Here is a 121,896-nt window from a genome sequence, read left to right on the forward strand (position 1 = left end):
AGGTTTTTTCAACAGGTGTGAAAATGACGCAAAATTGATCAAAACCATGGGCTATAGTCCATGTATTTTCTCAAAAACGATCTATTTTGCATATTTCATAAATTATGCATATCTTTTCAAAAGGTATGAAAATGACCCAAAATCGATCAAAACCATGAGCTATAGTCCATGCTTTTTGACAAAAAATACTCATTTTTCAAGTTTCATAAATAATTCAAGTTTTTTCAACAGGTGTGAAATTGACCCAAAATTGATCAAAACCATGGGCTATTGTCCATGCTTTTTCTCAAAAATGAAATATTTTGCATATTTCATAAATTACGCATATCTTTGCAAAAGGTGTGAAAATGACACAAAATCGATCAAAACCATGGGCTATAGTCCATGTATTTTCTCAAAAATGATCTATTTTCCATATTTCATAACTTATCCATATCTTTGCAAAAGGTGCGAAAATGACCCAAAATCGATCAAAACCATGGGCTATAGTCCATGCTTTTTGGCTAAAAACACCCATTTTTCAAGTTTCATAAATAATTCAGGTTTTTTAAAAAGCTGTGAAAGTGACCCAAATTCGATCAAAACCATGGGCCTTAGTCCATGCCTTTTGGCCAAAAACACCCATATTTGAAGTTACATAAATAATTCAGGTTTTTTAAAAAGGTGTGAAAATGACCTAAAATCGATCAAAACCATGGGCTATAGTCCATGCTTTTTGCCCAAAAACACCCATTTTTCAAGTTTCATAAATAATTCAGGATTTTTAAAAAGGTGTGAAAATGACCCAAAATCCATCAAAACCATAGGCTATAGTCCATGCTTTTTCTCAAAAATGATCTATTTTGCATATTTCATAAATTATGCATATCTTTGCAAAAGGTGTGAAAATGACCCAAAATCGATCAAAACCATGGGCTATAGTCCATGCTTTTTGCCCAAAAACACCCATTTTTCAAGTTTCATAAATAATGCAGGTTTTTTAATAAGGTGTGAAAATGACCCAAAATCGATCAAAACCATGGGCTATAGTCCATGCTTTTTCTTAAAAATGATCTATTTTGCATATTTCATAACTTATGCATATCTTTGCAAAAGGTGTGAAAATGACCTAAAATCGATCAAAACCATGGGCTATAGTCCATGCTTTTTGCCCAAAAACAACCATTTTTAAAGTTTCATAAATAATTCAGGTTTTTTAAAAAGCTGTGAAAATGACCCAAAATCGATCAAAACCATGGGCTATAGTCCATGCTTTTTGCCGAAAAACACCCATTTTTCAAGTTACATAAATAATTCAGGTTTTTTCAACAGGTGTGAAAATGACGTTAAATTGATCAAAACCATGGGCTATAGTCCATGTATTTTCTCAAAAACGATCTATTTCGCATATTTCATAAATTATGCATATCTTTTCAAAAGGTATGAAAATGACCCAAAATCGATAAAAAACCATGAGCTATAGTCCATGCTTTTTGACAAAAAATACTCATTTTTCAAGTTTCATAAATAATTCAAGTTTTTTCAACAGGTGTGAAAGTGACCCAAAATTGATCAAAACCATGGGCTATTGTCCATGCTTTTTCTCAAAAATGAAATATTTAGCATATTTCATAAATTATGCATATCTTTGCAAAAGGTGTGAAAATGACACAAAATCGATCAAAACCATGGGCTATAGTCCATGTATTTTCTCAAAAATGATCTATTTTCCATATTTCATAACTTATCCATATCTTTGCAAAAGGTGCGAAAATGACCCAAAATCGATCAAAACCATGGGCTATAGTCCATGCTTTTTGGCCAAAAACACCCATTTTTCAAGTTTCATAAATAATTCAGGTTTTTTAAAAAGCTGTGAAAGTGACCCAAATTCGATCAAAACCATGGGCTTTAGTCCATGCCTTTTGGCCAAAAACACCCATATTTGAAGTTACATAAATAATTCAGGTTTTTTAAAAAGGTGTGAAAATGACCTAAAATCGATCAAAACCATGGGCTATAGTCCATGCTTTTTGCCCAAAAACACCCATTTTTCAAGTTTCATAAATAATTCAGGATTTTTAAAAAGGTGTGAAAATGACCCAAAATCCATCAAAACCGTAGGCTATAGTCCATGCTTTTTCTCAAAAATGATCTATTTTGCATATTTCATAAATTATGCATATCTTTGCAAAAGGTGTGAAAATGACCCAAAATCGATCAAAACCATGGGCTATAGTCCATGCTTTTTGCCCAAAAACACCCATTTTTCAAGTTTCATAAATAATGCAGGTTTTTTAATAAGGTGTGAAAATGACCCAAAATCGATCAAAACCATGGGCTATAGTCCATGCTTTTTGCCCAAAAACACCCATTTTTCAAGTTTCATAAATAATTCAGGTTTTTTCAACCGGTGTCAAAATGACCCAAAATTGATCAAAACCATGGGCTATAGTCCGTGCCTTTTAGCCAAAAACACCCATTTTTCAAGTTTCATAAATAATTCAGGATTTTTAAAAAGGTGTTAAAATGACCCAAAAGCGATCAAAACCATGGGCTATAGTCCATGCTTTTTGCCCAAAAACATCCATTTTTCAAGTTTCATAAATAATTCAGGTTTTTTATAAAGGTGTGAAAATGACCCAAAATCGATGAAAACCATGGGCTATAGTCCATGCTTTTTGGCCGAAAACACCCATTTTTCAAGTTACATAAATAATTCAGGATTTTTAAAAAGGTGTGAAAATGACCCAAAATTGGTCAAAACCATGGGCAATAGTCCATGTATTTTCTCAAAAATGATCTATTTTGCATATTTCAAAAATTATGCATATCTTTGCAAAAGGTGTGAAAATGACCCAAAATCGATCAAAACCATGGGCTATAGTCCATTTATTTTCTAGAAAATGATCTATTTTGCATATTTCATAAATTATCCATATCTTTGCAAAAGGTATGAAAGTGACCCAAAATCGATCAAAACCATGCGCTATAGTCCATGCGTTTTGGACAAAAACACCCATTTTTCTAGTTTCATAAATAATTCAGGTTTTTTAAAAATGTGTGAAAATGACCAAAAATCGATCAAAACCATGGGCTATAGTCCATGCGTTTTGGACAAAAACACCCATTATTCAAGTTTCATAAATAATTCAGGTTTTTTAAAAAGGTGTGAAAATGACCCAAAATCGATCAAAACCATGGGCTATAGTCCATGCTTTTTGCCCAAAAACACCCATTTTTCAAGTTTCATAAATAATTCAGGTTTTTTCAACAGGTGTGAAAATGACCCAAAATTGATCAAAACCATGGGCTATAGTCCATGCCTTTTGGCCAAAAACACCCATTTTTCAAGTTTCGTAAATAATTCAGGTTTTTTCAACAGGTGTGAAAATGACCCAAAATCAATCAAAACCATGAGCTATAGTCCATGCTTTTTGCCCAAAAACATCCATTTTTCAAGTTTCATAAATAATTCAGGTTTTTTCAACAGGTGTGAAAATGACCCAAAATTGATCAAAACCATGGGCTATAGTCCATGCTTTTTGGAAAAAAAAACACCCATTTTTCAAGTTACATAAATAATTCAGGATTTTTAAAAAGGTGTGAAAATGACCCAAAATTGGTCAAAACCATGGGCTATAGTCCATGTATTTTTTCAAAAATGATCTATTTTGCATATTTCATAAATTATGCATATCTTTGCAAAAGGTGTGAAAATGACCCAAAATCGATCAAAACCATGAGCTATAGTCCATGCTTTTTGCACAAAAACACCCATTTTTTAAGTTACATAAATAATTCTGGTTTTTTAAAAAGGTGTGAAAATGACCAAAAATCGATCAAAACCATGGGCTATAGTCCATGCTTTTTCTCAAAAATGATCTATTTTGCATATTTCATAAATTATGCATATCTTTGCAAAAGGTGTGAAAATGACCCAAAATCGATCAAAACCATGGGCTATAGTCCATGTATTTTCTCAAAAATGATATATTTTGCATATTTCATAAGTTATGCATATCTTTGCAAAAGGTGTGAAAATGACCCAAAATCGATCAAAACCATGGGCTATAGTCCATGCTTTTTCCTCAAAAAAACCCATTTTTCAAGTTACATAAATAATTCAGGTTTTTTATAAAGGTGTGAAAATGACCCAAAATCGATCAAAACCATGGGCTATAGTCCATGCTTTTTGGCAAAAAACACCCATTTTTCAAGTTTCATAAATAATTCAGATTTTTTAAAAAGGTGTGAAAATGACCCAAAATTGATCAAAACCATGGGCTATAGTCCATGCTTTTTCTCAAAAATGATCTATTTTGCATATTTCATAAATTATGCATATCTTTGCAAAAGGTGTGAAAATGACCCAAAATCGATCAAAACCATGGGCTATAGTCAATGCTTTTGGCCCAAAAACACCCATTTTTCAAGTTTCATAAATAATGCAGGTTTTTTCTACAGGTGTGAAAATGACCCAAAATCGATCAAAACCATGGGCTATAGTCCATGCGTTTTGGACAAAAATACCCATTTTTCAAGTTTCATAAATAATTCAGGTTTTTTAAAAAGGTGTGAAAATGACCCAAAATCGATCAAAACCATGGGCTATAGTCCATGCTTTTTGGCCAAAAACCCCCCTTTTTCTAGTTTCATAAATAATTCAGGTTTTTTCAACAGGTGTGAAAATGACCCAAAATCGATCAAAACCATGGGCTATAGTCTATGCTTTTTGGCCAAAAATACCCATTTTTCAAGTTACATAAAAAATTCAGGTTTTTTAAAAAGGTGTGAAAATCACCCAAAATCGATCAAAACCATGGGCTATAATCCGTGCGTTTTGGACAAAAATACCCATTTTTCAAGTTTCATAAATAATTCAGGTCTTTTAAAAAGGTGTGAAAATGACCCAAAATCGATCAAAACCAGGGGCTATAGTAGATGCCTTTTGGCCAAAAACACCCATTTTTCAAGTTTCATAAATAATTCAGGTTTTTTAAAAAGGTGTGAAAATGACCCAAAATCGATCAAAAGCATGGGCTATAGTCCATGCTTTTTGCCCAAAAACACCCATTTTTCAAGTTTCAAAAATAATTCAGGTTTTTTAAAAAGGTGTGAAAATGACCCAAAGTCGATCAAAACCATGGTCTATAGTCCATGCGTTTTGGACAAAAATACCACTTTTTCAAGTTTCATAAATAATTCAGGTCTTTTAAAAAGGTGTGAAAATGACCCAAAATCGATCAAAACCATGGGCTATAGTCCATGCGTTTTGGCCAAAAACACCCATTTTTCAAGTTTCATAAATAATTCAGGTTTTTTAAAAAGGTGTGAAAATGACCCAAAATCGATCAAAACCATGGGCTATAGTCCATGCTTTTTGCCCAAAAACACCCATTTTTCAAGTTTCAAAAATAATTCAGGTTTTTTCAACAGGTGTGAAAATGACCCAAAATCGATCAAAACCATGTGCTATAGTCCATGCGTTTTCGCCAAAAACACCCATTTTTCAAGTTTCATAAATAATTCCGGATTTTTAAAGAGCTTTGAAAATGACCTAAAATCGATCAAAACCACAGGCTATAGTCCATGCTTTCTGGCCAAAAACACTCATTTTTCAAGTTTCATAAATAATTCAGGTTTTTTATAAAGGTGTGAAAATGACCCAAAATCGATCAAAACCATAGGCTATAGTCCATGCTTTTTAGCCAAAAACACCCATTTTTCAAGTTTCATAAATAATTCAGGTTTTTTAAAAAGGTGTGAAAATGACCCAAAATTGATCAAAACCATGGGCTATAGTCCATGCTTTTTCTTAAAAATGATCTATTTTGCATATTTCATAAATTATGCATATCTTTGCAAAAGGTGTGAAAATGACCTAAAATCGATCAAAACCATGGGCTATAGTCCATGCTTTTTGCCCAAAAACACCCATTTTTCAAGTTTCATAAATAATTCAGGTTTTTTAAAAAGGTGTGAAAATGACCCAAAATTGATCAAAACCATGGGCTATAGTCCATGCTTTTTCTTAAAAATGATCTATTTTGCATATTTCATAAATTATGCATATCTTTGCAAAAGGTGTGAAAATGACCTAAAATCGATCAAAACCATGTGCTATAGTCCATGCTTTTTGGTCAAAAACACCCATTTTTCAAGTTTCATAAATAATTCAGGTTTTTTCAACAGGTGTGAAAATCACCCAAAATCGATCAAAACCATGGGCTATAGTCCATGCTTTTTGCCCAAAAACACCCATTTTTCAAGTTTCAAAAATAATTCAGGTTTTTTCAACAGGTGTGAAAATGACCCAAAATCGATCAAAACCATGTGCTATAGTCCATGCGTTTTCGCCAAAAACACCCATTTTTCAAGTTTCATAAATAATTCCGGATTTTTAAAAAGCTGTGAAAATGACCTAAAATCGATCAAAACCACAGGCTATAGTCCATGCTTTCTGGCCAAAAACACTTATTTTTCAAGTTTCATAAATAATTCAGGTTTTTTAAAAAGGTGTGAAAATGACCCAAAATTGATCAAAACCATGGGCTATAGTCCATGCTTTTTCTTAAAAACGATCTATTTTGCATATTTCATAACTTATGCATATCTTTGCAAAAGGTGTGAAAATGACCCAAAATCGATCAAAACCATGGGCTATAGTTCATGCTTTTTGCCCAAAAACACCCATTTTTCAAGTTTCATAAATAATTCAGGTTTTTTAAAAAGGTGTGAAAATGACCCAAAATTGATCAAAACCATGGGCTATAGTCCATGCTTTTTCTCAAAAATGATCTATTTTGCATATTTCATAAATTATGCATATCTTTGCAAAAGGTGTGAAAATGACCCAAAATCGATCAAAACCATGGGCTATAGTCCATGTATTTTCTCAAAAATGATCTATTTTGTATATTTCATAAATTATGCATATCTTTGCAAAAGGTGTGAAAATGACCTAAAATCGATCAAAACCATGTGCTATAGTCCATGCTTTTTGGTCAAAAACACCCATTTTTCAAGTTTCATAAATAATTCAGGTTTTTTAAAAAGGTGTCAAAATGACGCAAAATCGATCAAAACCATGGGCTATAGTCCATGCTTTTTGCCCAAAAACACCCCTTTTTCAAGTTTCATAAATAATTCAGGTCTTTTAAAAAGGTGTGAAAATGACCCAAAATCGATCAAAACCATGGGCTATAGTCCATGCGTTTTGGCCAAAAACACCCATTTTTCAAGTTTCATAAATAATTCAGGTTTTTTAAAAAGGTGTGAAAATGACCCAAAATCGATCAAAACCATGGGCTATAGTCCATGCTTTTTGCCCAAAAACACCCATTTTTCAAGTTTCAAAAATAATTCAGGTTTTTTCAACAGGTGTGAAAATGACCCAAAATCGATCAAAACCATGTGCTATAGTCCATGCGTTTTCGCCAAAAACACCCATTTTTCAAGTTTCATAAATAATTCCGGATTTTTAAAAAGCTGTGAAAATGACCTAAAATCGATCAAAACCACAGGCTATAGTCCATGCTTTCTGGCTAAAAACACTCATTTTTCAAGTTTCATAAATAATTCAGGTTTTTGATAAAGGTGTGAAAATGACCCAAAATCGATCAAAACCATAGGCTATAGTCCATGCTTTTTAGCCAAAAACACCCATTTTTCAAGTTTCATAAATAATTCAGGTTTTTTAAAAAGGTGTGAAAATGACCCAAAATTGATCAAAACCATGGGCTATAGTCCATGCTTTTTCTTAAAAATGATCTATTTTGCATATTTCATAACTTATGCATATCTTTGCAAAAGGTGTGAAAATGACCTAAAATCGATCAAAACCATGGGCTATAGTCCATGCTTTTTGCCCAAAAACACCAATTTTTCAAGTTTCATAAATAATTCAGGTTTTTTAAAAAGGTGTGAAAATGACCCAAAATTGATCAAAACCATGGGCTATAGTCCATGCTTTTTCTCAAAAATGATCTATTTTGCATATTTCATAAATTATGCATATCTTTGCAAAAGGTGTGAAAATGACCCAAAATCGATCAAAACCATGGGCTATAGTCCATGCTTTTTCTCAAAAATGATCTATTTTGCATATTTCATAAATTATGCATATCTTTGCAAAAGGTATGAAAATGACCTAAAATCGATCAAAACCATGTGCTATAGTCCATGCTTTTTGGTCAAAAACACCCATTTTTCAAGTTTCATAAATAATTCAGGTTTTTTCAACAGGTGTGAAAATCACCAGAAATCGATCAAAACCATGGGCTATAGTCCATGCTTTTTGCCCAAAAACACCCATTTTTCAAGTTTCAAAAATAATTCAGGTTTTTTCAACAGGTGTGAAAATGACCCAAAATCGATCAAAACCATGTGCTATAGTCCATGCGTTTTCGCCAAAAACACCCATTTTTCAAGTTTCATAAATAATTCCGGATTTTTAAAAAGCTGTGAAAATGACCTAAAATCGATCAAAACCACAGGCTATAGTCCATGCTTTCTGGCTAAAAACACTCATTTTTCAAGTTTCATAAATAATTCAGGTTTTTGATAAAGGTGTGAAAATGACCCAAAATCGATCAAAACCATAGGCTATAGTCCATGCTTTTTAGCCAAAAACACCCATTTTTCAAGTTTCATAAATAATTCAGGTTTTTTAAAAAGGTGTGAAAATGACCCAAAATTGATCAAAACCATGGGCTATAGTCCATGCTTTTTCTTAAAAATGATCTATTTTGCATATTTCATAACTTATGCATATCTTTGCAAAAGGTGTGAAAATGACCTAAAATCGATCAAAACCATGGGCTATAGTCCATGCTTTTTGCCCAAAAACACCCATTTTTCAAGTTTCATAAATAATTCAGGTTTTTTAAAAAGGTGTGAAAATGACCCAAAATTGATCAAAACCATGGGCTATAGTCCATGCTTTTTCTCAAAAATGATCTATTTTGCATATTTCATAAATTATGCATATCTTTGCAAAAGGTGTGAAAATGACCCAAAATCGATCAAAACCATGGGCTATAGTCCATGCTTTTTCTCAAAAATGATCTATTTTGCATATTTCATAAATTATGCATATCTTTGCAAAAGGTATGAAAATGACCTAAAATCGATCAAAACCATGTGCTATAGTCCATGCTTTTTGGTCAAAAACACCCATTTTTCAAGTTTCATAAAAAATTCAGGTTTTTTCAACAGGTGTGAAAATCACCCAAAATCGATCAAAACCATGGGCTATAGTCCATGCTTTTTGCCCAAAAACACCCATTTTTCAAGTTTCAAAAATAATTCAGGTTTTTTCAAAAGGTGTGAAAATGACCCAAAATCGATCAAAACCATGTGCTATAGTCCATGCGTTTTCGCCAAAAACACCCATTTTTCAAGTTTCATAAATAATTCAGGATTTTTAAAAAGCTGTGAAAATGACCTAAAATCGATCAAAACCACAGGCTATAGTCCATGCTTTCTGGCCAAAAACACTTATTTTTTAAGTTTCATAAATAATTCAGGTTTTTTAAAAAGGTGTGAAAATGACCCAAAATTGATCAAAACCATGGGCTATAGTCCATGCTTTTTCTTAAAAACGATCTATTTTGCATATTTCATAACTTATGCATATCTTTGCAAAAGGTGTGAAAATGACCCAAAATCGATCAAAACCATGGGCTATAGTCCATGCTTTTTGCCCAAAAACACCCATTTTTCAAGTTTCATAAATAATTCAGGTTTTTTAAAAAGGTGTGAAAATGACCCAAAATTCATCAAAACCATGGGCTATAGTCCATGCTTTTTCTCAAAAATGATCTATTTAGCATATTTCATAAATTATGCATATCTTTGCAAAAGGTGTGAAAATGACCCAAAATCGATCAACACCATGGGCTATAGTTCATGCCTTTTGGCCAAAAACACCCATTTTTCAAGTTTCATAAATAATTCAGGTTTTTAAAAAGGTGTGAAAATGACCCAAAATCGATCAAAACCATGGGCTATAGTCCATGCTTTTTGCCTAAAAACATCCATTTTTCAAGTTTCATAAATAATTCAGGTTTTTTCAACAGGTGTGAAAATGACCCAAAATCGATCAAAACCATGGGCTATAGTCCATTCTTTTTGGACAAAAACACCCATTTTTCAAGTTTCAAAAATAATTCAGGTTTTTTCAACAGGTGTGAAAATGACCCAAAATCGATGAAAACCAGGGGCTATAGTCCATGCTTTTTGCCCAAAAACACCCATTTTTCAAGTTTCAAAAATAATTCAGGTTTTTTCAACAGGTGTGAAAATGACCCAAAATCGATCAAAACCATGGGCTATAGTCCATGCGTTTTGGCCAAAAACACCCATTTTTCAAGTTTCAAAAATAATTCAGGTTTTTTCAACAGCTGGGAAAATGACCCAAAATCGATCAAAACCATCTGCTATAGTCCATGTGTTTTGGACAAAAACACCCATTTTTCAAGTTACATAAATAATTCAGGTTTTTTAAAAAGGTGTGAAAATGACCCAAAATCGATCAAAACCATGGGCTATAGTCCATGCTTTTTGCCCTAAAACACCCATTTTTCAAGTTTCATAAATAATTCAGGTTTTTTCAACAGGTGTGAAAATGACCCAAAATTGATCAAAACCATGGGCTATAGTAGATGCCTTTTGGCCAAAAACACCCATTTTTCAAGTTTCATAAATAATTCAGGTTTTTTCAACAGGTGTGAAAATGACCCAAAATCGATCAAAACCATAGGCTATAGTCCATGCGTTTTGGACAAAAACACCCATTTTTCAAGTTTCATAAATAATTCAGATTTTTTAAAAAGGTAGTAAAATGACCCAAAATCGATCAAAACCATGGGCTATAGTCCATGCTTTTTGGTTAAAAACCCCCATTTTTCAAGTTTCATAAATAATTCAGGTTTTTTCAACCGGTGTCAAAATGACCCAAAATCGATCAAAACCATGGGCTATAGTCCATGCTTTTTGGACAAAAACACCCATTTTTCAAGTTTCATAAATAATTCAGGTTTTTTAAAAAGGTGTGAAAATGACCCAAAATCGATCAAAACTATAGGCTATAGTCCATGCTTTTTGGCCAAAAACACCCATTTTTCAAGTTTCATAAATAATTCAGGTTTTTTCAACAGGTGTGAAAATGACTAAAAATTGATCAAAACCATGGGCTATAGTCCATGGTTTTTGGACAAAAAACCCCCATTTTTCAAGTTACATAAATAATTCCGGATTTTTAAAAATTTGTGAAAATGACCCAAATTTGGTCAAAACCATGGGCTATAGTCCATGTATTTTCTCAAAAATGATCTATTTAGCATATTTCATAAATTATCCATATCTTTGTTAAAGGTGTGAAAATGACCTAAAATCGATCAAAACCATGAGCTATAGTCTATGCTTTTTGACAAAAAATACCCATTTTTCAATTTTCATAAATAATTCAGGTTTTTTCAACAGGTGTGAAAATGACCCAAAATCGATCAAAACCATGGGCTATAGTCCATGCGTTTTGGACAAAAACACCCATTTTTCAAGTTTCATAAATAATTCAGGTTTTTTCAACAGGTGTGAAAATGACCCAAAATCGATCAAAACCATGGGCTATAGTCCATGCTTTTTCTCAAAAATGATCTATTTTGCATATTTCATAAATTATGCATATGTTTACCAAAGGTGTGAAAATCACCCAAAGTCGATCAAAACCATGGGCTATAGTCCATGTACTTTCTCAAAAATGATCTATTTTGTATATTTCATATATTTTGCATATCTTTGCAAAAGGTGTGAAAATGACCTAAAATCGATCAAAACCATGTGCTATAGTCCATGCTTTTTGGTCAAAAACACCCATTTTTCAAGTTTCATAAATATTTCAGGTTTTTTAAAAAGGTGTGAAAATGACCCAAAATCGATCAAAACCATGGGCTATAGTCCATGCTTTTTCTCAAAAATGATCTATTTTGCATATTTCATAAATTATGCATATCTTTGCAAAAGGTGTGAAAATGACCTAAAATCGATCAAAACCATGTGCTATAGTCCATGCTTTTTGGCCAAAAACACCCATTTTTCAAGTTTCATAAATAATTCAGGTTTTTTCTACAGGTGTGAAAATGACCCAAAATCGATCAAAACCATGGGCTATAGTCCATGCGTTTTGGACAAAAATACCCATTTTTCAAGTTTCATAAATAATTCAGGTTTTTTAAAAAGGTGTGAAAATGACTCAAAATCGATCAAAACCATGGGCTATAGTCCATGCTTTTTGGCCAAAAACCCCCATTTTTCTAGTTTCATAAATAATTCAGGTTTTTTCAACAGGTGTGAAAATGACCCAAAATCGATCAAAACCATGGGCTATAGTCCATGCTTTTTGGCCAAAAATACCCATTTTTCAAGTTACATAAAAAATTCAGGTTTTTTAAAAAGGTGTGAAAATCACCCAAAATCGATCAAAACCATGGGCTATAGTCCATGCGTTTTGGACAAAAATACCCATTTTTCAAGTTTCATAAATAATTCAGGTCTTTTAAAAAGGTGTGAAAATGACCCAAAATCGATCAAAACCAGGGGCTATAGTAGATGCCTTTTGGCCAAAAACACCCATTTTTCAAGTTTCATAAATAATTCAGGTTTTTTAAAAAGCTGTTAAAATGACCTAAAATCGATCAAAACCACAGGCTATAGTCCATGCTTTCTGGCCAAAAACACTCATTTTTCAAGTTTCATAAATAATTCCGGATTTTTATAAAGGTGTGAAAATGACCCAAAATCGATCAAAACCATAGGCTATAGTCCATGCTTTTTAGCCAAAAACACCCATTTTTCAAGTTTCATAAATAATTCAGGTTTTTTAAAAAGGTGTGAAAATGACCCAAAATTGATCAAAACCATGGGCTATAGTCCATGCTTTTTATTAAAAATGATCTATTTTGCATATTTCATAACTTATGCATATCTTTGCAAAAGGTGTGAAAATGACCTAAAATCGATCAAAACCATGGGCTATAGTCCATGCTTTTTGCCCAAAAACACCCATTTTTCAAGTTTCATAAATAATTCAGGTTTTTTAAAAAGGTGTGAAAATGACCCAAAATCGATCAAAACCATGGGCTATAGTCCATGTATTTTCTCAAAAATGATCTATTTTGCATATTTCATAAATTATGCATATCTTTGCAAAAGGTGTGAAAATGACCTAAAATCGATCAAAACCATGTGCTATAGTCCATGCTTTTTGGTCAAAAACACCCATTTTTCAAGTTTCATAAATAATTCAGGTTTTTTATAAAGGTGTGAAAATGACCATAAATTGATCAAAACCATGGGCTATAGTCCATGCCTTTTGTCCAAAAACACCCATTTTTCAAGTTTCAAAAATAATTCAGGTTTTTTCAACAGGTGTTAAAATGACCCAAAATCGATCAAAACCATAGGCTATAGTCCATGCGTTTTGGACAAAAACACCCATTTTTCAAGTTTCATAATTAATTCAGATTTTTTAAAAAGGTAGTAAAATGACCCAAAATCGATCAAAACCATGGGCTATAGTCCATGCTTTTTGGTTAAAAACCCCCATTTTTCAAGTTTCATAAATAATTCAGGTTTTTTCAACCGGTGTCAAAATGACCCAAAATCGATCAAAACCATGGGCTATAGTCCATGCTTTTTGGACAAAAACACCCATTTTTCAAGTTTCATAAATAATTCAGGTTTTTTAAAAAGGTGTGAAAATGACCCAAAATCGATCAAAACTATAGGCTATAGTCCATGCTTTTTGGCCAAAAACACCCATTTTTCAAGTTTCATAAATAATTCAGGTTTTTTCAACAGGTGTGAAAATGACTAAAAATTGATCAAAACCATGGGCTATAGTCCATGCTTTTTGGACAAAAAACCCCCATTTTTCAAGTTACATAAATAATTCCGGATTTTTAAAAATGTGTGAAAATGACCCAAATTTGGTCAAAACCATGGGCTATAGTCCATGTATTTTCTCAAAAATGATCTATTTTGCATATTTCATAAATTATCCATATCTTTGTTAAAGGTGTGAAAATGACCTAAAATCGATCAAAACCATGAGCTATAGTCTATGCTTTTTGACAAAAAATACCCATTTTTCAATTTTCATAAATAATTCAGGTTTTTTCAACAGGTGTGAAAATGACCCAAAATCGATCAAAACCATGGGCTATAGTCCATGCGTTTTGGACAAAAACACCCATTTTTCAAGTTTCATAAATAATTCAGGTTTTTTCAACAGGTGTGAAAATGACCCAAAATCGATCAAAACCATGGGCTATAGTCCATGCTTTTTCTCAAAAATGATCTATTTTGCATATTTCATAAATTATGCATATGTTTACCAAAGGTGTGAAAATGACCCAAAATCAATCAAAACCATGGGCTATAGTCCATGCTTTTTGGACAAAAAACCCCCATTTTTCAAGTTACATAAATAATTCCGGATTTTTAAAAATGTGTGAAAATGACCCAAATTTGGTCAAAACCATGGGCTATAGTCCATGTATTTTCTCAAAAATGATCTATTTTGCATATTTCATAAATTATCCATATCTTTGTTAAAGGTGTGAAAATGACCTAAAATCGATCAAAACCATGAGCTATAGTCTATGCTTTTTGACAAAAAATACCCATTTTTCAATTTTCATAAATAATTCAGGTTTTTTCAACAGGTGTGAAAATGACCCAAAATCGATCAAAACCATGGGCTATAGTCCATGCGTTTTGGACAAAAACACCCATTTTTCAAGTTTCATAAATAATTCAGGTTTTTTCAACAGGTGTGAAAATGACCCAAAATCGATCAAAACCATGGGCTATAGTCCATGCTTTTTCTCAAAAATGATCTATTTTGCATATTTCATAAATTATGCATATGTTTACCAAAGGTGTGAAAATCACCCAAAGTCGATCAAAACCATGGGCTATAGTCCATGTACTTTCTCAAAAATGATCTATTTTGTATATTTCATATATTTTGCATATCTTTGCAAAAGGTGTGAAAATGACCTAAAATCGATCAAAACCATGTGCTATAGTCCATGCTTTTTGGTCAAAAACACCCATTTTTCAAGTTTCATAAATATTTCAGGTTTTTTAAAAAGGTGTGAAAATGACCCAAAATCGATCAAAACCATGGGCTATAGTCCATGCTTTTTCTCAAAAATGATCTATTTTGCATATTTCATAAATTATGCATATCTTTGCAAAAGGTGTGAAAATGACCTAAAATCGATCAAAACCATGTGCTATAGTCCATGCTTTTTGGCCAAAAACACCCATTTTTCAAGTTTCATAAATAATTCAGGTTTTTTCTACAGGTGTGAAAATGACCCAAAATCGATCAAAACCATGGGCTATAGTCCATGCGTTTTGGACAAAAATACCCATTTTTCAAGTTTCATAAATAATTCAGGTTTTTTCAACAGGTGTGAAAATGACCCAAAATCGATCAAAACCATGGGCTATAGTCCATGCTTTTTGGCCAAAAATACCCATTTTTCAAGTTACATAAAAAATTCAGGTTTTTTAAAAAGGTGTGAAAATCACCCAAAATCGATCAAAACCATGGGCTATAGTCCATGCGTTTTGGACAAAAATACCCATTTTTCAAGTTTCATAAATAATTCAGGTCTTTTAAAAAGGTGTGAAAATGACCCAAAATCGATCAAAACCAGGGGCTATAGTAGATGCCTTTTGGCCAAAAACACCCATTTTTCAAGTTTCATAAATAATTCAGGTTTTTTAAAAAGCTGTTAAAATGACCTAAAATCGATCAAAACCACAGGCTATAGTCCATGCTTTCTGGCCAAAAACACTCGTTTTTCAAGTTTCATAAATAATTCCGGATTTTTATAAAGGTGTGAAAATGACCCAAAATCGATCAAAACCATAGGCTATAGTCCATGCTTTTTAGCCAAAAACACCCATTTTTCAAGTTTCATAAATAATTCAGGTTTTTTAAAAAGGTGTGAAAATGACCCAAAATTGATCAAAACCATGGGCTATAGTCCATGCTTTTTCTTAAAAATGATCTATTTTGCATATTTCATAACTTATGCATATCTTTGCAAAAGGTGTGAAAATGACCTAAAATCGATCAAAACCATGGGCTATAGTCCATGCTTTTTGCCCAAAAACACCCATTTTTCAAGTTTCATAAATAATTCAGGTTTTTTAAAAAGGTGTGAAAATGACCCAAAATTGATCAAAACCATGGGCTATAGTCCATGCTTTTTCTCAAAAATGATCTATTTTGCATATTTCATAAATTATGCATATCTTTGCAAAAGGTGTGAAAATGACCCAAAATCGTTCAAAACCATGGGCTATAGTCCATGCTTTTTCTCAAAAATGATCTATTTTGCATATTTCATAAATTATGCATATCTTTGCAAAAGGTGTGAAAATGACCTAAAATCGATCAAAACCATGTGCTATAGTCCATGCTTTTTGGTCAAAAAAACCCATTTTTCAAGTTTCATAAATAATTCAGGTTTTTTCAACAGGTGTGAAAATCACCCAAAATCGATCAAAACCATGGGCTATAGTCCATGCTTTTTTCCCAAAAACACCCATTTTTCAAGTTTCAAAAATAATTCAGGTTTTTTCAACAGGTGTGAAAATGACCCAAAATCGATCAAAACCATGTGCTATAGTCCATGCGTTTTCGCCAAAAACACCCATTTTTCAAGTTTCATAAATAATTCAGGATTTTTAAAAAGCTGTGAAAATGACCTAAAATCGATCAAAACCACAGGCTATAGTCCATGCTTTCTGGCCAAAAACACTTATTTTTCAAGTTTCATAAATAATTCAGGTTTTTTAAAAAGGTGTGAAAATGACCCAAAATTGATCAAAACCATGGGCTATAGTCCATGCTTTTTCTTAAAAACGATCTATTTTGCATATTTCATAACTTATGCATATCTTTGCAAAAGGTGTGAAAATGACCCAAAATCGATCAAAACCATGGGCTATAGTCCATGCTTTTTGCCCAAAAACCCCCATTTTTCAAGTTTCATAAATAATTCAGGTTTTTTAAAAAGGTGTGAAAATGACCCAAAATTCATCAAAACCATGGGCTATAGTCCATGCTTTTTCTCAAAAATGATCTATTTTGCATATTTCATAAATTATGCATATCTTTGCAAAAGGTGTGAAAATGACCTAAAATCGATCAAAACCATGGGCTATAGTCCATGCTTTTTGCCCAAAAACACCCATTTTTCAAGTTTCATAAATAATTCAGGTTTTTTAAAAAGGTGTGAAAATGACCCAAAATTGATCAAAACCATGGGCTATAGTCCATGCTTTTTCTCAAAAATGATCTATTTTGCATATTTCATAAATTATGCATATCTTTGCAAAAGGTGTGAAAATGACCTAAAATCGATCAAAACCATGTGCTATAGTCCATGCTTTTTGGTCAAAAAGACCCATTTTTCAAGTTTCATAAATAATTCAGGTTTTTTCAACAGGTGTGAAAATCACCCAAAATCGATCAAAACCATGGGCTATAGTCCATGCTTTTTGCCCAAAAACACCCATTTTTCAAGTTTCAAAAATAATTCAGGTTTTTTCAACAGGTGTGAAAATGACCCAAAATCGATCAAAACCATGTGCTATAGTCCATGCGTTTTCGCCAAAAAAACCCATTTTTCAAGTTTCATAAATAATTCCGGATTTTTAAAAAGCTGTGAAAATGACCTAAAATCGATCAAAACCACAGGCTATAGTCCATGCTTTCTGGCCAAAAACACTTATTTTTCAAGTTTCATAAATAATTCAGGTTTTTTAAAAAGGTGTGAAAATGACACAAAATTGATCAAAACCATGGGCTATAGTCCATGCTTTTTCTTAAAAACGATCTATTTTGCATATTTCATAACTTATGCATATCTTTGCAAAAGGTGTGAAAATGACCCAAAATCGATCAAAACCATGGGCTATAGTCCATGCTCTTTGCCCAAAAACACCCATTTTTCAAGTTTCATAAATAATTCAGGTTTTTTAAAAAGGTGTGAAAATGACCCAAAATTCATCAAAACCATGGGCTATAGTCCATGCTTTTTCTCAAAAATGATCTATTTTGCATATTTCATAAATTATGCATATCTTTGAAAAAGGTGTGAAAATGACCCAAAATCGATCAAAACCATGGGCTATAGTCCATGTATTTTCTCAAAAATGATCTATTTTGTATATTTCATAAATTATGCATATCTTTGCAAAAGGTGTGAAAATGACCTAAAATCGATCAAAACCATGGGCTATAGTCCATGCTTTTTTGTCAAAAACACCCATTTTTCAAGTTTCATAAATAATTCAGGTTTTTTAAAAAGGTGTCAAAATGACCCAAAATCGATCAAAACCATGGGCTATAGTCCATGCTTTTTCTCAAAAATGATCTATTTTGCATATTTCATAAATTATGCATATCTTTGCAAAAGGTGTGAAAATGACCTAACATCGATCAAAACCATGTGCTATAGTCCATGCTTTTTGGTCAAAAACACCCATTTTTCAAGTTTCATAAATAATTCAGGTTCTTTAAAAACGTGTGAAAATGACCCAAAATCGATCAAAACCATGGGCTATAGTCCATGCCTTTTGGCCAAAAACACCCATTTTTCAAGTTTCATAAATAATTCAGGTTTTTTAAAAAGGTGTGAAAATGACCCAAAATCGATCAAAACCATGGGCTATAGTCCATGCTTTTTGCCCAAAAACATCCATTTTTCAAGTTTCATAAATAATTCAGGTTTTTTCAACAGGTGTGAAAATGACCCAAAATCGATCAAAACCATGGGCTATAGTCCATTCTTTTTGGACAAAAACACCCATTTTTCAAGTTTCAAAAATAATTCAGGTTTTTTCAACAGGTGTGAAAATGACCCAAAATCGATGAAAACCATGGGCTATAGTCCATGCTTTTTGCCCAAAAACACCCATTTTTCAAGTTTCAAAAATAATTCAGGTTTTTTCAACAGGTGTGAAAATGACCCAAAATCGATCAAAACCATGGGCTATAGTCCATGCTTTTTGGCCAAAAACACCCATTTTTCAAGTTTCAAAAATAATTCAGGTTTTTTCAACAGCTGTGAAAATGACCCAAAATCGATCAAAACCATCTGCTATAGTCCATGTGTTTTGGACAAAAACACCCATTTTTCAAGTTACATAAATAATTCAGGTTTTTTAAAAAGGTGTGAAAATGACCAAAAATCGATCAAAACCATGGGCTATAGTCCATGCTTTTTGCCCAAAAACACCCATTTTTCAAGTTTCATAAATAATTCAGGTTTTTTCAACAGCTGTGAAAATGACCCAAAATCGATCAAAACCATGGGCTATAGTCCATGCGTTTTGGAAAAAAACACCATTTTTTCAAGTTTCATAAATAATTCAGATTTTTTAAAAAGGTAGTAAAATGACCCAAAATCGATCAAAACCATGGGCTATAGTCCATGCTTTTTGGTTAAAAACCCCCATTTTTCAAGTTTCATAAATATTTCAGGTTTTTTCAACAGGTGTGAAAATGACCCAAAATCGATCAAAACCATGAGCTATAGTCCATGCTTTTTGGCCAAAAACACCCATTTTTCAAGTTTCATAACTTATGCATATCTTTACAAAAGGTGTGAAAATGACCCAAAATTGATCAAAACCATGGGCTATAGTCCATGCTTTTTCTCAAAAATAATCTATTTTGCATATTTCATAAATTATGCATATGTTTACCAAAGGTGTGAAAATCACCCAAAGTCGATCAAAACCATGGGCTATAGTCCATGTACTTTCTCAAAAATGATCTATTTTGCATATTTCATATATTTTGCATATCTTTGCAAAAGGTGTGAAAATGACCTAAAATCGATCAAAACCATGTGCTATAGTCCATGCTTTTTGGTCAAAAACTCCCATTTTTCAAGTTTCATAAATAATTCAGGTTTTTTCAACCGGTGTCAAAATGACCCAAAATTGATCAAAACCATGGGCTATAGTCCATGCCTTTTAGCCAAAAACACCCATTTTTCAAGTTTCATAAATAATTCAGGATTTTTAAAAAGGTGTGAAAATGACCCAAAATTGGTCAAAACCATGGGCTATAGTCCATGCTTTTTCTTAAAAACGATCTATTTTGCATATTTCATAACTTATGCATATCTTTGCAAAAGGTGTGAAAATGACCCAAAATCGATCAAAACCATGGGCTATAGTCCATGCTTTTTGCCCAAAAACACCCATTTTTCAAGTTTCATAAATAATTCAGGTTTTTTCTACAGGTGTGAAAATGACCCAAAATCGATCAAAACCATGGGCTATAGTCCATGCGTTTTGGACAAAAATACCCATTTTTAAAGTTTCATAAATAATTCAGGTTTTTTAAAAAGGTGTGAAAATGACCCAAAATCGATCAAAACCATGGGCTATAGTCCATGCCTTTTGGCCAAAAACACCCATTTTTCAAGTTTCATAAATAATTCAGGTTTTTTAAAAAGGTGTGAAAATGACCCAAAATCGATCAAAACCATGGGCTATAGTCCATGCTTTTTGCCCAAAAACACCCATTTTTCAAGTTTCATAAATAATTCAGGTTTTTTCTACAGGTGTGAAAATGACCCAAAATCGATCAAAACCATGGGCTATAGTCCATGCGTTTTGGACAAAAATACCCATTTTTAAAGTTTCATAAATAATTCAGGTTTTTTAAAAAGGTGTGAAAATGACCCAAAATCGATCAAAACCATGGGCTATAGTCCATGCGTTTTGGCCAAAAACACCCATTATTCAAGTTTCATAAATAATTCAGGTTTTTTAAAAAGGTGTGAAAATGACTCAAAATCGATCAAAACCATGGGCTATAGTCCCTGCCTTTTGGCCAAAAACACCCATTTTTCAAGTTTCAAAAATAATTCAGGTTTTTTAAACAGGTGTGAAAATGACCCAAAATCGATGAAAACCAGGGGCTATAGTCCATGCTTTTTGCCCAAAAACACCCATTTTTCAAGTTTCAAAAATAATTCAGGTTTTTTCAACAGGTGTGAAAATGACCCAAAATCGATCAAAACCATGGGCTATAGTCCATGCTTTTTGGCCAAAAACACCCATTTTTCAAGTTTCAAAAATAATTCAGGTTTTTTCAACAGCTGTGAAAATGACCCAAAATCGATCAAAACCATCTGCTATAGTCCATGTGTTTTGGACAAAATCACCCATTTTTCAAGTTACATAAATAATTCAGGTTTTTTAAAAAGGTGTGAAAATGACCAAAAATCGATCAAAACCATGGGCTATAGTCCATGCTTTTTGCCCAAAAACACCCATTTTTCAAGTTTCATAAATAATTCAGGTTTTTTCAACAGGTGTGAAAATGACCCAAAATCGATCAAAACCATGGGCTATAGTCCATGCGTTTTGGAAAAAAACACCATTTTTTCAAGTTTCATAAATAATTCAGATTTTTTAAAAAGGTAGTAAAATGACCCAAAATCGATCAAAACCATGGGCTATAGTCCATGCTTTTTGGTTAAAAACCCCCATTTTTCAAGTTTCATAAATAATTCAGGTTTTTTCAACAGGTGTCAAAATGACCCAAAATCGATCAAAACCATGGGCTATAGTCCATGCTTTTTGGACAAAAACACCCATTTTTCAAGTTTCATAAATAATTCAGGTTTTTTAAAAAGGTGTGAAAATGACCCAAAATCGATCAAAACTATAGGCTATAGTCCATGCTTTTTGCCCAAAAACACCCATTTTTCAAGTTTCATATATAATTCAGGTTTTTTCAACAGGTGTGAAAATGACTAAAAATTGATCAAAACCATGGACTATAATCCATGCTTTTTGGACCAAAAACCCCCATTTTTCAAGTTACATAAATAATTCCGGATTTTTAAAAATGTGTTAAAATGACCCAAATTTGGTCAAAACCATGGGCTATAGTCCATGTATTTTCTCAAAAATGATCTATTTTGCATATTTCATAAATTATCCATATCTTTGTTAAAGGTGTGAAAATGACCTAAAATCGATCAAAACCATGAGCTATAGTCTATGCTTTTTGACAAAAAATACCCATTTTTCAATTTTCATAAATAATTCAGGTTTTTTCAACAGGTGTGAAAATGACCCAAAATCGATCAAAACAATGGGCTATAGTCCATGCGTTTTGGAGAAAAACTCCCATTTTTCAAGTTACATAAAAAATTCAGGTTTTTTCAACAGGTGTGAAAATGACCCAAAATCGATCAAAGCCATGTGCTATAGTCCATGCTTTTTGACAAAAAAATACCCATTTTTCAAGTTACATAAATAATTCAGGTTTTTTGAAAAGGTGTGAAGATGACCCAAAATTGGTCAAAACCATAGGCTATAGTCCATGCTTTTTGCCTGAAAATGACCTATTTAGCATCCTTCATAAATTATGCATATCTTTGCAAAAGGTGTGAAAATGACCCAAAATCGATCAAAACCATGGGATATAGTCCATGCGTTTTGGCCAAAAACACCCATTTTTCAAGTTTCATAAATAATTCAGGTTTTTTAAAAAGGTGTGAAAATGACCAAAAATCGATCAAGACCATGGGCTATAGTCCATGCTTTTTCTCAAAAATGATCTATTTTGCATATTTCATAAATTATGCATATCTTTGCAAAAGGTGTGAAAATGACCCAAAATCGATCAAAACCATGGGCTATAGTCCATGCTTTTTGGCCAAAAACATCCATTTTTCAAGTTTCATAAATAATTCAGGTTTTTTAAAAAGGTGTGAAAATGACCCAAAATCGATCAAAACCATGGGCTATAGTCCATGCTTTTTGGCCAAAAACACCCATTTTTCAAGTTTCATAAATAATTAAGTTTTTTTTTTAAGGTGTGAAAATGACCCAAAATTGATCAAAACCATGGGCTATAGTCCATGCTTGTTCTCAAAAAACCCCATTTTTCAAGTTTCATAAATAATTCAGGTTTTTTCAACCGGTGTCAAAATGACCCAAAATCGATCAAAACCATGGGCTATAGTCCATGCGTTTTGGAAAAAAACACCATTTTTTCAAGTTTCATAAATAATTCAGATTTTTTAAAAAGGTTGTAAAATGACCCAAAATCGATCAAAACCATGGGCTATAGTCCATGCTTTTTGGTTAAAAACCCCCATTTTTCAAGTTTCATAAATAATTCAGGTTTTTTCAACCGGTGTCAAAATGACCCAAAATCGATCAAAACCATGGGCTATAGTCCATGCTTTTTGGACAAAAACACCCATTTTTCAAGTTTCATAAATAATTCAGGTTTTTTAAAAAGGTGTGAAAATGACCCAAAATCGATCAAAACTATAGGCTATAGTCCATGCTTTTTGCCCAAAAACACCCATTTTTCAAGTTTCATATATAATTCAGGTTTTTTCAACAGGTGTGAAAATGACTAAAAATTGATCAAAACCATGGACTATAATCCATGCTTTTTGGACCAAAAACCCCCATTTTTCAAGTTACATAAATAATTCCGGATTTTTAAAAATGTGTTAAAATGACCCAAATTTGGTCAAAACCATGGGCTATAGTCCATGTATTTTCTCAAAAATGATCTATTTTGCATATTTCATAAATTATCCATATCTTTGTTAAAGGTGTGAAAATGACCTAAAATCGATCAAAACCATGAGCTATAGTCTATGCTTTTTGACAAAAAATACCCATTTTTCAATTTTCATAAATAATTCAGGTTTTTTCAACAGGTGTGAAAATGACCCAAAATCGATCAAAACAATGGGCTATAGTCCATGCGTTTTGGAGAAAAACACCCATTTTTCAAGTTTCATAAATAATTCAGGTTTTTTCAACAGGTGTGAAAATGACCCAAAATCGATCAAAACCATGAGCTATAGTCCATGCTTTTTGGCCAAAAACACCCATTTTTCAAGTTTCATAACTTATGCATATCTTTACAAAAGGTGTGAAAATGACCCAAAATTGATCAAAACCATGGGCTATAGTCCATGCTTTTTCTCAAAAATGATCTATTTTGCATATTTCATAAATTATGCATATGTTTACCAAAGGTGTGAAAATCACCCAAAGTCGATCAAAACCATGGGCTATAGTCCATGTACTTTCTCAAAAATGATCTATTTTGCATATTTCATATATTTTGCATATCTTTGCAAAAGGTGTGAAAATGACCTAAACTCGATCAAAACCATGTGCTATAGTCCATGCTTTTTGGTCAAAAACTCCCATTTTTCAAGTTTCATAAATAATTCAGGTTTTTTCAACCGGTGTCAAAATGACCCAAAATTGATCAAAACCATGGGCTATAGTCCATGCCTTTTAGCCAAAAACACCCATTTTTCAAGTTTCATAAATAATTCAGGATTTTTAAAAAGGTGTGAAAATGACCCAAAATTGGTCAAAACCATGGGCTATAGTCCATGCTTTTTCTTAAAAACGATCTATTTTGCATATTTCATAACTTATGCATATCTTTGCAAAAGGTGTGAAAATGACCCAAAATCGATCAAAACCATGGGCTATAGTCCATGCTTTTTGCCCAAAAACACCCATTTTTCAAGTTTCATAAATAATTCAGGTTTTTTCTACAGGTGTGAAAATGACCCAAAATCGATCAAAACCATGGGCTATAGTCCATGCGTTTTGGACAAAAATACCCATTTTTAAAGTTTCATAAATAATTCAGGTTTTTTAAAAAGGTGTGAAAATGACCCAAAATCGATCAAAACCATGGGCTATAGTCCATGCTTTTTGGCCAAAAACACCCATTTTTCAAGTTTCATAAATAATTCAGGTTTTTTAAAAAGGTGTGAAAATGACCCAAAATCGATCAAAACCATGGGCTATAGTCCATGCTTTTTGCCCAAAAACACCCATTTTTCAAGTTTCATAAATAATTCAGGTTTTTTCTACAGGTGTGAAAATGACCCAAAATCGATCAAAACCATGGGCTATAGTCCATGCGTTTTGGACAAAAATACCCATTTTTAAAGTTTCATAAATAATTCAGGTTTTTTAAAAAGGTGTGAAAATGACCCAAAATCGATCAAAACCATGGGCTATAGTCCATGCTTTTTGTCCAAAAACCCCCATTTTTCTAGTTTCATAAATAATTCAGGTTTTTTCAACAGGTGTGAAAATGACCCAAAATCGATCAAAACCATGGGCTATAGTACATGCTTTTTGGCCAAAAACACCCATTTTTCAAGTTACATAAAAAATTCAGGTTTTTTCAACAGGTGTGAAAATGACCCAAAATCGATCAAAACCATGTGCTATAGTCCATGCGTTTTGGACAAAAATACCCATTTTTCAAGTTTCATAAATAATTCAGGTCTTTTAAAAAGGTGTGAAAATGACCCAAAATCGATCAAAACCAGGGGCTATAGTAGATGCCTTTTGGCCAAAAACACCCATTTTTCAAGTTTCATAAATAATTCAGGTTTTTTAAAAAGGTGTGAAAATGACCCAAAATCGATTAAAAGCATGGGCTATAGTCCATGCTTTTTCCCAAAAACACCCATTTTTTAAGTTTCAAAAATAATTCAGGTTTTTTAAAAAGGTGTGAAAATGACCCAAAATCGATCAAAACCATGGTCTATAGTCCATGCGTTTTGGACAAAAATACCCCTTTTTCAAGTTTCATAAATAATTCAGGTCTTTTAAAAAGGTGTGAAAATGACCTAAAATCGATCAAAACCATGGGCTATAGTCCATGCGTTTTGGCCAAAAACACCCATTTTTCAAGTTTCATAAATAATTCAGGTTTTTTAAAAAGGTGTGAAAATGACCCAAAATCGATCAAAACCATGGGCTATAGTCCATGCTTTTTGCCCAAAAACCCCCATATTTCAAGTTTCAAAAATAATTCAGGTTTTTTCAACAGGTGTGAAAATGACCCAAAATCGATCAAAACCATGGGCTATAGTCCATGCTTTTTGCCCAAAAACACCCATTTTTCAAGTTTCAAAAATAATTCAGGTTTTTTCAACAGGTGTGAAAATGACCCAAAATCGATCAAAACCATGTGCTATAGTCCATGCGTTTTCGCCAAAAACACCTATTTTTCAAGTTTCATAAATAATTCCGGATTTTTAAAAAGCTGTTAAAATGACCTAAAATCGATCAAAACCACAGGCTATAGTCCATGCTTTCTGGCCAAAAACACTCATTTTTCAAGTTTCATAAATAATTCAGGTTTTTTATAAAGGTGTGAAAATGACCCAAAATCGATCAAAACCATAGGCTATAGTCCATGCTTTTTAGCCAAAAACACCCATTTTTCAAGTTTCATAAATAATTCAGGTTTTTTAAAAAGGTGTGAAAATGACCCAAAATCGATCAAAACCATGGGCTATAGTCCATGCTTTTTCTTAAAAATGATCTATTTTGCATATTTCATAACTTATGCATATCTTTGCAAAAGGTGTGAAAATGACCCAAAATCGATCAAAACCATGGGCTATAGTCCATGCTTTTTGCCCAAAAACACCCATTTTTCAAGTTTCATAAATAATTCAGGTTTTTTAAAAAGGTGTGAAAATGACCCAAAATTGATCAAAACCATGGGCTATAGTCCATGCTTTTTCTCAAAAATGATCTATTTTGCATATTTCATAAATTATGCATATCTTTGCAAAAGGTGTGAAAATGACCCAAAATCGATCAAAACCATGGGCTATAGTCCATACTTTTTCTCAAAAATGATCTATTTTGCATATTTCATAAATTAGGCATATCTTTGCAAAAGGTGTGAAAATGACCCAAAATCGATCAAAACCATGAGCTATAGTCCATGCGTTTTCGCCAAAAACACCCATTTTTCAAGTTTCATAAATAATTCCGGATTTTTAAAAAGCTGTGAAAATGACCTAAAATCGATCAAAACCACAGGCTATAGTCCATGCTTTCTGGCCAAAAACACTTATTTTTCAAGTTTCATAAATAATTCAGGTTTTTTATAAAGGTGTGAAAATGACCCAAAATCGATCAAAACCATAGGCTATAGTCCATGCTTTTTAGCCAAAAACACCCATTTTTCAAGTTTCATAAATAATTCAGGTTTTTTAAAAAGGTGTGAAAATGACCCAAAATTGATCAAAACCATGGGCTATAGTCCATGCTTTTTCTTAAAAATGATCTATTTGGCATATTTCATAACTTATGCATATCTTTGCAAAAGGTGTGAAAATGACCCAAAATCGATCAAAACCATGGGCTATAGTCCATGCTTTTTGCCCAAAAACACCCATTTTTCAAATTTCATAAATAATTCAGGTTTTTTAAAAAGGTGTGAAAATGACCCAAAATTGATCAAAACCATGGGCTATAGTCCATGCTTTTTCTCAAAAATGATCTATTTTGCATATTTCATAAATTATGCATATCTTTGCAAAAGGTGTGAAAATGACCCAAAATCGATCAAAACCATGGGCTATAGTCCATGCTTTTTCTCAAAAATGATCTATTTTGCATATTTCATAAATTATGCATATCTTTGCAAAAGGTGTGAAAATGACCCAAAATCGATCAAAACCATGAGCTATAGTCCATGCGTTTTCGCCAAAAACACCCATTTTTCAAGTTTCATAAATAATTCGGGATTTTTAAAAAGCTGTGAAAATGACCTAAAATCGATCAAAACCACAGGCTATAGTCCATGCGTTTTGGCCAAAAACACCCATTTTTCAAGTTTCATAAATAATTCAGGTTTTTTAAAAAGGTGTGAAAATGACCCAAAATCGATCAAAACCATGGGCTATAGTCCATGCTTTTTGCCCAAAAACACCCATTTTTCAAGTTTCAAAAATAATTCAGGTTTTTTCAACAGGTGTGAAAATGACCCAAAATCGATCAAAACCATGTGCTATAGTCCATGCGTTTTCGCCAAAAACACCCATTTTTCAAGTTTCATAAATAATTCCGGATTTTTAAAGAGCTTTGAAAATGACCTAAAATCGATCAAAACCACAGGCTATAGTCCATGCTTTCTGGCCAAAAACACTCATTTTTCAAGTTTCATAAATAATTCAGGTTTTTTATAAAGGTGTGAAAATGACCCAAAATCGATCAAAACCATAGGCTATAGTCCATGCTTTTTAGCCAAAAACACCCATTTTTCAAGTTTCATAAATAATTCAGGTTTTTTAAAAAGGTGTGAAAATGACCCAAAATTGATCAAAACCATGGGCTATAGTCCATGCTTTTTCTTAAAAACGATCTATTTTGCATATTTCATAACTTATGCATATCTTTGCAAAAGGTGTGAAAATGACCCAAAATCGATCAAAACCATGGGCTATAGTCCATGCTTTTTGCCCAAAAACACCCATTTTTCAAGTTTCATAAATAATTCAGGTTTTTTAAAAAGGTGTGAAAATGACCCAAAATTGATCAAAACCATGGGCTATAGTCCATGCTTTTTCTCAAAAATGATCTATTTTACATATTTCATAAATTATGCATATCTTTGCAAAAGGTGTGAAAATGACCCAAAATCGATCAAAACCATGGGCTATAGTCCATGTATTTTCTCAAAAATGATCTATTTTGCATATTTCATAAATTATGCATATCTTTGCAAAAGGTGTGAAAATGACCTAAAATGGATCAAAACCACAGGCTATAGTCCATGCTTTCTGGCCAAAAACACTCATTTTTCAAGTTTCATAAATAATTCAGGTTTTTTATAAAGGTGTGAAAATGACCCAAAATCGATCAAAACCATAGGCTATAGTCCATGCTTTTTAGCCAAAAACACCCATTTTTCAAGTTTCATAAATAATTCAGGTTTTTTAAAAAGGTGTGAAAATGACCCAAAATTGATCAAAACCATGGGCTATAGTCCATGCTTTTTCTTAAAAATGATCTATTTGGCATATTTCATAACTTATGCATATCTTTGCAAAAGGTGTGAAAATGACCCAAAATCGATCAAAACCATGGGCTATAGTCCATGCTTTTTGCCCAAAAACACCCATTTTTCAAATTTCATAAATAATTCAGGTTTTTTAAAAAGGTGTGAAAATGACCCAAAATTGATCAAAACCATGGGCTATAGTCCATGCTTTTTCTCAAAAATGATCTATTTTGCATATTTCATAAATTATGCATATCTTTGCAAAAGGTGTGAAAATGACCCAAAATCGATCAAAACCATGGGCTATAGTCCATGCTTTTTCTCAAAAATGATCTATTTTGCATATTTCATAAATTATGCATATCTTTGCAAAAGGTGTGAAAATGACCCAAAATCGATCAAAACCATGTGCTATAGTCCATGCGTTTTCGCCAAAAACACCCATTTTTCAAGTTTCATAAATAATTCCGGATTTTTAAAAAGCTGTGAAAATGACCTAAAATCGATCAAAACCACAGGCTATAGTCCATGCTTTCTGGCCAAAAACACTTATTTTTCAAGTTTCATAAATAATTCAGGTTTTTTATAAAGGTGTGAAAATGACCCAAAATCGATCAAAACCATAGGCTATAGTCCATGCTTTTTAGCCAAAAACACCCATTTTTCAAGTTTCATAAATAATTCAGGTTTTTTAAAAAGGTGTGAAAATGACCCAAAATTGATCAAAACCATGGGCTATAGTCCATGCTTTTTCTTAAAAACGATCTATTTTGCATATTTCATAACTTATGCATATCTTTGCAAAAGGTGTGAAAATGACCCAAAATCGATCAAAACCATGGGCTATAGTCCATGCTTTTTGCCCAAAAACACCCATTTTTCAAGTTTCATAAATAATTCAGGTTTTTTAAAAAGGTGTGAAAATGACCCAAAATTGATCAAAACCATGGGCTATAGTCCATGCTTTTTCTCAAAAATGATCTATTTTACATATTTCATAAATTATGCATATCTTTGCAAAAGGTGTGAAAATGACCCAAAATCGATCAAAACCATGGGCTATAGTCCATGTATTTTCTCAAAAATGATCTATTTTGCATATTTCATAAATTATGCATATCTTTGCAAAAGGTGTGAAAATGACCTAAAATCGATCAAAACCATGTGCTATAGTCCATGCTTTTTGGTCAAAAACACCCATCTTTCAAGTTTCATAAATAATTCAGGTTTTTTAAAAAGGTGTCAAAATGACCCAAAATCGATCAAAACCATGGGCTATAGTCCATGCTTTTTCTCAAAAATGATCTATTTTGCATATTTCATAAATTATGCATATCTTTGCAAAAGGTGTGAAAATGACCTAAAATCGATCAAAACCATGTTCTATAGTCCATGCTTTTTGGTCAAAAACACCCATTTTTCAAGTTTCATAAATAATTCAGGTTCTTTAAAAACGTGTGAAAATGACCCAAAATCGATCAAAACCATGGGCTATAGTCCATGCCTTTTGGCCAAAAACACCCATTTTTCAAGTTTCATAAATAATTCAGGTTTTTTAAAAAGGTGTGAAAATGAACCAAAATCGATCAAAACCATGGGCTATAGTCCATGCTTTTTGCCCAAAAACATCCATTTTTCAAGTTTCATAAATAATTCAGGTTTTTTCAACAGGTGTGAAAATGACCCAAAATCGATCAAAACCATGGGCTATAATTCATTCTTTTTGGACAAAAACACCCATTTTTCAAGTTTCAAAAATAATTCAGGTTTTTTCAACAGGTATGAAAATGACCCAAAATCGATCAAAACCAGGGGCTATAGTCCATGCTTTTTCTCAAAAATGATCTATTTTGCATATTTCATAAATTATGCATATGTTTACCAAAGGTGTGAAAATGACCCAAAATCGATCAAAACCATGTGCTATAGTCCATGCGTTTTCGCCAAAAACACCCATTTTTCAAGTTTCATAAATAATTCCGGATTTTTAAAAAACTGTGAAAATGACCTAAAATCGATCAAAACCACAGGCTATAGTCCATGCTTTCTGGCCAAAAACACTCATTTTTCAAGTTTCATAAATAATTCAGGTTTTTTATAAAGGTGTGAAAATGAAACAAAATCGATCAAAACCATAGGCTATAGTCCATGCTTTTTAGCCAAAAACACCCATTTTTCAAGTTTCATAAATAATTCAGGTTTTTTAAAAAGGTGTGAAAATGACCCAAAATCGATCAAATCCATGGTCTATAGTCCATGCTTTTTCTTAAAAATTATCTATTTCTCATATTTCATAACTAATGCATATCTTTGCAAAAGGTTTGAAAATAACCCAAAATCGATCAAAACCATGGGCTATAGTCCATGCTTTTTGCCCAAAAACACCCATTTTTCAAGTTTCATAAATAATTCAGGTTTTTTAAAAAGGTGTGAAAATGACCCAAAATTGATCAAAACCATGGGCTATAGTCCATGCTTTTTCTCAAAAATGATCTATTTTGCATATTTCATAAATTATGCATATCTTTGCAAAAGGTGTGAAAATGACCCAAAATCGATCAAAACCATGGGCTATAGTCCATGCTTTTTCTCAAAAATGATCTATTTGGCATATTTCATAAATTATGCATATCTTTGCAAAAGGTGTGAAAATGACCTAAAATCGATCAAAACCATGTGCTATAGTTCATGCTTTTTGGTCAAAAACACCCATTTTTCAAGTTTCATAAATAATTCAGGTTTTTTAAAAAGGTGTGAAAATGACCCAAAATCGATCAAAACCATGGGCTATAGTCCATGCTTTTTGCCCAAAAACACCCATTTTTCAAGTTTCAAAAATAATTCAGGTTTTTTCAACAGGTTTGAAAATGACCCAAAATTGATCAAAACCATGGGCTATAGTCCATGCTTTTTGGACCAAAAACACCCATTTTTCAAGTTTCATAAATAATTCCGGATTTTTAAAAAGCTGTGAAAATGACCTAAAATGGATCAAAACCACAGGCTATAGTCCATGCTTTCTGGCCAAAAACACTCATTTTTCAAGTTTCATAAATAATTCAGGTTTTTTATAAAGGTGTGAAAATGACCCAAAATCGATCAAAACCATAGGCTATAGTCCATGCTTTTTAGCCAAAAACACCCATTTTTCAAGTTTCATAAATAATTCAGGTTTTTTAAAAAGGTGTGAAAATGACCCAAAATTGATCAAAACCATGGGCTATAGTCCATGCTTTTTCTTAAAAATGATCTATTTTGCATATTTCATAACTTATGCATATCTTTGCAAAAGGTGTGAAAATGACCTAAAATCGATCAAAACCATGGGCTATAGTGCATGCTTTTTGCCCAAAAACACCCATTTTTCAAGTTTCATAAATAATTCAAGTTTTTTCAAAAGGTGTGAAAATGACCCAAAATCGATCAAAACCATGGGCTATAGTCCATGCTTTTTGCCCAAAAACACCCATTTTTCAAGTTTCATAAATAATTCAGGTTTTTTAAAAAGTAGTGAATATGACCCAAAATTGATCAAAACCATGGGCTATAGTCCATGTATTTTCTCAAAAATGATCTATTTTGCATATTTCATAAATTATGCATATCTTTGCAAAAGGTGTGAAAATGACCCAAAATCGATCAAAACCATGGGCTATAGTCCATGTTTTTTCTCAAAAATGATCTATTTTGCATATTTCATAAATTATGCATATCTTTGCAAAAGGTGTGAAAATGACCTAAAATCGATCAAAACCATGTGCTATAGTCCATGCTTTTTGGTCAAAAACACCCATTTTTCAAGTTTCATAAATAATTCAGGTTTTTTAAAAAGGTGTCAAAATGACCCAAAATCGATCAAAACCATGGGCTATAGTCCATGCTTTTTCTCAAAAATGATCTATTTTGCATATTTCATAAATTATGCATATCTTTGCAAAAGGTGTGAAAATGACCTAAAATCGATCAAAACCATGTGCTATAGTCCATGCTTTTTGGTCAAAAACACCCATTTTTCAAGTTTCATAAATAATTCAGGTTTTTTAAAAACGTGTGAAAATGACCCAAAGTCGATCAAAACCACGGGCTATAGTCCATGCCTTTTGGCCAAAAACACCCATTTTTCAAGTTTCATAAATAATTCAGGTTTTTTAAAAAGCTGTGAAAATGACCCAAAATCGATCAAAACCATGGGCTATAGTCCATGCTTTTTGCCCAAAAACACCCATTTTTCAAGTTTCAAAAATAATTCAGGTTTTTTCAACAGGTGTTAAAATGACCCAAAATTGATCAAAACCATGGGCTATAGTCCATGCTTTTTGGACAAAAAACACCCATTTTTCAAGTTACATAAATAATTCAGGATTTTTAAAAAGGTGTGAAAATGACCCAAAATTGGTCAAAACCATGGGCTATAGTCCATGTATTTTCTCAAAAATGATCTATTTTGCATATTTCATAAATTATGTATATCTTTGCAAAAGGTTTGAAAATGACCCAAAATCGATCAAAACCATGAGCTATAGTCTATGCTTTTTGACAAAAAATACCCATTTATCAAGTTTCATAAATAATTCAGGTTTTTTCAACAGGTGTGAAAATGACCCAAAATCGATCAAAACCATGGGCTATAGTCCATGAGTTTTGGACAAAAACACCCATTTTTCAAGTTTCATAAATTATGCATATCTTTGCAAAAGGTGTGGAAATGACCCAAAATCCATCAAAACCATGGGCTATAGTCCATGCTTTTTGGCCAAAAATACCCATTTTTCAAGTTTCATAAATAATTCAGGTTTTTTAAAAAGGTGTGAAAATGACCCAAAATTGATCAAAACTATGGGCTATAGTCCATTATTTTTCTCAAAAATGATCTATTTTGCATATTTCATAAATTATGCATATCTTTGCAAAAGGTGTGAAAATGACCCAAAATCGATCAAAACCATGGGCTGTAGTCCATGCTTTTTGGCCAAAAACACTCATTTTTCAAGTTTCATAAATAATTCAGGTTTTTTAAAAAGGTGTGAAAATGACCCAAAATCGATCAAAACCATGGGCTATAGTCCATGCTTTTTCTCAAAAATGATCTATTTTGCATATTTCATAAATTAGGCATATCTTTGCAAAAGGTGTGAAAATGACCCAAAATCGATCAAAACCATGGGCTATAGTCCATGCTTTTTGCCCAAAAACCCCCATTTTTCAAGTTTCATAAATAATTCAGGTTTTTTAAAAAGGTGTGAAAATGACCCAAAATTGGTCAAAACCATGGGCTATAGTCCATGTATTTTCTCAAAAATGATCTATTTTGCATATTTCATAAATTATGCATATCTTTGCAAAAGGTGTGAAAATGACCCAAAATCGATCAAAACCATGCGCTATAGTCCATGCTTTTTGCCCAAAAACACCCATTTTTCAAGTTTTATAAATAATTTAGGTTCTTTAAAAAGGTGTGAAAATGACCAAAAACTGATCAAAACCATGGGCTATAGTCCATGCTTTTTGGACAAAAAACACCCATTTTTCAAGTTACATAAATAATTCAGGATTTTTAAAAAGGTGTGAAAATGACCCAAAATTGGTCAAAACCATGGGCTATAGTCCATGTATTTTCTCAAAAATGATCTATTTTGCATATTTCATAAATTATGTATATCTTTGCAAAAGGTTTGAAAATGACCCAAAATCGATCAAAACCATGAGCTATAGTCTATGCTTTTTGACAAAAAATACCCATTTATCAAGTTTCATAAATAATTCAGGTTTTTTCAACAGGTGTGAAAATGACCCAAAATCGATCAAAACCATGGGCTATAGTCCATGAGTTTTGGACAAAAACACCCATTTTTCAAGTTTCATAAATTATGCATATCTTTGCAAAAGGTGTGGAAATGACCCAAAATCCATCAAAACCATGGGCTATAGTCCATGCTTTTTGGCCAAAAACACCCATTTTTCAAGTTTCATAAATAATTCAGGTTTTTTAAAAAGGTGTGAAAATGACCCAAAATTGATCAAAACTATGGGCTATAGTCCATTATTTTTCTCAAAAATGATCTATTTTGCATATTTCATAAATTATGCATATCTTTGCAAAAGGTGTGAAAATGACCCAAAATCGATCAAAACCATGGGCTGTAGTCCATGCTTTTTGGCCAAAAACACTCATTTTTCAAGTTTCATAAATAATTCAGGTTTTTTAAAAAGGTGTGAAAATGACCCAAAATCGATCAAAACCATGGGCTATAGTCCATGCTTTTTCTCAAAAATGATCTATTTTGCATATTTCATAAATTAGGCATATCTTTGCAAAAGGTGTGAAAATGACCCAAAATCGATCAAAACCATGGGCTATAGTCCATGCTTTTTCTCAAAAATGATCTATTTTGCATATTTCATAAATTTATCATGTCTTTGCCAAATGTGTGAAAATGACCAAAAGTCGATCAAAACCATGGGCTATAGTGCATGCTTTTTGCCAAAAAACACCCATTTTTCAAGTTTCATAAAAAATTCAGGTTTTTTAAAAAGGTGTGAAAATGACCCAAAATCGATCAAAACCATGCGCTATAGTCCATGCTTTTTGCCCAAAAACACCCATTTTTCAAGTTTTATAAATAATTTAGGTTCTTTAAAAAGGTGTGAAAATGACCAAAAACTGATCAAAACCATGGGCTATAGTCCATGCTTTTTAGTCAAAAACACCCATTTTTCAAGTTACATAACTAATTCAGGTTTTTTAAAAAGGTGTGAAAATGACCCAAAATTGATCAAAACCATGGGCTATAGTCCATGCTCTTTCTCAATAATGAACTATTTTGCATATTTCATAAATTATGCATATCTTTGTAAAAGGTGTGAAAATGAGCCAAAAACAACCAAAACCATGGGCTATAGTCCATGCGTTTTGCTCAAAAATGTCCAAAAATGACCTTTTTTGCATTCTTCATAAATTATACATATCTTGCTTGAAATAAAACTGGATAAAAACATATTTGTATTGTGTATTCTTGTGTATTCCTTGTTGTGTCATAATTAAACTGTTCTGGCTCAGTGATAACGACTATTAGTATCTAAATAGTGACTATTTGTTAGTAACTAGTTTGATTCTATTTCACAGTTCAAATATTTTTGCTCTACTCATTCATCATGTCATTAATATATATTTATATTATATGATGTACTTAATATTCTGGCTTTTAGCAATATGGTTAATAATTTTGCTTTTAGACTTGCTGACCATCTATCATTATACGAGTCCATATATTTACCACCAGATTGTGGTGTCACAATTCTCAAGAGGGCAATTTTAAGTTAAATTTTTCCTGTCAATTTCCCTCATTTCTATTTCTGTTGCCTTTCTGTTCAGACCTTGTGTCGTATGGAATGAATAGACGAGAACCCTTGCCTGCTGATAGTACATAATGTAATTTATCTAATTTATCTTCATCATGGTTTACACAAGTTTTTCAGCAAATTGAATGTATTCCAAATAGTGTGGGAAAAGATACAAGTATGCCCAATACTTTATTGGATATTTTCTCTTCTCTGTTCAACTTTCTGATGATATTAAATAGTGTATTTTTTCCTTTTTTTGGGAATCAGTCAAGTTCATTTGTCAGGGTCCAACTTTGATCTGATCTCTTTTATTGATAATTTCTTCTCCTCAACATTCTTTTCAAGTTCCACAAGATTTTTTTCCTGAAGGAGAAGAAAATTGAAGTTGAACAAAATTTATTCTATAGATTGTGACATCTAGGAGGGTGGGGGGATGTTAGTCAGGCCCAACATCCTAATTTCAGCCAGACTTTCGGTAAATACACCTTGTTTTGATAATAATGTAATGATAAAAGGGTAAATTATACACTTTGAAAAGATGAAAAAACTGACGTTTCGGACACTAGTCCTTTGTCAAAGTAAAAGAGATAGAGGTGGTAGAAAGGAGTATTTATATAATGAGAAAAAGACAAAAGAAACCAATGAGAACACACTAGTTTTTATCTAGTTATCTCTTCTTGTTTTTCTAGGGCAAATATAACAGAAAAAAGGATGGGTTCTTGTTTCCAATCTGGCTCTATTGCGGTTTTCGATAGTCTGCGAACTTGGTAATTACAAGCTGCATGCTGAAATTAGATTTTTCACTTCTGTCAATCAAAAAGAATCAGTCGGTACCTTCTTTTCAATTATTAGTTGATTTTTAAGGGAGGAAAACTGTAGAAAAACTCTCCAAACACAGGAGTGAATAAACTCTACACACTACACTAAGCCCAGCAGACATCAAACCTGGTGAGAGCTGAGCATTATCATCACATGCCACCCATGCTTTCCTATCCTGGGGATGAAATCTTTGGATAGGACAGGATATTCTGTTGCTCATTACAAGCTGAGTTGACCTTCAGAACGAACTCAAGGTCAACCAATTGCCCTATTTCACTATGACATCACATCAAAACAATCTATTGTTTAAACACAAAGGATCATGGTCGTCGGAGGGGTCAAATCAACGCAAATTCACCGAAAATTGTTCTAAAACCCGTATCAATCCAAGAAGAGAAGTAAAATAGCCAGCAAACGCTCAGAATATTTTTTAGTACATATTAACACATATTATATCTGAAAACCAGGCCATTTTAGATTAAACTGTTTCTCTAGGAGCAAATTTTGTTGAATTTTCTATTGGATTTTGCGATTCTATCCCCCACATAAACAAGCAGTGACGTCATAGTGAAATAGGGCAATTAGAATTGAGGATATTTCAATGTTGCATTTTGATTAGCATAATCCTAGGCACATTCATTGATATCAGCACATATCTGACTTTGAAATAAAAGCTTTTGACTCTGTATTATTCAAGACGGCTTGTCATCTGAGTTTGTCTTTGACAAGGGTTGTTATGGAGGGTGAAACTAGTTTATTGGTGAAAATTATTCTTGGTTTGCAATAAATCCCAAGAGAGCACAATAACCCTGGGGGGGCGGGGGGGGGGGGGGGTACTACCACCCCAACTTGGGTAGGGGTGTGCCGCCAGAACCTTGAAACCCTGACCCTATCCCAGAACTAAAATTTTGATTTTACATGCCCTACCCCAGACTAAAACTAAGAATTGTACACCCTATCCCAGACTAAAAGACGGAAAATACGGTTTTACAATCGATTGCAATCAACATTTACTAACATTTTTCATTGTTTTTGGTCGGCAGAAAGCGTAGCCTATTCGCCAGACAAAAACGACCAAATCGTTAACCCTATCCCAGACTAAAATGATACCCTATCCCAGACAAAATGTCAAAAAATGATACCCTACCCCAGACCAAAAAGCCGAAAAACCATACCCTATAGGGCGGCACATACCCGTATAGCAAATATAGGGGAGTACCCCCCCCCCCCCCCGGGACAATAACAAAAGTGATGTCCGCCATGTTGGAAGATATAACAAAAGAATTCATTTTAAAATATTTTGTCAAATTCTTCCAACATGGCGGCTATGATGTCTATTGCAAATGAAGAATACACATTCTAATTAGAGATTGTTTTCTAAAGAGAAAATAGAGTGTATAGTATTGGTATACTTTAAGGTTCATGGGATGTGTTTAGTGCTTTTTAAGTTGGGGGGGGGGGGGGTGGGGGAATATATGAAAGATTCAAAAAATCTTCAGTGTAATATAACTTATACAGCACAGTACCAAAGAACACCACAATACAAAAAACAATACCAGCTTTACCATCTATAGAACGAGTAACAATATATATAACAAAAGAGAAGCATAGTTTTTTTACACTATTATAAACGGGTATGACTAAAAAAATCGTATATATTTAGAAGCTTACTTGTTGTTTTATTTGTATATTTTCACGGAAATAAAATCCTGCTGCACCTCCAAACATGGTACCAAGCACGATCACAGCTACAAGCCTGCTACTTCGGCTTTTAAAAACCATTCCGTACTGTGTCTGGTGTAGAAAACTTTACAAACGATGACAACCATTATGCATGGTCATTAGTACCCATGGTGCACTTCGCGCTGGAACTACAGGGATCCCAACGAGGAAATAGAAGGATCGCGAAAAGTAGATATCGATAACGGAATAAAGGGAGAGAAAGGAGAGGAAAAGAGAGGAGAGGAGAAGAAGGAAAAGGAAAGGAGAGGAAAGGAAAGGAAAGGGAAGGAAAGGAAAGGAAAGGAAAGGAAAGGAAAGGAAAGGAAAGGAAAGGAAAGGAAAGGAAAGGAAAGGAAAGGAAAGGAAAGGAAAGGAAAGGAAAGGAAAGGAAAGGAAAGGAAAGGAAAGGAAAGGAAAGGAATATCACATTCAGCCCAGTTGTGCTGTACGTTCAGCTGTAACGAACCTTTATTTTATATATTTCTATGAATAATATTGAAAACGAAATGCTGGTTAAAAATTCATCAACGACTTTTTTCATCATTTACCATTTATTTTCTATAATGTTTTCAACATTTTTTAAAGCGTTTAAACTAATTAATGTGATGTCGATTCAAATATATCCAAATGGGTACACTAGACAAAGAGTCTTTATTCACCGTAGGATTTGTGCGGCGTATTCTATTGAATGTAAGCTTTAACAAGAGCAGTTCCTGAAGAAAACAACCCTACTGACCCAGCTGCTATACCAAATAGAATTATCGATATATTAAGTATAATTTGCCACCAAGGCAGTACACTTTTCCTTAATTTTAAATGAAAAAGGGGAGGAAAAACGAAGACTAAACACGTTCCAGTTAGGTTGCCAATGAAGGACATTAACAGAGCAAAATGTGGTATCAACAAAGCTGCTAGTAGTGTTATCACTACTAACATTACTCGAAGGCCGATTAAAAAAGGCGTTATTCTAGATGAGTCAGGAACACAGCACTTAGAGACAACGGATGTTGTAATACATTGAATTACTGTGAACATGGGGAATGCGTAGGAGAAAAGAACATTGATAACGAGAAGGATGCACCCTACTGTCCTCACAGCACCTGCAGGAAGGTTGTTCGTGATTACTTCTTTAGTCTTGTTAGAAAAAGCCAAATAAGCTGTTACAGAAAAAATTATTTTTGTAACAGCCGCTAAGAGGAAAGATATATTCATAATAAATGGGAATTTAGATCTGTTTTTTAAGCTCTGTTCAATACCGGGTAAAAGCGGATGGGCTGCATAGCTGAATAAGACGATACCAATTCCTACAGGGCAGGTTTCCATGGTGCCAATCTTGATCGAGTCAATGTCCCATCTTTCGCTGACTTTGATTCCATAAGCGGTGACTGCCGTAACAGTAACTAACAATGCTAGTGTACTGAACAGGCTCAACCATGCTACGTGTGATAGCTCCTTTAAGAAGACCGTGGGTAAGACTACCAACGCCCCAATAGCAATCCATCCACGTATACTAACAGGAGTGTCAGGAAAGGTGTGAACCAAGAGGGAACCACAGAGAACTAAGTAGAGCGTGGACACGAAAATCAGCTCCAATATTTGAACAGTTATGACAAGTTTGCCGCCAAGGTACGGGAAGCACACTGAACCCACGTCTTCATACGTTGCTCGTACTCGCTTTCTCGTGACGGTCTTCTCGACTTTAGTTTGATCTTTCTCGTTGTTTTCATGTTCTGAAAAGGCATCGTCCGTGGCTTTGGCTTCCTCCTCAGTCTCATAAAGACAGCTAATCAAAATCTGACCAGTGTAGTTTGAAATCAAGGCCAAGATAGCAAGCCCAAAGATCACCACTAGTCCACCTTCCTTCACAGCGTACGGTAGACCAAGTATCCCAGTGCCTTCTACCATGTTGAATAAGTTCCAAGCTGCGTGCCACGAAGAGCTTTGTCCCTTAGTTAGATCCTCGTCTGTTTCCTTTAGACTACAGTGCTTCAGTTTAGTACCATCATCAGCCGATTCCTCCCCATGGGAATCAGACACGCTGTCTCCTTCGGTATCAGCATCATTATCACTCTCATTGATACCATGGTATAAAATACTAGAAAGGGCCATATGTACTGTAAGGCTGGCTTTACGAAAGCTGTCGCTTCCCTTTAAAGCTAAAGTTTTGCCTACCGAGGTAACTGAGTTGTCAATGTATAGTACAATCGCTCTCAAGGATAGCTGCCTCTCAAAATCTTGACTTCAGAGTAAAAGCGTACGGTGCTATATATACTATACAGTCTAAATGATACATTAGCTTTGATTGCGTAATTATTATCAAAATAAACGCTCTCCTGCTGAAATAAGTATGGCTTTTTTTAATGCTAGTTCCGTTTACAACCGGAATATGAGAAAAAATCTTATTTGCAACGCGTTCGTCCCACTCGTAATCCTAAACACGGTGAGTGGTCGATAGTTCGAGCAGTGGTAGCAGGCAGCTAGTCACTGGGGGGAAATCACGAACCTTGAAATGAAAATCTTTATTGAAATCTGACGAACATCAAATAAAGTAAAAGAGCATTAAATAAACACTTTAAGTTCAATAGAAGTTTGTGAGAAAACTGAGGATGAAAAAACGGAAAATTACAAAAAACAGGCATATAAAAATTGATATGAAAAATAAATACGAAACTAAGGAAAATTGAATGTAAAATATAACTTGACAATAAATCAAAACTTGATAAGACTATCCAGGACGATCATCGACATACGAACATAATAATGCACATTAGATCCAACCAAGAAAAAGTTGACATTTAGACTCATGATCGATCATAATGAAATGATGAAGCTCCACATGTACGGTTTTAAATTTTCGAAATTTTCAGCGTGAAAATTGCAATTGGAGATTAGACAACAGAAAAATAGTAAAGGTTGCAATATCTATCAATTTATTTCTCGCTATTCTCGGAATAACATTTAGGGTCCCCTCTACTAGGGTAGGCTAAGACAATACACGAGTCATTTGTATCTTCAATCAATCCATTCCTCACTATTCTTAGAACTACATTTAGGTGCACCTCTACTAGGGTAGACTAAGACAATACACGAGTAATTTGTATCAATCCATTCCTCGCTATTCTAGATCTTAGAACTACATTTAGGTGCCCCTCTCCTAGAATAGGAATTTACATAATAATAAGGTACGGTAATGGTTGACTATAAATGAGCTAGCTTAATAAATAGTGCCGACTGATCACTGAAAAGTGTAGATATATAGGTAACCCAATCCATATACTGTGTACTTGTCAGTCATGACCTCGTTGTGATGGTGATGAATATTTTAATGGTCTTAATAAATAGTGTTAAATGTTTAAAAGTGTTGATATGTAGGTAACCCATTCCACGTACTGAGTACTTGTCAGTCATGACCTCCTTGTGGTGGTGATGAATATTTTAATGGTCTTAATAAATAGTGTTAAATGTTTAAAAGTATTGATATATAGGTAACCCATTCCACGTACTGCATGTGTACTTGTCAGTCATGACCTCGTTGTGAGGTTGGTGAAAATTAAATCTAGGTAGAAAGGTACGTGTTATGATGCCGTGTGTAATATGATTCAGTGATGACGTCAGCAGTCCGCTGAATGCTTGGAGTTTATCTGTTACTGTACAAATATGAAGCAGTTGGAGGTACAAGACCCTTCAGTTCTAGAGTTGCTGCTGCCACATGGGACTAAGTATGAACCAGTCTCTACTCCAACACCTATGCAAGAGTTGGGTACATTGCAATCATTAGAGTTATCAGCTATGATGCCAATCCTAACCTTGGCTTTATTTTTATTACCAACCATATTCATTCCTTCCTTACAATAATAGTTCTGCAGCTTATGGTCAGGGAACAGGGATACCCATGCAGATCTTCCCAGTGCAGTGGTCTCTTTTTCTGTACCATCAGCAAGAAGAGAATACAAAGATTCTGCCGTCATGTCGATTTTTATCCAATTGACATTCCCTGTGTTACTCCTCATACCCAGGCAAATCTTAGTGAAGTTGGTCTTCCAGTATGAAGGCATTTTTGTCTCGTTCAAGTCATCGATTCCTGTTTGTCCGGCACCTTCATTGTATGCTGTCTTTTCGCTCCAGTGTTGGGAAGTATAAGTGAATTCTTGCTATAAAATCAAAAGTCAGTTTCAAGATCTAGATAGTATTTCAGTAAATATAATCTATCATTAGTTAAAACGCTTTTGGGGTCTTGTTGTAATGAGGGACGCTTACGCATAAGACACCGGTCGACGCTACGCGGTTTGAAAGGAACAAAAAAATTGGTAAGGGACCCGTCATTATTTATCACCTGGGGGGGGGGGGGGGGGGGGGGGGTGTGAGGATTTTTGTATGCTTTCAACTAACTCTGACTGATCCTCCCCAAACGTTATATCACTTCTCAGTGATCCCCCCTCATAAGGTCTGGTAATTTGGTGATCCCCCCTCTTATCAGATAGGTCGACTTTCGACTTAAAAAACCGAGAACAAAGTAGATTGAAGCCAGTAAACAACAAATTTGACAAATTTGACAAGAAACGAAAGCAGTCAATTCTTTCATTTAGTAGCACTGGCCAGTTGAAAGTTTTGAAAAATGAATCATCCCTGATACCGGACGAGGAGCCACATGGAAAAAGTATATTCTGCCAAATCCACACAAACAGATTGAAGTTTTTCAACAGCATTGTCCCACAGATTTACAAGTCTGCATTCCGACACAAGCAGGCTGGATTCAAGACATACCTCCTTCAGCAACAACAAATGCGTTGGGCTCTTAATAATCAAATCGAGGGGCTTTCAAAAAAAAGTTAACCTGAGAATTGTTCAAGCAGCAACGTGGAGAAGTGTAAGTCTTGTTTAAATGATGTTAACAGTGCCTTAACGAAAGCATCTGAAATAATGGCGTCTATCGAAAGCAAACGCAAGGAAGTCTTCTCAGATAACCACACACTAAAACTATACGCAGAGGACAAGCTGGCCTATTTAGAAGAGGTGAAAGAAAAAGTTGCTACGTTAAATGAAGAGCTGCAGTCCAGCTCTACGAAACTCACGACCACACACATCAACCTGCTCAAGAGGTTTTCTATGCACACGAATAAAGCTTCTTCTTCAAGAAGAAAGAAGGAGAATAGAAAAAAGATCAGGAAAAACAAGGAAAAACGACTCAAGCAAAGAGCTCGTTCTCTGTTGGGGAATTTAACTTCCATCGAAGTCGCATCCCAGATTTTTGACTCTATTAAAGAGAATAAATCCTTCACTGCTGTTGAAAAAATTAAACGGAGACTTCACCAGAAATCTTGTAAAACGTCTACATCTAGACCCACTGGTGTGGCTGCTAGAAAGAACTGTTTTCACCAAGGTATAACGGAACGTCTACAGCAGGTAGCGGAGATATTGAGAGCAAAGAATGGTGAAGCATCAACCAGTTCCAACGTCCAGGGTGAAGTAAATGACACAAATGATGAAATTGAAGTAGATAGTAGTGGAGAAACAGACGACGAGGCTGAAGGGGATGGCGCGGAGCTTGATCTTTAATCAGCTTATGACATCATATAAACTTTATCGCCATTATAAACAAAGAAAGCTTTCAATTTGTATAGTACTTTTTAATTTGCAAATAGTTTCATATGAACAACAATCTTTTTCACTAGTTAACTTTAATTATTTCGTGAATATTCAATATGATAAACGCGAAGTTGATTACTTGTATTATAAATCATATTTCTACCTAACATCTCCAGGTATCAAAGTAAATGCATTTTTCTAATTTTTAACTTTGATGAGTCAAGCTTATATATGACAAAAGATCCCCCCTGGAAGGTCTTTAAGTGTAACTAGTCCCCCCCTCTTTGCTTTCTGAAATCGAGTGATACCCCCTGAAATCTTCCCCCCCCCCCCCCCCCCCCCAGGTGATAAATAATGACGGGTCCCTAAATGAGTTAATCATTATATAGAAATGAATTACTAAAGTGCTGCAACTATGAAATTTTAGTGTCTCCATTCTTTACTATTTAAATACATGTTATAGTACTTGTTAGCATTTTTTGCTAGAGAGATTTTCAAGTTTTAAGTTTATGCTAATTAGGAGGAGGATGACGTCATATTCTCAACTCACAGCTTTCTTCAACACTGATTTCAGTATATCTTTGAGAGTACTTGATGAATATCATCCAAACTTTGCAGTATACTTGGTATTCAAAATAGAAAACATGAAAATACACAAACTATGGTTTCTATGGCAACACACTGGTCTCACAGGCCCCTAACAACGATGTTAGCCTTTCAGCGATTGCTTCGTTATTTTTGACTTGAGCAGAAAATTGTTTGACCAGATTTGTGTCTACGACCATAACAGATATTTTATCCTAGCCTTATTCTATACCATCTCTCGTAAAGGTAGAAATAGCTACTTTTGAAGAATAGCTCAAGTACTTAATAATACTAGCAAATTGGGTTGATTTTGATATTTGGCTGAGATATGGCATATCATAATCTTAGGCTGCTCAAGTATTGACAATATAACGTCATCAAAACAATCAATAATAATATAACTCTAATATCTTTAGAAGGAAAAAAGATATTTGTAAAAGAAAAGTTACATCTTGCAAAAAAGAGCAAGTCCTAATTTGATCGTAGTAACACTTTAATTTAGTGTGTTTAGCTGAAGGAACCGGTATCCGGAAAGTCATGGGTTCCATTCCTATCAAGGACAGGTATTTTTCTGAGTTCCTTTTAGCTATAGACAAATGATAAATAATTTATATACTTACTTTCCTAGATAATAAATAAATTTCAAGTTAACTATAGTTGCTTATAATTACCTTCGTTCCATCGATCTTCATGACCAAAGTCCATCCTCCAGATCCACACACAGGGATGGGATCCATCATACAATATGTCATGGACCAATTGGTGCTTGTACCGAACGTTAGGTTATATGCCTTGTTTCCATTTGACCTGATAACAAGACAAAGGATTTAAGTTTTAGAGTTGATTTGACGCCTGGGAGTGGCAAGGCAAGGCAAGGCAAGGCAAGGCAAGGCAAGGCAAGGCAAGGCAAGGCAAGGCAAAGCAAATTCATTATTAAGAAAGAAAACCTTACCTTCCACTGTCGTAAATAGTTTTACAGCTTGAACGTTCTGAAAACGAATAAATAAAAATCATTATCTAAAACCCTCTGTTAAAAATCATTTTCTAGTTCAGTTGTGAAATCAAAGAGTGCAGTATAGGATAAAGTAATATTTATTTGTTTTTAAAAGTCGGTAAGGTTTTTTGTGAATTGGTGTTTTAAAATTTTCGTTGTGGGATACGTATTTTTTTTATTGAACTTTTCTTTATCTATTATTCATGTTCATTATATTGTGAGATCTAGATATAGTTAAAAAGACTTTACATCATCCCGGGTAAATTAGATTTTATAATATATCCGCAGTCTACATCTTTCTTTTCTCTTTTTTTTTTCTTCTTTAATTTTCAGTGCTATATAATTATGTTTCGCACACACACACTTATACAATGTAAGCAATGTAAGTAATTTCTTTATTAACGTAGACACACAGGAGCTTATAATAAAGTCTCGTTAGAACGTGCACGTACTAGATATATAAGTGATACTTTGTTACCTTTAATCATTTGAAGTCTTTGAAGTCGTTCGTCAGATTTCTTGATTTCGTCATTCTTAAAAATTGAACAATTTGTATTGTTTTATTAGATGGATAACAATGAAATGCTGTATCTCTTCTCTTCTCTTCTCTTCTCTTCTCTTCTCTTCTCTTCTCTTCTCTTCTCTTCTCTTCTCTTCTCTTACATTTGATGAATCTCAAAATTCAAATTACTTACATCGCCAAGGTAGATGTATCCTGTTTGTTCAACCAGTGACAACATCACACTCTCCGGTTTTTTCCTTAACAACTGGCAGAATTTTGAAACCCTGTTAAAGTTAGCATCCTCACAGTCTTTATTAGCAGTGCACTGGTAGGCACATTTAGCTACACTACTGACAACTACCTTCTGTAGAATTTCACGACCATCTGCCTTGTGATCGTCTTTGTACTTAAAGGATTTGACTCGTATATTAGCGTCGGTAAAACCCACGATAAAGAACACGGAAAGAAAGCAGAATACAAGATGCATTCTCTGAAAACAGCCTGAAACCTTAGTTTAAAAGCAAACTGAATTTGAATCTTTTCGTATCTTTAAAAAATCGTAAACTCCTCAGTTCGATCCTGGCTGCTAATTATGACTCGATTGTTAGAGGCCAAAGCATTATATACAGAACTTCTTTTGTACACAGGTAATGTTAACACAGTAAGTGTAACTAAGCTACAATTGAATGTTTTTTCTGAATTGCTTAGCAATGAAGAAAATTATTTTCAAATAATTGAAAATCCAATTAAAATTGTTTTGAACACCAACATCTGTTCAATAACTTTCTTCTAGTCTATTCTTAATTTATTATCCAAAGTTGGTATACGGGATGTTTTTAAAATCGAATTAAAGTATTTACTTATTTCAAGTCTATAAAGTTTTTTATTAACTTTATATTAACTGGTTTGTTTTAAGGTTTTGGCAAAATTTAAAGAAACTCTTAATGAACTCTTCTTAAAATTGTTCGGCAGACCTTGAATGCGAGGCTAACATGAAAATTCGAAAGAAACCTCAAATTCCATTGGGAAAAGAAAGTGATTTGTTTTGTATTCTAATGTTAGCATTGCATTCAAGACAATTTTGAGAAGATCCTATTGAACGTTGTAAAAATATTTTTATTTTTCTCTTTTTTAAGCCAGCGAAGTTCACAAAAAAAGTTCACAAAACTATTGAATTACATTTTCTCCAAGATCGTTCAGCTGCGATGAAAATAAATAATACTGAATAGCTGTAGTTTTCAATTATTTCCCTTCCCGCCCAGGCCGCCCCCTTCTTTGTACAACTTAACTTTAAATTAGTCTGTCGAAGATAAAATTTTTAAAAAAATGGTTGACATTGGCATTGCTCCTGACCGCCCGTGAGTCTGTCACTAAGGTCACTGGTAAATTCAATCAGGAACGAAGAGCGCTTCTCTATGAAGTCTCAAAATTATTGGAATAAAATAACTTCTTCAGAATTCTCAAATTCAATGATTTATTTGAATAAAGAATACATTTATTATCTTTTCGTTTTACGGTTTATCTTTGTATCTGTGTCCTTCATATTTCTGTTTTTGTTCTGGACATTAGCAGTATCGTAGTAGTGAACACCAACTCGTTTCTTATTGGTTGTCATACGAGTTTTCTGAAAACATGAGAATCAAAAGATTGTAGCATCATTGATTTAGAGATTCAAGGGTGGCGTAGCGTTATTGTACCTGTCTCTCACCCCTGGGGTTCGATTACCAGAGTTGGCATCGCATGTGAGTAGTCATTGTTAGATCTCTCCCATTCCAGTTTTCTTCCCTCCACTAAATCACTTATTCTAATTCAATCTGTAAGTTAGCCGTGCCCCGACTTCAATCAGCCCAGAGATTAAAAAAAAATACAGAAAAATTGAATCATTTTAAAATATAACTTGACGATAAATCAAAAATAAACTTGACAAGACTATCCAGGACGATCATCGACATACGAACATAATAATGCACATTAGACCCAACTAAAAAAATAAATTGTGACTCTCAAGTCCTTGCCACTTGTTGCGGGTTCAATCTGCTTACCAAGGAAGGAAAGTTTCAAGCTGCATGAAAGCCTTTGGATCATCTGTCGAGTACCAACACAGGCCCGTAGCTAGGGGGGGTTCAGGGGGTGCGTTCGCACCCCCCCACGCGAGCTAAAGGTCCGCTTTTTAAGCAAGTGAGATTTTGGCTGGTATGATATCTTCACGTAAAACTAAGTAAAAAAAATCAATTTTACTTTAATAATTTATCTATACCTATGCGTCCTATGGGACTTTTAAAAAATAAAGTATATGGTTGGTCCACTTTTTGTAAATTAGCACCCCCCCAACAAAAATCCTAGCTACGGGCCTGCAACAAATAGAAGCTTGGTCTTAATAGGATTGATAAGAAGTTGGTTTGGGTTTACAGAGCACCACTTAGCTACGCACTAAAGGTATTCCTCCAGAGTAGTTTTGACTGCGTCGATGTTCTTTACAGGGAAAGACAAGAAACTTGGAATCGTTTACGTATGACTCAAGGTGGTATCTACGATTTATAGTTGGAAGTTAACACAGTTAAGACAATACACGAGTCATTTGTATCTTCAATCAATCCATTCCTCGCTATTCTTAGAACTACATTTAGGTGCACCTCTACTAGAGTGGGCTAAGACAATACACGAGTCATTTGTATCTTCAATCAATCCATTCCTCGCTATTCTTAGAACTGCATTAAGGTGCACCTCTACTAGGGTAGGCTAAGACAATACACGAGTCATTTGTATCTTCAATCAATCAATTCCTCGCTATTCTTAGAACTACATTTAGGTGCACCTCTACTAGGGTAGACTAAGACAATACACGAGTCATTTGTATCTTCAATCAATCCATTCCTCGCTATTCTTAGAACTACATTTAGGTGCACCTCTACTAGGGTAGACTAAGACAATACACGAGTCATTTGTATCTTCAATCAATCCATTCCTCGCTATTCTTAGAACTACATTTAGGTGCACCTCTACTAGAGTGGGCTAAGACAATACACGAGTCATTTGTATCTTCAATCAATCCATTCCTCGCTATTCTTAGAACTACATTTAGGTGCACCTCTACTAGGGTAGACTAAGACAATACACGAGTCATTTGTATCTTCAATCAATCAATTCCTCGCTATTCTTAGAACTACATTTAGGTGCACCTCTACTAGGGTAGACTAAGACAATACACGAGTCATTTGTATCTTCAATCAATCAATTCCTCGCTATTCTTAGAACTACATTCAGGTGCACCTCTACTAGGGTAGACTAAGACAATACACGAGTCATTTGTATCTTCAATCAATCCATTCCTCGCTATTCTTAGAACTACATTTAGGTGCACCTCTACTAGGGTAGACTAAGACAATACACGAGTCATTTGTATCTTCAATCAATCCATTCCTCGCTATTCTTAGAACTACATTTAGGTGCCCCTCTACTAGAGTAGGCTAATATTTTACATAATAATAAGGTACGGTAATGGTTGACTATTAATGAGCTAGCTTAATAAATAGTGCCGGCTGATCACTGAAAAGTGTTGATATATAGGTAGCCCAATCCACGTACTGCATGTGTACTTGTCAGTCATGACCTCGTTGTGAGGTTGGTGAATATTAAATCTAGATAGAAAGGTAGATGTTATGATGCCGTGTGTAATATGATTCAGTGATGACGTCAGCAGTCCGCTGAATGTTTTAACCAATAATCCTTTACGTGAGTGGTTAGTTTGGAGTTTATCTAACGTTACTGTACAAATATGAAGCAGTTAGAAGCAGCTTTGGAATGACAAAATGGGTTTCGAGCAGAGCAGCTGCTGCCACATGGGACTAAGAGTGAACCAGTCTCTACTCCAACACCTATGCAAGAGTTGGGAACAAGTCCGCAACGAACATAGTTATCAGCCATGAAGCCAATCCTAACCTTGGCTATATCATCAGAACCAACTATATTCAATCCTTCCTTACAAGAATAGACCTGCAGCTTATGGTCAGGGAACAGGGATTCCCAGGCAGATCTTCCCAGTGCAGTGGTCTTTTCTGTACCATCAGCAAGAAGAGAATACAAAGATTCTGCCGTCATGTTGATTTTTATCCAATTGACATTCCCTGTGTTAGTTCTTCTCATACCCAGGCAAATCTTAGTGAAGTTGGTCTTCCAGTATGAAGGCATTTTTGTCTCGGTCAAGTCATCGATTCCTGTTTGCCCGGCGCTTTCGTTATAAACTGTCTTTTCGCTCCAGTGTTGGGAAGTATAAGTGAATTCTTGCTATAAAATCAAAAGTCAGTTTCAAGATCTAGATAGTTTTTCAAATCTAGCATTAGCTTAAAAAATAAACGCTTTGGGGTCTTGTTCTAGTGAGGGGCGCTTACGCATGAGACACCGGTCGACGCTTCGCGGTTTGAAATTTTTGGCATTTTTCTGAATTCCTTTTAGCTATAGACAAATGATAAATAATTTATATACTTACTTTCCTAGATAATGAATAAATTTCAAGTTAACTGTAGTTGTTTATAATTACCTTCGTTCCATCGATCTTCATGACCAAAGTCCATCCTCCAGATCCACACACAGGGATGGGATCCATCATACAATATGTCATGGACCAATTGGTGCTTGTACCGAACGTTAGGTTATATGCCTTGTTTCCATTTGACCTGATAACAAGACAGTGGATTTAAGTTTTAGAGTTGATTTGACGCCTGGGAGTGGCAAGGCAAGGCAAGGCAAGGCAAATTCATTATTAAGAAAGAAAACCTTACCTTCCACTGTCGTAAATAGTTTTACAGCTTGAACATTCTGGAAACGAATAAATAAAAGTTATATTTTAAAACCCGCTGTTAAAAGTCATTTTCTAGTTAGTTGTGAAATCAAAGAGTGTAGTATAGGATAAAGTAATATTTATTTTTATTTGTTTTTAAAAGTCGGTAAGGTTTTTTGTGAATTGGTGTTTCAAAATTTTCGTTGTGGGATACGTATTTTTTTTATTGAACTTTTCTTTATGTATTATTCATGTTCATTATATTGTGAGATCTAGATATAGTTAAAAAGACTTCACATCATCCCGGGTAAATTGGATTTTATGATATATCCGCAGTCTACATCTTTCTTTTCTCTTTTCTTTCTTCTTTAATTTTCAGTGCTATATAATTATGTTTCGCACACATATATATTCATATGATATTTTGTTACCTTTAATCATTTTAATGCGTTCGTCATATTTCTTGATTTCGTCATTCTTAAAAATTGAACAATTTTTGTTTTATTAGATGGATAACAATGAAATGCTGTATCTCTTCTCTTCTCTTCTCTTCTCTTCTCTTCTCTTCTCTTCTCTTCTCTTCTCTTCTCTTCTCTTCTCTTCTCTTCTCTTCTCTTCTCTTCTCGGGGATTACATTTGATGAATCTCAAAATTCGAACTACTTACATCGCCAAGGTAGATGTATCCTGTTTGTTCAACCAGTGACAACATCACACTCTCCGGTTTTTTCCTTAACAACTGGCAGAATTTTGAAACCCTGTTAAAGTTAGCATCCTCACAGTCTTTGTTAGCAGTGCACTGGTAGGCACATTTAGCTACACTACTGACAACTACCTTCTGTAGAATTTCACGACCATCTGCCTTGTGATCGTCTTTGTACTTAAAGGATTTGACTCGTATATTAGCGTCGGTAAAACCCACGATAAAGAACACGGAAAGAAAGCAGAATACAAGATGCATTCTCTGAAAACAGCCTGAAACTTTAGTTTAAAAGCAAACTGAATTTGAATCTTTTCGTATCTTTAAAAAATCGTAAACAACTCAGTTCGATCCTGGCTGCTTAGTTATGACTCGATTGTTAGAGGCCAAAGCATTATATACAGAACTTCTTTTGTACACAGGTAATGTTAACACAGCAAGTGTAACTAAGCTACAATTGAATGTTTTTTCTGAATTGCTTGGCAATGAAGAAAATTATTTTCAAATAATTGAAAATCCAATTAAAATTGTTTTGGACACCAACATCTGTTCAATAACTTTCTTCTAGTCTATTCTTAATTTACTATCCAAAGTTGGTAACTAATATTTAGATAGGGGATGTTCATAAAATCGAACCCAAGTACTTAGTCTCAAGTCTGTACAGTTTTTTTTACTAACTTTATATTAACTGGTTTGTTTTAAGGTTTTGAATACGAAGCCAACATGAAAATTCGAAAGAAACCTCAAATTCCATGAGAAAAGAAAGTGATTTGTTTAGTATTGCAATGTTAGCATTGCATTCAAGACAATTTTGAGAAGATCCTATTGAATATTGTAAAAAAAAAATTATTTTTCTCTTTTTTAAGCCAGCGAAGTTCACAAAAAAAGTTCACAAAACTATTGAATTACATTTTCTCCAAGATCGTTCAGCTGCGATGAAAATAAATAATACTGAATAGCTGTAGTTTTCAATTATTTCCCTTCCCACCCAGGCCGCCCCCTTCTTTTTACAACTTAACTTTAAATTAGTCTGTCGAAGATAAAATTAAAAGTATATGGTTGACATTGGCATTGCTCCTGACCGCCCGTGAGTCTGTCACTAAGGTCACTGGTAAATTCAATCAGGAACGAAGAGCGCTTCTCTAGGAAGTCTCAAAATTATTGGAATAAAATAATTGCTCCAGAATTCTCAAATTCAATGATTTATTTGAATAAAGAATACATTTATTATTTTTTCGTTTTACGGTTTTTCTTTGTATCTGTGTCCTTTATATTTCTGTTTTTGTTCTTGACATTAGTAGTATCGTAGTAGTGAACACCAACTCGTTTCTTATTGGTTGTCATACGGGTTTTCTGAAAACATGAGAATCAAAAGATTGTAGCATCATTGATTTAGGGAATCAAGGGTGGCGTAGCGTTAGTGTACTTATCTCTCACCCCTGGGGTTCGATTACCAGAGTAAGCATCACATGTGAGTAGAGTTTGTTAGATCTCTCCCATTCCAGTTTTCTTGCCTCCACGAAACCACTAATTCTAATTCAATCTGTGAGTTTGTCATGCCCCGACTTCGATCAGCCCAGAGGTTGTTTCAGTGTTCAATCTGTGAGTTAGTCATGCCCCGACTTTGATCAGACCAGAGGTTGTTTCAGGGTTCAATCTGTGAGTTAGCCGTTCCCTCACTTTGATCAGCCTAGAGGTTGTTTCAGAGTTCAATCTGTAATTTAGCCGTTCCCTGACTTTGATCAGCCTAGAGGCTGTTTCAGGGTTCAGGTGAGTTAGCTGTGCCCTGATCATCCCATAGGCTGTTTTAGGTTTATTGCACACATATATATATATTTTTTCGTACGAAATCCAGGTGATTACGTATCCCAATAGGGGCACTTTCAGTTGTTTCGCCCTTAAATATGACAGCCGTGAAACCCAGCCCCTTGGTCATGCTATGTTACTCATCATTCCCACACCTTTATCTTAGGAGATTCCTCTTTTTCCTCTTCCTTAGACTCTTCTCCTCTTCTTTTTCTAGTTTTTCCTTTACTCGGAACCTGACTTGACCCTACAAGAGATCAAGACACAAGGTTGATTGTAACTGGTATAACGTCATCTTGTATACACATTCGAGCTTTAGATATCGGGTCTTTACAGTCTGGAGACTGTGTTAACACTTATATGTAACCACATGCATGATGTTACCATTGATAATACTTAACTAATGGTGGTGATGTTTGGTGCTTTGTTGTGGTTGATGGAGAATAAAGATGGTAATGATGATGATGGTAATGGTGATGGCAATAAGGTGATGATGATAGAGATCATAAAAATGATGATGATAAGGATGGAAATGTTTCTGCTGCTGATGTGATGATGATATGACGATGATTGATGCTGCTGGGGCTGATGTTAATGGTGCTTCTGATAATGATGTGATGATGATGTGATGATGATTATGATGATGGCGGTGCTGATGTGATGATGTTGGTGTTGATGAAGATGATGATGATGGTGATGATAACGGAGATGATGCTGCTGTTGTTGATGATGGTGATGATGATGATGATGGTGATGTTGCTGATGGTGATGATGATGATGATGGCGGTGCTGTGATGATGTTGGTGTTGATGAAGATGGTGATGATAACGGTGATGATGTTGCTGTTGTTGATGATGGTGATAATGGTGATGATGTTGCTGATGGTGATGATGATGATGATGGTGGTGCTGATGTGATGATGTTGGTGTTGATGATGCTGTTGCTATGGTGGTGGTGACGATGATGATGATGATGTGACTATGATGAAGACGACAATGACAATGATGATGATGTTGCCTGACGATACTGCTGATAGCAGTAGTGATAACGTAGCATTTACAAACGGAATGAACTTGATCTACCTTTAGTTTTCTTTGTATTCGTAATATGTTCTCTTTTCTTAGGAGATTCCACTTCCGAAGGGTTAATGTCTTCTTCCTCTTCTAACGCCTCGACGCAGGCAACAAACGGGCTCATGGATACAGAATACTTCTTCTTGGACGGTGTTGTCCAGTATTTACTATTCACAGGACGAGGTGTTGTCTCCGCTTCTAAATGAACCAGCAAGAAATCTATTAAGTACATCGCAGTGACTCAGGTCAACACTCAATCATTGCTTGGTATCAATCAGTTGAATGAATCTCATGAATTTCTCAAGGAAAACTGTACAAACACTGCTCATCATGTGCTGATAACCAGAGACTTGGTATATTTAATGGCGTTACCTGTTTTCTGATAGGAATCCTTGGTGTTATCTTCGCTTTCTTCGTCGCTTTCGGCCTCGTCTGGAGAACTATCGATGTCATCTTGTTGTTCCATAGCCTCCTTCAGTTCTTCCCATTCACCAACATCAAAGTACTCCTTGCTTGAATGTACTTGTCCAGTAGTCATGTCTATTACTGACACACTACGGCAAAAAACAGTGAATTGCAATAAACACTTAGAAGCCTAGTGTAGCAGGGGCCAAATCCAGGAATGATACAAGAAGTGACTAGTCACCCCCCTTTTTGCTCAAAATTCTCAGTATATCGTTCCCCCTTTTTTCTCGAATTCCTGGTAAAACCTTTGTAATAGTCTTACCCCCCTTTTAAAATTCCTGGATCCGTCCCTGTGTAGAGAGAACATTGTAATTGAAGTGTGTGTACGCGTGAGAGTGAAGTGTGTACGAGTAGAATTGTGTGTGATTTGAGTTGAACAAATTATATACATCTTATACAAACTAAGTTTTCTTCAATTTTCCTTTGGTCGAAGATTCTTTTTTTCAATTATATGTCAAATAAAAAAATAATCTTAGCATCGGTATTTTTCATTTACCTTTCTTTTGGTTCCTTTTTCTCCTCAGGTTTTTTCTTTGCGTCTTTAGTTTTCGTTGTCATGAGGATATTATCTGTGTTGTCGCTGACGTCATCGGCATCATTATGGCCAATAGTATTGTTAATATTATCTTTATTATTATGAGCATCATTGCCATCGAAACTATCACCACCAACATCATCAGCATCATCTTCAATCTTTTTGTTAACATCTTCATTAATATCTTTGTCTTCAATGCCATCACCACCATCCTCCTCGCCCTCCATATCTACCTCCTCCTCATCATCGTCAGCCTCCTCATCATCGTCAGCCTCATCATCATCGTCAGCCTCATCATCATCACCACCATCATCATCATCATTACTGCCGTTGTCATCGAGTGGTTTAACGTCTTCGCCTTCAAACTCGGGAGCAACACAGATCGTACTAAAATCTTGCTTCACGCGGAACGAGCCGGTTTTGCCTTGTTCAATTCCTTTTGTGTTGTTATTGTTTTCATTTTCGTCTTGCTTCACTTCGTCTGTACTCTCTGTAGTTTCAGTACTATTTTGGTTTGTCATGTCAGGTTCACTTGCATCTTTATTAAGGTCTTCAGCCTGAAGCGAGAAATTCATTTTAAAGAACGTGTTGGATGGCAGGCTACAGCAACCAGTCTCACCACAGGAAACCCACTTAATTTGATAATAGTAAGTGACAGATGACTAGATCAATAAATACCGTCTTATCTGTATGTTCTTGACCAGTAGACTTGACAAAACTACTCGACAGTGGAGGGATTTGCAATTCCTTTTGTTTTGTCTTCTTTTCTTTAACAGGACGAGGGTTTGTGTCGTCTCCTTCCTGAACAATTGAGGAAAACACTCAAGTTCTATTCATTTTTTTTTTCTTTTGAAAATATCTTATGAAAAAACATTTTCCATTTCAGACTACGTGTTATTTTCTCAGGGATGAAATTGATGGTTCCGAGTGTAAGTCCAGAATAGTTTCGCATTCGATGCATGCGGCTGTTTTTGAAGACCACAGACTCATTTGCACAGGTTTAGCCTCGTTTATATGTCAGCTATTCACAGATAAAATTAAGCTCAATAGACCTATCCCGAATTCGCTTGACTGACCACGAAACAATGGTTTGAAGACTGGACTTGATTCTTTTATTCATCAAGTACAACCTCGACTTGAAACCATTGTTTCGTGATCAGTCAAGCGAATTCGGGATAGGTCTATTTTCACATTCTTTACATTATACGGTTGAGTTTTGCATATGATTTGCACTTAAATGAGGCTAAGGCTGTACAGATGAGTCTTCAGTCATAAAACACAGCAGTATTAGCTGAATGAGACTCGTTCCCCAAATAACTACATAATATCTGTTTTGAAGAATTACAAAGCAATTTTTAAAAAAATGGATTCATAGAGCAGTCTAAAGCATATGAATTTCCCGCTATCACAGTTATAGATTCTGAGATATTTTTGCCAATGCTTTCAGCTTGTTGGACATAGCAACGGTAACTAAGGGGAGCAGTCATCTATATTATGTATCTTCTTAAAGTATTAACGGTTAACAAAGAAATAATGCTCAAGAGAATGACACATGGTCTGAGGAGATCAATATTACGTCCAAGCTGCACGGGGTCATCTATTAGCACGATCAATAGTACCTGTTTGGGTGGTGCAACAAAGTATGGTATTTTTCCTCTTTGAAAGTCATTCAGGATCATCTTCGCTACAGTATTTACATCGGGCTCTCCTCCCTAAAATACAAAAAAATATCATTTCCAATCCCGTACTCCCCTTAGTACTCCCCTTAGTACTCCCTTAGTACTCCCCTTAGTACTCCCCTTAGTACTCCCTTAGTACTCCCCTTAGTACTCCCCTTAGTACTCCCTTAGTACTCCCCTTAGTACTCCCTTAGTACTCCCCTTAGTACTCCCCTTAGTACTCCCCTTAGTACTCCCCTTAGTACTCCCTTAGTACTCCCCTTAGTACTCCCCTTAGTATTCCACTTGCTCTCAAAGGAACGGCTCCTGGTTTAAATCTTTTTTTAAATTTTTTTTACAGCTGGTTTTTTTTTTTTTTTTTTTTTTAAATTATTTACTAGATTTTTTACAAATTGACAAGTGTACAAATTTACAATTGCACAAATAAGAAAATTTCAAAGAAAAGGATTTAATCTTGTTTAAATCTTTGCTGGTCATCATAAAAGAAGACATTTTTCGACAAGGTTAAGAACAACTGGGGTTCTGATGTATATGTGTAGATATACTCGTGTTGACTTGGAATGGATATGAACAGTACTGAACACGTCACTTTTAAAGGGTGAACTTTCGGCATCGTGACCGTGAAGTGAAAAATGTCTAAACAATGTGTGCAGTGTAGTTCCACCGTAATACGGAATCTCTTCTAGCCAGTATAAACTCGAGCCATGTATTAGGTTTAGAAGGTGTTGCAATACTGTACCGTTACCGTGCTGTGTATCATAATGCTAGATTACTACGCACCTTCAGCAGCTTCCCGGTTCTTCTCGCCAGCTGTTCAAGAAAGTCTGTGGCATCATTCCAAGTGTTTATCTTGTACGACTTGCTGATGTACTCGCGTTTGACTCGAGCCAGTACTTCAGGGATATGTTCTGCGGCCTCTTTCACGTTTTCTACGCGAACCTGAGGTATAACAAATAATATTGAGAAAGGGACACACCTCGCCACACCCAGACAGGTACCATAACATAAATATATTAAGCAGGGAGAAAAAGAAAAAAAGTTATTAATGCACAAAAACACAATGACGACATCAAAACTGTCAAGTGAAATTTAATCGTTTGAACTTTTTTCAGTGTAAACGATTTTGAACACACTATTTATTCTTCGCTTTTCTAAATAACCTATCATAGGATGTATCTTCCCTGGAGATATTTGATATCCGTGAGGTTGTCACGAACTTACCACGCCCTTTAGGATGATGTCTGTCTCCGTATCATCATTAGGATAAACCACACCAGGGCAATCAACCAGGAATATACGACGCATTAGTGTGATGTACTGCCAAACCTAGAATGTAGCACATATTGTACATTAGCACAGAGGTCAAGTTCAAGGGCCAAGTACGAGAAATACCTTGATAGCCTTTGCGTGTGAACACACTCTAGAAGGAAGGGGGATTCTTTTTGTAAAGTGTTGTACAATTGTTATACTTGCCTTGGTCTCTCCCGCAATTGGCGCTACTTTGCAAACTTTCTTGGCTCGTAGTGTGTTAATTATTGAGCTTTTACCAACATTTGGATAGCCAATCAGACCAACACTAAAGAATCACATATTTTTAGTGGATATATAGAATATTTATTATATCAACCATCAGCAAACACAAAAATACTGTGGATAGTGATTAATAAACGAGTTTTATAATAATTCAGATATATAACAGTATATTATACCTTATTTGCTTCTTGTCACTGTGAAGCTAAAAAGATAAATTTATTGTTTTAGTTAAATGACAAGCTGCACTATGAACCAATGTACAACCAAGTTGTGCGAGAATTTTTAGAACATCAATAGGGATATTACTTCCTTTACATGTAATGATTGATGTTGCTACGGAGAGCATTTTATGTGACATCAATCTCTTCACATTAAACCATTCCATATTTGAGTTTGTTTGGTCTGTCCCTGGATTTGTGGCTTTTTCTTCAGGTTCTCCTACCTCTCAAAACTCAACATGCTAAATTCCAATTCGATCTGTGAGTTACCCATGCCCTGATTTTGATCATCTCAGAGGTTGTTTCAGGGTTCAATCTGTGAGTTAGCCATGCCCTGATTTTGATCATCTCAGAGGTTGTTTCAGGGTTCAATCTGTGAGTTAGCCATGCCCTGATTTTGATCATCTCAGAGGTTGTTTCAGGGTTCAATCTGTGAGTTAGCCATGCCCTGATTTTGATCATCTCAGAGGTTGTTTCAGGGTTCAATCTGTGAGTTAGCCATGCCCTGACTTAGATCAGCCCAGAGGTTGTTTCAGGGTTCAATCTGTGAGTTAGCCATGCCCTGACTTAGATCAGCCCAGAGGTTGTTTCAGAGTTTGATCTGTGAGTTAGTCATGCCCTGACTTAGATCAGCCCAGAGGTTGTTTCAGAGTTTGATCTGTGAGTTAGTCATGCCCTGACTTAGATCAGCCCAGAGGTTGTTTCAGAGTTTGATCTGTGAGTTAGTTGTGCCCTGACTTCGATCAACCCAGAGGTTGTTTCAGAGTTTGATCTGTGAGTTAGTTGTGCCCTGACTTGAATTTTGTGGATTGATGAAAGAAAATTCAGAGAAAAACCGTCCAATTAATATCCAAACAAGAAAAAAAAAGGCCTGTAATGAGAGCGGCCATTACCTTTGTGTCTTATTACTCACCTTTGAGAACTGTCTCAAGATATTAATGAGAGCACCTTTACCAAAGGGATTGGTTACACTTGCATGGAATGCTAGAGTTGGATACTCTGTTGATAGTATCGTTACCCAACGTTGCTACAGGGAAACAAAAATGTCTATGAAAATATCTTATACTATAGTCTGTACTTTGGTTTTGATGGGCAAACATATGTACCATAGGAATACTGATTATCCCACGAGTCACTTTTAGGTTTTAAGTTAAATATCTGTTGAAAAATCAAATTTAGAGACTGTGCGTGGAAAAATGATGTGAGTGTTTTAGCATTTCATTGTACAGTAAGTGAGAAGTTACGAGCATTATCCTACCGTAACCCACGTTGGCACCAGATCACATTTGTTTAGAATGAAGACCAATTGTTTGTGGGTTTTTTCTTTCTTCATGAATTTTTCAATGTGTTTAGATCTTGTTCCCATAGGATCTCTTGCGTCCAGTACCTATAAAAGGATAAAAAAGATTTTTTATTAGAATCATTTTCACAGACCAAGTAAACTAACTCTAGTAGTATATTAGCAACTGCATCATTTACCTGAAGAACAACATCTGAAGAATCAATAACCTGTGAATAAATGGAAAATGGAAAGAACTAAGTGGAATAAAAACTGTTAATATTTCCTTTTTGTGAAGGTAATAAAATTGGATTCTCACAAACTATGTTTCTTGCGCCTTCAGCTTTCATCACCACAAAAAAATCTTGCCAAAAAGGAACCAAAGAACTGTAACCAAACCTTTGATTCGATACAGTTATTGAATTACACAGTCCTTACTTTCAAAAATTTTCATGGGGTCGTGATTGTATATTTACATGTATTATTGATGGAACCTTAGGTACCTTATAAAGCTCATTCCATATTCTTTTTGATTGTCCTTTTGCATAAATAGATTCCTTGGCTTTTGCCCTGCAATATAATGCAATAAAATATCATTCCTTGCTCTGACACTTGCTCTCTCTAACTTGGCTTAAAAACAAAAAGTTTTGTTCAAAGTGGTTCTAGTTAGTGTGTCTGGGCACTAACAGTGCATAACATTAATCTATCAGGGTAAAAACCAACAAATTGAACTATACATGTACATACTTCTCTCCATCATCTTCTTTTACAAGGTCCTTATCATTTTCATGAGAATATTTTTCTGACAAATAAACAGCAACATAATATCAAAATAAAACTCAAACTTGATGGATAGGAGATAAATAATGAGAAAAATGTTGTATCTGGAGACATCTGAGTTGTAGAAGCTACAACTCTGCCTACCTAATTGACTGGTAGCTGCTTGTGCCAGACTCTGAGGAAATACAATACAAAATACAGTTGTAGATAGTTAAATATACTGTAAAATATCTATAAAATTATGAAAGGTAGCAGGGAGGAAAACCAAAGAAAAACCAGAGAAAACCCTTGAAGCACAGGAGAGAACTGACAAACGAGACAGGCAGAACTTGAATCCAGGTTGCATTGGTGAGAGCCCGGGGGGGGGGGGGGGGGGGGGTACTCTGCCAGAATTTGATTAGGGTGTTCCGCTGGGATTCTGAGGTACAGAAGCCTATAATTAAGCAGTGCATGCCACCTTACGAAAGCACTAGGACCATTCCACAAACCTGTATATCAGATGCTTTTACATTGGGTCTTTTACGCTGAGCTTTGGGTCCAAATGTAGAATCAAAAGTCTCAGTATCCAGAATATGGACTCGTGATGTCTGAAAAATTAATTATCGAAATTAAAACATTAAAAGTGGCTGTTATAAAATTTTAAAAAGCACAGCTTACAGAAGGTTTTACCAAACATGAACTGTACATGTCAGGGACAGATCCAGGGATGGTAAAATAGGTGACTCGTCACCACCTTTTGCTCAAAATTTTCAGTATATCGTTAGTAACAGTCATCCCCCCCTTTTCCTTGAATTTTTGGTAAAACCTTCATAATAGTCATCCCCTTCTAAAACACTCCTGCATATAAAGTAGTAAAAACATTAAACAAACCTTCGCTCTTTCATCCAGTAATGATAGAGGAAGCTTGGTGTTACGCATTACAACCTGTAGCAAAGTTTAAGAAAAGTACAAGTAATTAAATAATATATATAATATTATATAATAGATAATATAATAGATAAAAGGATGACGTTCTAAGGGCAAGAAAAGTTCTGTTACCTTGTAAGGATCCTGGATTACTCTTCCCATTTCATCCTGGAATTTCTGCAGTGCATTCTGTGTAATAACCCTTGTATTCCCTGGAAAAATGAATAATATTTTTATAACTACATGTAGTATCAGAATGTTTATATTCTTTGGATACTTAGATTTTCTTGCCTCATCAAAACTCAAAATATTATAAGATTCAAGAGTCTTGCAATATTATGTTTAATATGTAGCACTGCCCTTGTGATTCACATTACTATGCCAACCAGAGATAGATTTGCTTATGAAAGGAAGCAACTTGACAAGATTATTGTGATAATGGTTGGCAAATTAACACCAACTAACGCTATAGTTCAGTGCCCCCGGGGTCACTCTTGCTTGTTTAGGATAGGGATGTGCGGCTGACCCCTCTGAACCCTGACCCTGTTCCAGAGTAAAATCGCTGAAAACCATAACCTTTTCCAGTATTGTGAAAAATAGATACCCTGTTCCAGAGAGGAGAGAACGTGATTTCATATACCCTGTCCCAGAGCGAGTGCAATTTTATATACCCTGTTCCAGAGTAGAATCGCTGAAAACCATACCCTGTTTGGCGGCACGTATCTGTATAGCGAATATAGGGGAGTACCCCCCCCCCCCCCCCCCCCCCCCGGGCCAGTGCCCAACCAACTGAGTCAACCGCAAGGCAGTTACTAGCTTATAAGATGTCTAGGTTTGTGGCTTCCACCAAGCACATTTCCAACAGACTGAGCAAATACCAAGACATCCCACTATGAATACCTGGGGAGACATTATTCTGGTATTGGGGCTATGGCAGCTGGATTTCTCCAAAAAAAATTTTTTTTTAAATTTATTTAAAATGACTTTTGTGTTGAGTGAGATTTAACTGCACCATATAGCTATATATTTAACAACAATATAATTATAATATAACTTGTAATAAGTATTAAAGTAGAATATCATACCAAACCATTTCCTGTTTGGTGCTACCCTTGCTACTTCTCCTGAAATGGCTTTTGTTTGGAAAGGAGCTGGTTTAACTATTTTACCACCAGAATTCCTGGAAAATAGATCATCAAAAATAAGCCTGTTATAGAACTAGCCAAGATAGCATATCATTTCTCAAAGCAATTTTAAAATACTGTCTACTTTTCATAATTCTATTGGTTTACTAGCCATAACATTCAAAAGGTGAGTGTACAGTGATGCAATTTGTTTCAGTTGATTGTTATATAAGACAAACTACAGGGTCTGAAATTAACTTTCGAGCTAAGTGGTCCTTTAGATAACCATGTTCTAATTCTTAGGCGTCCAGAGCAGAACTTAGGAGTCCCACTTGGACGCCATTTTGTAGAGCTTGAACGACAATGGTCAGCGGTTAGCTACAATGCAGAATATGCAATCAAATTTCTCACTGCCCCTGATGGATTGTTGAAATTCTAAAGATCTGTTAGAGATAGGTGATAGGGTATATAGGGGGATGGGATTTTGGCAAGTAGCTCTATTGGAAGGTATCTTTTTACTGCCCCTGATGGATTGTTGAAATTCTAATGACATGTGTAAAGATAGGTGATGTGGTGGATAGGGGGATGGGATCTTTAGCTCTAAGGGAAGGTACCTTTTTACTGCCGCTGATGGATTGTTGAAATTCTAAAGACATGTTAGAGATAGGTAATGGGGTGGATAGGGGGATGGGTCTTAGCAAGTAGTTCTAAGGGAAGGTACCTTCTTACTGCCGCTGATAGATTGTTGAAATTCTAAAGACATGTGTAAAGATAGGTTATGGGGTGAATAGGGGGATGGGTAAGTATTGAATTTTTTTAGCAAGTAGCTCTATTGGAAAATGCCTTTTTTATTGGTGGGGAGGGCTGGGGATTCTGACCCTCTAAAAAACTTAAATTTTTACTGATGACCCTCCCCTCTGACCCACCCCTCCCCTCCCCTGGCCCTTCTCTAATACCTCTGCATATTACACTGGCAGCATAAAATAAAACATCACTGTAGGCTGGCATACCTGATAGCCTTGCCCCCCGACTTGTACATCTTAATTCTCATTATTGTACTTTTGTCTCTCATGTTGGAGTTAGGGCTTGGCTTAGGACGATCTGTAGGTTAGAAAGAAATAAGCCAAACAACGCAGAATTAAATCAATGGAATTGATAAATTAAATTTGTATAAAACTCTATACAAATCTCTCTCATAATACTCCAGTTTGAAGTTCTCTTTTGCTCAGCCTCAGTCTTGGTTATGCAATAAAATATTCAGCTATTCGACAAAAACCCGTGGCATTTCAAAGAACATATACTGTTCCGTAGTACGTACATTTCTTAATCTACAATGGATGTTAATAAAAGAAAAAAATACATATGTACACAATCAAGACTTAGACTGAGCAAAGGCAAACTCGAAATTGGAGTACTGACATCATATGAGAGTATCTTCAATAAATATGGCTTTATTCACAAACCAGTGTTACAAATAAAGCCTAATTCATTGAAATACACTGTGCATACATGTAAGCTTATACGTATCCAAAAATAGATCACAAATTTCTAAATGCAACGCGTTAATAACGAAAAGTTCTCCAGATAATTCAATTATATAAACCTCAAAATTCATTTGTTTATGTTATTTATTATTTTAAATATGATATGATATAAATAAATAAACGTTAAGATATGATTTTCAAGCTATTTCGCCAGATCCGTGTAGCTCACGTGGTTTACCTGGATTCATGCTGCTGTTAGAACTGGCGCGCGTTTTGGGAGCCTCCTTGGCACTGCTGCGTTTACTTGTCTTTGCCATATTGCTCTTGGTATCGTACGTATAGTTACTTTCGTTTTTTTCCTTTATATCTTTATATATTCAAAGTATTTCTAGAGTTTTTCACTTCTAGTCGGTCCTACACGTCCGCCATCTTGTTTGCTGAATCTACGAGTGGCTTGGCCAGCGGTTTGCTTGTACCATGTAAGGCCTGGGGCCGAGTTGCGCTTCTTTAGTCTTTCCTTCCTTCTTTCTTTCTTTCTTCATTCCTTTATTTCTTTCTTTTTTCCCTTCTTTCTTTCTCTCTTTTTTTTTTTCAAATCTGGTTTCAAGTTTCGTTTATTCATTATTTTCTCCCCTCTTTCTTTCGTTTGATTCTTTTTATAATTACCTTTTGCCTCTCATTTTATCACATGGAATACTTAAAAAGAGAATCGAAGTGGAGGACAGGGGATTGGGGTGGGGTGAGCACCTCCTTCTGGAGTTAATTTAATTAGCACTTTGATGGATTTATTAATGAAAGGAAAAATTGTAATACTCTTGTTGTTCAGTCATTTATTACAAACTATAATATTTTTATTCAGTTATCAATGATTTAATTTACCATTATCATGGTTATAATTATCAAATATAGTTTAATTTTAAATGACTATTACATTATAAAACTAATAATAAGCCCTTATCATCATAAACCCATATCTTCAACTATTACCAATAAAAAATAGAAATACATTAATATTATAAATAGCGATCTTATATAAAGCAATAAATTTATAAGCAACATTGTGCTGATAGGTGTATGAATTCGGGCAATAATTTAGATACATAGGTGTGAATTGGATGACAGCTAAGAGCTCTCAGACGTCTAAGAAAGTTTCTAGTTTCACCCTAGCTTCTCAAGCATAAAGAAAGGAATAGTACTCAAGAGCTATAAAGCTCAAAATTATTAGTTTACCAAAATGTGTTATGCATAGAAAATAGATAACGTTATCTTAAGATCCTTATTGATACCCAAACTACATGCATCTAACTTTAAGTCTATAAAGAAAGAATGAATGAAAAAATGATAGAACAGCATAAAAATGTATTCGAGAATATAAAAAATCAAATAAAAAAATATAAAAACGAATATAAATTTATAATATACTTTAAAGAGTGTAAATAGGTTTTCCGAGTTAACGTCACTTTGAGGTTTTCAGTATATAGCCAAACTTCTATTGAGCAACCACCGTCGGTCGGGAAATAGTAGAATGCTCCCAATCACGCACGAAATCGTACAATTTGGTGTCGTGACAAATGATAATTTTGGTTGATGTTAGTAGAAGTGTTTCCATAAAACTGTTGGAAAATATAGGGGTTTTCCAGGTCACGTGCTTGTAGAGCCTAGCTTTGACTCACTGGTAAAAATCGCTAATAATAAACTGAAAAATGTTTTCAATGATTCCACATTCCCCTGAAACTATTAGAACTTTGAACAACAAACACTGTCATGAAGAAAACGTAAGAGAAATGTTTATAAACTGCTTTTTCGGATCCGGAAGTCTTTTTTCACACAAGTGACGTCGCACTAAATGATGTCATGGAAAAGCTTCGATTGACTCACTTTATCGAGACAGAAAATTATACGATTGCACGCGCGTATGATTGGGAAGCACTTAAAATGGTGGTCGCCGAGAGAACATGAACTTTGGTGGTCGTTTAACAGAGGTTCTTTGTTTCCAACCCTAAAGAGTTATTCACTTTTCGTTTATAATGATGTTGATACCACAGGTGATCGACCATATACCATCATGATTGGTGGAAGATTTTCTAGAAAACAAGACAAAATAGAATGATGAAAACTGTCAATTAAAAACTTCAAAGTATGAAAAAATGTCAGGAGAAAATATGGCAACTTAATTGACTCTGTTCTCTCCTATGCTACAAGGGTTTTTTTTCGACTTCTCCAGTTTTTCCCTCCGTAAAACTCAAAATGCGAGTTGGGCGATATTTGCATAGAATATTGAATCTTGTAGTAGTGTGTGTGAGTGAAAAGTGTCCCCAATTAATGCGAGAGCGCTAGAACGACTATTTTATTCTATTTTTATCTTTTCAGCAACTGGAGGGATGGTGATAGTTACCTGATAGAATGGATAATTCCTGTAGAAACTGTTCAGTCATGTTTTCTTCTTGTGGTGGATGAGGAAGTCCCGTGAAGATCACGTCTAAACACGAACAAAAATGATATCTCAATTTCATACATTCTAGCTCTTTAAGCCGGCTTGTTTTCCTCCTAAATTCCGCTCAAATCCAGGAATGAAAAGGAACCACAATTACAAACTATTGTGCAAGAACCTTTCAAATGAAAATCTTACGTTTCAAAATAAGTTCATATTGTATAGTCTTATTCCTTTCTTTTACCAGTAACAGAGAGCGGAAACAAAACTAACGCAGAAATAGCCACCTAATATCCAGATAAATTAGTTAAAAACGTTCGCCGAGAATTTGCTTCGCAAAAATGACTTACTTGCTTCGCTGGAGTGTGTTCGCATTAGATGATTGATGTCTCTGTACCAGTTTGACGCAGGCTGCGAGAACAGAAAAAAAAAAAAAAAATCAAAGATCTATATATGCCATAACAACAAAGCATTATTTCAAGTCTAAACGCTAAAGTGGCACAGCTTTATTGGGCATCACATGCTAGTAGAGTTCTCCGATTTTATTAAAGTCGGAATCCTGCATATACATGTATTGTATATATTACATGCAGCGTGGAGTTAAAGCGGGCGTTTTTTGAAAATTTAATTTCATTAAGTTATCCTCAGTATAAATACTTAAGAGAAAACTTACCTTCTTTCTTTCTTTCTTTCTTTCCTTCCTTCTTTCTTTCTTTCTTTTTTCCCTTCTTTCTTTCTCTCTTTTTTTTTTTTCAAATCTGTCTTCGAGTTTCGTTTATTCATTCTTTTCTCCCTTCTTTCTTTCATTTTATTCTTTTTATAATTACCTTTCGAAAACTTACCAGATAGCCATCGGCGTTTTTAGCCCTGGTAGGATCTTCATTCAATGCGTGAACCATCTATCAACGATAAAATCTCTTTAGTGAAAAGCGCACCTTCGAGCGATTCAAACATGAGTCCCTGGTCACTCTGGAGAATCGGGCAACCTTTCCTTGCGACGTCGGAGTAGGTAGAATTACCTTTACCTTTTGAGCTTTTAGTTTTTAAAAAATTAAAGGGTCGGGTGAGATGGATGGGGTCAGAATGGAAGTAAGAGTACCTCGCGAAGTGTGTGGTGTTTCATTTTATTATTTTATCATAACTATTAGCCATCTCTTACCCTAACTTCTGCAGGGATACGCAACTCTTTTAAAAGCTTTATCAAGGTGCATTCCTCCTCTGCCCTGTTTTCTGTAATAATCAATACACTTTAGTTGCAAAACTGGTTTTAAAACATTTAAGGGGGGAAAATTAGTTGTTATATATTTTGCTGCTGCTGCTGCTGTTGTTGTCGTTGTTGTTGTTGTTCTTACTGTTATTGCTGCCGTTGTTCCTGCTGTTATTGTTGTTGTTGCTGATGATGATGATGATGATGCTGTTGTTATTGTTGCTGTTGCTTTTGGTGCTGTTGCAGTTGTTACTGCTGATGTTGCTGTTGTTACTGCAGCACAGAGCTGCTGATGCTGTTGCTGCTGCTGGGGTTGTTGTTGTTACTGTTGGTGTTTGTCGCTGTTGATTTTGTTGTAGCTGTTTTTTTTTTCAAACCATCACTAACCTCCAACGACTGTCAAGATGCGTAGCGTCGTCCTGCTCTCCCAGAATGGTACCATGTGAAGAACACAACTCAGTTGAAGAATCAACAGAAATGTGAAGTCAAAAGGACTCAATAGACCTGAAAAAATGGATGGATGAAATCATACAAACGTTAGTTTAACGAGTCAATGCAGCTTCTTTTTCTATTACGCGGAGTGTGCTACACGTGTTCTTTGACTGTTCTTTAACACGTGTGGAACACGTGCTCACTACCTTTAAATGACGTCACAACACAAGATCGCAAAGTACGACAAAAGACAACCACGAAAAGAGACGTATTCAAGAATCGATATGATGTCAATAAACAAGATCCAAGTAAACATGCACCATTTCTTCGCCTCCAAATGGGGTTATTTTCTTTGATGGGTTACCTGTGTTATAGACTTTTCAAAATGGCGTAGTTAGGGAACAAATCTTACCTTCTCTAATTAATGAAGCGTTCACTGGCCAAACATCTACAACATGCAAAGGCAACATCAGTATAATGATAAGCTATTTTGGTTCAAGCATAATAACTTTTGTGTCATACTGTGTTGTGATAAACTGATAGCTACAAGAGAGCATATGATGTTTTTTCTCTTTCAACATAAAAATGTTAATTTGAGTGTTAATTAAAGACAAAGAGAAGTTGCCATTGCAGATAAAGAAGCATTCTAAGTCCTATTCATCCTTTTTACCAAAGTCAATGACCATATAGTATTATTAATCGCACTCACTCTTCCTCAAGGAAACAGAAACGTAACAAATGATTCTTGTTCTTCTTCTTACCTATATAACCACCTTTAGCAATGGAATTTTTGTCCAGCAGCTCAAAACTATATAAAAAATATAAGAACACATTGTTTTGCTTTACAAAGTTTTCACAAGATCTCCTAATATGCTGCTGATTTTAAAATATATTGGGAATTTAAATTTGCAATCCGGCAGAGCTTTCCCGCAGGACCTTAGGCCTGTCGAACGTTTGACGGAAAACGCCTAACATTTAACTGCAGTTTGAGGTACTATTGCAAGAACGTCGTGCTCAGTAAAGGTCTCTTTTTTTCACACGATATCAGGGATTGACTGATTGTTCTCATCATCTGAGAAGAGATAATGAAGCGCATATTATATAAGTAGAGCAACTTACTTTCTTGCTATACAGACATTCTTTCCCATCGCAATACAGTCCTACACATGCGAACGAACAAGAGATTAACGAAAGCTGGAAATAGCAACAGTCTAGTGATTGGGGTACAAAAGAATACATTGGAATGAAATAAAAGGCAAGTTCTCCAGCTCAGCTAAAAAAAAGCAAACATTAAAGATAAAAGCAAGATAGCATAAATAAGAGAGGGAAACTTCTAATCACAGGCTAACCACTCTAATAAATGAAAGAAATACTAAATGGTGTCTTGTCTTTGTCTTTTTATGCGCGCGCGCTATCGATTTTTTGTCATCTCACCTACCCCCTTGGTAACAGTTTTGTTTTTCTACTATACAATATAGTGGATCCCTTTTCTCGTGTTCAGGCCCGCTCGGATGCAAGCATAACTGACGACACATAAGTTTTCGCTAAAAAAGCCCAAAAAACCCCTCCTTATAGAGAATTTATTATCAAAAATCCTTTAAATTATTGAAGATTAGATGTAAGTACGACGTTCTGTATACTTTTTTTGTTTTCGAAGTCAAAATATCTGGATAAATTCGTAGCTTTCTCTCGTGAAAGTTTGAATTTTCCACAGGAAGCCCGTGAAGTTGCCTACCTTGTTAGTATATTGTATAGTAGAAAAACAAAACTGTTACCAAGGGGGGTAGGTGAGATGACAAAAAATCGATAGCGCGCGCGCATAAAAAGACAAAGACAAGACACCATTTAGTATTTCTTTCATTTATTAGAGTGGTTAGCCTGTGGCGCACGCGCGCAAGTTGATGACGCACGGGAGTAGGGTAAGGCGAAATTTAAACTGCATCGACCGGTTACTAAAAATAGCCCAACCGAGAGCCCAACCATGAATTTACATTGCGCGCGCGTTATTAAGAAGTTTCCCTCTCTTATTCATGTTCTCTTAATAAAAGCAATTTTGTACAACTGAACAAAACATCACGGTACTCTGACGTGACATACCGTGCCATGTCCTGGCATTCTGATTGCATGATCAGTACTTAATCATTCGAGGTGTGATTGGTTCATAGGTTATTATAATTCCGTACCGTGACCGTGCCGCGTGATGCGATATTTAATAGTCACGCGAAATCCACTCTGTCACACACATACCTTGACAATTCCAACATAGTCATTCAGATTCATTTCTTGATCACCTTTCTAAAGATTTGAAAAAAGATCGGTTAGGATTATAAGTTAGGTTAGAGCTCTACAAAACAAACACCATCGAAGAGAAAAGTAAAAAGGTGAACTAAATTGTTTTAGATGGTGCGATGATGGTAGTGGTGATAACTATGATGGTAGTGGTGATAACGATGATGGTAGTGGTGATAACTATGATGGTAGTGGTGATAACGATGATGGTAGTGGTGATAACGATGATGGTAGTGGTGATAACTATGATGGTAGTGGTGATAACTATGATGGTAGTGGTGATAACGATGATGGTAGTGGTGATAACTATGATGGTAGTGGTGATAACTATGATGGTAGTGGTGATAACGATGATGGTAGTGGTGATAACGATGATGGTAGTGGTGATAACTATGATGGTAGTGGTGATAACTATGATGGTAGTGGTGATAACGATGATGGTAGTGGTGATAACGATGATGGTAGTGGTGATAGCGATGATGGTAGTGGTGATAACTATGATGGTAGTGGTGATAACGATGATGGTAGTGGTGATAACTATGATGGTAGTGGTGATAACTATGATGGTAGTGGTGATAACGATGATGGTAGTGGTGATAACTATGATGGTAGTGGTGATAACTATGATGGTAGTGGTGATAACTATGATGATAGTGGTGATAACGATGATGGTAGTGATGATAACTATGATGGTAGTGGTGATAACTATGATGGTAGTGGTGATAACTATGATGGTAGTGGTGATAACGATGATGGTAGTGGTGATAACTATGATGGTAGTGGTGATAACTATGATGGTAGTGGTGATAACTATGATGGTAGTGGTGATAACGATGATGGTAGTGGTGATACCTATGATGGTACTATCGAAAGATAATACTGATGAAAACAAAAACAAAAACGATAAAGACTTTTCGTTTTTAGCAATCGACTCAAAACGACCAACTGTTGTCTTCTTATTGATGATGAAAAATAGCCAATCAGCGCAAGAGAAATTTAAAAAATAAGTTATTGTAAAAAGACGATCAATGACAAGAGACGATGCCAGCTGATAAACATCCAAAATGCTTAAAGTTACGTTGATTGAAGAGATGTTTGTGCTGCTTTTATGTTGATTCAATATTTAATGACTAAAGACCTTTAGGGTTCATGACTTACAGATACTCTTAGACGAGGCAGATTAGCCAACACTTGCTGGAAAAGCTCTGAAAAATATAGAATTCCCATTAATCTGATCCCAAAAAAACTTATGTTAAACTATGTTTTTTTTTCTACTTTCTTTCCCTTTCTCATTCCTTTTTTCCCCTCTCATTTCCATATTTCAGGTAAAAATTTAAAAAAATATTTTTCTTACCTGGTTTATTTCTTTTAAAAAAGAATTTTGACTTCTTAAAAAGTCCTCGAGACAACCTATCCTCGTGCAAGTTATCATCGAAAAAACCTGAGCAGAAAAAATATACTGACTTCATGAGAACGTCAAAAGTTATTCTCACTTTAAGATATAAATAGATAACAAATAAAGCTTATGTATGCACGTATGTATATGTACAATGGGTTTAAAGATCAGATTTTGATGACGATAATAAAAATAAATAAATCGTCTTCGTTTTTCGAGGGTAACACTTAATAGACCCTTGCACTAATTCCCAATCTGGGGTTGAGAACTGTTGATTTTTAAAGAAAGAGAAAAGCGAGAAAACTCAGAGAAAACCCCTCAAAGCAAAGGAAAGAACCAAGCAGCGACTCTAGTCACATAAGATAGCCTGAGTATCGAACCAATAAGCATAGCGGTGAGAGGCAGCGCGCAATAGCAGCGCACACCTTCGGCATACTTTCCGAGATCAGTACATCCATGGATTGAAAACATTAACCTACCTAATACAACTGTGTTGGCTCTCATACTTCCGAGGCCTGATGTCTGAGGAGAAACATAAGAACGTAAAGCAACGAAAGAAGAATGTTCGAGGGGTTATCGTAAAAGTGGTAACATATGGTACTGACTTACACATACCGTAACATTGAAATGGCTTCCCATTGTCTTCCACTGAGTAATTCATCCAATCACGACGCGTAGTTACGGTTGCGTTAAGATACGGTACGCCTAGAGCACGGCTACGAATTTACCGTATCGTTTCCCACTCATACGAAAACTATTTCAATCAAGTCAATCAAATCTCAACTTACCAGTATCAGATTCTGTGCACCCTGACGTACAGACGGCGCGATGGTCAACTCAACGAATGACTTGATTTCAGCACAATCAACAAAGCTTAACCAGGAACCGAGGTCTTTTCTGTGCTTCTCCACAGCCTGAATGACGAAAGTAATTAACGTGGTTTTAAAAGCAAGTAGTTCAGGATTCCTATAATGGGAGTGAACTGAATGCCAATGCCAATTAAAGATCCTACCATTTCAGGATTTACTCCAACTAAAATCCAAACCGTCAGAACAGCTACAAAACGTCTTTACATGGTGTTTAAGTTTCCTCATTATTCACTTTTTTTAAGAATGAATTTTGTTTCTGTGATTCAAGAAAAATGTCCAAGATCGTGAACAACTTTGGGTACGGACATTCTGTGCCGTAATGGTCTAGTGCCCCGGTTTCTAGATTGAATAAGTTCTGGTCTCGTACTAGCCTTCTCCGCAGGCTACCCCATATATTCTCTGTTGGGATCCCTGTGTTAAATTTTATCGCAGACAAGAACTAGGACAAACTATAGAGGAGGAGGAGTGGAGACGAGGGAGAGAAAAAGCGAGAGGAGTGGCATCTCCTCATCTTCTTTCTTCCTCCCCTCCCCCTTTGTCTTTTTTGTCCTCGCCACAGGAAGTCCAAGGATCAAAAAAGAGCAAAGGAGATGCCTGTGAAGACGCTGTTTTCTATTAAACGAATGACGTTCACGTATCTACCATGATCCGTTGAGTGTCAAATTTCATTTATAGAAAATGTTCTGCAATGAGTAACAAAGTCATATAAAGATATTCTTAGGCCTATTGTTTGTTGAAGTTCAAGAAAACTATGTTATTGAAAGTCCAGGTTGAAGCTAGCACTTACATCAGGATTAAACTCATCTACTTGCACATGTCCAATGATGTACATCCCGCTCTGGGAAAAAAATCAAACATAGGTACAACGGATGTTAAAGGAAACTCTAGCCCCCTCCCACCTCCCAAACACTTAACAAAAATATTGTTGTAAGAGGCGAGTGCTCTTAACCCTACGATACCAGTGCTGCTTCATAGAATTTGCGCCGGATAAAGTGTTAACATGATTATCATATGTTTAGTGTACCTTTTTGATATCGTTAACAAAGTCGATAAGATTGTAGCTTGAACGAGGATTGGACACGAGGAGAAGAACCTGTGAGGAAAGCAATTAGTTCTAATTAAAATCGAATGTTTTAAAGAATGTTATTTTTTACGGTATCATATGGAACATGCCGGCATTTCACCAACCTGTGGTCTCCAGAATTTCACATGGTCTTTCCTAATGTCGAGTCGCAGAAGATACTTTCGAACCTGAGATAAGACAAACACGCTAAACAGTGAGGGACAACTATTGATTCGAAGGTTATAAAATCATGACTTCAGCAAAATGTTTTTCCATTTTAGACCACGTATCATTCCCTAGAGAATAAGATCTTTTTCTTTGAGTTGCACCATAAACAAAAAAATGATACTGTAGGGAATGAAACTTTGTCTGAAATGGGAAAACATTACACCGGCCCAAGGTAAAGACATCGATACCTATATACGATAGTATACCTGATGATAGATGAGCGCTTGGGATACATCACCCCATGGAGTAATGGGAGCACGTAGAGAAATAAACACGAATAGCATGATCATGACAGCTGGAATACAACAAGGTATAACAATTAGGCAGGCAGGCAGGCAGGCAGGCAGGCAGCACTATTTTCAGTGAGTAGTATTCCTGTAGCCGTGGATTACTGGTGCTTACCTACAGAAATAGTTGCGTACAACGGATTGATGCAGAACATGATGACGAAACAGAAGACAGCCCCAAACAATGCTGAAAAAATATCAAGGGAAATGAACGTGTTTAAATAACGCCGTACCATACTGAAACCTTTATTAGCGAACATGAGCTTGGGTACAAACATCTTTTGTTTACAATGCCTTACATGGTATTGTTTGTACCCAAGCTAGACCACAATGCACAATGCACCAAAACATTTCACAACACTCGAAAATTAATGATAAAAAAACATCATTTAAAGCTCAATCGTTGGCACTGACCCGTCTGCCATGAAAAGTACTTGAAGGTTGGTCTATAAAGAAAAACGAGAAAAGAATAGTTTGTTGACATTCGTTTAACCTTCATGATTGCTGCTTTGCGGCAGCACTTGCTCGACTAATTTGTTGGGTCCTATTGATAGGCCCTCAAAGAGTATTCTAGGTACTAGACCTCCACAATTTTAGCCCACCACAGGATTTCCGTTGCCTTCCCCTGGTTCCCTGCTCCCTAGCTTTTCAATCTTATTTCCTGTGCCTTACTCACACGGCAGCCATGTTTATTTTCATGGGAATTTATTCTCAAGCAATAAATATATGTTAGACTACGCATGGAAAAATCTAGTATTCTAGTCAACATGGCTGCCGCATGAGCAAGGCCCATTCCTTAATCCTTGGAGCTCTTAGGTACTGCGCCGAGAGGGAAGAGAGGGACTTTTTGGTATACGTACCTGAAATTTGGCGCTGAAGCAACTTTGAGTGCGAAACAAGCCAGGTTTGTAACGCCATATGACAACAAGAAAAACATACTGACTAGTGGTGCTACTTTGTTGACTTTACCCAAGAATAAAACGATCTGGAAACAAAAGACGGTGTTTTACAGTTGTGCTTCTCAAAAGCATGCGCGGAATCGTACGATTTGCGTCACGTCAAGATACGGTTTTGGTGGACGTCAATCAAAGTGTTTCCATGACATTTGCTGTCACGTCAAAATAGGGTTTTGGTGGACGTCAATCAAAGTGTTTCCATGACATTTGCCGTCACAACAAAATAGGGTTTTGGTGGACGTCAATCAAAGTGTTTCCATGACGAGCCGTCACGACAAAATAGGGTTTTGGTGGACGTCAATCAAAGTGTTTCCATGACATTTGCCGTCACGACAAAATAGGGTTTTGGTGGACGTCAATCAAAGTGTTTCCATGACATTTGCCGTCACAACAAAATAGGGTTTTGGTGGACGTCAATCAAAGTGTTTCCATGACGAGCCGTCACGACAAAATAGGGTTTTGGTGGACGTCAATCAAAGTGTTTCCATGACATTTGCCGTCGCGACAAAATAGGGTTTTGGTGGACGTCAATAAAAGTGTTTCCATGACATTTGCGTCAAAAAGTTTCTATATGTATGCACACCTGAACAAAAAACCAGGAGAGCAAAACAGCACGAATCGGTTCATTGTTTCTATCAGAAACCTTCACAAATGGTTGAAGAACGACACCTGTGACATAAAATACCAATACGTTAGAGTTCCTAAATCATAAATCGTAAATAAAATAAAGACAAATTGAGCTATTGCTGTTTGATTTCCAGGAGAAAGAGCAGATCTGATGATAAATAGAAAAAGCCAACAAGCTATGGATATTCTTACCAAAAAGTTTGTCTTTGGCAAGAGCATGTAGGATACGAGAGGCACCTGCAGAACACATAAAACAGTCAAGTAAAAACATATTCAAAAAGAGCATTATTCTTTATGATAATATTGTTTTACTGGATCAGTTGTTTGAGCATCGGACTATTGTGCGGGAGGTCGTGGTCATTACTAACCAATATCGAAGTGACGTAAAAGTACCACTGAGGACGTAAAGAAACCCTGGCAGTGACCACCCTCAGGGGCTACACACCTCATACTAACCACCTCTCTTTCACAACTCATTGTAAAGCGCATTTGAAAATATCCATATAGAAAAAATCGCTATATAAATCATAAATCATATATATATTGTCGTCTATGGAAGTAGAATCTATGAAGTGACCCACCGATAAGACAGCTCAAAGCTGCAGATAGAGTAGCAGCAAAGACACCGATGGCGATGATGACTGGAACCTTGTCAATTGGCTGGAACAATTTATCAAGTATTGACATCAGTAAACTTGACCTTAATATACTATATGAAACTTTGTATATATATGTTTGTATGTTGATATGAAATAGAGGAATGGGATGAATAAAAGGGAGAAAAATCTGATATGAATATGATATGAATAGAGGAATAAATAAATGGAAGGAATACAAAACGCATTTGAAGGTAAACTGAAGGTGAAATAGATAGCTCAGTGAATGAACTTAAAGGAAGGGAAAAAATGTATAGATGGATGAATGAATGAAATAGAGAGAGCATTGAACGAATGAATAAAGAAAAGAGGGAAGCATAAGAAAGTGAAGTAGGGAGGAAGGGAGAGAGGAAGGGAGGGAGGGAGGAAGGAAGGAAGGAAGGGAGGAAGGAAGGAAGCAAGGAAGGAAGGAAGCAAGGAAAGAAGGAAGCAAGGAAGCAAGGAAAGAAGGAAGGAAGGAAGGAAGGAAGAAAGGAAGGAAGGAAGGAAGGAAGGAAGGAAGGAACAAACGATTAAATGAAAAAAATGAATGAACAACTGAAGGAAAAAAAGTTGGAAGGAACGAACAAATATACAAACGAAGGAAAAGATAAAGGAAATAAGGAAGGTACAATGAAAAACCAGATGCAGAACAATGTTCTGTTTAATTACCTGCAAATAGTTATAATTCTCATGCAACAGTTCCCTTGAGCAGGTAAAACCGGTGCAGATAACTGTTAACAAACAATCAGATTATCCAATACCATAGCTATTTTCAAACACTCAAATAGTTTAATTAGAATCACAGTAGATGACATGTTTTTGAAAAAAACTTTTGCTTATCACTCTACCCAAGAAATAACTGCGTTATCAAAAGTATAAGCTCAGGTTGGAACAATTATATATATATGACAGCACTTCTGGGAATAGGAAGTGTATGATGGGATCAGGTCCCAAAATACATGTAGTATATCCCAAGTTAGCAAGTGTGGTATATTTATGAACAGAGCCATGTGCACACATGAGGTGGTGGATACTAAGGGTCTTGGAGGAAAACACAAGGATGAAACCATAGAAAGGGTACTAGATAGTAAAGAATTTGTGTGAGGCCTACTGTTGTAGTGTTGGATTTATTATGAGTCTGAGCTTTCACTGTGTACAGCGCAGAAAAATATAGTACATTTATCCTAAAAAGCATGTTGCATAGAACTCTGTAATGAACATAGCTGACCTGAACTAGTGACAGGAGTGAACTGAACCGAAATAAAATAAAGGTTGCAAGCATATAGTAAATATGACAGTGTATAAATTAACAGACCCAATATGATGTAGATGACAAAGGTAATGAGACATCCCCACAAGGTACCAAATGGTATTGCACGTCCGGGGTTCTTTAGGTCACCTGACATGTTGACGCCAGCTTCAAGATTGGTAAAAAAAGCATTCAAAATAAGGATAAGTATTAAATGTAATATGAAGATTGTGTAGTTCCAGAAATTATCCATACCCACCCCTCCCCAATGATTTTCTTTCATACGTCTTGTAAACTCTGTAATGCTTTCACTGACCTCCCCTACCAAGTGGAAATTTCAAAAGCACTCTGTGGCATTCGAAATACTGTAACAAGGATTAGTATGTAATATTAAGATGAATAAATAAGGGTAGCATCAATTTACAACAGCAAGGTTTGGAGTAAAGTGAGCGTCCCTACCCATGATTCCTGTGACGCCATTGAAGAGAACTCCAAAAACAGACAGGGCATCAAGTTTATGAAGTTTATGAAATTCTTTTTTGGTTCTTGCTGCTGAGTAGTCTTTGCTGAATTCAGGCTGTGAAGGTAAAATAATATTAGAAGATAATAACTAAAAATAAATGCAATAATTATGTAGTTGCAGTAGAAAAAGCAATTGTCTAGCGACAATTCTAGCAGCAACAGCAGCAACCACAGCAATAATATCCGCAGCAACAAAAACAACATCAACAACAACAGCAACAAAAACAACAGTAATAGCAGTACAAGCAGTAGTAGAGGCAACAACATTGATCAGCAGTAGCAGCATCAACAACACTAACAGCAGCAGCAACAACAGTAATAGCAGTACAAGCAGTAGTAGAGGCAACAACATTGATCAGCAGTAGCAGCATCAACAACACTAACAGCAGCAGCAACAACAGCAATAGCAGTACCAGCAGTAGTAGAGGCAACAACATCAACAGTAGCAGCATCAACAACACTAACAGCAGCAGCAGCAACAGCAATAGCAGTACCAGCAGTAGTAGAGACAACAACATCTGCAGTTAGCAGCATAAACAACACTAACAGCAGCAGCAACAACATTATAACTGTAAAACAAAATTACATTTATTTATCATTCATTTACCCAAAGGTTTCTCTTCGCTGTCTTAAAGCTCCAACCTGTGTAATGGTATGTAATGTTTCGCTGAAATCAAAGAGCCAGGTTATAAGCTGATGATGTTCAGTATATACAACACTGTGTTTGGGCAAGGTGTTGTTCTGACCCATTAGAATCCTTAAAACAACCAGTGGAATGAATATGTATAAAACTTTTTACTTTGGGCTTAATATTTTCCCATTTCAAAGCATGTGTCATTCCCTTGAGAATAAGATTCAATTTGTTTGAGTTGTATCCATATTTGTGTCTTCTCATGTGCAACTATCAAACAAAAATATATATACTCTTGGGAATGACACATGGTCTGAAATGGGAAAACATTACGCCCAAGTCAAAAAGGTGTATTGTTTTGCCCTGAAAATGATAAAGTATGTCAAAGTGAACATCATGTGACCTTTTAGCTAGTGCAGAAGCTAGGCCTATCACAACCCTCTTGTTATCCTCCTGGTTAAGCCCTATAGCCAGGACCACAAAGGCCAACCATCATTTTACTAGTTAGAGTATGTCATACAGGTTAAAGTAGTATCACTTACATTTAAGCTGTCTAGATTGGCACTTGCTGGGTGTACCTGCATTTTGTTCTGAATGATGAAACTGACCTGATCAAATGGAAAAGGAAAATTATAATATTTAGACTTTTTATAACTAACTGCATAATCATTCATTATCTATATGTGAACAATAACAATTATTGAAAAGGAATAGCAAAGCAATGAATGTATGTTTGGATGGACAGATGGATGAATGGATAGATGAGGGAGCTAGGGAGGGAGGGATATATGGATGGACAGATGAATGAGAGAATGAATAGATGGATGAATGGATAAGAAGATTAAATAAATGGATGAAGAAAAAAACTAGCTTACCATTGCAGTGACAACAGCAGTTATCACAGCCAAAAAGATGATAAAAGATGTCTTGGCAAACATTTCTGTGAGATAATTGGGGAAAAAAACGCACTAAACTCATGACATTTGCATTACATAATCACTAGAGTAAAAGGAGGATATCATTTTAATTTCTATTCTAATGAGTATATAAAACAATATTTATTACCTGCACCCACAAGGCAAACGGCAAGGCAGAGCAGAAGAACACAAGTGCCATAAAGTAGCTCATACCAGTAACTTTGCTGTAATTCTAATAAAAAATAAATCCAAAACAATCATGTTTTATTTCTCTGGGAAATCTATAGCATATCAGAACTCTCTGGCTCTCTCTCTCTCCTGGGGGGGTACTCTTGCCCATTTAGGGTAGGCATGTGCCGCTGAGCCCACTGAACCCTGACCCTGTTCTAGAGTAAAATCGCTGAAATTCATACCCTGTTCCAGAGCAAGATCGCTGAACATCATACCCTGTTCCGGTATTGCAAAAAATGGATATCCTGTTCCAGGGAGGAGAGAGCGTGATTTCATAATTATACCCTGTTCCAGAGTAGAATCGCTGAAAACCATACCCTGTTTGGTGGCACATACCCATATAGCAAATATAGGGGAGTACACCCCCCCCCCCCTCCCCGGGCTCTCTCTGTCTTGTTCAATCCTTCTTCTCTTTGTCAAACAGCTATATGAGGTCTGCTATGTCAAGTCAGGAGCTAAAAATGGACTTTTACATATGATATAATGGTCTTCATTATACTCCAGTTTTGAGTTCTCTGTTGCTCAGGGTTAGCTCAATTTTGTGCAGAATATTCAAAACATGTATTTCAGTGAAGGTCAGCCTTTGTATTGTTGAAGTTGTGCATTCTTTACTTTACTGTTAGTATTTGAATGTGAATATATTGTACACTGAAAAAAGGTCAAGCCTGAGTATGAGCCTGTAATCAAGGAACACAGCAGTAATTTGTAATGCGAAAAAGGTATAAGATGGAAAAACAAACAAATATCATATATACCAGATACTTGTGCCAAAAAGCCTGCAGGACCAAAGTTGTTGATTATTGCTTCAACAAAACCCAAAATGTATAAAGCACTTGAAAAAACGTTAGCAAAGAAGAATATCACTCCAATAGAGCCTCCAAACTCTGGACCAAGAGTCCTGCTTATCATGTCTGGGATTTATTGGTAATTGAATCAAGGATTATAATCCAGGGATGTTATTATTTCCATCACCATCACCATCACCATCACCATCACCATCACCATCACCATCACCATCACCATCACCATCACCATCACCATCACCATCACCATCACCATCACCATCACCATTGCCATCACCATTACTAATACAATCTTAATCATCATTGTCATCGCCCTCACCATTGCCATGGCCTTTACCATCGCCATCGCCTTTACCATCGCCATCGGCATCACCATTGACATTGCCATCACCATCGCCATCGCCATCGCCATCGCCAACCAGCAACAAACACCATCACTATCACCACCACCATTGCTGCCATCATCGTCCTCCTCCTCCTCCTCATCCTCAATATGTCATCATTATTATTAAGAATACCAGCTCTTGCACATTCATGACCAACCTACACCAAGAGGTCATCGAAAAAGTACAGACAATGATGCCACAATGGGTAAATTTGTATTTTATGAACACCAAACATGCACTGATATGATTAGTGCTGACTGTTGGCTAATCATAGTTGAACCATCGGTCATTACTTTGCCGTCATCCACTGATTGACCTTTTGTTAGCCAATGTTAAGTCAGTACTTGGATAATTGAATTATCCAAGTGTTGTACAACCAGTAAAAGGTCATAAATGTATGCTTTTAATGCCAGAATGGTGTCTTGTAGTAATTGCAAGATACATGTTTATACACGATTTTCAAAAGTAACTGCCAAACTCGGTTGGGACTAGGGGCAATTGAATGGAAGAGAGGTAAGTAAGGCCTCAAAAAAAAAGAACTCAAATTGGCGAGATGAATGACATACTGTCGTACTGAGTAGATTTTGTTTACTAATGAGGCCTTATTTACCTCGCTTCCATTCAACTGTCCCTAGCCCCAACCGCGTTTGGCGGCCATTTTTGAAAGTCGTGTATGAACTTTATTTAAAGAGGGTGATGCAATGACCCCAGGGACCAGGAGTTATCTAACTTACGGCAATAGAAAATAAAATGTGCATTTCATTGTTAAAAGATTAAAGGTTAGGATACAATAGGCTCCTCCTCCCTTGACGACACCATTGGTTGCTATGGCTGAGATTGACAGCACTGTGATACTTACAACCAAATAAGCCACAACAAACAGAGCAATGCCTGCTATCAAGCCAGCCTGGATAAATCCACACATTATAATTAATATAAGTATTGATATATAAGAAAATAAAATATAATGCTATGACATGAAATGATCAACCTATTTTCAATGAATGTGGGATACCTGTGGAAAAACTCAACAGGTAGCCCAATATGTGATTTTAAATCAGCAGTTATAGTAAATTTAATTAGCAGTAATGTAGAGCAGAGCAGTTTTCGTATGGGTGAGAAACAATATGGCTAAGTCTTATGTAGCTGTCATAACAATTTATAATTTGAAATTATAATAATAATGACGATGATGGTGATGATGATGGTGATGATGATGGTGATGATGATGATGGTGATGATAATGATGATGGTGATGATGATGGTGAGTCAATGATGATGGTGATGGTGATGATAATGACAATGATGATGGTAATGATGATGATGATGATGACGATGGTGATGATGATGATGACGGTGATGATGATGATGATGTATGATGCATGATAATGGTGGTGTCATTAAATTACATAAAATATAGATAAAATATAAATATAGTACATACCTGACCAACGACATACCCAAGTCTTAGAAATAAGATGACAGAGAACATGGATAGGATAACAGGAACAACCACACCAAACATGGCAGAAAGTTTTCCCCTCTGACTGTTGTCTGAAAAAAGATGAAAAACATATTATTTTGTGATGTTCACTTTCAATCCTTACATCTGACGGCACATAATGATGGCACATCTGACACTTTAATAATCACATTTTTTATATAGATACAGTAGATTTCATTCAGCTAGGGCATAACTTTTTAAGATAATAGCATGTGCAATGAAATGGGAAAATGAGTTTCTCATGCATGTTGGCCGGCTGTTTTTATACTAGAGACAATTAATATGTCCGGATGACTTGGATAAACTCTTTTTATGCATCTTTTTACAGAGCTTAAGTTTACATATGATTATAAAGACAGGGAGAAGGTGCATTATGGGTTCTGAGGCACTATTTGATTTAATTCATCTTGAATGATGAACTATTTAAAGAAGGGACCTCATCTGAAAGGTACGGTGGTGTGACTGTAAAAAAATGGGCAACAAATGAAGAAAGTACAAAACCTGGAATTTCCTGCCAATTGAATATTCTAATGCCTGGCCCATTTCACTTGCCCTCCATAGGCAGAATGTCAAATCCGTCTTTACACTAGATGCATAGATTAATACATGCCTTTTGTGTCCTGACACATTATTTTTCTTTAATATTAAGAGGGCTTTTACCAGCTAACTGGGTCAGATTAGTGAATACCCTCACCATCCAATCACAGGTTAAAGAAATATAATATATAAACCAAGTTAAAAATGGTACAAAAGAATAGGCAAATGTTAATAGTATTCTTATGTTTAATTTGAGGTATATAATTAGTCTTTTGTATTATTTGGATCCAAGGTAATGTTTAATTTTCTTTAATTCTTTCGTAATTTGGTTGGATATCTTTTTAATAAAATATAGAATTCTCTATAACTCAAAATTCATTAAGACAAATACTAAGGAAAATGTGAATTGAATGTGAATGCTGAAAATAAGTAGTGGCCAGATATCAGAGAAAAGCCGGATTCGAAACTCACCATCATCTTCTTCTTGAACAGTTGGTTCGCCTATAAAACTAATCATTGACCCAGAATGAGCTGATGGGATTATATTATAACTATGAGTCGTAGATTCGCCTTGCATGACACGAATTACTTCACCCAAGGATCTTGAATCTTCTCTCTAGAGCGTCTATCCTAACGAGAATATCGACGATGCAAGATGAAAATAAAAGTCACGATCATCGCTCATGTGATTGTTTTGCTTTTGTGCCTAGCCTTCGCACAAAACCGGAAGTAAATATTCCAGTCAATAAATTTTTTTTCTCTTAAATAACACCTATTTTAAATATTTTTATGACCTTTAGAAATAATTTAATGAAATAATTATAAGTAATATCTTTTTTTATATTTATTAAAGAATCATCAATATTTTTTTGAAATTAATTATCCAGTCGATAATTCGTCGAAAGGTTAACGAGTAAATATCGATCGAATATATTTTTGGATTCACAGTCTTGCACGTAGATGGTGTTATAGTCGCGCGTGCTTCAGCACGAAAGGTATTGTTATTGATATTCTTATTGATTAATACTCCGTTTTCCCTATTAGTGAGTTATGTTATAAGTAGATATCATGTTTTAGCAGTTTTAGAGTGCGATGCAAATAGTTTGGTATAAAAACGCATGTTCTGGCGTTGGAAAATTTTGCGCTTTTTTGTTTGTTTTGGAATCTAGTTCAATAGATAAGACGTAATCTACTTTGTGATTTACAGGGAACTAAGATAATTCATAAAACGTTGCAAAAAGTTTATACGTTGCGATGTTTGCATATGTTTTTTCATGTTTGTATGACCTTTTGTGCAATGCAAATGATTTCATCCAGTTATTATATGCCAACGTAACATCGATATATTCCATTCCTTTGTCCACAAACGGCTCCCCCTCATATTCGTGTTAATCGTCTCCCCCCTCTTCCCCTCTCTGAGGCCAAATTTGTGCTTCAAATTTAAGGCACTATTAAGATGCTAGATAAAAACCTACATTTTGTGTTTAAAATCCAGTCTGCTTAAGAAAAATAGCTTGAGTATTAAATTTCAAATCAAATTATTAAATTTTAAACCTTTTGCTTACAAGAAAATACCACAGGGTAGCCCACCCTAAGGGAACTGATTAAATATGCAGATACATGATTCATTTTTTACATCAATCTAGTAATGCAATTCAAATTTCTGCTTCAATGTTTTGGAAATACTCCATTTTACAGTTCTGTCCAGTGACCATGAATAATAAGAGATAACTAGCTAAAATCTAGTGTGAGCTGCGTCAGTGTTTCTAATGTCCATGAATAATAGTTCCAAGCTGAGGTTGGAGTTTCGATGAATGATAAAAAGTATAAATTTGATATGCGCGGAATCTCCAACAATGACTTGGAACTATATTATGCATGGTCACTGAATGCATAGAGTATTGTGTGCACGTATCAGTGTATCATATCAATATGAAGATGATAGTGGCATTTCAATTTTCTATGATTGAAAACAGAAATGTTTATCAGGAGATAATTGTATGCTAGTAACCATGGTGATCATATAGAGTTGTATATATTAAACATTAAAAAATTTCAATGTTTTGTATTTCCATTTATTTATCAGACTTTTATTCATTATGTTTCGCTTGCTGCGTTTGAGACAAGGAGCTGTACGGCTACATCCAACAACAAGCCTGTTGCTATGGAGATGTGCCAGCACAGAGGCATCATTCAAACCTAAGGCTGTAGCATTTGACATGGGAGGGGTGGTGATTCCTTCACCCAATGAAATCTTCGGCAGGTTTGAAGTTCAACATGGTTTACCAAAAGGAGCAATCGGCAGTGCAATAAGGGCTGGAGGTGACCAAGGTAGTGCACTGTTATGACTATCGATTACATTGCATCCTACATTTATTAACTTGCAAAATCGAGTGACTTCAAAGTGTGTTGTCTTAATTACTACTTCAATTGTCTACACTTTCCTTCTCTCTCTATTTCTCTCACCCCACCCCACCCCACCATCTCTGTCTCATTTTATTAAATGAATTTTATTAGCTTGCATTAATGTTGCAGTATATATTGCATGTTAATAAATGCAAATGTAGATAATGCAGGATTGGCATCATCTAAGAGTAGATTCAGGAGTCCTAGACTCTATAATGATTGTTAGTCCCTTGCCATAGTGTTCTTGATTGCATGATTTTTTTTTGAACCAGGTCCTTGGGCTCTCCTTGAGATGGGGAAACTACCTCCAGAAGAATTTGCTGAAAAATTTGCCTCAATTCTCAAGACAATGACTGATAAATCAGTTAGTGTTGAGAGTTTGTTGGATGAAATCCAGACGAGTACCTTTGCAAAACCATACCCAGAAATGCTTGCAGCAATAAAAGCAATAAGGGCACATGGTCTGAAAGCAGCTCTTGTAACAAATAACTGGTTCATGAAAAATGGGAAAACTTTCCTTCCAGTGGATGCGAATGACTTTGATGTGGTAAGAGACTTTGAATTCATAGAATTGACATCCAAATGAAAGTACATCATGATAACACTATTTTACCTGGTGTCAAGTTCTCTAGTCAAGAGCTGCTAGCTTTCCAGATTGAACAATCACTCCGTGTATGTTCAACAAAACATATGTTACATTTTAAAAATCTTTTTCATAGTTCCTTCTGTTATCCTAATTAATTAACCTCATTGTTATTACCCTTTGAGCAGAGCTAGGTTCATGCTCAAATGAAAATTTTTTGAGTCTGGGTAAAAGTTCTTTTTGTTTATATGATCAAGAACAACAAAAACTGAAGACAGTAAATCAAAGCTACCGTACTCACAGAAAATTGTTCTGCCAAAATATGAATGCAGTTCAAATCATACTATGGGTGATAAGCATGTACATGCATACAAGGCCTTAGCCAGACCAAAATGCTTACCAAGGCAAAAAAATCTAGAGCAGGATTTAGGGAGGGAGGAACTAGACCTAGGGAGGCTCAGTGGTATCTCACTTCCCCCACCAACTTGTTTTTGAAAATACAATTTATATAGTATTGAGGGACATTTCCAACTACCTTGCTTGCCTCATAGTGGCTATGGCCCTCGTATATATGACTAATATACAGGTATCTTTTGATTCAAAGGTTGTCGAATCAGCTGTTGAAAATATCCGTAAACCAGAGCGAGGGATATATTTCACCTTGTTGGACAGATTGGGTGTGAAACCAGAGGAAATTGTGTTCCTAGATGATCTTGGAATCAACTTGAAAACTGCTCGGGAAATTGGATTTCAAACTATCAAGGTATATTATGGAATATGTTACCATACAGATTCCCAGCGAGGTCGGAAATTAATTTTTCCGAATTTAATTCCAAGGGCTTTCGCCCGGAATAACCTCGTTCCCAAGCACTACAACTTACCTATATTATCTTCTACTATTTCATTAGTGCCACGCGGTCCACATACTCTCATCTTTGCATCATAATTACCGCGACCTAACATCTATTTCACCCCGGCCTGCTCTCAGTCTGACCTCTAGCTCAGCTGGTAGAGCATCGGTAGTACAATTCCGAAGGTCGTGGGTTCGATTCCCAGCGAGGTCGGAAATTAATTTTTCCGAATTTAATTCCAAGGGCTTTCGCCCGGAATAACCTCGTTCCCAAGCACTACAACTTACCTATATTATCTTCTACCATACAGTATGTGATGCTTATTAATATTTTTAGATTTCTTATAAATTAAAACTGTAATCTGCAAAAAAACTTTAGGTTTCAAGTCCTTCTGATGCTGTCAAGGATCTTGAATCGATTCTCAATTTTCCTTTGCAAGGTATAAGGCACACATTACTTTAATAGACTTTTGCGTGCGCATCCAAATTTAAGGAACTTGACAGGCCAAGATACCAGAACAAGAGTATTATCATGCATTGCTATGAAAAAATTTTGGATAAGAATTCATAAAATTGATTATTCTCTTAATGAAATATAAAATGGTCTTCTCTATTTTACTGAATTTGCGTTTTTCAGTTTTGTTGCCCGTCGAGTTGGATGCACATGCAACCTTAAGAAAATGGTCTATTGCTCTTATCTTATTTGCTTGCTAGTTCCATCCATCCATCCATCCATCCATCCATCCATCCATCCATCCATCCATCCATCCATCCATCCATCCATCCACCCATCCATCCGTCCGTCCATCCATCCATCCGTCCATCCGTCCATCCATCCATCCACCCACCCACCCACCCATCCATCCATCCATCCATCCACTCATCCATCCATCCATCCACCCACCCACCCATCCATCCATCAATAATTTAACCTCATTTGCTTGTTCCAGTGAATGCTATCAAAGGAACAAAGCCGGTCAGTAAGAAACATGAGATTCCTGTCGATTCACTCGCCAGATATTTACGAAAAGTACTAGACCTCACTCATGACAGTAAGTAAAAATCCATCTGATAAATCTACCACTGGTTTTTACTGATCTCAGAATTACAGATGTATGTATAAAAGTTGGACACTTCCTTGTTGAATTCACTTACAGGACCTCCTTTCATCCAGCAATTCCAACATGGTCAGTCCAATCCAACTTACTACATAGAGTATGGTGGGAAAAAGCTTGTGTTGAGAAAAAAACCAGTAAGGATCATAGTTATCACCTAGTTTACAGACTAAGATATGCTAGAAATTATCTGTTACTGCCCTAGTAAGGAATTATTTCTCTGACCCCAGGAAAAGATGCAAGAAAATAACAAAGATACAATAATCTCAAACTTTCACCATTTATTGATGAGGGTTTTGAGGAGGTGAAAGTCCATTCATATTTATATTTATCCAGTAAAAAATCAGGGAAAGAGTTATGTGTTCTGTTTTTTGTTTTGCTTACAGTCAGGAACTCTGTTGCCATCAGCTCATGCAGTTGAACGAGAATTCAGGTAGACATGACTTTCTAGTTTTGTTGTGAATGACCCTGAAGCAGTAATGTCTAACAGAGTTCTGTAAATACTTGCAGAATTATGCGGGCTATGAAGGCTGCTGGTGTTCCAGTCCCCAAGACGTTAGCTCTTTGTGAGGACAGCAGGTAACAAACAAACATACCTACATACAGACAGACAGACAGACAGACAGACAGACAGACAGACAGACAGACAGACAGACAGACATACCAACAAACGAACAAAGACATGATAAAGTTAAGGGTTTGAATCCAGGATTGTACGATGAGTATCGAGTGTAATTGTGTGGGTGGGAGTATAGACTTCAGAAAGACTGTTGTTGGTGCTGATTGACATCAGGTAAGAGTGTGAATTGAATAAAGAAAAGGGTTTGCATCAGGTATATTAGTGAGAGGATTGAGTAAAGGGTTTGAACCAAGAGCGCGCGTACTGAAGTTACTACATAGTAAATGGGTAAAAAGTCAAATTTCAAACTAAAGAAAAAACTGTAAGTCTGAGCATCACTGCCGTTTATGTTTTTAGCGTTGTCGGTACACCATTCTACATCATGGAGTATACAAGTGGGAGAATATTCCAAGACCCCGCACTACCAGAAATGACCAAACAGCAACGCAAGGTAATCGAACCTATTTCTACGGTTTTCCTTTCTTCTTCGTTAGATATTGTAATTTTAAATTATTGTTGTGCGCGTTTTGCGTTCGTATCGATGTATAAGGCCAGATTTGGGAAAATGAATTTATTAGTTTGTCCCCGTCAGGGGGAGGAGTGAAATGCTATTGTACATAATGTGAACTGGTTTTATTGTTTTAACTTCTTAATTCATATTAAGATTTTTTAATTTAACGTTAACTTTAAATTATTAACCTTACTTTAGCGTTAACCTCTTTTTAAGTTCGGCTGTAACAATCTTTATTCATTGTATCTGAACGTATTTTGTCTGTTGAGTAGAAAAACAGAGGATAATCAAAAGCAGAAAGAGATTCTAGTTATAGTAAAATAATCCGAGAGGTGTAGGCACACGTTACCTCGATGAATGCAAATTGGCTATGCCATCTCTTACATGAAGGCATTTCATGATCATGATAATGATGGTGTTCAAATTTATCGATGCCATTGAAAAATATCAAAGTCAGGGCATGACTAAGTCATAGATGACGATTGGTAGCTTTTGGGGAAGGAAGGAAACCGGAGAACCAAAAGAAAAACCCTTGAACCTAGGGAGAGGCCTTATAAACTCTATTCAGGACTAAACCTTAGACCTCAAAGGTGATAGGCGAGTGCTTTCTTATTTTGAGTATATGCCGTCCGTCGCGTCGTAATTTGTTTCGTTTATTCAGTATCACGTAGATATTTCAATGGTGCTGCCAAGTGGAATCTATTGAATAATCCGTTATTATCATTAGTAGTAGTAGTAGTAGTTCTTACCGTAGCCTTATTCCTTTTGGTAACAACTTGGAATGCCGTTTAACCCACTCTCGTAACAACAATCCCTCGCCTTGCAGACGAGTTCTGGCAAGGAATGACCACATTCCACTCGGTTCATTGGGAAGACTGAACACGTACCTGTTATCATATGGATAGTTATATTTCTTTGAAGGAAGCGGTAAAGTAACTAGACTATACCAGGGGAATAATGTGCTGTAAAAGATTCTAGGAAAACACCGAGAATAGGAAAGAAACAAGAAACATCAAACAAATGATAGGACAGACGCGTGGCATGTCAAGGATGCCACATGATAGGAAAAGATGAACTGTAGAGGACGTAACGAGCTGGTAGAGGACTATGAAGATAACATAGGAAAACAGTGTAGCTAGGGAACATATGGTAGGGAGAGACGCGTGGCATAGCACATGATACGAAAAGATGCATTATAGATAAAGGACGCGCGGTACAAACAAAGAAGGAGAAAAGATTATGTAGAAGAAATTAGGAAAAGTATACGTGTACAGAACACGGATAATTAGTACTTCGACAAACTAAGATAGAAGAAGCACACAACAAATAGGCCAAGTTATCCAGTGTTAGCATTCAACAGATACTCTGATTAGAATAATTCGACACATACATACCAGAAGTTTTCGTGTAGCATTGTGGGATGTTGGGAAGGGATCTTTGTGAGAAACAACAGCCTTTACCAGCACATTCAGCTTCTGTTATCCCTTCAGCGCCACACCTCTCTCGAGACATTGGGCTAACATCACACTCCTTTGCAAGGAAAAAAGGCATTTGTCCTGAGGGAAAAACAGATGGGAGTTTGGATAACAGTACCTTGAGCATACATCGGTTTTCGTAGGTTAGATAAATTAGTGGAAAACAATGAAAAGCTTAAGTTCATTGTTACAGCATGTCGTACCGTGTATGTGCTGTAAGTCAGTACCGTATGTTTCCCACTCATACGGTAACTATTCTTATATGGAATACCATTTCAAGGTTACAGCATGTCGTACCGTGTATGTGCTGTAAGTCAGTACCGTATGTTTCCCACTCATACGAATTCTTATGGGAAGCCAATTCAATGTTACGGGAATGGATGTCGTGTCGTGCTGTAAGTCATTACCCTACGTTTCCAACTCATACGAAACACGCTCTATTTCGTATATTTAATGTCGAGTTTTCGTCTATAAAAAACAAAATACAGTATATTGAATGAATAACAAAAGAGCCGAGTCGCCAAACGCAAAACTCTACGCAAATAAGAAAGTGACATATTACCATAGCATAAGGATACGAGGAGAATTTCCACAAAAAACAACGCTTGATACATTTTGAAAGTTCCTGAAATACAAAATAAATATTTTACTTTTTGCTAAGAAAAAAAAGATTAAATGAATAACAACACGACATTGAATTCAAGCATGAAGAATGAGGAACATTCTCGTATTCAAACTTCATTGTCTTCTTGCTTTCTATGCAGAGCTAAAACGATTTAAAGTGGAATAATGATTTCTCGACTGCAACTTACCTTGGCTTGATTGTGACTGTTGTTCCTGTAGTCTGAGAGAGTTAGTCGTCTTAGTGATATTAAAGACCGTTTCGGCTTGCTTGTATAACGTGTAGTTTTAGTATCCCAGCAACATGACTGGTGCTAACATATCTTATCAAAACTGTCCAAATCTAATTCAACAGTTCCATTTGAGCACTTGAAAGCCCTTTTCAACAAATAATGAAAGATTTTATTTCGAATGATTAAGTCATGCGATATTTATTGGCCGTATTTTATCAAAAAAGCATTCCAAAATGTTACCCACTTCTTATATTTCTCAAGAGAATGAATATATTTTCCCAAAAATCTTGACATCTTAATTCAGAATTATTTCAACTGTTTTATCAACAGTATTCTTCGATTGCACGTTACGTCATCGTGGCCATGTTGGTACCATTTAACAAAAGACTCTCTTGGGAATGCTTGTAACCCATCAATACTTTACCAGCGTTTTTATGCTGAACTTAGAAATACTTTATGAAACTCCTAGTCTTCGGACAACAATTTCGACTCTGGTGGATTTTACCCAATCCAATTTCCAAAATAGATCTTTTAAGTGATTATCAGGAAAAAAATAATTATCTGATAAACCCATTGTATTAATATTATCAATTCTATTTGGGATAGCATTTCGTAGATATATTCATTTTTCTGAGAAAATATCAACATGTAATAAAACGTGTCAAATATTTCAATTTCCATATAACTGAAGATTTTATCGGGAATTGTTATCCTGCCAGACTACGAAGGCAAACGAGACAGAATCGTCAGACCTCAAGGCAAATAGCATGAATAAGGAGGCAGTTTATAGTTGACAATAGCTTCAATTAATTTCATCACGGTCTTGGACGAGGACTGTTAGAAAAATAGAAAATGTTAGAAAAAGGGCGCTAAACTATGGCATGAATCTTTTCTCGGTCATCAAGGATAGCGTATCGGTAGTGCTCTCACTTCTCACCTCTGGGGTCTGGTGTTGGATTCTTGGATTCAGCATCACATATGAGTAGAGTTTGTTGGGTCTCTCTCTTGATTCGGGGCGGTTTTTCTCCGGTTTCTGCGCCTCCGCAAAACCCAACACAAAGTTCAATTCCATGTAAGAGTTAGCTGTACCCAGTGCTTAAAAAACGACATATTTTCAGATAGTTTAAAGTGTGAAAGCATAACGGCAAAGCAAAAGAAATGGGTGAATCGGAAGAGAAAAAAAGAAAGAGAATAGCTTATCTGATTCTCTGGCGTGGGATCAAGTAATCATTACACAATGACTAATATTTCGCAAATGTTTTTACATCGTTTCCTAAACTCATTTGTCTTTTGACACTACCATAACGGCTATCAAAAGATAAGTTCAACATCTATCTCGAGACACTTTGACATTCAATAGCTAATCTAAGCTATTCATGTCTCAAGTTCCTATATTCGTCCCATTATGATAACAAATTCCGAATTAATTCAAATTGTATCGTTTTCCTTCCGATTTCTCCTTTGATTCACGCCAAGATAACAAGTTTTATGCCGTTAGAACATCTACAATAAAAGCAGATTAATAACATCAAGACAGTAATTGGTAATTATTTGCAAAGTAGCTAACTATGGTCTTTGTAAATAAGAAGACTCGTGAATTATTAGAGTCTTTCACTACTTGAAGCGTATGTAACGTGTACATTACAGAAAGAAGGTGGGATGATACATCATCGTTGATTATCGGCCCACGCTGGTATTTACTTAGTGAAACATTGGAGTGGCAGATCTATGGGGAGTACGGGAAGGGGTGGGCCAAGAACCTATCGATTCTCATAAGCATCTGCCCCCACCCCTCCCCTGACTTTAATTTAGTGCAGAATCTGTATCCACGCTCGTTTTGAATGTGTGGACCAAGGTCAAGCGTTATTCTCCCCTTTTCTTTTCCTTTATTTTTTTTCTTCTTTCCTTTCCCTTTCCATTTCGTTTTGTTTTCTATTCTCAACTTTGAAAGTACTAGAATGAATCTACCAATCAGCGCACTTCATTGCACGAGCTTCCAAAATGGAAACAAATTCAATGTAGTATTCAATTTCAATTTCAGGAAATTTACGAAGCCATGAACGCGGTCCTCTACAAGATCCATAGTGTAGATATAGAGGAAGCGGGTCTCAGTGATTATGGGAAAAAAGGTAGTACACCTCTTTCCATCTAACACTTGCTAACTAGTACTTTTTCGGTCGCTACGAGTTTATTCAATGAATTCATAAAACAGCATCCGCTGCTTGGTTCTGCGCCCACGTTATTTTGAAGCTCTATTTTTCTCGAAAATTGTAATTTTCCGGATATTTTGTAAACGTATTTTTTTGAAGATTTATATTAAAGTGGACTTCTTCATGGAGTGCCCTTTTAAAATTTATTTATTTTTTAAGACAAATTTTTTTTGTAGGTAACTATGTACGTAGACAATTAGAAAGATGGGGCAAACAGTATGAAGCAAGCAAGACACGTGACATCCCTGCCATGGATAGGTTGATCACGTGGTTGGGTGAGAACATACCTACCAGTGAGAAGACAACTGTTGTTCATGGGGATTACAGGTAACCAATCAGTAGCAAGAAAATTTTACTTTCTGTCATACAGTATGTTGTTACTTTCCTTTCTGTCATACAATGTGTTGTTGATGGTTTTAATGGAAGATATACTGCGATTGATTTGCTCGGATTTTTGAATCGTTCCGCGTTACAGCACTTGTGCTTTACGTTGAAATCATCTCCAAAAAAATTAAAAAATAGTTTTGGTACCAAATAATACATTGGGCCAAACGCATAATTGAAGAGAAATCTTGACGTCAGTCATGTCGTCAATGACATTAAATGCAGTTTCAAAATGGGATAACAACCATTTATGATTTACCTAGAAAATTTTACATTATTATTATTGTTATTTTGAGTATGTTATTTGTTGTTGTTTTGCTAGACTCGATAACCTGATATTCCACGAGACTAAACCAGAAGTGATAGCTGTTCTAGACTGGGAGTTGTCCACTCTTGGAGACCCTTTATCTGACCTGGCCTACAACTGTCTGCCACATCATCTGCCACCTGAGTTTCCTTCCCTCAGAGGTCAGCTTTTGTTTGTCTTAAAAATATCCCTTTGAAAATAGACCCAAGCAGCAATAGACCTCTTTACCTTGGGCGTAATGTTTTCCCATTTCAGACCACGTGCGTCATTCCCTAGAGAATAATATTTTCTATTTGAGTTGTATCCAAATCCAAATAATAAAGCTGTACTGTGAATATACCCACTGTATGGGGGTACTGAACAGCAGGGTCTTCAGTGCACTTTTCCCGTTACAAATCATAATAAAATATCCGATGCTCAGTATATTTATCTTACATCCTAAGACATGAACTGAATCTTTACTGTCTTTCTTATGTCAAATTGGTCTTTTCATTTTTGGGCTTCATTTTGACACAACTGCTTCATTTAGGGGGTAGTTCACGTGACCTAGATTTAACTCGGAGATGTTACCTCTGATACTTGAAATCTTCCATTGCACAGGTTTTGGTGACAGAGACCCAGAATCCCTCGGGATCCCAACAGATCTTCAATACATGCAGATGTACTGTAGTAGAGCCGCTATGCTGCCCGTAACAACCTGGAACTTTTACATGGCGTTCGCATTCTTCAGAGTGGCTGCTATTCTCCAAGGCGTCTATAAAAGAGCTCTTCAAGGTAACGTGGGATTCCTGTTTTGAATGAACCACAGGCATCACAAAAGAGATAACTGTTGAATAAACAAGCAAGCAAACAAGTAAACAAACAACAAGCAAGTAAACAAACTAGCAAACAAGCAAGCAATCAGACAAACAAGCAAGCAATCAGACAAACAAACAAGCAAAACAACAAGCAAACAAACAAATGAGCAAACAAACAAACAACAAATAAGCAAACAAATAAGCAAGCAGACCAAGCAAAAAAACAATTTAGCAATATCCTCTTCATCTTCTTAGGACAAGCGAGCAGTGAAAATGCCGAGGCTGTTGGGATGTTGGCTGAGACAATGGCCGAGAAAGGTTGGTCGTTCGCTGCTAAAGAAAACAACTCAAACCCAAGCGGAAGTGGAGAAACTCCCAGCGGCAAGAGAATGTACAGCACAAGCGCTAACAATCATGCTACAGGTACTCAATAACTGTCCTCCATCATTATTGCCAAATATGAGCACTCGTGGTGGCAACATTTGTCGTTAAGGAACATTTGGATATTATGTATGGTGATAGATCGGTAGCTTATCTAATAGGCAACGAAAATTATGCTTAGAATAGTAAATTGAGTAATTTTATTTCCCCATGAAATAGTAGTGTGTTGGCCTATGCAGGTTGAAGACTGGTTCTCACTAGCGAGGCAAGCAGACGCCGGGGGTGGGGGGTTACGTCATAGCTGCAATCTTGGTGGAATTTAACAGGATTTGTTTATAAATTCTTTTGTTATATCAACCAACATGGCCGCCATATCTTTCGTTATTTCAATCTCTTGGGAATAATTGAAAAACAGTAATTGAGGAGGGATCGTGAAAAGATAGCAAAAGCGCCTCTTGGTGGGGTAGGGTGAGTATTAGTTAATCTTTGATGTCGTAACAAAAAGCTCCACAGACCCTCCCCCCGGGTTATAAATAATAAGAGGTCTCTTACTCTGGTTCGTTGGGGCAAGAGACATTAGATGTCAAGCAATGGATTGGAATACAGTTGTACTTGATTTCTTCATCTTTCACAACACACGAATAGTTCTGTTTCATGGTGGGTGTAAAGTCACTCTAAACAAAGAAAGTAGACAAATAAATTAACAAATAACTTGATAAAAAGTATTTGTATTGGAAATTCAAAGAATTCTATAGCTATCGGGAACATGAAATGTTTCAACAGAAATATTAGCTAAAAAGTAAAATATACCTTTGCTTGAAAAAGCTGTATTTTCTGTACTATTGCTTATATTTGTTACTGTTGAATCAAGTTGTCAATGTAGTCTGTATGGATTACAATAAATAGTGAAGTATAGTTTGCTAGATAACTGGTGTTATTCGTCATTTTGTTTTTCACTTCTCCTTTCATCCAAAACGACAAATGGTTTTTCACACTTATAGCAAAGTTGATGTGCCGTTCCATGTCTGTGACCGTGTCCGTGTAGTATATTGGTTGCCCAAGCAGTGCGTGCACTCTGATTGGCTCAAAGAATGAGCGTGCTGTGACATTGTCACGTATCGAGCCGTTTTGCAGTTATAAAAGCTATTTATTAAGGCTTAATAGACCCCTTGAAGCACTTTGGAAAGCAGCTCAATCTGGGGGACAAAAAAATAGGTTCCAATTCTCAGGAGATTGGAATTCTCTTGTTTTGTCCCCCAGATCGAGCTGCTTTGACGTCACAAGGGGTCTATGCCCATGGTGGTACCATTAGATTCATACTTACCCGTGAATTACCCGATGTTTACCAGTTTAACAACTACAGTACACACTACTCTTTTCTTACTTCTCGCAAGAGACACTTTGCAAAAATGGCGGCCGCAAATTCAAATGAATTCAACTAATTATACTGAGATAAAGGTGCTCTTTTATAGTTTTATAATTTTAACTCATTTGAATTTTCAGTCGCCATTTTGGCAAAGGTTTTTTAATTTCACCGGAACAAAAGAGATTTTTCAATAACACTGTTTCTACTGAGTTTACAGTCTGAATTAGAGTAAATGGAGCGTTTTATGAATTGCTAACCTATCTTGAAATTTAAAAAACTTTCAACCGTAGGGTATATTTAAAAAAATGTAACAATTGTGGAAATAGTTTCGAAAAACTTCACCGAGTCTTTCGCCGACTCATCGTCTAGTTATCATAGCACGTCGTTTTTTATCGTAATGAGTTCGGATGCTGCAGAGACTGCACAATGTCCCGGTCTACGAATCAGTCCCCTCTAATCGTTTATCTCACGTAGGGTTGTTAGCTGTATCTGTCAGTGCTCTTTCGCCTCGAGTTCAAAGCATTCATCAACAAGTTAAAGAGTTCGTTGAAGAGAACATCTTACCCATAGAAAAAGAGTTGAACACGTACTATTGTTCAGAGGACAAGTGGACTCCGCATCCTAAAATAGACGAGTTAAAGGTACGAGAAGATAGTCCTGAAAAGGTCTGTTGTTTAGTATTAAAGAACCTTGCAATGTTTCTTAATGGTGAACTTGTTGAACGACGGAAGATATAGAAGTATTTCTCACGAGGAAGAATTGGATTTTCGATGAAAAAAAAGACTATTGCTTTGCTATCCAATTTTGCGTTTGATCGCACAATTTGGGTTTTCCCTTGCTGTTGGCACGATGTGGGGTGTCTATCATCAGCACTAGAATCGCCATACATTATCATTCATCATCAGGTCATCATCCAACGCCCCCACTATCATCAACATGATCACAAGTCATCAGCATCATTGCCATCATTGTCAGTCAACGTCAGCAGCAGTTATCGTTACCATCACCACCACAGCAACCTCACCATCACTATCCATTCATTCATGTTCTATTCTATTATTGTTTTAGGAAAAGGCTAAACAAGCAGGACTTTGGAATCTTTTCATTCCAGTTGAGGCAGATCCACAAGGAAAATACGGCGCCGGTCTGACTAACATGGACTATGCTTTCCTTTGCGAGCAAATGGGAAAATCAGTATTCGCACCAGAGGTAACAAAATTAATGTTGTCCCAAAAATGTACATCTAATGGAAGAAGGCAATGCCTTTTTGATATTCTCCCATTTCAGTTCATAACTTATGCTCTTGAGTATCATATCTTTGTCTATTATCAGTCGTATTTCTCGCTTAAGGGAAAGGAGTGCTTTCACGGCATCCATGTTGTAGGGCAGGTGTAATGCAATATTTTTTCGTGACGAGAGATTTCGTTTCCAAAAAGAAAAACAAAATTCTCGTTTCGCCATACGACGTGGTTGCGGTGAAACCACTCTATAACATAAAGTCTGTTAAAGAAAGGTATTAAAGAGTTTTAGATTGACCGTTTTTCTTCCCGAAAACGGCGAAAACGGCCACTTTTTTATGATTTTCCTTTATTTCACTTCATCTTTTGCAAACCTTTTTTTGCGATTCCTTTTCATGATCTTTAAAGAATATTTCACTGCTCAACGAGATTTTAGAACTCTTTCAAATAACACGGCCAAAATAAGGCGAACGGGTATTTGAAGTCACCAAAACTAAACGGGCAACTGGTGAGAGAGTAATTACACCGGAAGGCGTTGTTTCTTACCTTTATGTTACTTGTTTCAGGTGTTCAATTGCTCAGCTCCCGATACTGGGAATATGGAAGTATTGATACGATATGGAACTGACGAACAAAAGGTAAAGACATAGATGGAATAAATATACGTCAAAGAGCGTAAAAGAGAGGCATCTCTAGCTTTTCTCATTTAGTTATTCAGAGTATTGAATATAGGCTGATGGGTCAAATGAAATAAAAGTCAGATTTATATGAATAAATATTGCTTTTTTGATGTAGAATGAATGGCTGAATCCTCTTCTTGATGGGAAAATAAGATCCTGTTTTGCAATGACAGAACCGCAGGTAGGTACAGAAGTGAAACATGACATGCTTTATTGGATATTTTCATTTTGGTAGTTTTTGTACCGTGCTATATGTCTTCAGCAGCCTGCTTGTTTTATCGTAGTGTTTTTCTCGTCCTCTCTTCCCTCTTTCTTCTTCGCTTCCTTCCTCTGTGTTCCCGTTGCTCCATACACATATATTTCAAAAAAACTTTGCGGGAACCAAAGGAGATTCGCGAGAAGCGATAGGTGATTCAGTCCAAGAACACGAGTAATCGAGGTGTTACAAAGAATAGTTTCGTTGATTGCAAACAAACAACAAACACTGAATATCTTAACAATAACCTTCATATCTTGACGACAATAATAATAAGAAACACGAGTGACCCTGCTATTCTTGGGTCTCAGTGGAATAACCTATCTCCTATCGCTTGTCGCCTTTGCCTTTGACTCCGACAACTTTTCTTGAAATAGATATACATTTATTAATTTCTCGTATCCTTTTCTGTTTTATTATACACAACATTAAGGTGGCTTCTTCAGATGCTACGAACATCGAGGCATCCATACGACTAGACGGGGATCATTACGTTATTAATGGCAGAAAGTGGTGGACATCTGGTAATATATTATTTGATCATTCAAAACTTGTTTACGTCATGTTCCCGGATCATTTCGATGCGCATTGGATCATGGGACAGCAGCGCAATCACATTCATCCCATGATGCATTGCAGTAAAGGCTAGTGACTTGTATGCTACCTGAATCTTTCCGTTAAAGAGAAAAGATTTGCTCATTGCTCATCGATACATTTTGGTTGTAAATTGAATTTAAAACACTGATTGTTGTCATTTATCATCATCATCATCATCATCATCATCATTATTATTTTATCAATATTTTATTTTTATTATTTTTATCAGGTGCTCTTCACCCGATGTGTAAACTGGCAATCTTCATGGGCAAAACGGACCCTGGAGCACCCAAACACAAACAACAGGTAACCCAATAGAGAGAAAAACACCAGTGTCAATTATAGGACATGTATCACGACTTATTACGCGATTACTTACTGCAATTCTTCGTTCTCATTAGGCCATGATTCTGGTTCCGATGGACGCTCCTGGCGTCAAGATAATACGTCCTTTGTCCGTCTTCGGCTATGAAGACCCACCAGGTAATAATAATTAATACTTTATTATTGCGCAATACTCAATACTATGATTTTCTATTACGCTGACACCCTTTATTAAGCGGACACCAGGCGAGGTATCTGCTTAATAGAGGGAGATATACTCCGCTTTACTGCTAACAGTAATATCCAATATTCACGAGTGCTGCAAACGTAAACAAAAGGCACTGAATAACCTAGTAACTGGTCCATAGAACATGACAATGTTACGTACTTTATTTTACGCAGGCCCACAGAATGCCTTGTCATTTAGTTCAAACAACATTTCCTAGTTTCGAGGTGTAAATCTTCAGGAATGTTGATATATTGCAGTTATATAGAAGAATTTTTGTATACTTTTTTTCACGCGTATCCTTATTCTGTGTTAACCTTGTTTTAAGAATTTCCCCTACGAGTTTAACTTATAAATTTCTTGTGCGCAGCTGGTCATGGCGAGGTGTTGTTCGAAGATGTTCGAGTACCTAAAGAAAACATGCTGTTGGGGCCTGGAAGAGGGTTCGAGATTGCACAGGTAAACTATGCATCCCCTACGTACAAATGAGGTCAGTTCTTCTCCTCTGCTCCCATCTCCTCTTTTAACTTATCCACCTCGTCGGCTCCTAGCGAAACCCTTTTTTTCACTGATATAATAACATGGCTTCTTCACAGATACTTACGTATATCGTATTTCTACAGGGTCGCCTCGGACCAGGACGTATTCATCACTGTATGCGACTAATAGGACAGTCAGAGCGGGCTCTAGAGCTGATGTTGGACAGGGTACTTAAATATTTTCAAGGATATTTTTGTTTCTTCTGCGTTGAATTTTATTGCCAAAATCCCACACGTTTACTAACAGATCTTTTCAACAGGTAAAAAACCGGGTTGCTTTTGGTAAACCGCTGGCGACTCAAGGCAAGATTCTTGCTGATATTGCGGCTTCGAGAATCGAGATTGAACAAGCGAGGTAGGTTTGGTTTTACGTTCAATTATGTAGTAAAAAAAAACGAAAAACTTACCGTTATAAAGGATCGCATCTTTCAAAGATGGCGGACGACAAGATTCAACGAAACATCGGATCTGTAAACAGCAAAACAAAATGGCGGACAACGAGATGAACAAAATGACGGACCAACAAGAAAACACATACACAAAATCGCCAACAACGACAAAAACGAAATGGCGGACAACAAAGAAAATGGCGGAAAACAAAAAATGGCGGCCATTATTACAAACTAAAGGTTTTATGATTAATATTGGAACATGGCAAGCGATTCTTGTCTAAATAAGTAAATTTAGTAACGTAAAGGTTTATATTTATATTGTTTGTCATTTCTTATTTGGTCTTTCCTTCAATTCTAGGTTACTGACACTCAAGGCAGCTCATCTTATGGATACCGTGGGAAACAAGGTACTTGTAGGAATTACCACTTCTAGAAGAAAGATGGATTGATTATTTTATAATCCTCATTTTAACGTAAATCCTGTACACTAATTATCGGCCTTTTCTTGCCGTAGTACCCAAGGGGCAATACTTAACTCCTAATACTTCAGATTTGAATTCACCGTTGCTCAAAGCTAGGTCTCAGAGAATTTGTGAATCGTGTTCCAGTGATAAGTCCGTGGAATTCCAAAGTGTTTATATTGTTGAAATAGGCATTCTTTACTTTGCTTTAAAGTAAGTGCATTCGTACGGAAATCCGAGAACGATATCTGAACTTCTTGGTGACCGTAACACAATCCAACACGTTTTATATCACGTGTTGGTTAGCGAAAGACTATGAAACTAGATTTGCATCTTATATTTTAGGAAGCTGCTCACGAGATAGCCATGATTAAAGTCGCTGCACCACAGATGGCACAGAATGTTATTGACAGAGCAATGCAGGTATAGAGCATAAGAGGTCATTAATATTCATTAAGAAATACGACCAATCACGTATGAGAATTTGTAACACGTGATGTTTTCGTATCAGCCATTCTTATGATATGTATTTCTTCCCACGAGAATAGAAGCAAAAAACACATGGCAGCAAAGTCCAAATCTTTTGTTTAAGTCAATCAACATGGCTGCTATGACGTCACATGCACAAGGACAAAAGACAAAAACATGGCCTCTTTTTCTAACCAAACCCTTTTCTTTTTTGCAGTCTTTTGGAGGCGAAGGTTTGTCCTCTGACCAACCATTGGCTCAATTCTTCTCCTGGGCCCGCGTTCTTAGACTAGCGGATGGTCCTGATGAGGTTCATGCGCGCGCAGTAGCAAAAATGGAGCTCCGAAAGACAAACTCACTCTAGATGGGATATATATTTTTTCAAACTATTTTTCGATGGCTGGAATCAATTCAAATCAATGAAACAAGAAGAATCATTTCATATATAATTTTCCTAGAGTTATAATTGTTTCTATTGAGCATATAAATGGCGTATTTCAAAAACTATTTAGCGATTAGTCCTCGAGCTCGAATGGGGCTATTGATTCATAGGCCGCCATGAAGACAAGAGGACTAGTTGTTTTAGTCAAATTCAACTAGTTGGTCAAATATATAGATGCAAACAAGTTCTAAATTAAAGTTAAATTCAATATTTTGGTTTTCAAAGCCAGCACTTTTTGCTACTAGCAGGCTATAACTTTAGAACTCAGCGTCCATGTTAGACCACTAGTTGGATTTGACTAAACCTAAATAGACCTGAATATATATATATATGGCAAACTAGATTTGATGTATTTGATTTAGAAGGCATAAAGTGCCTGCGTTTTTCCTTTTATTTCAATAGCCATAAAGTATGAAAAACATGGCAATCCCCTTTTTTCATCTTCTTTTTTCGTCGTCTTGTGCTTATTGATAGAAACTACTGGAAGTTTACGTGTTATAGTTGAGCCATATATAAGATCTTGAAAATAAAAATTAGCTATAAAAAAGGAAGTTTAAACATTTGGGTAATTTTTAATTTTGGTTTCAGTAATGGATGTTATATTTGCATTTTCTCGTGATGTTTCTTGGTGCTTAGGTGTATTTATATTGGTATAGTATGCTTGCTCGCTTGTTTACTTGTTTGTTTGTTCGTTTGTTTGCTTGTTTATTTGCTCGTTTGTTTGTTCGTTAGCTAAATAATCTATATTTTCCAGGTTTTTTTTCAGTACATTTTCCAATCCGTAGTGAAAAATGAATAGACTATTAGATATTTAGTCTATTTTCTTTGTCCGGAATATATTTAACGGATATGCCAATCATTAAGACAAGCACATTATTCACTCAATGGAAATTTCTTTTTCTTAAATCTAATAGTGAATCTGGGTGAATGAAAAGCGTATTTTAAAAGCACCTTGCTGTGTTGTTTTCCGTTTCTTTAGAAACAACATCTAGTGCTTTTTAATACAATAGGTCGTACTAAAAAAACTACTAAGAAACGAAATATAACTAAAATTATAAACAAACTAAAAAACTATTCTTCGAACCTTAATAACAAATATATTTTTAATACGTACTCGGTCTTGTTTTGAATGCTACGTACATTATATTTTGAGCTTTAGTTAAAGTAGTCGTTCTTTTAGAGTTTATCATTCATCATGCACTTTACTTATTTTGCATAAAATTGAACCTTGTTGACATAGCAGTCCGTATTTTTCTACCGACTGTCGAATAAGAAAGTTGCTTTCTTGCTCCTAAGTCCATCTTCTAACAGCTTATATTCACAAAAATATGCCATAATCAATAACTTCGTTAGAATCACTACATGACGTCGCTGCGTTTAAAATGATGTTTAGCTAGAGACTCGTTTTGAACACTGTAATATAAACACCTGTTTTGACGACATACGAGTTTCATTCAAAAACTACAACATCGTTCTTGTTGCTAAATTTAAAACAGAAATCTGTCTTCTTTACTAAAACCAGTTTTATGCCCACCGGCAAATAAAATGCTCAGAATTTTTTCTTTTTGAGAATAGCCATTTTTCATTCATTGTAACTTACATTAAACATACTCTCGGTAATTGAACCATTTAAAAATGATTTCCAAATCGTGGCACAATGTGAATTTTCGTATTCGCAAATCCTCAAAGGGAATCTTCAAGTAGTTCGTCCGTTTGACTGATATTGAATGGTCCAGTTTCTTCGCTATTTTCAACCACCAAAATGTCCTTTTTTCTGCTGTAATATCGATGAACAAACCATGCCAAAAACAGAAGACCAACTCCGAAGGCAATCAATATAATAGCCGCTGTATCGTTTACTACTCCTTTGCACAATTCATCGCTGAGGTTTCTCTTTTCTTTATGAAGACACCTCAATCCAAATCCCAGACACAAGACGGAAGATATAAGAGGAATAACGCATAAAATAACTCTCTGGTGCTTCTCACATAATGTAAAACAATTCTCGGACATTTCTGACATCTTGAAATAGTCGTCAGTTCGACTACTCGCCCGTACAGCACAAAAATGTTCATAAATCTTTTAGACTTGACTAAAATATTGATTTCAAAGCCTATTCTGCATTGTTTTTTGATCCATTTTAGTTATTGAATTTTTGTTGGAGCTGTAATAGTGTTTAAGGGTACAACTTCAGGCACTAATAAACGAACATGTAAATTTTTAAAATGTAAGGTATTGATTCGCTAAAGGGATTACTCTAGGATGACCGAATGACGTACATCAAATGACAAGTGATATTGTAATGTAGAAGTCACATTTAAAGGAGGGAAGCCTTCTTGAAAACCTGTCAGTCCAAATGTCGGTCTTTTCCTTCTGTCTTCCCTTCTGATCTCTTCTAATTATTATTATTACTGTTATTATTGTTATTATTTGATTGGTTTATTTGAATTCAATTCTATATTTGTATCTCTTTCCTAAATATTTCAATAATTGTAAATAAGTATGTCTCCTCTCCTCTCCTCTCCTCTCCTCTCCTCTCCTCTCCTCTCCTCTCCTCTCCTCTCCTCTCTTCCCTTCTCCTCTCCTCTCCTCTCTTCTCTTCCCTTCTCTTCCCTTCTCTTCTCTTCCCATTGCTATCCATGTTTCCTTTTTTCTTTCCTTTTTCTCTTTTTCTTTTCTTCTTTACATAATTGCAGCCAGAGGTTTTTCTCATTATTGAATACACTAGTTCATTGATGACAGTATTCTTTTTTTTTTTCTCTCTTCATGTCCGAGTTTAACATCTTTATATATTACAAATTATTATTATCCACCGAAAAAAGACCGACATTTACACATTTACACATTTACACATTTACACATTTACACATTTACACATTTACACATTTACACATTTACACATTTACACATTTACACATTTACACATTTACACATTTACACATTTACACATTTACACATTTACACATTTACACATTTAGACTAAAAGATATCACGTGTTTCATTATGTATTCTTTGCCTCGTGTGCGTCAGCCTGAACTTTAAATGTAAAATTCAACTCGTGAATCGAAAATCCAGAATGCCCTGACCATTTAGTGAGGATTTAAGATGGAGAATGGTATTTCAGCATTTGTTTTATGACAGAACGTTCGAGGAAACACATGATATTTCTTTTAGCCTAAATGTGTAAATGTCTAAATGTCTTTTTTTGGTGGACAACGTTAATGACATTGACTGTATATATTGTTGTGAAATATGATCGTCCAGGTTGGTGACCGACATTTCGACAACCTGAGCGGAAGTCACATTTCACAACAAACTTACTCTTATACATATATATACCGTAACATATACGTACAAGCATATTTCCATTCTAATGTTCTAGTAACAACATTAAGTGTAGAATATTGAGAGTAATAACCTGAAAATCTAAAACTTTACAAATTAAACGATAGCTGAACCGATTTTGATTGGTCAGATTATATTGAATTTTCTCTAAGCCGTTCGCTTAAATGTTTTTTCGCCAAAACAGAAATTTTAACTACTAAATAGAAAATGTAGCATCGAGCTATTTTTTGCTCTATCATTTTGATAAGAAAGGATTGGAAATATTTTACAGGAGGCTTTTTGGTTGACTAGTTTCAGCATAATGTGGTCCAATATAGGTTTAAACAGACGAATAATTATTTATTTAAGGGTGCCTAAAATCGCCTGATTTTTACGTGTTATAGGAGAACCACTCGTCGCTACAGCAACCTCATACTTCATGTTGTTTGATTTACTCCGATCATTCTTACAAGAAGAGTGAGTTGAACTTTTTAGCTATGGATTTGGGACGATTCTGAATCAATATATTGGCTTGAGAATTCAGTATAGATCGTCATCTATCCCCAATGGAGAAGTATCTGGTTTTGTTATGTTTGTTGCTTGCAGTTGGAAGCGCACAGCAAGAAAACAAAGCATACAAGATTGCCTTAGAATGTAAGTAATATTCATCCTAAAACCCTTTTTTTTTTGTTTTGTTCAAGAAACATATAGTTTAGAGGTTTCACTTTATACTTAAAAAGAATCAAATCAACTTGCATGCTGATAGAATTTGCACTTTAGTAGTCTAAACGTAGTCAATTCCCATTACTGTGATTTACTTTTTTGCAATGTCTTTCTCATATATATTTCGAATATCGGATACACAATGGCCGGAATATGTCAATCCCAAACTCAAAAAAAGGAGCTTAAAATTACCTTAAAATTCGAAAAGAATTTTAACTCTGGAACTGAGGATTTTCATCATAGGTACGTTTTAGAAATCAGTGCTATGTCGACATTCTTTTAGTCTTGGCTTCGTGTTGAAGAAATTAGTTATAAAAATCCCATCCCAATATTATCAAGACTAAAATAGATCTAGAATATTTCACAAGGTTGAGCCCAAAAAACGCATTGTATTAGTCTCTGTAAAGGAGCAAGTTAGTCGGTTAGGGCGCTGTCTGCATATTTGCCGATTACTAGCTTTCGGTGGTCGGTCCTCTTTCTAATAATACTCAAGGGAATGCGATCAAACAACGACTTGGGAGTTGTTTTTTATCCACCAGATTCAACAGAGAAACATTTTCTACTTAAAGAATCGTGATCTTAGAAATTCATCATATTTTTACATGATTATTTTTACTAACGACTTTACTATTCTTTCTCAAGGGGCCCATTTTTTTTTTAACTTTAAAAACCTGATAAATACTAAAATGGATTTTGTCCACAGTCATGACAGTGATATTATCTTGACGTCGAATGTAATCTAAGGCCCCGTCCACACTATGCCGGATAAATTTGAATCCGAATTTTCAAACCGAAACTAAAAAAAAGTTTTCCGTCCACACACTAATACGGCTAGTCGGCGTTTTCAAATTGTTCCACTCTGGAGACCGTATTCAAAAAAATTTGTTTTCGGTGAATCGCCCGGACTAGCGTGGACAGTAGGCCTAACCGAATAAATAAAAATTCGGATTCAAATTTATCCGGCATAGTGTCGGCGCGGATCAATTTAGAGCTATTTGGGTGCCAAGAAACTAATCCTCTCTTCCATACTATTTTTAAAGACCTTGCAAGTAAGGGAAACGAAATTTGCTGTAAATATTATAAAATGTCTCATGGCTTTAAAAAAAATTTTGGGAAAGCTGATTGGTTGGCAGTCAGTTTTGAAACTAGTAAATTGAAAATATGCCAGACGAGAGTAATGAGGCTGGTGGTATATATGTTTGTAAGCGGCTTAGGTGAAAGAGAAAAAGATATTGGAATGGAGTGGAGTGGAATAGAACAGCCGGAATTAAAGCTTCTGATAAAGAAGAGCTTCTGCTTCGTGCAACAGAGAAACGTATTGCGAGCGGAGCAGAACAATTAACGTTACTTCTGCAAGACAGTACTGTTGCGCATTAGTTAGAGCGATTTTATTTAATCAGTGTAAAAATAGTACGTATAACAGTTAGCAGTAGACTCTAAACCCATTGTTTTCTTTTGTTTGGAGTAATTTGATTTAACCGGACGGGAAAGAAAAATGACTATTTATTTAGTACCGGTTGATAAAAAAACACAAAAGAAAACAATGGGTTTAGAGTCTACTACTAAATATATATTATGCGTACAATTTTTTCACGGGTTAAAAAAAAGTCACTCTTTTAACTAGTACTAACTGTCATTTTTCTTTCAACGGATAAATAAAATCATTTTATGTTGTGCGATATTTTTGCCGGTATTAACGCACATCAAGAGTTATCTTAAACAAAGATTATCTTAATCCCAAGAAGTGTAAACCGAAACAAATTAAAATCAGCTTAAATGTATTGTTGCATATTGCATGAAGCCGTGACTGTCCTAAAAGCCTTGGGCAATTATCTTTAGATTCCTTGTTCGTGAATGTTTGCCAGAGTTACAAATGAATAAATATAGATTTTTTAAAAAGGCAGCATTAATAGCTCATATTTGTTCTAACTAGTCCTGATGCGCTTCCACTCCAAGACTGTTCTCGCTTTAGTAGCAAACAGCACAGCACACGAACCAACCCGCTCCAAACAAGCTATTCAACAAAACGGCAAGAGAGAGTACGATGGCTTCAATGAACGAATGAATGATGACGACGGGAACGCAGATAACAGTCTCAATATCAATTCTCAAATCTACACAACAAGTAAGAATCAGTAAAACTAACCTGCTCGTTAAATATCCAATGTAGTTTTGCTTGCAACATATGTACGTCCTTCTTGATATGGCGACGCCTAGAGCCTTGCATGAGCACACGCGTGGGTCATAAAACAAAAAGCCAAACCTTATATGGGAATTACATGTATGGGACGTCATAACCACCATGTTAAATAAACCGTGAAAAGATTTGTCGCCGTTGGATATATCAAATGTAGAACTTGTCTTTTGACACTTCTTTCTCTTAAGAGTTCACACTCCTTTCTCTTGGGAATGTTTTCTTTCTAAACTATTTTTGTATAAAACTCGACGTAATTACCGCATCGCGGCCATGTTGAAGGTACTCCAGTAACGAAAAGGTTTCTCACTACCAACATGGCCGCAATGACTTAATTTGACTTTTGAATCTTTTGGCAAAATGAAATCATTCACCACTTCCCATACATTGGTCCCAAACATTTAACTGAGGCTGCAAGGTTTAAATTTGAGTAATCCCTTTAAATGACCTTGCAGCCTCGATTGAATGCCTTGTGTTTGACCGCTGTATGCAAAATAAAATGGTAAGTTTCTAGAAGCTGCAAGTCGAGTAGAGATTAAGTTTATAATTTTTTTTTTTTTTTTTTTTTTTTTTTTTTTTGCATATCTTACCAGCTGTATACAATATACCCGTGGATAGATTCATCAAAGAAGCGATGATGGCTATTCTCGGTGAAAATGGTGTCCTAGAGAAGGGAGGCTTCTACATGGATGGATACATCAAAAACGATGGAACGGCTTTCATTAAAATGGTCAGGAGTTTTGGAAACCGGACAAACTTGATTAACGCGGTAAATATTCTCTTTTCTCAAGCAACAAGACTTCAACATAAATTTGGAACTTGCTTTTTGATTGACCCAAAGTAAAGCACCTCTTTTGTAAAGAAAGACCCTCCTTTATTAAGTCAAGCTGGCACTGTATTTCGTCTCGTAGCCCAAAATATTACGTCAATGCTCAATGCATTTTGTCATTTAGCACCACCATGCATTACGTTACAAAGAGAGTGCATTGCGTCATGTAAAAGATATTGTTTTACGTCATGCATCCAGATATGTGTCGTCATATCTCAATTATGAACATATATATTAACCCCCAGTGATTGTATGTTTCATGCAGATAAAGAAAGCAAGCCAAGAGCCTCCTGGTTCATCTCCACTTAATGTCGTCGTTCACTTCCTGTTGACCGCTGAAGACACGAACAACCTTATCGCGTGGCAAGAAGCTCAGATACAAAAAGGAAACGTAAAACAAGATGATCCATGTGCGCCTAAGCTGATTGTCATGTACAAATGCTGTACAAGGACAGTTATTCCTTTCATTGGACCTGAATTCGGAAGCCTTATGATCGGAACAGACTGACAACCGTGAATGACTTGATTACATCCATTCTCGTGAATAATATTTTCTCAAAACACAACTAATAAAATATATTTCAAGACGTCTAAGTACGTTTTGGCTTCCGTTAATCGAAGTTGCAACTGTCTGAGATAGTACTTCTTGAGTGATAGATGGAAACCTAAGACTTAGACATCCTAGATATATCTTAATAGTCAAATCTTAACTGTACTAATACTTCTTCAATAACTAGCTTTAAAATCCAAGGGGATATAACGAACCATCATTTATTTCTTCTAAATCACGAGTAGGAAGGCGGGCGGGAATACAGGTAGATGCAGTGATCTGTGGGTTTGGGTCTTACGGGGAATAGACCAAGAATGTTTGTCTTGTTTAGTATTTTTACTTTAACCAATCGTAGGAATAAAGTTTACAAATGTTCGGTAGATATTGCTTCAAGTCATATCATTTCTTTATTCCTTATGCTAATGCGCAATTTCGAAATACATATAATTTTTGAGCCAGGATCGTTTTTTAGGGTTTCATATCAGATCTTCAATAGTCTAGTTAAATGGAATATATGAAGTTGCGCAAACTGAGTATATGAACTGCGCATGCGTGCGCCCCTCCCCTCCCCTTGAAAAACTCGGTTCAAAAACTTCTATTATCATTCACCCTGAACGTTGCCTGGTTGATCCAAAAACCAACTACACATAAATAATGCAATGCGCATGCGCAGTGCAAGAAACTTGCCTTAATAAGAATGGTTTAGTTGAGCATGCGCAATACGACCTAACACCACCTCACTTAATACTAATTCTAGCACACAGAACAGAGTGAATTACTTTGAATAGATCTATACCTTTAATTTGGGTTTGATGTTTTGCCATTTCAGACCACGTGTCTTCTCATGCTCATTATTCCGTTAAACAAAGAAATAATACTCTAGGGAATTGGAATTACACGTGGTCTGAAATGAGAAAGCATTACACCCAAGCTTAGGGATGAGGGCAAAACAATTGTCATCTCACGGGACCCAATTTAGGGGGGAGGGGTGGTGTTATCCGGTGCCCACCACCTCTGGAAGTGAAATCTTAGATTTTGTCCCCAAATATCTCCAAAACTAAAAGCCAAATCACAGAAATGAATGGACTGTCTGTCTGCATGTATGCTAAAAAACAAATTTGTGTATAGAACTTGCCACTACAGACCCTCAGTATCGAGCATTTAAACAGGTCTCTGACGGGGGAGGGGGTATATATCGGTACCCACCACCTTAATTCACAAAATCGGGTCCCTATTTATAGGACCATTGTTTTGACCTCGCCCCTTAGAAGGTCTGTTTCTTACAGTCAAAGTCTAACCCCATATTTTTCCATTTGATTCTTTCTAGAACATTTTGGGATTATGTAGATGTTGTCAATCGTTTTAGAAGGAACTTCTTGTCTTTTGTTTCCTGGAGAAAATAATGAGAAAATATGTTGTATGAGCCAATCATAAAACAGTGAGTGTTCGTTGCCAGGGACAGTCACAGGGTTAAGCGCGTTTTCCCGCCAAAAGTTTCCGATAAATTCAAAGTACACGTAAAGAACCATTTAGTAGCATTACAACCATTTAGGTCTTTTTTGTTATTCGTTCATCCAGTTTACGACATGCAAGAAACAGTATATCTTTTTGGGTCAAGATCAATATAGTTTTGATCAAAGCCAGTAACATTTAAAGGGTTTTACCATAGAGAGTTCTTCTCTCAGCTCGGAGATCATTCGATAGTAAACCTTCGCTGTGGCGTAGAAGAAATATAACCCAAGACTGAAAAAATGAATAAAATTATATGTAGAACATTTCATTCCTTTCTTCCTTCCTTCCCTCATTAATAATGTTATTGCAATCTCATTCCTTCAGTCAGTCAACCCAGCGTACCTAACGTACCCCAATTCAGGGGCGTAGGTAGGGGGTGGCCAAGGGGGCCAGGCCCCCTCCCTTCGTGACAACAAAATGCTGGCAGCTTTTTAGAATTTGTAAAAATAAAACGCTTTTGTTTGTTTGTTTTTTTGTTCTGTGTTTCGGTGACTCAAAAAAAAAAAAAAAAAAAAAGGCGGGTTTTTTAATTTGGGCCTCCCCCTTCGGAAAATCCTGGTTACGCCCCTGCCGACTACATACGCACCATCATCATATCTCTTACAACTGACAAAGAGCCAGAGAGCAAAACACCTTACCATATGAGAAGCACGACCACAATAACAAAAACAGGAGACTGGACGACTTGAAAAAGGTCTTGAAATCCAATCGGTAATGTAAGTATCGTAAGATATACTATCTTGTACATTCGATTAAGACCTCTGAGGAGAAAAAGACAGTTCAAATTAAATTGTTTAGTTATTTTTATAGTTAGATATGGTTATAATGATATTATTTTGGTGAAAATCGTACCTAAAAGGGCCGTACAGAAGCGATGGATGAACCCTGTATGGAGACAAATAAAAACAGCTCATGACTTGACATCTGCAATACAACGCGTGCGCTGATTGGCTGGGCTACCATGTTTATATGTGAGGACAGGTAAAGAAAACGCTCGCGCTAAATAAATCGTCCATATAAACGCAATATAGAACAGATCACGTGTTTCATTTGCAGTGTAAGTAGGGAGCTGTGGAGAACTTAAAAAGCAAGCAAAACGCGCGTCGACGCCTCGTGTTGCTAAGCTTCGTTCTCGCGTTCTTCACAGCTCCCAGCGTTATTAACACAGTACTGAGACACGTGCGCATTTCATATTGACTTATTTTGTTGTAGAGTACACTGAGGTTGCCGTATCCTTTACAAAGCGTGTTTATATCAAGGTAAAGAGACATCAGTGCGCGCATTTTTTATCGACTAGTTTTGTTGTAGAGTACAATAAGGTCGCCATGTTCTTTACAAAGCGTGTTTATATCACAGAAAAGAGACACGGGATTTATCCTAGTACTTACTGCGTAATTCCATATACGACTGCTGCCACACACAGGAAAAATGTTACTAATAGCAACAACATGAAAAAGTAGTTGGATTTCCCTGCGCGGTATGCTTTGTCTTCTGAGCGACAATTGTACTTCAATGTCATCTGTGAATGAAGAGAAATCAACGATCTGTTAGCACTTACTTTCCAGGGCAACGTTCGTCATTGCTTTACATTTAAAGCACTGGTACCTTTTTGACGTAGAAGAGAATGAAAAATTTAATGGTTCCCATTAACGTTAGCATCGGACTGTACCACATCCCAATCCTGAAGACAACAATCAATCAGAATACAGATAAAAGATAAATGGCTACGCAAAAAATAAAGGCAAAACAAAGGAATAGAAGAGAGGAGAGGAGAGGAGAGGATAGAAGGGAATGAACGACGTGATGAAACTTTCCTTCCCGCACATTTACATCTCTTATATAAATACCAATCTTTCCGCAAACTTTGGAAAGAAATATCTTGTAAAGTAATATTGATATAAATCAAAATGAACCTCCTGTTCTACTAACCATATCAAGCACTGGGCATACACCAGTTCCAGAACATTCTGAGGTATACTGAAGATAGGACGGCCAATTTTCTCTCCAAGTTTAATACCAAAGTCCAACCGTTCGGACGCGTACCTTTGTGAGCAGAGAAATATTAGGAGTTTGTTATTGTTCATTTGTTTGCTCGCTCTCTTTGTCATCCATGTATATTCCATCCATCCAACCATCAATCCCTCCCTTCCTTCCTCCCTCCGTCCCTCCCTCCGTCCCTCCCTCCGTCCCTCCCTCCGTCCCTCCCTCCGTCCCTCCCTCCGTCCCTCCCTCCTTCCCTCCCTCCGTCCCTCCCTCCATCCCTCCCTCCGTCCCTCCCTCCGTCCCTCCGTCCATACCTTCTTGGTGTGTGGACTGTTATTACCACAGCGACAACAACAAAGAAGTCCATCCAAATAAGTTTGTACATCTCAGCTGCGATAGCATTCTCCCAACACTGTATCGAACAAACCATAATTATAAAAGAAACTTTGTTAGAAACCTGTTGGAATCGCAATACTAGTCTATATTTAGCGATAGAGCAGGCTAACAAGCCAAAGGCTTGTGTATAAGTTTGCGTCGACATTAGATCAAATTCATAAAATTAAGAAGTTGATAATCGGAGATGGTAGGGAGGAATACCGGAGAACCGTGGAGAATAGAAAACCCTCGAAGCACACTGGAGAGGACTAAGATGCAATCCTAGCATTAGATGGTATAGTATCCCATGCTACTCTTGCTATTCTATGTATATAATATAAGTCAATAGCGTTAAAAGCAACAACTTACCAGCATACAATATGTTTGTATTTTTTGGAACAACGAAACCATCAAGACAGCGACTGATGCCAGTTTGAGGAGTATTGTTCTGTAAAAGCATAGAAACAAGAATGTTAGATATTTGTTATAAAAGATAGAACATAATGATTAACAATAACTTAAAACCCTGAGACAACCTCTGGACTGATCTAAGTCAGGACACGGCTAATTCACAGATCAAACCCTGAAACAACCTCTGGGCTGGACTAAGTCAGGGCACGGCTAACTCACAGATTGAACCCTGAACAAAACCTCTGGGCTGATCTAAGTCAGGGCATGGCTAACTCACAGATTGAACCCTGAAACAACCTCTGGGCTGATCTAAGTCAGGGCACGGATAGCTCACAGATTGAACCCTGAAACAACTTTATGCTTTCCAAGCTAGACTGTTCGTACCTTGCTAAATCAATATTAACTCTCACTCGTGGGTTCCAATCCTCCAGTCGAGACAGGAAGTAGAACAGGTTTGGTAGGACGGAATTGATGAGGGTGAGCGTGATGGGTAAAGTGTAGCTCTTCAAGAGAGAAATCATTTCGATCTTGCTTGATTCTTTAGCGTTGGGGTTCGTCGCTTGAGCCGTCTTGAAAAGATTGAGAATGAAAATGTCAAGATGTTAATGTATGAGATTTACATATGTAATCATGTACGCATGCGCAATGGTGATAGTGTTGGCCATGCGGTGGACGGGCATTTTGTTTGAGTAAAGATAACTCTCTTGTGTTAACTAAGATGTCATTTTTTCGTTCTCAAACACGGGTAGGACTGGTTGGCAGCTCAACAAGCTGATTATATATCCCTTGTACTAATTCCCAATTTGGGATCAAAACAAAAGAATTCCTTTCTCTTGAAGATTCAAATCTTTTTTCATGTTTCAGCACGTAACAGCGCCTGAAACATACGATTTACTTTTTACCTTTAGAGAGAGCTGAGCTGCTTTATAAATAGCCCATCCAGAACCAATAGACAGTAAAATCACTATGGTGTTGATTGTGATTCGTATCAAGTAGATCTTGATCCTTTCATTGCGGGTTCTTTTTGCCAGGTTTGTGAGCCGTAGATCTTCTGCTAAATCACCCTGTCGGTCATCAAAACACGAATAAGATTTCAGACAATTACGAGTGGTTAGACGGCATATGGTTTAAAGGATACACATGATTGTCAGAAGAAGAATATTGTGGACGCAAGATACTCCATTCCATGAAGAATTTTATCAACCTGCACGTGGATATTTAATTAGCAAAATCTTACAAAAGCCGTTCCACATTCACCTTCCAACATGGCGGACATTGATCACGTGACTTACATTTTTATATATTTTTTCATTAGACCCTTACACAAGAACTTACTTTGGAGTCAGTAGTCCGCATTAGAGAAGAGTTTCCTTATAAAAAACTGAACAAATATTTTTTTTAAAATACATATTATTTTATTGGACAATTTGTGAGGAATTAACAGGAAAGTAGGAGCAGACAAAATGGGATGCATAAAGCATTGAATGTCACACGTAAATATGGGCCACCCATTATAGGCATGTATTTTGTTATTTTCCTTCTAAGGAAGCGATTTTTTTACCTCCAGCTCATTGACAAAGCTCTTCGTCTTAAGAATGGCTGCTTCCTCATCGCTGATACACATGTCCCATCCACCGAACACTTTGTTGCAGTAGCTGTTGTAATGTTTGACTCCCTCTTTGACGTAACTATCCTCGATGATGCTTGATGCGCTAGAAACAGCAATAGACCTCTTAAGCTTGGGTGCAGCTTGATGTTTTCCCATTTCAGACTACGTGTCGTTCATTTTCTTGAGAATAGGATTCTTCAATTATTCAACTTACCTCCAAAGTGTTAATAAAAGAACTAAAAGAAAGCTGAGAGAACTGACGGTAAAATAGGCCAGCGGCATGTTGTAGAAGGAACCAGTGGGCATGACAAGAATACGAGATGAGAAGCTACCGTAGTACATTAAGGTGGTGTTTATCCATCCCTAGATATAACCCAGAATATTGTATTAATAAAGATAAGGGTGATGTTACAAGAGTATGAGGCTAGTAGCTACCGTAGTATATCAACGTGGTGTTTATCCATCCCTAGATATAACCCAGAATATTGTATTAATAAAGATAAGGGTGATGTTACAAGAGTACGAGGCTAGCAGCTACCGTAGAGACTACTACTTACCACTCCCTGCATAAAATCGCTCACTAAGTGCCCCACATGATGGTTGCCATAGTTACCACTGGGTTTCTTCATGTGACATTCCTTTTTCCATGCAAACGCACTCGTATTGGCACCAAGGAAACTAGAAAGTTTCCATTCATCCAGTTGTGCCTCTGTTTCCACGGTAGCAGGTGTGGGTGTACGGGACTCATTTAACGAGGTGTTGGTTAGCGGAGCAGTGACTAGGAATGCAGGTCTCTCCCTCTTATGCACGGCTTGTGGGATAACGATGAAGGCTAACGACAGGATGAAAATGAAGATATTGATGTTGAGAAGCCATTTGAGGAAGGTAAAGTAGGAGAGAATGCCATTGCCAAAAGATCCTGAAAACATGAACAAATATTAATTAGTTATTGCGCAATTCAAAAAGATCATTGTATCATTATGTAAGTTATAGGTCTGGCAAAGGGTCCAAACTAGACCCTACATTTGATCCAACATCTGCTTGTCATGGTCTGCAAACAATGTTGGGATGTTCTTTTTTATGTCGGGCGAATGTTGGCCTCGTTTGTAATGGCAATACAATACAATACAATAAACTTTATTTAAAGAGGGTTACACATAACAGTACATTAAACTGATAACCTAGTGGCCCTCACAATCTAAAATCTAAATCTAATTACAATATTCTAATGTATATACTATAATTAAAATATAATAAATTGAAAGAAAGAAAGAATGAGCCTATAAAGATATAAAAAATCTAAAATTATTAATTGTTAAATCAAGGCCCAATTTGTGCGCCGAGAACCCACATGCACCTACCGTCTGGCGCAAGACAAAACGGATGAAGGAGATTGCGCCGAAACGGGAGATAGAACATGGGACCCGGCGATCAAACTGGGCCGGAAAAAAAATAAAATTTAAAAAAAAAAAAAAAAAAAGATAAATAAATAAATAATTAATTAATTAATTTAAAAAAATAAAATAAAATAAAAAATAAATAATAAATAATAATAAATAATAATAATAATAATAATAATAATAATAATAATAATAATAGTAATAATAATGTTTTATAAAACAACGACTTGTGATAACAAATTTTTGTTCAAATGTTGGGATCATTTGTCCGGGCCTGGCAATAGATCGTCTGCGCATGCGCGAAAATATTATGAAGTACATGCGAATTCATGCTGAGTAAGGCTTATAGTAACGGCAATAGGTCTTGTTAATGTACTGAAAGGACTACATCAAGTCAGATCGATAGTCTATACATTTGACTTACCTTCGATTTCTTTAAAGTGTCCTCTCCACAGTTCGAACATCTTCAAGAAGTCAACCACTTTGTTGTACGTTATCTTCAAAGACTAATAATTGGACGAAATACAGATGAGAAAACACGATCAACAAACTGGGCAAGTTTTTTTTTGTTTTGTTTTGTTTTTGTTTTTTTGTTTTGTTTTTGTTTTTGTCTTTGTTTGTTTGTTGTTGTTTGTTTGTTGTTGTTGTTGTTGTTGTTGCTTTGTTTTGTTTTGTTTGTTTTTGTTTTGAGGTTTTTTGGAGGGGAAATAAGTTTAAAAAATGGAAATAGTGAAAGAAAGTTTTAAAAAAATCATAATAGCCTCCTAATTTCTAGCATAAATTTCCATCCACATTTGCCAACCATTGCAGTACAGATTAATACTTTGCTTTCTTCTACTAGGACTTACCATAGCTATACCGTATCTTAATGCTGTAAAGAATGACACCGAATAAAAAGAAGCCTCCACCGAAGCACTCCTAGAATTAAAATAATTAGTAGACCTTAGTAGCGAACAAGTTAAGTTGCTTTGGTATGGTTTGAAGGGAATTATTGCAAATTTCAGGGAGCAGCTCGCAGACGTAGAGTTCGCATGTTTACGAAAATTGCAGTAAGAGGTACAAGTAGTTAGCACACTAACCAACCAAGCCACACTTGCTCCTTAAAACAAGTGTATGACGTCACTGAGAATTCAACTATGGATCTCTTGCTTAGCAGACAACTCAACATACTAAACAACCAAGCCACACTTACTCAAACTATGGCCTTGTTTTTAACGCGTCCTGTAAGGACTACTTAAACTCCCCGAATCGATCAAAACTGTACCTTAGGAGTCGCCTTTCTTTCAGTCTCCCGGCCAGAGGTTTGGTATTAAGCTCCCCCTTTTTTGCAAGTGATTCATCCCCGACATCCAAAAACGCTGAATCGTCCGGGATATCATCTTCAACAGGCATGTACATCTTACAACGGAGAATGAAATAAAAATCATTATAGACGGCAGATTGAATTGTTAAATTAACTGCATGATCCAGCTTTACAAAAAGACTTCAAAACGACCCCCTTTGGGCTGGTCAAAGTCAGGGCACGGTCAACTCACAGATAGAATTGTAATTAGCGGTGTTATCAGAGGAAGCAGGAAAACGAACCGTCAAAAAATAATATCGCTGGCTAAATGGATGAATTAGAACATTAAAGAAAGTTAACATAACAATTAATATACCCCGGGGGACAAACATGCTAATGTCTAAAGACGGGTTTTCTTTTTCTTAACCATGTTTAATTTTATGTAATCTTTCTTTAAAATCACCATTTGTTTATTCTTTAGAATAGTTTATTTATACATGTACAGTCTGGCTTACCTTTCCATTGTAGCTCTTTTGTTTTCTCAATTCGCTTTTGCGTTTTTTAATCTTTAGCTTCCACGAAGCGATTTGACGGCTCGGTAGAGATTTCATGATGTTCTGTTCTTTCTCTCTTTCTGAATCTTTGACATTGGAAGATTCGCCACCTTAAAAATATACATAATATTAGCCAGATTTCTTTCTTAGACTGAATCAAGCGTTTCGGATCGGAATTAATATTATAGAGTAGTTAGATTATTCTTTTCTGTTCTGAACATATTTTAGTTTAGTTAGGGCCAAACAGTTTAGCATATTTAAAACAAGTATGCATTACAAATATTTTATAAACACTAAATGAAATAAAAATGATGTAGTAACATAATCTCTGATACCGCAAAATTAAATAAATTTTAATAGGTTAAAGAAGGCTTCATACATAATAATTTTGCCGTCTAAAGAAGTTAGTTATCCTGCAGCAGTAATAGTGTAATTAGAGGTATAAAACATCACTAAAACAGTAAACAGAGGGATGTTTTTTTTATTATCAATATTAAAGCTATTGTAGCTAAAGACAGACTTCAGCAGGAGGAATTGAGATTATCATTGGTTTTGAATTAACAGCGACGTCGAGAAAAACTCAGTTATCTTATACTAAAATAACAAAAGTTTGATAGCAATGAGTAATTCGTATTTCTTGGAAAAGAGTAAATTGTATGAATATGATATTGTGAGTTAAGATTTTTAATTGAGGGTTTTAATTCTAAATATATCCATATGGTTTACTGGGAGATATAATAAATTAAGTCATGAAGCAGCTGAGAATAGCAGATTAATAAAACATCATTTGAAAGCTGAATTTAGCAAGTAGAAACAAGAACCCTAAAGTTTACCATACCTGCTTCGTCTTGTTGCATCTCGAGATATCGTTGGTGATCAGTATTATTGCACTGTAATTCTTTATTAATGCAAGCTTTTAAGGCAAGAAGATTCAGCAGTTGATCTCTTCCTTTGACTTAAAGTTCCTATTTTAGAGAAAGTTTTTTCGTTTACGAGTTGAAAATATATTAAAAGGGAAGGTGAAGATCTTGCACCACGAAGTATTCATTCAAGTGCTCAAGGTCTTGGTCCGGCGCTGATTCTGAGTTTACTCTTATCAAATAGAAACTCGTTTAACCAAAGCGTAATTTGCATATTAAAGTCCCGTTGGGAGGCAACGCAATGTGTGAGTTAGAAATTTGCTGGGATTTAAAAATACAAAATATATAGTTTCTTTGATAATCCATTTGATGATAAATTACAAATTTAATTGCTAAAGAAGTAGGAAGAAAAAAGAGATTTTAAGACTGAAAACTGAGAAGAGAAGAGAAGAGAAGGGAAGAGAAGAGAAGAGAAGAGAAGAGAAGAGAAGAGAAGAGAAGAGAAGAGAAGAGAAGAGAAGAGAAGAGAAGAGAAGAGAAGAGAAGAGAAGAGAAGAGAAGAGAAGAGAAGAGAAGAGAAGAGAAGAGAAAGGAATTGAAGAGAAAAGAGAGTAAAGAAATGGAGACAAAAATAAAAAGAAGAGTCAAAACTGATGAATTTGATCAAACCGATTAAACCAGTTACGTTGCTTTAATCCATTTTTAGCTTGAATTTAAATAATATTTACAAATACTTCATTCGTAGTGTATTGATCTGTATATTATAATAAGCCACCGCCAAACA

General features: G+C 35.8%; 9 protein-coding genes and 3 long non-coding RNA genes across 12 annotated transcripts; 2 read left to right on the top strand and 10 right to left on the bottom strand.

The window, feature by feature from the left end:
• Positions 1-35,912: 35,912 nt before the first annotated feature.
• Positions 35,913-38,915, bottom strand: LOC116308216 (uncharacterized). The gene is made up of 2 exons (XR_004198485.2): positions 38,747-38,915; positions 35,913-36,619 (listed from the first exon to the last, which is right to left on the bottom strand). It is a non-coding gene; the product is annotated as an uncharacterized LOC116308216 (long non-coding RNA).
• Positions 38,916-39,352: 437 nt separating this feature from the next.
• On the bottom strand, positions 39,353-41,092 carry LOC116308244 (vesicular inhibitory amino acid transporter-like). The gene has a single exon (XM_031718628.1). It carries the CDS (start codon positions 40,904-40,906, stop codon positions 39,479-39,481), a length of 1,428 nt encoding a protein of 475 aa, XP_031574488.1. The 5' UTR covers positions 40,907-41,092; the 3' UTR covers positions 39,353-39,478.
• Positions 41,093-41,710: 618 nt separating this feature from the next.
• LOC116294303 (putative skeletal organic matrix protein 5) lies at positions 41,711-47,036 on the bottom strand. Its single transcript, XM_089032117.1, has 5 exons — positions 46,658-47,036; positions 46,441-46,495; positions 45,921-45,957; positions 45,640-45,775; positions 41,711-42,948 (listed from the first exon to the last, which is right to left on the bottom strand). Exons 1-5 carry the CDS (start codon positions 46,949-46,951, stop codon positions 42,442-42,444), a joined length of 1,029 nt encoding a protein of 342 aa, XP_088888243.1. The 5' UTR covers positions 46,952-47,036; the 3' UTR covers positions 41,711-42,441.
• Positions 47,037-49,038: 2,002 nt separating this feature from the next.
• LOC148909796 (putative skeletal organic matrix protein 5) lies at positions 49,039-52,287 on the bottom strand. Its single transcript, XM_089032251.1, has 5 exons — positions 51,908-52,287; positions 51,673-51,718; positions 51,243-51,279; positions 51,002-51,137; positions 49,039-50,748 (listed from the first exon to the last, which is right to left on the bottom strand). Exons 1-5 carry the CDS (start codon positions 52,199-52,201, stop codon positions 50,227-50,229), a joined length of 1,035 nt encoding a protein of 344 aa, XP_088888377.1. The 5' UTR covers positions 52,202-52,287; the 3' UTR covers positions 49,039-50,226.
• An 839-nt stretch (positions 52,288-53,126) lies between these two features.
• Positions 53,127-65,280, bottom strand: LOC116308252 (nucleolar GTP-binding protein 2). Its single transcript, XM_031718641.2, has 23 exons — positions 65,061-65,280; positions 64,349-64,439; positions 63,300-63,394; positions 62,347-62,426; positions 62,179-62,232; positions 61,797-61,895; positions 61,453-61,483; positions 61,276-61,330; positions 61,032-61,098; positions 60,729-60,758; positions 60,508-60,636; positions 60,163-60,276; positions 59,208-59,233; positions 58,972-59,074; positions 58,720-58,824; positions 58,279-58,437; positions 57,439-57,531; positions 56,498-56,620; positions 55,781-56,376; positions 55,192-55,373; positions 54,829-55,017; positions 53,902-53,993; positions 53,127-53,293 (listed from the first exon to the last, which is right to left on the bottom strand). Exons 1-23 carry the CDS (start codon positions 65,137-65,139, stop codon positions 53,168-53,170), a joined length of 2,718 nt encoding a protein of 905 aa, XP_031574501.2. The 5' UTR covers positions 65,140-65,280; the 3' UTR covers positions 53,127-53,167.
• A 355-nt stretch (positions 65,281-65,635) lies between these two features.
• On the bottom strand, positions 65,636-84,710 carry LOC116308235 (solute carrier family 12 member 9). Its single transcript, XM_089032250.1, has 35 exons — positions 84,497-84,710; positions 83,429-83,538; positions 82,774-82,891; positions 81,551-81,706; positions 80,713-80,796; positions 80,523-80,587; positions 80,190-80,255; positions 79,624-79,683; positions 78,954-79,071; positions 78,561-78,662; positions 77,915-77,976; positions 77,189-77,267; positions 76,800-76,844; positions 76,564-76,649; positions 75,885-76,009; positions 75,439-75,470; positions 75,140-75,211; positions 74,944-75,032; positions 74,635-74,697; positions 74,471-74,539; positions 74,234-74,284; positions 73,366-73,491; positions 73,057-73,099; positions 72,536-72,622; positions 72,340-72,386; positions 71,140-71,187; positions 70,012-70,052; positions 69,654-69,700; positions 69,305-69,340; positions 68,848-68,964; positions 68,413-68,483; positions 68,096-68,152; positions 67,604-67,664; positions 67,218-67,301; positions 65,636-66,906 (listed from the first exon to the last, which is right to left on the bottom strand). Exons 1-35 carry the CDS (start codon positions 84,600-84,602, stop codon positions 66,845-66,847), a joined length of 2,685 nt encoding a protein of 894 aa, XP_088888376.1. The 5' UTR covers positions 84,603-84,710; the 3' UTR covers positions 65,636-66,844.
• Positions 84,711-84,968: 258 nt separating this feature from the next.
• Positions 84,969-104,035, top strand: LOC116292790 (acyl-CoA dehydrogenase family member 10). The gene is made up of 28 exons (XM_089032275.1): positions 84,969-85,020; positions 86,112-86,356; positions 86,704-86,978; positions 87,619-87,777; positions 88,244-88,304; positions 88,815-88,916; positions 89,022-89,116; positions 89,366-89,412; positions 89,490-89,558; positions 89,956-90,049; positions 94,480-94,567; positions 94,825-94,975; positions 95,355-95,500; positions 95,940-96,113; positions 96,392-96,559; positions 98,358-98,524; positions 98,952-99,092; positions 99,688-99,759; positions 99,917-99,982; positions 100,491-100,581; positions 100,884-100,960; positions 101,056-101,137; positions 101,575-101,663; positions 101,828-101,911; positions 102,004-102,098; positions 102,494-102,542; positions 102,942-103,019; positions 103,282-104,035. The coding sequence occupies exons 2-28, from the start codon at positions 86,125-86,127 to the stop codon at positions 103,426-103,428; spliced, it is 3,099 nt and encodes a 1,032-aa protein (XP_088888401.1). The 5' UTR covers positions 84,969-85,020; positions 86,112-86,124; the 3' UTR covers positions 103,429-104,035.
• On the bottom strand, positions 90,155-92,546 carry LOC148909797 (trefoil factor 1-like). The gene is made up of 5 exons (XM_089032276.1): positions 92,397-92,546; positions 92,147-92,209; positions 91,504-91,665; positions 90,859-90,996; positions 90,155-90,370 (listed from the first exon to the last, which is right to left on the bottom strand). Exons 2-4 carry the CDS (start codon positions 92,196-92,198, stop codon positions 90,866-90,868), a joined length of 345 nt encoding a protein of 114 aa, XP_088888402.1. The 5' UTR covers positions 92,199-92,209; positions 92,397-92,546; the 3' UTR covers positions 90,155-90,370; positions 90,859-90,865.
• On the bottom strand, positions 93,103-94,204 carry LOC116292801 (uncharacterized). The gene is made up of 2 exons (XR_004196723.2): positions 93,376-94,204; positions 93,103-93,272 (listed from the first exon to the last, which is right to left on the bottom strand). It is a non-coding gene; the product is annotated as an uncharacterized LOC116292801 (long non-coding RNA).
• LOC148909798 (uncharacterized) lies at positions 95,266-95,970 on the bottom strand. The gene is made up of 2 exons (XR_016120153.1): positions 95,910-95,970; positions 95,266-95,611 (listed from the first exon to the last, which is right to left on the bottom strand). It is a non-coding gene; the product is annotated as an uncharacterized LOC148909798 (long non-coding RNA).
• A 3,199-nt stretch (positions 104,036-107,234) lies between the features above and the next one.
• Positions 107,235-111,506, top strand: LOC116292825 (uncharacterized). The gene is made up of 4 exons (XM_031700182.2): positions 107,235-107,484; positions 109,487-109,678; positions 110,341-110,516; positions 110,842-111,506. Exons 1-4 carry the CDS (start codon positions 107,397-107,399, stop codon positions 111,082-111,084), a joined length of 699 nt encoding a protein of 232 aa, XP_031556042.1. The 5' UTR covers positions 107,235-107,396; the 3' UTR covers positions 111,085-111,506.
• LOC116292834 (transmembrane channel-like protein 7) lies at positions 111,334-121,319 on the bottom strand. Its single transcript, XM_031700194.2, has 19 exons — positions 121,091-121,319; positions 120,214-120,362; positions 119,681-119,814; positions 119,265-119,334; positions 118,841-118,922; positions 117,574-117,935; positions 117,231-117,379; positions 116,969-117,119; positions 116,310-116,471; positions 115,792-115,976; positions 115,366-115,444; positions 114,936-115,033; positions 114,568-114,681; positions 114,244-114,319; positions 114,027-114,157; positions 113,491-113,523; positions 113,277-113,399; positions 112,791-112,869; positions 111,334-112,516 (listed from the first exon to the last, which is right to left on the bottom strand). The coding sequence occupies exons 1-19, from the start codon at positions 121,107-121,109 to the stop codon at positions 112,466-112,468; spliced, it is 2,247 nt and encodes a 748-aa protein (XP_031556054.1). The 5' UTR covers positions 121,110-121,319; the 3' UTR covers positions 111,334-112,465.
• Positions 121,320-121,896: the final 577 nt, after the last annotated feature.

This window comes from Actinia tenebrosa, unplaced genomic scaffold, assembly GCF_029948245.1.
Source record: "Actinia tenebrosa isolate PJP-AT-01 unplaced genomic scaffold, QUT_ActTen_1.0 PGA_scaffold1__47_contigs__length_23844297, whole genome shotgun sequence".
In the NCBI taxonomy this organism is placed as follows: Eukaryota; Metazoa; Cnidaria; class Anthozoa; order Actiniaria; family Actiniidae; genus Actinia; species Actinia tenebrosa.

Coding starts and splice junctions, on each gene's coding strand:
- LOC116308244 (XM_031718628.1), bottom strand. CDS start 40,906: ATGGCCCTTTCTAGTATTTTATACCATGGTATCAATGAGAGTGATAAT.
- LOC116294303 (XM_089032117.1), bottom strand. CDS start 46,951: ATGCATCTTGTATTCTGCTTTCTTTCCGTGTTCTTTATCGTGGGTTTT. Junction 46,496..46,657: donor GATACATCTACCTTGGCGAT/GTAAGTAATTTG, acceptor TCAATTTTTAAG/AATGACGAAATCAAGAAATC. Junction 42,949..45,639: donor TGAAGATCGATGGAACGAAG/GTAATTATAAGC, acceptor TTGATTTTATAG/CAAGAATTCACTTATACTTC.
- LOC148909796 (XM_089032251.1), bottom strand. CDS start 52,201: ATGCATCTTGTATTCTGCTTTCTTTCCGTGTTCTTTATCGTGGGTTTT. Junction 51,719..51,907: donor GATACATCTACCTTGGCGAT/GTAAGTAGTTCG, acceptor TCAATTTTTAAG/AATGACGAAATCAAGAAATA. Junction 51,280..51,672: donor ACGCATTAAAATGATTAAAG/GTAACAAAATAT, acceptor ATTCGTTTCCAG/AATGTTCAAGCTGTAAAACT.
- LOC116308252 (XM_031718641.2), bottom strand. CDS start 65,139: ATGGCAAAGACAAGTAAACGCAGCAGTGCCAAGGAGGCTCCCAAAACG. Junction 56,377..56,497: donor AAGAACATACAGATAAGACG/GTATTTATTGAT, acceptor TTCTCGCTTCAG/GCTGAAGACCTTAATAAAGA. Junction 55,374..55,780: donor AAAAAGGAACCAAAAGAAAG/GTAAATGAAAAA, acceptor TTTTTGCCGTAG/TGTGTCAGTAATAGACATGA.
- LOC116308235 (XM_089032250.1), bottom strand. CDS start 84,602: ATGCAAGGCGAATCTACGACTCATAGTTATAATATAATCCCATCAGCT. Junction 80,797..81,550: donor CTTTTTGGCACAAGTATCTG/GTATATATGATA, acceptor ATTTTTTATTAG/AATTACAGCAAAGTTACTGG. Junction 75,471..75,884: donor GCTTCAGCGCCAAATTTCAG/GTACGTATACCA, acceptor TTTTCTTTATAG/ACCAACCTTCAAGTACTTTT.
- LOC116292790 (XM_089032275.1), top strand. CDS start 86,125: ATGTTTCGCTTGCTGCGTTTGAGACAAGGAGCTGTACGGCTACATCCA. Junction 100,582..100,883: donor CAGAAAGTGGTGGACATCTG/GTAATATATTAT, acceptor TATTTTTATCAG/GTGCTCTTCACCCGATGTGT. Junction 102,099..102,493: donor ATCGAGATTGAACAAGCGAG/GTAGGTTTGGTT, acceptor CTTCAATTCTAG/GTTACTGACACTCAAGGCAG.
- LOC148909797 (XM_089032276.1), bottom strand. CDS start 92,198: ATGTATCAAGCGTTGTTTTTTGTGGAAATTCTCCTCGTATCCTTATGC. Junction 91,666..92,146: donor CCTCGTATCCTTATGCTATG/GTAATATGTCAC, acceptor TTTTTCCCTCAG/GACAAATGCCTTTTTTCCTT. Junction 90,997..91,503: donor ATGCTACACGAAAACTTCTG/GTATGTATGTGT, acceptor ATATGATAACAG/GTACGTGTTCAGTCTTCCCA.
- LOC116292825 (XM_031700182.2), top strand. CDS start 107,397: ATGGAGAAGTATCTGGTTTTGTTATGTTTGTTGCTTGCAGTTGGAAGC. Junction 107,485..109,486: donor ATACAAGATTGCCTTAGAAT/GTAAGTAATATT, acceptor TGTTCTAACTAG/TCCTGATGCGCTTCCACTCC. Junction 110,517..110,841: donor GGACAAACTTGATTAACGCG/GTAAATATTCTC, acceptor TGTTTCATGCAG/ATAAAGAAAGCAAGCCAAGA.
- LOC116292834 (XM_031700194.2), bottom strand. Junction 115,977..116,309: donor CAGCTCAGCTCTCTCTAAAG/GTAAAAAGTAAA, acceptor AATCTTTTCAAG/ACGGCTCAAGCGACGAACCC. Junction 115,445..115,791: donor GTTAATATTGATTTAGCAAG/GTACGAACAGTC, acceptor ATGCTTTTACAG/AACAATACTCCTCAAACTGG.